This window comes from Equus przewalskii, chromosome 11, assembly GCF_037783145.1.
Source record: "Equus przewalskii isolate Varuska chromosome 11, EquPr2, whole genome shotgun sequence".
NCBI lineage: Eukaryota > Metazoa > Chordata > Mammalia > Perissodactyla > Equidae > Equus > Equus przewalskii.
The window spans coordinates 5,652,902-5,797,080 of NC_091841.1; the positions used below are offsets into that span (position 1 = coordinate 5,652,902).

General features: G+C 36.0%; 1 long non-coding RNA gene across 2 annotated transcripts; it reads right to left on the reverse strand.

Annotated features, from left to right (window-relative positions):
* Nucleotides 1-1,918: 1,918 nt before the first annotated feature.
* On the reverse strand, nucleotides 1,919-98,007 carry LOC139074314 (uncharacterized). Of its 2 annotated transcripts, XR_011523818.1 has the most exons (8): nucleotides 97,873-97,986; nucleotides 73,010-73,182; nucleotides 56,538-56,642; nucleotides 56,071-56,150; nucleotides 14,379-14,485; nucleotides 8,234-8,350; nucleotides 4,034-4,210; nucleotides 2,260-3,448 (listed from the first exon to the last, which is right to left on the reverse strand). It is a non-coding gene; the product is annotated as an uncharacterized lncRNA (long non-coding RNA). The 2 variants fall into 2 exon arrangements; XR_011523817.1 differs by lacking the exons at nucleotides 4,034-4,210; nucleotides 8,234-8,350; nucleotides 14,379-14,485 and having other exon boundaries at nucleotides 1,919-3,448; nucleotides 97,873-98,007.
* Nucleotides 98,008-144,179: the final 46,172 nt, after the last annotated feature.

Below are 144,179 nucleotides of genomic sequence, written 5' to 3' on the forward strand. Positions count from 1 at the left end.
TTGAGTCTGTGTTGGAAAGGTTGATATATATTATAGTAACAGAACTTCCTTCCAGTGTACAATGTAATAGGTCATGAAGGTCTATGCAATAGTTTCATGAAGCAGATTGATGTGGACCCATGACAGTCAGTTCAATATGGTACCATAAATCTGGTATTTCTGATCATACATTGAACCAAAGAAAATAATTCATATATATCATAAGGCTCATTCTATTTTACCCCCAACACTTTTTCTTCTCTGCTTTACTTGGCTAACTAATTAATAGTATTTTTGTTAAAAACTTGGGCTTCTCAACCTCTTTTCCTTGACTGCCATTATGAATCTCTTGCCTGTTTAGGCTTTTCCTCTATGGGAATAGAATCTTTCATCCTGTCCACATTAAGTTGATTTTTATATCTATGTTGGTTGCCCTCTGCTACTGTAAACTCCATAAGATAGAAATCATCTCATATCAAACTCTGGATTCTGAGTTTCTAAAAATGTGTCTAGCATATTTTGGACAATTAGTAAATGTTCACATCACTCAATTTATGATGTGACTTCTGACAGTTATTCAGAATTAGCACTGTCTAGAGAAACACACAGAATACTGTAAGTGACATGAACAGATAAAGACAAGCAGCACACTAGCAAAGTTGACTATAATGTCAGTATTCGGTCAGCTTGAAAATAGGATTTTCACCAGAAATACAGAAATAAAAAGGATTACTAAATTCTGGTTTTATTTTAGAGTGCTTTTCATGATGAATATGTAAAAAAGAACCAAGGAAAACCATCCTACGAAAAGTATCAGCCAATGAGGATGCTGAAGATTGTACAGGAACCAAAGTGCAGAGGTTTTGATCAGAAGCCAGACTCCTCATCAAGGCTCGCACGTCCTACAGGATTCAGGGCTGCCCCTGTCTTCAACATCACCTCGCTCATCTCTCCTCTGTGTGTTCCAGCCACATTGACCTGCTTTCTGTTCTTTGAACACACCAACCTCTTTTGTGCAAAAGGACATTTGCTCTTGCTGCTCTCTTCTTATGAAGTCTTTTTCCTAGCATTTTGTGTGGTTAGCTTCTTTTCATTTTTCAGATTTTAGCTCAAAGCTTACTCCTCAGAAATGCCTTTCTGGGTAATTTTTTAAAGTTTTCACATCCCCTCTCCCCAACCAAGGTATTTTTCATATAATACCATTTATTTCCTTCATAGTTTTTTTACAATTTGACCAATCTTGTTTTTTATTTCCTCCTTTAGTATCTGGCTCTTCTTCAAATAACCGTGAGTTTTTTATCAGTAGGAACACTGCCTGTGTTATTTGCTCTTGTATCTCCAGTATCTATGACTGGGTTTGGTACACAAAATACACTTAATAATCTTTTGAAATATATATAACAATTGAGTGGATGTATTTTAGGTTTGATGTGTACTGACATGGGACTGGCTCTATAATTCCCCTTGTAATGGTGAGTACTCTTTGAGAAATGTTGGAAAAAAGATGCCAAGGAATTACTGCATGGTGAGTCAAAGGAAAGGGACTCTGGTTAAAGCTGAGGATCAAGAGAAACAATACTAGGCTATTTGAATAGTGTTTCTCTTATGAGCTGAATTATGCCCCCCAAAATTCATATATTGAAGTTCTAACCCCCCAGTACCTCAAAATGTGACTGTATTTGGAGATAGCATCATTAAAGACGTAGTTAAGTTAAAGTGAGTTCATTAGGGTGGGCCCTAATCCAATATCACCAATATCCTTATACGAAGAGAAAATTGAGACACAGATACACCCAGAGAGAAGGCCATGTGAAGACGCAGGGAGAAGATGGCCACGTACAAGCCAAGGAGAGAGGCCTAAGAAGAAACCAACCCCGCAACACCTTGATCTTGGACGTCTAGTCTCCAGAACTGTAAGGAAATAAATTTCTATTGTCTAAGCCACCCAATATGTGGTACTTTATTATGGCAGCCATCATACACTAATATAATCACCTAGTTGGAGAATAATGGGAAGAAACAGAGAATCAAGGAGCCACCATGAACATAAAATCAAATTATAAACTATTAGAGAGGAAGGATCATAGGTAAATCCCTGTTCTTTGTATTCTGACATTAGCGATAGTGGCTAAAGGGAGAGAAGGGAGGAAGTGAACAAGAAAAGCAAAATGTATAAAAACAAGGAAGCCAGAGAATGTGAAAGAACTTACCCAGTAAGGTGATCCATTCAGAATGAAGTGCTGGGTTTCAGGTAAGACAGCAAGATGAGTGCCAACCCTTGCAAACTCTGGATTTTATTTATGTACAAAAACATAGTCTTTGTTTCATATAAAATATAAAGTGAATGATAGCAGTACAATGGCATTACTTTTTGAAACTTAATAATATTACAGACTTTTCAAAGCAGCTGTAAAGCAAGAGAGGCTGTTTTAAGACATTTATTTTTAATCAAACACTTCTTCCAAACTTCGATTGCAAATTTTCTAGAGTCTAAATCACAATAAATATAAAACATTGAACACTAGAGAATTTTAACCATCTCATCTAACAATGTAAACACAACACTCACGGAGCTTTGTGAAAGAGGGAAATGTTCTCTTTTTAAATCTGTAACCAGATGTGAGATTGCTGGTCTTTGTTTCACCCACAATGACTATGGAGAGGAAGAAATTAATTGCAATTTTGATGAATGGAATGCCTGACAAAATAATAGTTTTTAGCAGATCATTGTTTTCACTCTTTAATTTCTATCCAGCAAAGTTTTATTTCAATGGTACATCATCATAATTGCCATTTTTATAAACATCAAACTGTGCAGGTGCATTTGCAGCAAATACAATGAACTAAAGAAATGTACAGCGGGTTATGAAATTGCAGAATATCTTTGAGTATATCGTGATATGCAGAATATCTGCTTTAAGGAAAACTGAAAAATGACAGGTGTTTACAACCTGGTAGCCAGTCAAATCAAAAGAAGCCTTAGGTTTCAATATTTGACGATTTAATAATTCACTTCCACTGTCTTTCCCTAGTTTTTGGCTCCTTCTGCCATATGTGCTACACTTTATCAGGTTTAGTGTGTTTACAGCCTTCAAATCAGCACTTACTTAGATATCAGCACTGAATTTCCTACTAGTCAGTCAGTAAAATATGAATTAAAGACAGGTCAGTCTATGAATCAGACATCTTTGAGGGTACCTTGTGATGCCCTGACAACACTGGCATGATTAGTGGAACATGCTATTTCCCAAAAGCCCATTACATGAAACTTGAGATTAAACATTAGGATTCTTCAAGAATGTGCCTTAGTTTATTCACTGCAGGTACAAGTCCTGTGTACCTGAAGACATCCTCAAAGTAGAAATGTGTATTCCAGGCATCAGGACATAGTTTTCAGCTTTCTTTTATAAATTCGTATACAAATTTCAAAACCCCAGCTCAAGTCGATTATGCTAATAGTTGGTATGATCTATCCGAAAAAAGGGAAAAAGACTGTTAATACATGCAAATAGTTTCACTTTTTAATAAATGGATCAGATTACTGTGGGATTCATGCAACTCATTATCATTTACAACAATAAGCAGAGAAAAAGATTACAAATATAACATTATTTTCTGGTGACCAGAAATATTTACTGCCCAAAATATGTTTTCACTTAGTTGTTTAATTGAGAAAAGTTCACCATCATGAATTCATTCATTGGGGTAAGACTGAATTACTTCTTTCTTCTAAAAGAATGATTATATCAACATTTACCCTTAAAGTTCCTTTTCATGGCTTCATACAATCTTAGCTTTGGAAACACACTTAGTAGGATTTATTAAGTCGTAGCAATTTGATGCACGAACATCCTCTCCAACCACTCTGTCAGACTGAAATTCATTTTCTTTGAAAATACTCTATGGCTCAAAAGACAATTCCTTTGTAAGGCAGCTTTTTTGTTCTTCTAATTTTAGAAAAACATACTTTCTAATTTTGGCAAAAAAATTAGCTGTTTTGCCATCCCTAGTAGCTTCTGCAGTTACATATGAGAAATCTGATTTTTCTACATACCACTTTTTATATATTTGAAAATGTCAGGGCCGGCCCCGTGGCCGAGTGGTTCAGTTCACATGCTCCGCTGCAGCGGCCCATGATTTCGCTAGTTCGGATCCTGGGCGCGGACATAGCACCGCTCATCAGGCCATGTTGAGGCAGCATCCCATATGCCACAACTAGAAGGACCTGTAACTAAGATATACAACTCTGTACCAGGGGGGATTAGGGGAGATAGGGCAGAAAAAAAAAAAAAGATTGGCCACAGTTGTTAGCTCAGGTGCCAATCTTAAAAAAAAGAAAAGAAAGAAAATGTCTATTATGTCCCTATTTAATCTTCTCTGTTCTAAATATTCTTACTTCGAAAATTTCTTCTGTGGTATGGTTTCTTGGTGATCTATTTAATGAACTTAATTAATAATGGTAAAAAGTTAGGATCTGGCAGGCATTCTTCCAGGAGTTGGCTGTATGGTGGTCACTAAACACAGCTCCTGCCTTAATGGCTTTTAGAGCTGAGTCAGGAGAGAGAAAAAAACAAGCAAATAAACAATCATAAAAGTCTAACTGTTGATAAATGCTGTGAAGGGAGTTCTGAGAGGGCTCTGATGAGAATTACAAGAACTTAACTAGCTTACAGGTAGTCAGGCACATGGAAGTGGGGTGGAGGAGTGAAAGGAAGAAGCATGTTCTAGAGAGAGGAGACAGAAACAAGTGACAACTTGTGAGAATATATTGACAATTTATGTCACAGAAAAGGAGCAAATCTCTAATTCAAGGTCAGTTCTCAAAATCAAAGAGATCTGTATAGAATCCTAGAACAGAAAAAAGAATTAGTAGAAAGACTGATAGAATTTGAATATGGTGGGTAGTTTAATAAAGTGTTAATTTACGGATTTTGATGGGTGTACTAGGGTGATGTAAGGTATTAACATTAGCGGGAAGCTGGGTGAAGACGATATAGAGATACTCGGAATTATTTTTGCAACTTTTCTGTAATACTAAATTAGTTCAAAATAAAAAAGCAAACATTTTTTAGGGAAGAAAAGGAAAAGCACTTTGCAAAAAAATGTAGACAAAAGCCCCTTAAACATGTGAAAGGCTAATTAAATTTACTCATAGTAGAAGAAGTGGAAAATAAAACTTCATTACGATATTTTTCACCACGGCAACAGCTTGACAAAAACTTTTAAACGATAACAATAAACTTAAGTAAATCTCTGAAAAAAGTCACTGCCTGACTTTGCTTGTTACAGAGCAAAATGGTGCACCATTATTGAGGGGAATGTGATGAATTTCCATCAAAACTACAAGGATGTTTACCTTATTAGAACTACACTTATGAGAATTTATAAGAATAACTTATTGCATTTCTGAGAAATTATCGCAAAGCTACACTCCCACCAATATGAAACAATATATGCACAAGCCTATTCACTGTGGAATTATTTGGAAATGTAAAGTATTAGAAACCACATACATGTGATTTGTAAGAGCCTGGGCTGAATAAACTAAGGTGCATTTAAATAATACAGTTCAGTGAAGCTTTCTCAAAATGAAAAAGATCTCTACAAACTGACATTAGTATTTTTCAGCATGCGTTGTCAAATGAAAAAGGAAAGATATGAAAGGCTGTATATAGTGGGCTACTTTTTGCGTGAGATGGAATGGGAAATAAGAATCTGTGTGTGATGTTTATATTTGTTTTTGCAGCAAGAAAAGAAACACAGCAAAGATAAACCAGAAACTAACGAAAAAATGTTACTTACAGAGGGTGGATGACATAGGGTGAGGGGATAGAAGTGGGAGTGTGACGTTTTCAGGTGTCCTTTTACAAATTGTTTCAATTTGAAACCATGTCAATGTTTTGCAGATTCAAAATGCAAAATAAACAAAATAGGAAGAAAAATTAAACCCTTAAATTGACTAAAAATAGAAATTATAAAACGTTGTATAAAATTGAAAGTGTGAAAACACAGACCAAATAATTCTCTCACATAACTTTTAAACACTCTCCACTTCAAGGAATATATTCTAAGGGCAGAAAGATCTCAAAAACATTTTGAGAATGATTTATGGTTTTGTTGGTAAACCCATTGGTGATGTGACTCCAACATTCTTTTTTAGGGACCAGCCCCGTGACCAAGAAGTTAAGTTCATGTGCTCCACTTTGGGGGCCCAAGGTTTTGCCACTTTGTATCCCAGGAGCAGACATGGCAGCGCTCATCAAGCCACGTTGAGGCAGCATCCCACATAGCACAACCAGAGGGACCTAAAGTAGAGCATACAGCTATGTACCCGGGGGCTTTAGGGAGAAGAAGGAAAAAAAAAAGATTGGCAACAGATGTTAGCTCAAGTACCAATCTTTAAAAATATATATATATGTTTTATATATTGTAGAATAAAGTGAATAAGTATATATACTAGCGTTTTTTGGAACTCAGAATTTTCACTGATTACGAAGATAAATGCAAATGAGGAATAGAGAAGATGAGGAAGAACGCTGGATTTGGTTGAGAAGGAGACATATCAATGTAAGTTCACATTTTGTAAGACATTTTTCTATCTCTACTCACTAAAAGAACTTACTTAAAAACAATGACACTTCAGTATCAATAAGTGAATCTGGGTCCAGATTTTGGTTTCTAAATACCATTCCCTAGTAAAAGAAACCAGGCTTCTTAGAGAAATGAACGGTTCCAGGTTTAGGCAGGGAAAGTATAAAGTGAGCTTAGAACACCTTCTGGCTGCAAACAAGGGCAGAGGAGCTAGTGTGATAGGACTTCCACACATCAAATATGGGGCAATTGGAGCATTAAAATGAATAATGAATAATAATAGAGACACCTCATAACACATGGAATAAAAAATCCACAGACCCACAGAGATACTAAAAATAATAACAATGATGATAGTAATGAGAACAAGAATAGGGAGAGAGAAAAAAAGAGGGAAACCTCTCCTTTATAGAAAGAAAACTAGCTAATAAATATAGAAAACAGAACAGAAAAAGAAAATCACCATTCCATAACCCCCTATGTAACAACTGATTCAGGTAAAGCTCATTGAGGGATGCTAAAGCCATTTGATGAAAGGCTTTTGAGGAACTAAATATTCACAATACCACCCTCCAGAAAGGAAAAAAGCTTACCTCTACAACTTCTATTGGACATTATCCTAATCAAGTAATCAATTTCAACATCAGCAATGTTGTGAAACTGGATGTTACATGCCTTCAGAATTGATGCAATAAAATATACAAACATCGCCTTTGTAGCATTCTTTCCAAAAGTGTTTAATCTAAATCTAGCAATGAGGAAACTCATAGATAAGTATAGAATGTAAGATATTTTGCAAGATAACTGGCATAAACTCCATGAAAAAGTATATGCCAAAAAAAACAAAACAAAACAAAAAGGTAGAGGGGCTGTCTTAGATTTATAATAACTGATGAAGAATATAAATCAAATTCATCAACTTTGACTGGATCTTGGATTTGAAAATAATGATACATAAAATTTTGGTTAAGACTAAATATGGACTCTGCATTAGGTTGTATTATTGAACTAACACTACTTTTCAATAGGGGCAGAGGCAAATGTCCTTGTTCTTATGAGACACTTTCTTAAGGATTTTGGGATAAAGCACCATGATTCCTTCAACATTTTTCAAAAGATTGAGAAAGAAGGAGAGGATGTTACCAACTGGCCAATCTAGAAAAATGTATGTTGTTGTTAACTGTAGCATTCTTTTACGTTTCCTATAGGTATGAAAGTATTCAAAACAATAAGGAAATGATGGTAAGATAAACTGAACTGAGATTAGGACCACCCTTAAGCAGCTGGCAGAAGCAAATAAATGTGTATCTGAATGAATGAATAAACACATGAAGTACAAAATCACTTCATCTGTACCTTAGCTGCCCATAACAGGTTTGAGTACGTTCAAACTGACAACACTTTGACACTTCTTACTCACTGCAATTTTAGAGATGAATTAATGTTTTCAGATTTGTTATTCTATTCACCTATTCACCTAATTCTCTGTAGAGGAGGAGGTGTTGTATTTGTGTACACAGCGTGCTTTGCATCCCCCACACCTCCTTGGGGACACTTGCTCAATCCTGGACCCATGAAGTTAAAGTCAATTGACAATCAGTTCTAAAACCGTCTAACATGAGAGTGGACACTTGATTGAGGATAGTAAAATGATTATACTTACTCTCCCTAGAGTCCAGAGTGGTCAGCCAAGTGACAGGCGTGTAAGCTGAACAGATCGAAGTGCTTCTCTAGGACTGTGTGTGCAGACTCAGATTGAGGGAACCTTTTCTTCTTTGCCCTTGATAAATTGGAAGGATGTGTTTCAAATTTCTCGGCTCATCATACCCACCTCAATTTCTAGATCCCCAAGGCGTAAAGAACAAAGAGAAAGAAACAAAGAGTGGAAGGGAGATTCAAAAAGACAGGTAGACAGGGGCCTGCCCAGTGGTGCAGTGATTAAGTTCACACATTCCGCCTTGGTGGCCCAGGGTTCACTGGTTTGAAAGCTGGGTGTGGACCTATGCACCGCCTGTCAAGCCCTGCTGTGGCAGGTGTTCCACATATAAAAAAAATAGAGGAAGATAGGCACGGATGTTAGCTCAAGGCCGATCTTCCTCAGGAAAAAGAGGAGGATTGGCAGCAGATGATAGCTCAGGGCTGATCTTCAATAAAAAGAAAAACAAAAGAACACAGGTACACAGAGAAAATGGTCTGTCCAATGACATTGTTTGCTTTTCTTATGTCCTTGAGGTTAGTGCCACTCCCCGATTGCACACAGTTTTTGGAGAATCCCCTTCTTAGTCAAAGCTAGTTGAATTGAGTTTCAGTCACATATGACTGAAAAAATCCTGATACACAGTTGAAGGCAAGGAATATTGCTCATGTAGTTTCCATACATCACCCAACACGCTAAAAACATTTATCCAATGAACTAAAAGACTCTATTAAAATGGGAAAGTAAGAAAGAAGTAAAATGGGAAAGAATCATTAACTTGATGCTATTGAATTGAGAATTTTTCTTAATTTTCACTGAAGCTAACAACACTATCAATGAATGAAGACTCCAGATATAGACGATGCAAATCTATGTCTAGATAAGGTTATTTATAATAGCATATATTATACAGCCCGTACTTAATTTAGAGGCCTCTGGAGTTATATGGATTTATTTGTAGCTGATTTTTGCCTTTGTTCTTTGATTGCCTGAAATGTAAAAAACCAGAAAAAGAAAGAGTTTGGTCTGTGTGGCTAAATGATGGTTTAGCTGCTGTCATTTTTATCTTTGCATTTCTTACGAGGAACAGAGGTGGAGAAATGCCAAGTAAATTAGAAGTCATATATTGAGTTTATAACAGAGTAATATTAATTTCAAACTCCTTTAAAGTACCATTTACATCCGTAATAAGAAAATAGAATATAGACAGAGGTCCTTAGAGTTTAAACTGTTTCTCTTACGTGTTTATGACTAACCTGTTCTGATCTGTTCCTTACCAATGCAAACTTTTGAAGTCATAATACTTCAGGTACCCTCAAGTGAATTGGAAGCTCTTGAAAACTCTGTATTGAAGAAATCAACACTTATGTAGTGTCTATCGGGAGCCATGTGCTATGTTGGCAACTGGAAAATCAAGAATGAACAGAAGTCTCACACTATACTAGTGCTACGAACTGGTAAGTATAAGTCTTGTAAACTGGAGAAGAAGAAACAAGCAATATTTCAGATGGAAAATGAGGCGAAAACCAAAACTATTTACATTCCTCATGATTTTGCTCTTGAGTGACATTGAATCTATTTTTTTTTTTTTTTTGTCTTTTGTTTGAAGATGGAGAGAAAGTGATGTGAGCACCTGGAAGCAATTTGCAGATAAATTCAATCATTTAGGGATGTATTCCTGCATTGTTTGCCCTTTCATAAAGGACAAAGAAAGACAAAAAAATAAAAAAGAAGGATGCAGGAAAGGAGCTTCTGAGATATCTAGATGTTAAAATCAGTATATATTTTGGAAATACTAGACTATACATAAACATACCTCTCTATAATTAGTTCTAACTGCTGCAATTTAGGAAATGGGAAGGAAATATGATCTAAAACTGAATGCTAAAATAAAATTAAGAATTACTCTTAGGGGACTAGCATGAGTGGAATTGTGTCATCACAAAAGTTCTGTTGAAGTCTTAACCCTCAGTACCTCATGATGTGACCTTATTTTAAAATAGGATCATTGCAGATGTAACTGGTTAAGTTGAAGTCATACTGGAGCAGGGGAGGCTTCTAAGCCAACATGACTGGTGACCTTTCAAAAAGAGGAGAAGAGATACAGACACACAAGGGGAGAATGTCATGTGACAACAGAAGCAGAGATTGGCAGCTGCAAACCCTGGAACTCCAAGGATTGGCTGGAAACCCCCCGAGGCTAGGAAGAAGCAAAGAAAGATTCTTCGTACAGGTTTTATGAGGGAACATGGCCCTGGTAATAGCTTGACTTTTTTACTTTTATCTTCCAGAACTGTGAGACTATACATTTTTGTTGCTTTAAGCCACCGAGTTTATAGTATTTTGTAATGCTAGCCCTAGGAAATTAATATGGGAACATATGAAGATTAATTCTATGCCTTCCGTTATATGTTTAGGCCACAAAGAAAACTGAAAACTATCAGTGGGATACACTTCTGTAGTATGTCCAATACATACTCAGAAGCTATGTTTTGATGCTAACATCGAAGACAGATGTTATCTGTAACAACACTTCAAAGTGTTACCTTTGAACTTTCTCCTGGAAACTGCCAGACTAGGAAATCAAGGTCCTCACTCTCATGAAACACAAGGGCTCCAAGGCCTGGCAATTAAATAGTTTTAGCTTACACCTCTTTTATTCTGGATATGTAAGACAAACCTTCTCTAAACAGCTCATAAAATATTCTCAGGCATTTTTTTAGAGATTAATAATAATCCTAGCACTCATGCTTCCTTCCAACCCTGGATTTTCCAATTTAGGCAAAATGAAAAATCAAGTGGGAATCTTTTCACAAGGTATACATATATTAAATCACCACGATGTACGCTCTCAATGTCTTACAATTTTATTTGTTAATTATACCTCAATAAAGCTGCAAAAATTTTTAAAAGTAAAGAAAATTCAAAAAGTTTGCAAATTTATAAACCCTTAGGCAGAAGTCTGGTAAAAATCTGATTGTGGACTATGGGTTAAGGCGGGAAGTGTCAGAGGGGCCTTTTGCTTCACAATCCCCAGAATTCCCAGGTGACTCTCCTATGAGTCAAAGAATGTAGAGTCTGCAGAAGAGATTCTGGTATAAATTTGCACATCCATTCACAGTTGAAGAATATAGGTAATATTTCCCAAGTTTCCGTATTTGGTGTACTTCCTGCAGGAGGTGCAAGAAACAATATTGCATCTGGACACTAATCCTTACCACAGAGATCTTAGCCAATAATAAAATATTGTCCGATAATAGGCTAGAGGCTCACCAATAAAACGTATAAACACAAACAGGCGAACATAGGACAGAGTAGCAGAGAAATTATTAACTCCCCATGTAAGAACCGCAAGCTATCATATTCTTGATTTTTACATGAAAGTAATTAGCTGCAGATCATTTCAAATTTGGTGGTAAAGTAGGAGGTGATAACTGTCTGTACGTTGTTTTCAGGTATACTTGCTACAATGTAACTTTTAACACTTAAATAGTTCTATTAGTACAAGCATCTGCATTCATTATTAAACACGCAAATCATATTAAAGAAATAAAAATGTATTTTAAAACTCTCATGTTTTTATTGGCTTTTTGCTTGCAACGCTTAATCTCTATTTTGAATTTTTTTCAAGTTGAAAATTCAGTGAAAATAAAAGGGCTTTCTACCCTTGAATGCCACCATTCCCAAAGAGAGTTACTTTGTCATATGTCAAATGCTATTACAGATCTTGGCCTGCCTAATCTACTATATGTAGATCTTGTTTTTGAAGGTAAACCTGAATATTTTGTGAAAGAGAGATTTTTTATTTTACCTTTCAATTTTGTTATTGAAGTGTTTTTGGTGGAGACATATGCTTAGCATGAAAGAACAATTATCTTCTCAGAACCCACTAGTATTTTTTAAATATCCTAGTGTATTCCAAACAAACTTCCAGACCTTACACATAAAGAACCCTGCTAATTAAGAAATTTGGCAATAACCAGTAAAATGCACAGATGATCTCTAATTGATGTAGTTCAGAGCCATTCAATATCTCCGTTGGCCCGTCAGTTAATTGATTACTTGGATTATTATGCTTAAATCTGTGCATTGTTTTCCTATTTAGTATCTTCCTCCACATCCTTTTCTTTGGAAGACTGGAATTCTGCCTTTACATGAGTTCCCTAACGCTGCTTCTAAACTTTCTTGAAGTTAATTTCTCAAGTCCTGTGAGCTACCAAATGACGTGTTCCCCTGAAACAGTTTATTTGACCCTACTGTCCACTATCAGCCCTCCTTGACTCCATCTGAATAGATTTCTTTGGAAAACTCCTCTCTGATCACTACTCAATCACCTCTCTGTCCCAGCAGATCCGCTTAAATTCTGAGACCGGTCCAGTTATAAATTGCTGCATAACAACCCACCCCATTAACTTAGTGCCATAAAACAGCAACCATTTTATTATGCCCATAGAGTCTGTGGGTCAGAAATTTGGACAAGGCCCAGCTGGTATGGTTTGACTCTGTTTCATATTGTCTGGGACTTCTGCCGTAAAGACTCAAATTGCTTCATATGACTGAATGGCTGCGGCCTAAACTCATGTGGAGGCTTACTCCTTCATATATCAGACACCTCAGCTGGGAAGATTCCCGTGCTGAGCTTAACCAAAACTATCTCCTGGAGCTACAAGTGTCCCTTCCATCTTCTCTGGTTTCCTCACAGCATGGCTGCCCCACTGTAGTTGAACTCCTCATATGGTGGCTCAGGACTCCATGAAACAGAGCAGGAGCATCTTGGCTTTATACCTGCTAGCCTCAGAAGTCACATAGATCAGTTCTACTGTACTCTACTCATTAAAGCAGTAACAAGTCTGTACAGATAGAAAGGAAAGGATGTAAATGCCATCTTTCAATGAGAGGATTGTTAAAGAATTTTCAACCACATTTTAAAATTATCTTGAGGCTCCAACAACTCAGTGGATATAGGACAGATTAATCATTTCTAGTGTCTTCTGAAAGCTCAAAACAGGAACTTTGTGGAAGACCCAATGTAATATGTGAAGAAGAGATGTACTGCTCACTTGGAAAGACTCTAGTATGTCTTTCTACATAACCTGGTGACCCAGAGGGACACATAGTCACAAGAGGGCTTCCTAAACATACCTCTTTGCTCAATACAATAGGTGAAACTGCCTTTCAATTATGCTTCAAACAATCTTTGGCGACAACAAAAATCCCAGAGAGAATTTCTTCCCTGGTAAACAAATGTTTACCATGTCTTGCACAGACAATTGGACATGGAGGGGACTTCGATCAAGTGGGTCTTGCTAGGTTCCTCCCTGTCCACCACATCTAGTTCACATTACACTCTAGCTATCCATGGAGATGGCTCCTTCCTGGAACAGGCCTTCTATCTTCAATTCTTTTAGACAGTTGGGGGAAGGTCAAAGTTTCTCCCTGAGTCTTTTGTTCTTAAGAATAATCAAACCTGGAGCCAGCCCATTGGCCTAGTGGTTAAATTTGGTGCGCTCCACTTCAGAGGCCCAGGTTTGGTTCCCAGGCGCACACCTACACTACTCAGTGGCCGTGCTGTGGCAGTGACCCACATACAAAGTAGAAGAAGACCGGCAGCAGATATTAGCTCAGGGTGAATCTTCCTGAGGAAAAACTAATAATAATAATAATCAAGCCAAAGAGACACATTTTTGGGTGACATATTCTGTTCTCCTACAGTGCTTAACCTCCTTTCTTATTTCACTAATCCACAGAGCTATTTTGTGCAGTTCGTATGATGGTTCCTGCTATACAGATGAAAACAAAGTCAGTAAAGTTAGGCATTTTGTTCAAAGTCACACAGCTAAATTATCACAGCAGATATCTTCACCCATGTTTTTCTGACACCTTGGAACTCTAGCTCGAGGATTTGATTTTGGTAAAAACTGATCCATTCACTTGCCCTAAAATAGGTATCAGGTGACTTCATGCAGATGACAGGTCTTCCTGTAACTAGGACGGGTGAACTCAGATTAAAAGGGAAGATGGGGGTTCACATACTTGGCAAATTTTACAATTCAAGCAGAGCTTTCTAAGATTTCATTATGCTTTAAAGTTAAGGATTCTGTGCACTACAAACCTGTCTCCTTTTTTTTTTTCTGTCATAGTCCACAAGGCTCATCATGGTTTGGGGGCACATTCTCTCTGGAGTACGTTGGTTGCTATCACTGGCTGCATCTATTGAGACTGTTGAAAAAACAAGTAATTTGAGACATTGTCTATTTAGAAATAGAAGTAGAGCTTCATCTATTTCATATGTAATCATACTTTTATTTGTATAAGTTGGGAAAAAGCAAAAAAGTGTAAGTGAGGGAACAAAAAAAGGCAAAGAGCTCTTAATATGGTAAATATAAAATAATCTGTAAGAGCTATTGTGTTACTTACCTACCAAGATATTGAATACTGATTGTTGATAGGAAGTAAATGGGCTTAACAGAATGTTGAAAATTTCAAATTAGTCTCTTAGGAGAACTTCTTCTTAAATCGTGTAAAAAGTCGGAATGGTTTACCGAGGGAGTTCACAGAATTTCAAACTCTCAGTATGGTAAGAAAATAGCAAACACAGATCTTCAACCTGGCCATTTTTAAACTGCTATAACATTTTGCATTAATTTCTATTTTCTTGGAGTTTGCCAGAGAAGTTCCACTGGAAAACTCCCAATTCAGGTAACTGACGGAATGGAGAGTGCAGGATGAGCAGACATACAGCAAAATGGCTGGGGAGCTCACGGTGCCAACAGAGGCTCCGTGGGAGGGGAGAAAAACCACCTCACTCTCTGAAGATAAAAGAACAGCCTGAGAGCTAATACAGACAGAGATAGGAGGGCAATAATGTGAGAGCAGGAGAAGCATGATTGCTATGGGTGTGATCTCTCCTGCCTGGGGTATTTTTTATACTCACACTGAACTCCAGTTTTGACATTTATGCTTTGCTCATTCCGTCCCTGTGAAACCAGGACTAAGTCTACTTAATTAGAAAAGAAACCTAAGTAAGCACAGGCTTTTATTTTTTTCTAAATGGGAAAGGGGATGCCATAGATAATTGTTTTGTCATCAAGGCAAGATCAAATTGCTGACCCTCTAATTATATTGGGCAAAATAACAACGGATCTTACTGATGGCCTTCCTAATTCTGGAGCTCAGAAATCAAATTAAAATGGGAGAGATTCTGCTTGCGGACTAATTTGCCCAGAGTTCATTATATTGGAGGCCTACAAAAGAGCTTTGTGACTAATTACTTTGCATTGTCTACTTCCTCAATATTAGAGCTGATATCATCAATCTAAGTATAATCAAATCATATCAATGTCAAATCAATGATCTGACAGAACCAAGAGTGAACTTAAGGCATAGTTGAGCCTGAATGAGTTTAAATATGCTTATCCTTCAAAGTATATATAGAATCTGTAGCATTACATAGGATTTCTAGTTTCTCTGGAATTACAGAGTTATGCGTGATACACTCAAGTTTGCAGAAAAATATAATTCGTTCTTCACTAAAAGTGACATATCATCCTCAGTGGTACCTCTTGCATCCCATGCCACCACTAGACAAGAATAGTAAAAGGGAATCAAAGTTGATTCTTTTTGAGGGGGGAGAAAGTCTGGCCTTCTCAGTTTAATTTTATAATTTGAGATATACTTTTAGGAGATTAGTATGAGGTATATATCGAGTGTTGAGGAGATCAGTTTCTTCAGAATAAATATCCAGTGTTTCCCATCTCCTCCTTTGTCCTCACTACACTTCAAGGTAGTGTCTTCAGGTAAGAGGGGCTTTACTATACACACACCATCAAATGAAGAGGGTCTCAAACCTGGCTCGGGTATGTTGTGCTATTCTCTGGACTGAGGACCCCTATAGTGTGTCTGGCCCATCCCTGGGGACTCTGTTGTTGTCAGTTAAACTGACACAATATTTGTTTTTGCACTTATTGGCTTGGTCAGGGTGGGCCTCTGGCTGATTGGGCTCTATGTCAACTCATACTGCCGCTCTCCTTTAGCTCCAGGTCTGGCAGTGACATCCATAGCCCTAGTTCAGGTGGTCTACTCTTCAGCCCTTGCCTATAGGGCCCCCCATTGCCCCTCCTGTGAGCCACCTCTTCTGCCAAACTCCTAAGCAAGATCTTGAGCTAACACCCATGTCACCATCACTCCTAAAACAAAATGGATGTATTCACTTATATGAGACCGAAAAGAAGCTAAACTCGGGCTGTCTTTGCAATTATCAATGTTATGCCACTGTGTTTACATTAATGGACAACTCATGCCACTAGCATCCTTGGTGCAGCAATATTATCTCCAGAGTTTCATATTGGATAGGAGGAAAATCTCCTTGCTTTCAGTGTTCCCTCCATTTAACAAATACATGTCACACTCTCTGGGTTGAGATTCTTATCCCTTGCTTTTTCATCCTACTATTTTAGGGTGCTAGCCTCATGAGCTAGTTATAAGCAGAATAGGATTCTTATCTATATGATGTAATACATTATGATCTGTTTCTGGGACTGGTTCTTGCTATGTTAAGAGAATTTAGAAAATTTTCAACCTCTTCTCAAATCCTGAATTACAAGCTCCTCTGTCTTGTTGCAAAATGATTTTTGTGAATTCCAGTAGCTGAATAGAAACTCTTTATTACTCTTTGCATTTTACCAATAACAATTCTGTGCATTCTCCACCCGCTCCTGGTAGAAGAGGGAGTGTTAAGATTACCAAGGAGAGGGACATGAAGACAGAATGAAAAATAGAAAGACACATTAATAACTTCAAAAATCTTAATGCTTTGTGCTGTCTACTTTCCATTTTTCCCCTTCTCTCCCCAAGCAGATGTATTTTCTTCACTTTGCTGCCCTGCTTGGTCTCTCAGGAGTCTGACCACTACACACAGCATCATTTATACCCCCTTGCTCTCCAGTGTCCAACTTCTGTAAAAAAATGAATGGACCAAAAGAAGAGTAGAGAGGAAAGGACTAGAGACGTCCATTTTTTCTCCCCTCACCCTCCTTATATCACTATGGCTGGCAAAGTCTTCATTCCTTACAGTCGTGGATCCATTAGGCTTGCTCTCTTCCTTGACTCTAGTTACAGCTCTCCTTCACTCTTTGGTACCTCAGATCTAGAAAGGGAAAGAGTTTCCCACTGTGGTGAGGTCCTTGGTGCCTCACCATCATCTGCTGTTCCTTTAACTCTGCCTACCCCACTCTAAATAGTCCTTCCACTAGTCTCACTTCAGTTAAACCTTTGAATGTCCCATCTATTTCTGATTGGAATCCTTATGGGTATATATCTTTAAATTATCAGTTGAAATAGTTCCTTTATTATTTTAACAACTATGTATTGAGGATCTACTGTACGCCAGGCATCAATCTCAACGCTAAGAATAAAATCACCAGGACTTAAAAACAAAAGAGAAGTTCTTAATCTCATGGAGTATATAGTTAATGGAGGAGACAGACAATAAACAATAAGTTTATAATGCTTAGGTGGTGATAATTGCTATAAGGAAGAATGAAGAAGGGATGGGGGGATGGGGGATCAGAATTTTCCATCCCAAAATGTGTCTCTTTGGCTTGGTTATTTTTAAAAACAAAAGGCTCAGGAAGAAACTTTGACCTTCCCTCTAACTGCCCAGAAGAATTTAAGATTAAAGCCTTGTCCCAAAAAGGAGCTATCACCATAGATAACTCTAGATGTGGTAGACAGGATGGCACCTGGCAACGCCATGGCCTAGCAAACGTTTGTTTACCAAACATTTGCTTTTCCATCTCCATGTAAATTGCCTTCTTTCCCTTAGAAGTTCCAAACTACTACCCATAACATCCTCTTTTGTCTTTAGCTGAAGATGGTATTTAAGGTGGTGGCTTCAGTCATTTTGATGAGTTTGATCAGTTTTCTTGGGTTCTTCCTATGTACACATGTTGTTAAACTTGTTTGATTTTCTTCTGTTATTTCTTCTCATGTCAACTTAATTCTTAGACCAGCCAGAAGAACCTAGAGTGTAGAGAAATATTCTTTCTCCCCTACAGGGATAAGAAGGTAATGGTGAGGGGAGTGTGATTTTCAAAGAGTGGTCAAAGAAACCCTCACTGATCGAGTGAGGCATGAAGAGAATAAGGGAGTATTATGGAGTGAACTGTGCCCTCCCAAAATTCATGGGTTGAATTCCTAACCTCAGTGTGACTGCATTTGGAGACAGGGCCTGTAAGGAGGTAAAAAGGGTTAAATGAGGCCATAAGTATGGGGTCCTAATCCAACAGGACTGATGTCCTTATAAGAAGAAGAGGGCCAGCCCAGTGGCACAGTGGTTAAGTTCACACATTCTGCTTCTCTGTGGCCCAGGGTTCGCCATTTCAGATCCTGGGTGTGGACGTGGCACCGCTTGGCAAAAGCCATGCTGTGGTGGGCATCCCACATATAAAGTAGAGGAAGATGGGCATGGATGTCAGCTCAGGGCCAGTCTTCCTCAGCAAAAAGAGGAGCATTGGCAGTAGTTAGCTCAGGGCTAATCTTCCTCCAAAAAAAAAAAAAAAAAAAAGAGGAGACATCAGGAGTGTGTACACACTGAGAAGGCAGTCGTCTACAAGCCAAGGAGAGAGTCTGCAAGAGAAACCAATAGTCCTGATACCTTCAACTTGGACTTCTAGCCTCAAGAACTGTGAGAAAATAAATATCTGCTGTTTAAGCCACCCAGTCTGTGGTGTTTTGTTATGGCAGCCCTAGAAGACTAATACAAGGAGCAAGCCAAGGGATATTTAAAGTAAGACCATATCAGCCAAAAGGAATGGCCTTTTACAAAAAGTGTAACAGTCCTGAGGCAGGAGAATGCTTGGTAGATTCAAAGAACAGTAAAGAGGTAGTGTTCCTACGGTAGAGTAGACAAGGGAGAGAGTATCAGGAGAAGTAATTGAGAGCCAGGTCATTAATGGCCACATGAGCTTTGACCCTGTGAACCAGGAAGCTCTGGTAGCTGAGTTGGGAATGCACAATAAAGGAGGAAGAGTGGGAGCAGGGAGATGAATGAGGAAGCAACTGCAATAATTCAATGAGATATAAAGGTGGCTTGGATAAAGATGTTAAAGATGGAAATGGCAAGAAGTGGTCAAATTTTAGATTATCTTGAAAGTAAATCTATTACAGGGTTGTTTGGTTTTATTTTTTAATGGATTAAATGTGATAGAAAGAGAGTTGTCAAGGATGAACACCTAAGTCTTTAGCCAAAGAAACCAACACATGACATGCGCATTCACTAAGATGAAGAGTTTGGGCATGGGCATGGTTAACTTGAATTGCATATAGACATTCAAATGCGGATTCAAAGTAGGCAGTTGGAAATGTGAATCTCAATTTCAGGGGAGTGTGTGTGGGCAGAGGTGAAGTAGAAGTATTTATGTAAAGCACTATTCTGATATACACTGAGTGCAGCAAAAATAAATCAGACATTGCATCTGCCTCCAATAAGCATCTGATTTTAGTAGAGAGTACACATATTGTAAAGCACTCATGATTCTATGAAAATTTACCATAAGGGAGAAGAGTGTATTATGACCACAGGAATTTCCTTGGAATTGTGTGCATGCTATGTCTCTTATAAATTCAGTGCCTGAATTATTTGTATAAATACAGTTGATAAAAATGTGCAACATTTGTACTTTAATACCTATTCATTTGTTTTTATATTATGTACCTTGTTCACTCATCCGTTATTGGTTACAAAAGAACATTTAAAATATAAAATCAGCTAAACTGTTCCATAGTGAAATTTTCTCTCATACTTTTATGACTTTTATAATGTCCATATACAGTAATTACACAAGACATATGGCAATAAGCAATTAAACTAACCTAAGATGATATATTACTCCATATGGAAAATTGTCCATAAGGTGTGGGAGTGTGTGATGAAGTGGGAAAGCTGGTGGTAGGAATGCAATAAGCAGGTAGGAAGCACTTTCAAACTCCTAAATTATGGTTAAATGAAACCTGCATTTACCTTTGAGTTACACAGGAGAACTCTAACTAGGTTTTCAATTAATTTCACCTAAGAGGGCTCAGGTATCTGAGATCTAGTTTGACTTCCAGTGGTGAGCTTCATGTAAGCATCAGCTCGTTTACACTGGCTTGCATCCTATCCACATTCACCCCCGTTCACCAGACAGGTGCGAATTCGTGGTCCTTAACAACAGTTCCTCCACACCAGTTAGGTTAACCAAGAAAATCAAATCTTTTCTAGTCTAAATATTTCTAATTATTGTGAAAATTGCACAATTCAAATTCCAAAAATTATGATACTAGGTGTATTCGGCAGTAGGTGTATTCGTGTATCAGAGCAGAGCCTGATACAAGGCATTGGTGAGGGTAGATTATTTGGAAAGCTCTACTAGAAATCAGGAATGAAGGCTCAGAAAAGCAAACCAGGGAAGGAGTAGAAGTTCATATGAGGATGTGTTATGGATGGCACTGGTGTAGACAACAGGGTCCTGATCCTGCCAGTATCTCAGAGAAGTCAGGATTGTTCTAAAATTCTTTTGCGTAAGAACAAAGAGCTGAGACATCATTCCAAGGAAATGTGATATAGGTCATCAAAAGTCACTGCTACACTAGCTGTCAAAATTCAACCATTTGTTTCATGTTTCTGCGGCAAAAATAAAACTATTCTCTGAGAGCACAGGAATATAATGCATTCACAATAAACTAGAAAAATCATCATCTCTAATGAGGGTCTTCTAGCCTAACTCAAATTCAGAGTTTGACCACTCTCAAAGTTAATTCAGAAGCTCATCTAGGTTCCTAGAGCTTTCTGTATTTCCCCCTACGCCACCCTAAACGTATCGTTGGTGACTGTGCTCATGACCTAGCTGCAGCATCTCAGGCATTCTATGCAGACATTTGGAGAAAACAGGGACATTAGCAAAGTGTGATGGCTGTTGGATAGGCAATCAACCTTGTCTGCCACACAATAGGTCTCATCATATTTATCTGCTTAATGATCTATTTAATGACACAAATTTGACAAGATGAAACTATTAACAAAAATATATTTTCATTTACAACAGATAAAATTTGATCCAAAAGTAAGAAATATTTGCTTTTTGACTTGAAGAACGTGTTCACATTTCAAGCCACTATCTTTTCCCTATGCCATTTTCATGGATATTTTGATAGCTCTAAACCTGAATACAGATAATCCTATATGTCAGATCCCAAATGAAATTTAAAAGCCTCAACACTAAGTCTCTCTCAGCATTATGAATGGATGCTTCCCTATTCATTATCCCTTTCAAGTCCCATATTAGCTTCCCCCGGACTTGTATATTTCTAATAAAGCTAAAGCAAAAAACTAGACAGTCATCTTCAGAAAGGATGAGAAAGCTAATTTATGATTCATTTGCCTTTTTAATCTGCACTCTCCATTGGAAGCCTCTGATACTGACAATTTAAAGAGATAAATAGGACAACTTTGGTCATTACACAGAGATATACTCAAGAGCATCAGAATATTCTTGTCTCCTCTTTTAATTTACATAATTTCCAAATGTGCTAAGAGTGGAAAGCATTGTTCATTGAAGGCAGTTTTTACTATAGGACAATCAGCAACACAAAACAAATTTTGGCTTAACCAAAGTCGAGAAAGTGACTGCTGTAAGTTTTTTTCATGTCTGCCTTCTCAGAAACTTTTCTTTTAAATGCAGCTGTTTCCATCAATTTTCTACCACAGGAAAACTTAAAAGTGGCCTGAGCAGACCATTGTCTGAGGATCAGATTTTTATATCAAAGAATCAGGGAAGGGTGCTTATCACAAAAGGGGAACTATTTGGAGCTGGGGAAACAGCCAGCAGGCAAGTGGTCATTACAGAAATGAAGACCTAACTTGATTATTTCCCAAAGAGCTTTTCTAACAACAAGTGTTGGTGCTCCATCCCTTCATTATTGGTTTATTATGTTTGCTTTGTTGTATATTAAACTTATAAGTGTGAATAAACAAATAAATAGGTAAATAAATAAATTTAAAAAGCAATCCAAGGGACAAATAGCTTGAGAAAGACAATATTTTTTACTGTGTAGAATCAAAAAAAAGAGATGTTTTCACTTAAAAGGGGGCTAAGGTAGGGAGAAAAAAGAGAAAAAGAAAGAAGGAGGGAGATAGTGGAGAAAGGGAGAGAGGAGAGAGGATGAGATGGAAGGTATAAGAGAAAGAAATAACAGAAAGAAAAAGTGTAAAAGAAGGAAGGAAGAGAATGAAGGAAAGTGTACAGTTAGGCAGGAAGAAGGGAAGGAGGCCAAACCTCTGGCAACAATCAGATTCTCAGGGTATCCACGATGCAGGAGAGAGGCAATCAGCAACAAAGTTTCTGTGGGTTTCTTCTCTTTACTAACATTAATTCATGATAGGGGCTGGCCCGGTGGCCAAGTGGTTAAATTTCCACGAGCTCTGCTTTGGTGGCCTGGGTTTGCAGGTTTGGATCCTACCAGGGACATACTCCACTCGTCGACCATGCTGTGGAGGCATCCCACATATAAAAAGTAGAGAAAGATTGGCACAGATATTAGCTCAGGGATAATCTCCCTCAAGCCAAAAAAAAAAATTAATCCATAATATCTGCATGTTATCATATGCCACCTAAATAGGTCATCAAGAAAAAACAATATCCTAATTGAGGTAACATCTTATTTCTCTGGGAAGCGTTTTCTCTAAAATAGCATAGAAAATAGGATTTGCCCCAAATAGGGATAGCATGCCAGGTTGCATAGCTCCTCTCTTATCTTATTAAAAATCAGAGGGATAATCTTGAATTCCTTCTCTTTAAAGAGTCTCTATTGAGGGCTGTGTGGATAGGCTTTAAAGAGACATTTTCTATGGGTATTATCAGAGCTTCTAAAAAACAGCTGAATGATACTATACCTTTAAATAAAAATGTTTAGTAACAACATTGAATAGTTCAGTAGAGTGAGCATAAGCTTTCAAGTCTAACTTATCTGGGTTTTTATTTTGGCTTGCTTCAGGGGTAACTTGAAGAAATCACAAGGTTTTGCACATCTGATTACTCCATCAATGAAATAAAGTTAATAGCACTAACTTCAGAGATGTGAAAAGTTGATGATATGATGTAAGCCTAGTACAGGCTTCAGGCTCCAGCCTCCAGTCTCTAGGAACAGTTTCATTCCCTCAATGTGCACGTTGCATATTGTTTTATATTTATCTATTTGAGTCACAAGATATTTACCGAAAAGTTTCTCAGTGCGAATCATCACACTAGGTCGTGGGAAGTGACTTTTCAGATTTCACCTGGATAAATAAAATATTTTTCATCTTATGTTTTGGTGTGGGAGTAGGACTTAATAAATAATGCTTTATAACCTTAGACGTTTCTCTGCTCATAGATTTATTATCACCTCCATTTCCAGGGCAAATTGTCATGACCTGAATTGTGAGAGAGCTGTAGTTTAATTCTCATTGCTGTGCATCTACGAAACACCTGTCTTCTCCCATACAGCATAGACTTGCTCAGTTCAGGGGCTCTCTGTCACAGTTCTTTAAACTCCCACAGTAACAAGAATATTATGTTGCATCTAGAGAAATTGTTGATAAATTGCTAAAGAGTACTCACTAGTTCTATCTGAAATTAGAAAACCAGAGAATTTATTATCATTCACTCTGCTGGACCGTTTTATCTGAATTTGGGAATAACCATAAGCTAACTCAAAAAAAAAAGTTTATTGATGGCCAAGTTGCAAATTATTACTCAAGTGCATTGCCGTCTGCCTCCCTGTAATATACCAAATCAAAAAGAAAGCGTGTACTCCAACTTCTTAAAGTCAGATTGCAATTGACAGATGCTCCTTCAGAGCATGAAAGAGAGACACATACAGAAAAGAAAGTTTCTGGAAATACTAAAAGGCAGATAGGTACTTACTCAGTTGTTAGAGCCAGGATTCAAAACCTTAAGAGGCCCCTTGGCCATACTCACTCTCCATTATGCATTAGGACTCTACATAAAATGTTGGAGTTGTGGGGTGGGGGGTGGCAAGGCAGGAAGGCACACCCAGAATCTAGTTCAATCTCAGCATCACAAATGGAGACAACCAGACCATATGTGCTTCATAAAGTGATGTAGGGAGGTACACATGACTGTGTGTGAATTATCCTTGCCTAAAAATCGGAACCTGAATCTAACCAAGCCTCTGGATCTAACTACAAATCTACCAGAAATTGAAGGGGTGGAGGAAGAGTTCAAAAACACAATCAAGGAGCAATCAGTCAAACACTAAATATGGAAGATTCTATGAAACAAATTTATTTCTCCAACAGACAAAAACTTAAAAGCTAGGGGTAGGAGCACTGTTAAAGACAGAATAAAAGAGACTTTAAAACATAATAATTTAATGTAATGTTTGGACCATATTTGCAAAGTGATTTGAAATAAGCAAATTAAAATAAACTCTATGAGTCAACTGGGACAATTTAAATATGGGCTTGATATTAGATGGTGTTAAGTAATTAATGCTATTTTTTTTAAAGATTAATAAAGTTGGGTTGGGTAACAAAAGAGACGTCTACATGAATATATATGTCTTTATGAAAGAATGAAATGTATGAAAATATGAAATAACACACTGTCTGGGATTGCTTGAAAATACCGCCAGCATTTACAAAAAGATTGGGGGTGATGCATGAAACAGACTGGCAAAATTTCATATTCATTGAAGCTGAAAGAAGTAGACAGTGTTTCATTATAGTATTATTTCTAGTTTTGATAACTTTGTTTGTAAAAAGCTTTTTATTAAATGGCCATAGGGAAATCTCATGCACAAACTGTGAATAATACAAATTTAGGATAACCTATGGTGAAAATTGTCAGTCTGTCAATATTTTACATGAGCTGGATGTCTCAAGCTAACATTAAGTTAAATCATATAATTTATATATCAGCTCCCCTTTAGAAGTAAGAACAATATTTATAGAAACTGCAAAATTAAATAAATATAAAGTCATATTCATGATTGCGTTCTGAAAATCATGTGTATTTAACCATGGTTTGACTTGTAAAATATAACCTAATTATAAATAATCTCAAATTATGTAGTTGGAAAAAACTATAGATATTGATAAAAATGTGGATACAGCTAAAAACTGACACAACTTCTACGTTTATAACATATATGCAAGTCTATCTAAAAGCTCTTTCTTAGAGTCATGATGTATAGTGACAATTGTGAAAAATTCTTCAACAAAGATAATAATTTAATGCTGTGCATCCACCAAAATTTTAAAATTTATTTGACAATGGAGCACATTTTTCATAACATGCCTGATTCGTACATGTAAATAGACACATGTGGATGATGGGTATTCTTCAGAATTTCTACTCAACACAATTAATATGATTTCAGGTAATATAGTAGCATTCAGAAGTCTACATTATGTCAATTAAGTCTCATGAGGTAGATTAGCTTGAATGGCTTTACTCATGAAAACAATTAAAATAGAAGTCACTGCCTTTTCAAAAATTAATATTCTATCATATTGAATACATGTTTAATTTCTAATATATATACATAGAAATAAAAAAATTAAGGATATAAAAATATGAAAACAAAATACATACTGCATCATTTTAGAGTCTTATGTTTTATCATATTTGTAATAATATGTACAAATTGTTTTGAAAATTACATTCTATTCCCATTTGATAGGTGAAGAATTTAAAGGAATCTGCAGAAGATCCAGCAAAATACATAAGTAAGTGAGGAATCATAAAGATACACCAGCTGAATGGCAAAATAGGTAAAATAGTGAAAGAGAATCTATTTGAATCATTAATGGAGTTGGGAGTCTAGCAAGCAACAACTGAGGACAGGAGTTCCCCCTTATCCACGGTTTTGCCTTCTCAGTTTCAGTTACCTGAAGTCAACCAGGAAAACACTGCTACGTCACAATGTGTGTGTCATATACGTCTCTTCGTCTCATCACATAGGCTTTGTATCATCTCCCATCATCACAAGAACAGGGGTGAGTATAGTACAACAAGCTATTTTGAGAGAGACCATGTAGCATAACTTTTATTACAGTTTATTGTTATAATTATTGTCTTATTATTAGTTTGTTGTTAATCTCTTACTGTACTTAATTTATAAGTTAACCTTTATCAGAGGTATGTCTGTATACGAAAAAACATAGTATATGTAGGGTTCAGAACTATCCGCAGTTTCAGACATCCACTGGGAGACTCGAATGCATTCCCCATGGATAAGGGGGGACTACTATAGATAAAAGAAAAGAGAGATAATTAGAAAGCCTATATAAATGTGTATAAAAGTGTTCTCATGGGCCCCAATAATGGGATTATCATAGGAAAAAATTACAACAAAAATTTAATTAGTGATATTGTTTATCTGCTTTAGAAAAAAATGTATTCCACAGATCCCAATGATATTCCAATCATAATGAAGTTTAGTAGTGGAAGTCTAGATTGATATTCATTCATTCACCAAATTTATCAGGAAACTGGCCTCTGAAATATGCTGACTTTCTTATGTTAGGCAAAACATTTATCCCCTCTAAAACTCAATATCTAAGTTTAAGACTAGCATCTATTACACAGAGCTGTAGTTAAGATTAAATGGAATAACATAATTCTATGTGTGCCTAAACCTACTCATAATGAAAAATGTCACTGGTTATTATGATCATAAATATTATTATTTACCATCTATGTGTTTTGTGTTGAAGACACAGAGATGGCTGAAGCAGCCTTTGACACCAAGTGGACATGCAGTTGAGCTAGGGCTATATTAATGTCAAATATTTTTAGATTAATTTATTGAAAACTTTCAAGCTGTTACACATCCACACATTTTTCGACAAAATTGGAAATAGCCTATTTTCCCTTCTGTGGTCCCAAAGTAGAATCCTTTTGGAAAATGGGGAGAGTAAATTAATCTTTTCTTGAGTTGGGTGTGTCTGTTATGAATATGAGAGTAATGGATGCTCCTGGGCCATGACTAGAATAGTTTAGACCTTAATATTCTATTATTTGAGTCATCTACCCCAGAGAAGTCACTAGGCTACAATAGGTGTAAAAGTTCATGGAGCAAAAAAGATGAAGAAGAGACTTGTTGTTCATGCATGCTTCTTAGAAATGAAGTGGTCATTACAACTGCAGCATTTTACAGTTGTAATTTCTCAGGGCTCATCCATGTTAAAACCAACACTTTCTCTTGGGCTTATTTCCTACTCATCTAATTGGAGGTCCCTTGTCAGTATCTGTTTCCGAAGCATCTCTGATGCAGTGGAAATGATGTTGAGGACAGGATGACTGGGCTATATTAGCATCTATATGAAATTCATTTTACTTTTATTAAAGTAAGCCACTCGGGAAAATCTTTCTTTTTCTTACATTAGCATTTCACTAAGAACACATCACAATTAAACAGCATATACACACTTGCAGAAAGAATAGTTAGCTTAAAATATTTCAAGTTGTTTGTGTGTGTGTATGTGTGTGCTTGGATCTATATTAAATTACAGAAACTCAGACAAAAATCATTCAATTTTTAAGATGAGACATTCAATATAGTTTGGCCCTAAGTTGGACAACTGCTCAGTTTTTTCTTTTCATGATAATATTTTTTATTATTCAGTCTTACTTGATACATAGTGCCCACTTTCAAAGGAAGAGATTTTTGACAACTTTATCAGGCATATCTATGTTCTGTCAACTGATTTTAAAACCAAGAGTTGCAAAGTGTCATCTTTGGTCCCCACTTCACAATATACTAACCTCATTCAATATAAATGTCACAATATTCAACTAAATTTTGTTATCACTTAGATATTGGAAACAAGACTTCAAATTAGCATAGATACTGAGGACCATTCACAGCACTAAAAATAAAACTTTATTTTGCCATCTTTATGTGTAGAATGAAAAGTCTCTTGAGAGCCTATCTTAATCCCTTGTTCCCAAGAGAAAGCTTTACAGTTGTCTCATCTGATCATCAGAAACAAGAAAATGACAGCGCTGTATGTTGACTGTTCTCTCACTGTACTGGTTTCCTATGCTGCATACAAATTCGCAAAGACTTAGTAGTCTAGAACAACATCCGTTTGTTATCTCGAAGTTTCTGTAGGTCAGAAATCCAGGTAGGCTCAACAGGTTCCTCTGTTCAGAGTCTCACCAGGGTGAATTCAAAGGCTCAGATGGGCTAGTCCTTTCTAGAGCATCTGGAGAAGAGTTCGCTTCCATGCTCATTTATGTTATTGGCAGAATACAGTTCCAGGCTTCAGCGGGACTAAGGTCCCCATTTCCTTACTTGCTGTCAGTTGAGGGCAGAGGGGTGAGGGTAAGGCTCTGCTCCTTAAGGCCAAGTGCATTTCTTCTAATATTGCTCTTTTTATCTTCAAAGCCAGCAATGCGCATCAAGTTCTTTTCACACTTCAAATCTCCCTGACTTTCTCCTTCTGCCTCTGCATGTTGGGGCCTGTGTGATGCAATTAGACCTACTTGGATAATCTCCCTTTTGTCATAGTGAGGGGTCTTTAAGGGGTGGGAGATGGAAAAAAACATTAGTCAGGTCTTACGTGACCAAGTTCTCTGCACACCTTCTATGCTAGACTTGCCAAAACACACATTTTATCAGAAGATACAATGGTTAAGAATGTAGGCTTTGGAGTCAACTAGGCCTAGGTTCAAGTTCAAGCTTAGTTATTTAATAATTGTGTGATTTTTGAGCCTCAGTTTTCTTCATCTCTAAAATAAACTCAATTATATTGCCTATTTTATGGTGTTGTTGAATTGATTACATGAGAAAAAGCATGGCAGTTAATATAGTAATTAACCTGGAGGAAGCGCTCAGTAAATGATTCTCACACAATATAGAGTCTCGTCAATATAAATAATAGTTGCTTAGCAACTCCCCCAGTACACTCCCTTTCATCCTTGTAGTTCTAGCGTTTCTCTCCTTAAATTCCTTCTGTCCTTAAACATACGCAAAAAGATGTGTAAAGTATTTCTTTGGAGTATACACCTCCAGAACATTTCAACACTTTTTAAGAAGTCCAATGCAGTCCTACATATCTGTGCACAACCTGTGTCATTTGTAATAAGCAGCATGCATGTCTTGACAATCTAACTCAAAACTCCACATTCTAAATTTTCCTGAATCAAAATTAGAGTGTCTTGATTATGTGAAATCTTTAGTGTGGGGCATGTGATCCTTCATGTACTAGTTGTCTATAAACTCTCAGTGAGTAGCAATTGTAATCTAGTTCAATAGGGAATTGAATTTGGGAAATTTTCTTTACAAAATGGTTTTTCCTTCCCAAAAGAATAAAAGGGAAAACATCAGCCCCTTTCACTCACCTCCTATTGAATTCACTTATGCCTCTGGAACAGAGTAAAAGAAGAAAATGCCATCAACATTAACAACTATAAGTCTTGAGTTTAGAATACTAAGTCCTGACCTCATGGGATGGTTTATTCAGCACCACGGATCTCTCTTCTTATCCGTATATATATATTCTCTTTTCTTCCTGATCACCGATCACTATTCACTTTTACTCCAGAGAGTCACAATTACATTTCTTATTGCAGCCCTTATTGTACTGAATATTTCAAGCTACCAATTTAATCCAAATGTTTATTAAACTCTTTCTGGGGAAAGGAAATTAAATTATTTTAGTAAAACTAGACGTTTATTAGTACACCAGTAAGCACGTAATGTTTATTACAGCTCAGAGATTTCAGCAAATGCCTTTTAACTGAACTTGTTTTGTAGCTGTCCCCTAGCAATTTCGTTAAATTCAGTGGTAATTAACAATTAGGCACCTAGACGAACTGGGATGAGCATTAGAGAGTGATAGGTGCATTAACTGTGTGGATACACTGAAAATTAGGTAGGAAATATGTGAATGGACTCATGAAAAGGATCTATACTTCCACTGATTTCATCTATACCCCTGGATTTAAATACCATCCATGTGCCAAGAACTCCCAAATTCTTATCCTTTGCCAAGACTTCTCTGAGCTTCAAGTTATTTGAAATCTCCTCTTTACTGTCTTAAAAGCATCTTAAGTTCTATGTGAAAGTATTTCCTTTATAACATACTCACCTCTAGTCTTTCTCATCTCAAAGAAACAGCAAATACACACCTACCTAATTGCTTGATTGAAAAATCCTATGAAACTGGCACATTTTTAAGCAACAGCAAAACAGCAAGTTATTTTCTTGAAATTCTTTCAGCATTCTTGTACATAAATGGCTAATATCTAAGCCAAATATCCTGTATAGCATATTACTTTTAATTTTTCTTGCATATCATACTGTTGAAACAATCCTCAGATTTGATTGTTTTGTGAAAAAATTGTAATGATTTCAAAAATTATTTGAAAGAATCATTTTGCTAACCTTTAAAGTATAGTTCTTTCTAGGAAGACACAGGAGCTATAATAATATATATATATATTTTTGGTTGGGGTTGACATGAAGAAAATTTCTGAAAAGATGTAATTTCATTCTGTATACTAACAACAAATACAAAATAAAATGTAAAAACATATACCATTTATAGTAGTACAAAAATATTATATACCTGGGAATGAATTTAACAAATGATGTGGAAAATTTCTATGCAGAAACCCATAAAGATGTTGGTTTTATGAAATGTGAGATTTATCAAATTTATTAGTTGGAAGACAACATTTTGAATTTGACACTTCCCCTAAATTTAGATTTAGTTCAATTTTAATCAAAATCCAATAGAAATTTGAGGGAACATGACAAGATGAAACTAAAATTTATTCTGGAATATAAATGGCCAAGAAGAGCCAAAATATTCTTAAAGGAAGAGGATAAGATGAGAAGATTTCTTTTACTGAATGTCAAGACTAATTACAAAGCTATAATAAATAGGCAATATGGCATTGGCATAAGAATGAAGAGCTAGAAAAATGGTACCAAGTAAATAGCTCAGATACAAACTCATATATATGTGGACTCTTGAATGCATTATAGCAGAGTGACAGGGAAATAAAGTGTTCTCAATAAAGGATGATGGAAAGTTACCCACATGGGAAAGAATGCAACTTAATCCTACTTCAGATTTTTGGAAAAATTTAATTGTGGTAGGCTTTCTAAAGATGTGTAAAATAATGTTAAAGTAAAAAGATAATACGGATTTTATGAGATTATTTAGTAAAATATATTTTTGACTTCAAGATAGGCAAAGGCTTTTTTTTTTATTAAGACAGAAAGAATGTTTTAACTTCATAAGAAAAGAAAATAAACTGGACTACATTTAAATTAAGAACTTGAATTCATCAAGAGACCGCTGCTAAGAAAATGAAAAAGTAAGCCACAAAGTGGGAGAAATTATGAAATTATTTCCAACAAATATAGCTCACAGGCTATGTATGTATATATAATATGTATACATTTACACACAAATAATGTATATATATAAAATACATATATGTAAATTTTACATATATACGCATGTGTGCATATATATATTTACACATATATATTCTACATATCTCTAATATGTGCTTGTATGTATCCCACATATCAACTTAAATTAAAAAAATACCCAGGAGAAAAATGGCTAAGGTTTAAACAAGTATTTCATAAAAATGTACATTGGTATTTATAGCTATGAAAACAATAATGTTTACAATAATATAAACTGGATAATAAATGGAATGTTCAGATATAGACATAACACATTAGTGTAAATAGTGAACTATAGCTGGATGCAACAATTCAGATTAACTCTAAGAAACACATTTAGTGAAAAAAGAAAGTCAAGACAATTTTAAAAATTCAAAAGCAGGCAAAATTAAGCAATGTGTTTTTAGCCACATACATGCACTGGGAAATTGGCTCTTCAAAAATAATTAAAAAGTCATGATTTTTAGTTTACACCAAGTATTGTGGTGTAAATATCCCCACCGTGGCTGATTTTCTAGCTAGTGACAGGCAGATCTGAATGTGAAACTGAGAAAAGACACATACTTACTTGCTGTCTCCAGCATACCACTGCATTCGTAAGTGATAATTCAATTAAACATTTTTACAAAGGAAAGATAAATGCAAATATTTAAAATGTTACACTTTTCAAAAAGTTAAAAACGTGATTTTCATACACATATAGAATGAACTCAATAAAGATTTTATTCAACTTATTAATGACGGAGGGAACTGGTCAGATCGCAATCCTGGCTCAAACAAGAATTAGAGGTAGAATGACTATAAGTACATGAAAGTAATTTTAAATACTTTACTCAGTTAGAAACAAAAATAATTAATGACCTACAGGACAATATATAATCTTTGGGGTTATTTTTCTACTAGACAGAAAGTATTTGCAATTCTATTGGATAAGATCTATAAGTTATGTAATTTATGAGTGTGTGAGCCTTTGTTTAATACCAATATCAACTACAGGTACACTTTTCTAGATCATTAAATAATTTGTTGTGAAAGTTCCAGTATAAATTTGAAAGAATATACTGTCCATGCTTTTGCTTTATTTCCAAGCTGTAAATAATTTTTCTTAATGAGTCCACCAGTTTGATAATGTATAATCTCCAAACATTATTCTTGGTCACAAAAATGATAGTCCCAATAGGCTTTGGCTTAATTATTTATAGAGGGCTACGAGAAGTGTTAATTAACCATAGAAACCTCCTTGAGTATCCAGTATTAGGCACATTCTAAAGCAAGAGAATTAACTTCTGTCAAAATTTCACGAAAGAATCTCAGATTGGATAGTGTAAAGCCTCTGTCTTTATATCCTCTTTCACCTTGGGGCTAACCAACCAAAGAAAGTCTCTCCTCTGGGGTTCTCCTATAGAGCTTTTGACTTCGGTGTATCTTTCTTTTGTCTTCAATTAAAATTATCAAACTAGTCTGATTCATCCGAGGATTCTCGTTAGTAAAAGGAACTTGCTGTCTTATATAAAAAGGCCTCTGAGCTAGCAGTTTCTGAGTCCCTCACTCCCTCTCTGAAAAGACAAACACACACCAGTCTTCAAACTTTGTTTCAAGTTCCTTTAAAACACCTAAAATTTTCTGAAGATCTCAAAGTGTTTTTGGAGGGTATATCACTCAACGCTTACTGTATTAGGCATTTTTAAATGATCATTTTTAATATTTATTAGTTCATTTTAAAGTAGCAATAATAAATTTATAACATGAATGACTATAACATGATTTATTTAAAAAATGTCTTTTCCAAAATGAAAAAAACAGTTGTGGTAAGAACAGGATCATTTTACATTTTTGCACATCTCTGTAATATCTGCCATGATAAAATATCTGCTTCTGTATTCAATTTGTTGATCATTAAGGTTTATGCAGAACATCTGTCCTTACCAGATATGGAGTGAGAAAAAGAGAAAATATTTGAATAGCCTTTTCAGATCATTGTAGATATTTTTCTTTGATACTACACGAAAAACATGATATGCTATTTCTATTTAAAATGTGGAATTTGAAACCGTATCTGTAAATTTTCTATACTCTCTTTCTTTAAAACCCCTTGATGTATTTGTTTTGGGAATGGATTTCTTACCCCTCTTTGCTTTTATAAGAGCTTTCATTGGTCATTTGAAAAATATTGGTTCATTAGATTATATAAATCTTCCAAATGTAAAGACAATTCATGATACAATATTAAAAAATTGTGTTAGTTAATATCACCAGTGATCTCATCAGAAACATCTTTCACTATTAGGAAAGACACAAGTTTTCCAAAATTATAATTTTTGTTTGAAAGCTCAAATTTTATCAATGGCAACAAACACTGCCAGTTTTTTCTTGATTTAATAGGTGCATTTACTCGTTTTTAAGAAAACGTTAAAAACCCAAGTCTGAGTTACTATGTCTCTGTCTATTTGTCACTCTGTCAAGTAAAATGGATAAGAACGAGGTTAGAGAGAGAGCAGCAAGAGTAGCTAGTAAGAGACTAATAATACTACTGAGAGCACACTGAGTTAATTTCTCAATATGCACATATTTATACACAAACCTACTACCTTAAAAAAATCCTAGAAATCACAAGAACACTTTCCATTAGCTGTCAGAACAATATTGTCGTCACACATTAAGTAGCCTCTAGACAGATCCACTATGCACTCATAAAAGAATGAAAGTAAAAAAGCATGTAATGTCTTAATACTATTATGAAAATAATTTTGACCTCCCAGACATCCATGAAAGGAGCCTCTAGATGACATTAAACCGTACTTTCAAGAGGTGCTTCTCCAGTAATTGCCAGACAACACACACACACACACACACACACACACACATCTCCTCAGGAAATAAAATTATCTCAGACTCAAAGATGTCTAAATCCATATTAATAAAGAATGACCATTTTCCTAAAGCAATAATCTGTTGAGATATTACATGCCTGAAATGAAGAAATTCTTTTATATTATTATACAAAACAATTTTAACATTCTTTAGAGCTATATCTGGTTTTCCCAAACTATACCCAGAGAGATAGGCGCCCATAATAAAGTATCCCATTATTGTGATTTCTTCCCCCAAACATCATTTATTTCTCAACATTCAGCTTATCCATGAAACCTGCTAAGAAGAAGTTAAAGAGTTTCCAGTTTTTCACTAACTCAAGATGGAAATGATTAAACCATACTAGCAATGCTGAGCCCAGGTACATGCCCACACTTGCTACCACCTGCACCCCCACAGCACCTCTCACTGATCTGTCAGGTGAAGAGGAACCCAAGGCATATTCATGTTCTCCCAGTGAGGAGAAACCTACAGATGCCATAGAATATTTTCGGCACATAAGACTTAACTTTATTTTAAAGGAAGCATTACAAACTCAAGGAAAATATTATTTTAAAATATAGTTCTTAGAAAAACAGTTGGAAAAAATTAAGGTTGAATCTTTACCTTATATAGAGACCGACTAAATTGCATGTCACCCAATAAATTTAAAAGTTATATGTAAAATATAGTAACCTTAAAACACCAAAAACAATATAAACAAAATATAAAAAGATGACACTCTAAGGGAAAATGATCAATGATGAATAGAGTGACATATTTCAGTACACGTTTTATAAACATTTGAAAGCCCAGAATAGCTACAAATAACATTAAAAGATTCAAAAATAAACTTGTAAATTTTGTAATAAATATGATGAAAGTTAATTTCTTTAATATACAAACAAAATTATTAACTTATACAGCAATAAAAATAGAAATAGATGCAAAAGAATGGGTACAATTTTTCCAAAGAAATGTTTTACTTTGATACTGATAAAATTACTTAATTTAAAATAACTGAAGTCTATTTTCTGACACAAAATTTTTTAGAACTAAAACTCATTGTGAAAGAATGGTGATGAGAAATTACCACTGCTGATGAAAGATAAAATTGTGCAACAGGTCTGGAAATGATTTTGAGAATCTATACAGAGAGGACAAAAATATTTTCTATTCTCTGTGCCAGAACTAAACTCCTCGAAACTCCATTCTGAGGAAAATTCATAGATGTAGCAATTTAGGTAACAGAAGCTGCATTATAGAATTGTTTACACGGGATGAGAAAATAACAAACCTATGAAATAATAGGAGAGATTATTCAGTAATTTATGTTGCCTGTACATTATAGAATGTTATTCATCAAATATACTATACTCTTGAAAATATTTAATACAAACTAATGCTCAAGCAAGTATTGAATTTTAAAAAAAGATTAATATGTTTGCAGGATGACAGGTTAATGCCAATTTTATAAACGTATATGATATCTATTTCTATTTATGTTATTCTCTATCCATCTATCTGTTTGTTATCCATCTGCCTAGTGAAAACATTTTCAGTGTAATAAAATGTTAATCTCTTGAAATTGGAATTATTAATGATTTAATCTCCTTTTTTATACTCTTCTACTCTCCAGCATTTCTCAGGGAGCGCTTGTCCGTTTTAAACTCAGAATCAAATGTTAAATTATTATAACAGAAATAAATGGCCTTATATCTCTTAAGTGTTTTTCCCCTTTGCTTTTCTTACCTTATTGTAGTTGTCTTCTTGTGTCTTTGTACAACGTAGCCAAGAATTAAAGCACAGATTACCACATCATGTATGAAGGGAAATTATTTTGTTATTCGGTCAATAAACTTTCTAGATTATATTGAGCTCTTCCTCATTATATTCCACAAATAACTGTATACTTAAACTTCTAAAATCTCAAGAGTCTTTCCTCTTCCCAAGTTTCTGCAACTGATAAAGCAGTTTCTCAAAGGACATTGTTTTTCTGCAGATTCCTGTTGCCAACTTCCTCTTAAAATCTAACAGTTGGAACTAAATTACGTTTAGCCACATGGATCTGAATTTTCTCAAAAGTAAGTGGAAGAATTAACCAAAGGTGAACAAATTAAGTTTAAATAGCTCTTAATCACTGAATAGGACCTGTCAAAATTATGGCAGACATCGAAACTTTTTAACATTTTCCAGCTAGAAACTTGTTTTAAGTGGCATCTGATTACCATTCCTTTCCTTCCTCCAAGTCAAAAGCAAAGTCTATTTTACCGTAACATAACCAGTAGTCTGACATAAACTCCATATTTTCTCATGAGTCAATAGTTGTGTGCATTGCCTTCATGAGCTTCAGCTTCTAGGCTCATCAACATCAGCATCAGAAAGGAATACAGGATTCCAGATCAGTATTGCGATGTCCCCTTGTTTATGTGAAAATCATTTACTGAAGCCTAGCTAATCAAAACAGAAAGAAATTGGAGGTACACCAGGATTGAGTATTTCTGCCAATGTTTCCTTTCTGTAAATAGCACTAAAAAGAGAAACAGACAAAAATATCTCCAGAATCTGACTAGATCTTCAAATCAAGGGTCACCTGGAGACTGTTCTCTCACATAGATGATTTCCAGAATTTGTATACTTATTAAGGAAGTTTCCAAACAACTAGATTTCTTGTGGCAAGTGAACTCAGAAGGGCCATTGTGGGCTTTGCAGTTATACTGGTCTGGACTTATATCAGTGAGTTGTCGTGTTCTATATATATAACCTTAAGCTTGTGTCCACAATGTTCTCTCTGTCAAGAATAACCTTCCTCCTCGTTTCTGCTTAGTGATTACATTTTCCAGAACATATTTCACAAGCACCTCAATGTACTGATATAAACATCCTTCCCTCTGAGCTAAGCATTGTATCTCTTCCCAATTCAGTTACAGACTCGATTTCTAGAACTTTCTTCACTATTTAATGGGTATCTTTGGCACCAGGTCCCAATCAGCTTATATGTATCCAAATTCCCAGTTTACACCATATAATTAAAACCTTTCATTCATTCACAAACATTTATTGAGTGCCTTCTACAGGTTAGAGTTTCCACACTATCTTACACGTTATCATGTGGACAAAGAAGACAAAGCATCTACTTTCATAGAATCTGGATTCTAGTGGAAGAAAACAAAGTAATTAAATTCAAAAGATCTATCTAGTAATAACACTCTGCATTTAAGAGGATGACATAGTGGAGAGTATATAGCTAAGTCTGGTTGATCAGGAAAGGCCTCTCTGAAGAGAAGACATTTAAGCTAATATTTGAACGCTAAGAAAGCGTTAGCCGGGGAAGATCCCTGGTAAGAGCATCCAGGCAGAAGAAACAACAGATGCAAAAGCACAAGAAATAAATGAGTGGAGGCAAAGTGGAGCAAAGGAGCTCTTGACTTTTCCGCCACAGTTACTTTGAATTTGACCTCTGGAAGACAGAGCTGTGGCAGATTAGAAGTGGAGAGTGGGGGAAGAGGGGTGAGAAATGCCGGCAGCTTGCCTCTCTCTGGGAAATACCACAGCCCTTGACTGGGAGCTGGAGGGAGCCCGGTCTTCTTGGCCACACCTGCTGGAGTGGAGCTTCTGTCATACTTAGCCAGGATGGGGAAAGAGAGGGAGCAAGTTGTAGCACAAGTGCCACAGACACTCACTATTATTACTGAGATTTAGTAGAATTTCTTGAACAAACAATTCTTCCTTCGCTGTAATAACATAGGAAAATTTATAGGGGCCTTAACTGGTTGTTTTGTTTTATAATTTTTTTGAGTGAGGGCTGTTTCACAGGGGTGTGGATCTGCAGAGCTCTTCACGCCACCATTCCAGAAGTGATTCTTGCCCCTTGGCTTTTAACATCCTTCAAATAAAGTTCTCAGAACGAGGCAAGTGTATGAAGTCTCATATTTATTAAGATGGGTAATGGTGGGCCTAATAAAGGGAATGAGAAGGGGGTTAAAGAGGAGAAGGGTGGAACAAAATAAAGAATAGTTATAAATTGTTTTAACAGATGGGGATCTTAAAATCACTCTCTTTAGAAAGTGTACTTTCTATCAAAAAATGCACCTATGCATACTCACCCAAAATTTACATGCCTTACACATAATTCCCAAAACACTTAAGAAACTAAATAAACAAATGGTAAACTCATCCTCATGGGATGAAACTAGATAAAATTGCTTCAGTTGAATTTGGAAATGTTAAGAAAGTTGCTATACAAATGAAAGAAGATATTTTAATATTTAGTTTTGGCATTATAAAAAAGGGTTGGCATTTTATTTTCATATACAAAAATAAAAATAGAGTTATCATCAAATTTAAATTCCAAAGTAATTAACTGCTGCCTTTTTAAAATGTCTTCATTTGAGATGGTAGGCACATGACAGAATAAAACAGCACCGGGTGAGTGGAGATGGGTAATAAGATAAAGGAAAAAATGAGAGGATATCAGAAATGATGTGAGAAGATAAAATTAATCATGGCTTAACCAATCTCAGAAAGACCATTTTAAAATGCAGGCTTTTGCTTGACAGTGGCCCTTTTTCCCTCTGAAGTGTGGCCTTTAGAAATCCACTGAAGTTTAAGGCGTCATTTGAAGGTGAGAAGCACGTTTTAGTCCTTATTATTTATTTTACCTTCCTCCCTCACCACCTGCACACATGTAATAGCAGGGGGAGGATGATATTCTGCAAGGTTTCCAGGAGCTGTGCATCCTGTGTGAGTAGATATAGAAAGATTGTTGAAAGACAATAGCTAAATTCACGTAGCTTAATGTAACGTGAGAATCAGAACAGGAAAATGTTGATTTAATTTTACATTCCTTTTTCGTGGCCACATTTAAAACGAAAATATATTTATAGAGAACACACGATTGAAAACACGCATTATTTAAAACTAGTAAGCACACTAGCCTTGTATTTCCCATCAAAAATGGCACGACAATGTGGCGAGACATACACACAGATTACAACTCACTGGGCTCGTTAAATATGCATAAAATGTGAACTGCCCTATGTTGCTGCATTTCCTTACTTGAAAGGATCTCATTTGGTGGTAAACTGGGAAGTTGGAATACAATGATTAAAAGTTTATATAATCAAAACAGAAAAGGATGAAGTCTATGGGGACAAGGAATATTTCTTAGTCATCTCATTCTAAGCACCAAACAAAGAATCAGGAAAAAATGTGGCACTAAATAATTCAGTCATTACTTTAATTATTTATTCACTTAACAAATATTACATTTCTCCTATGGCAGAGCCTCTAAATGTGGGGGAGGGGAGGGCTAGAAAGATAAGGAAATCATATTCTAGTGATGAGCATACTGTTTGTTGAATGAATGAATGAATACACCAATCTGGGTAAATTCAAGTATAGAAAGGGAAGACAATCAGATTTGAATAGGATTTGGAAGGAATCTTTTCATTGTATGCAAATGCTCAGTACTTTAGATTTATAGAACATTTATATTATCAAAACTTTAGATTTACAGATCATTATCTTATCTCACAGCAACATTCCAAGAAGATATTAACAAAATCAGTTCATAAATGAGTAAGGCTCAAAATAATGAATGTCTTGCTGAAGTTCCCATAACTATAAGGGGTCCAGTGGGACCTTGAACCAGGTTCTGGTGGCCTCTTTTGTTCTCCTTTGTGGAAGGTAGTTCATCTTCTCTACTGCTTACGTGAGACTGGTCAGGGCTGTATCCCCACCAAGTCCCTCCAATGAAAGCCAGTCCAGTGAAGAGAATATTGTGCTCAGATCTGAAAGCTCTCAGGCTCTATCTGGCATTGCCACTGACTAGCAGCATGCCTGTGGCCACACCTGCTAACGTTCCATTTGTTCATTCCTGAGGAAACTTCTGCAAACTTCTATCCCACTACCCTCAATGGTCAGTCTTCCAGCATAGAGAGAAGGAAAAGAAGATTTTACTTTATTTTCCTCTTGAGTTGTCTATTCATCAGCGTTCCTTTGTGTGTTCTTCTTATCAGCCACTGTTCTCAAAGTCCTAAGGAGGAGTTCCCTTCAGATCAGGGCCTCATCTGGAACTCCTGGTTACTGTTTCCGCAATAGGACTCAGAACTCTTCTGACTGGAGCCACTGGGAATGTTACTATAAGACTAGACACACTTTATTTATTGTCCCATATCTTTATTTTCCATGACACTTTATAGAAAACATACAGGTGTTTCAGACTTAATTAAAAGCTTGAGAAAATGAAATGTAATTACCGTGTAGGAGGAGAAAACTTGAGACGTATGCCGCATAATAATTTTCTTAGAGAATAAGGGTAGGTATTCAAGAGGTTAAGCTTTAAGGAGGTGGGAGGGAGACAAGGTCACTTCATAAAGAAAGCCTGTTTTTATCCTAATTTCTTTCATTCACATTTTTTCTCTCTTTGATAAAAAATGATCTAACCTCTGCCATTTTACTAACCCTCTCTACCCACAAATATCCACCTCATCCACCTCAGTAGTCCTCCCTTCTTTTAATGAGATGAGATTAATACACCATGGATGTGTCAGGATAGTTTCAGAAGGATAATCAGGGCTTTCCATTTCAGAGAAAAGTATATTACATTCTGAGAAGACAGGAAATATCTATTCTATCCTGATTGGTTGACGAGAAATGATATAAATTGTCTCTGCATCTAGTAATCTTGGATTTTAGAACTTTTTGACTTTACCCTTTATGTGGTATTATTTATGATCCTAATATCCCACAGTCATCATCAACTTGTACTTTCCATGGAAATTTGCTTTCCTACTTGATCTTGGAGTTCGCTGGACCAATTTGACATCTTTCAAACAACAAGACTCAAGTCCCTTCTCCTTCTGGTCTTCCCTTGGACATTTCCAAGAAAGATACTTTGCCAAAGTACTTTTTTCTCTGCTGGCCTAACACTCTATCAAGTGGTCTCCACCTTTGTTCACAGTTGTTCTGGTCATCAACATTGGAATTGCAACAAGGTGATGCCATTCCTGATCATCGTCTAAACTCTTCTCTCTATTTTTCCTAAAGGTCATTGCCTGCACTTCTGCTCATTGTCTGTTGCAAGTTCTCAAGCCGCCCAGCTGGTGATATTGAATCTACTAACAACACACTTAAGATATGTGCTCTTCCTGCATCAAGTATCTGTAGCTGGCGCCCTCCCAACTCCAGCTCTCCAGTTCACTTTTTTTCTAGGTAATATGGCAAATTCAAATTCTCCCTTACTTTCAGTTGTGCCCACAACACAGTGGTGCCAGTCCTAATATCAATATATTTTGAGTTTTCGCACACACAGTTCCCTGGTGGCAGGAAGCGCCTACCATAGATATTTTGATCCCTGTTAATAAAAGAGATTTTCTTTTCACCTTTGATCATCCCAATCCCTCTTTTGAGTTTTTTGGGGACTGAGTCAGGATCATACCAGGACAGCTTTACTTTGTATCAAGGATCACTGGTCTCTTGTCATACTGTTGTGAAAATGTAACCAAAATGTGTGAATAAGTCAAAAAGATGGGTGGGATGGACTGAAGGCCACCCAAGGAAAATATTTAGCTTGACTCATTTCCAGTTGATCAAAAGTCTCAGACTTAGTGAAGTTGTAGATTAACTGTAATTTCCTTTTTTTTTTTGAGGAAGGTTAGCCCTGAGCTAACTACCGCCAGTCCTCCTCTTTTTGCTGAGGAAGACTGGCCCTGAGCTAACATCTGTGCCCATCTTCCTCTACTTTATATGTGGGACGCCTACCACAGCATGGCGTGCCAAGTGGTGCCATGTCCACACCCAGGACCTGAACCGGCGAACCCTGGGCCGCTGAGAAGTGGAACGTGTGCACTTAACCGCTGCACCACTGGGCCGGCCCCTGTAATTATTTTTTTTATCTAGAAGAAATGACAATTATTTTTGTTCAATAAAACAGATAACCATGAGGTTGTGTTTTATTGCTCTGAGATAACCAATTTTGTATATAATCCAGTAACCTTATCTTAACATTACTCTCTTAAATTTACTGCAAATACCCCAGCTTTGCAAGTGTTGTGTGGACAAGTTTTAACATCTTCCTGGTTCCCTCACTAATTAATGAGTTAAATACAATCTATGACACCAGTTAATTTTTAACGTGCCTAAAAGTCATGATTTTGTCTTTTAAAAATTTTTAAACATTCTGCTTGCCATCAATGAATCTCCACTTCAGGATATTCTGGTACATCTTTGTGTGACTTCTCTTGACTCTGCCATTTTGATTTCTAGTAGTAAAGATGCAATGGATGATTCTATATTTAAGTGGCCTTAGAAATGTCCATTTGTCCCATCTTTTAAGTCATTCAACTCATGCTATTATTATACCTCCCAGGCCCCTGTCCCACCAATACTGAGTTTTGTCAAATAAAAGAGGAAAAAGTACAACCAAAAATAACTGCTAATTTCAAACTTTATTAAAGTACAAAAGATAATTTTGAATTCTGTGAAGTGAATATGGCTTTTTACACTAGAGGTCCAATCACACATTTGGAATACAAAGCTAGTTTTGTCCAGCTCAGAGTATTTTAAGAGAAAAGTTTATTTATCTTTATCATGGACAAAAGTTCCCCAAATTAATGAAGATTACTGTTTATGGAATTGTAAATTTGGTGCCAAGAGGCACGAGAAGCAGCCATTTGACTAGATTTATACTGGAGGTACAGCATATTTAAAATTTCATTTTAGGATCTTAGATTACACAGTCATTGGATGTTATATATATCAGCATTCAGTTCAAGTGTTTACATCCCTCCAGGATGCCCAGTTGATGGTACCTGAGCACATTGGGGGGGGGGCTGTATGAACTCCCATCTTTTAATAGTTATTTCTCTTTTTTGTTCTGTTTAAAGTAAACACAGTAGATTTATATTTATAATAGTGATATAAAGTTTCCTATTTAAATAAATTTAACTAAATTCATATAAAGAAAACTACTGAGTAAATAATAATTCAGGGGGTGTGTGGTTAGAATAAATGCCAAAACTCAAATGAGTTCGCAGAAGTAATCTTGGGCCTTTGTGAAAATCAAAGTTTAATGCTTAAGAATCTAAAATAGGGATGACTCATCGTATTATTTTAAGATGTTTTTTCAGTAAAGCCTTTGGAGGAGTTAGTAAGCAATACAGTCAACGGAGAATATGCTCTGGCTCAGGTTTGGCAAACCCCAGTTTAAATACCATCTCTGTTAAGGAGACCTTGGTCCCAGGGTCCTCATTTATAAAACAGGAATCTTTCTTCATGAGACTGCTGTATGAAGCAAATGACACAGCACATAGGAAGCAAAAGGTACTTAGGTTCTCTGCCTTCATTCCCCTTGATTCCTCCCTGAATCATGATATGAGCTGTTTCTCTTTTCTTAATGCGTACGAACTGGAAGGAGGTCATAATTACTTGCATTTCATTGTTTTTTTTGTGATGTGACATCAAAATAAGGAAACACCAGATATTAAATTCTTACATTATTGTGAAACAGAGAAGTAAAAATTTATGTCAATGGCAAAAAAAAAAAAATTTGTAGATTGTCCCCTGAAATGCCAACTGGATACCTGATGGAACCAAGCAAGCAGGGATGGCCGGGCACTACACCATGCAGGGTGTTTGAGCCCAGGCATATGTTTTCTTGGTTCCATAAGTGAACCCCAAATGACAATAGAATTAAGACATTTGTGACTAAGTTATTTTCTTTACTTTTTACTGTGTTTATTTTTAGTTTGTGCACAGACAACAAGTTATTCTACTTTGGAATTAACACAAATCAGATATTTGATTTTATGGTCTACAAATTTCATAATCTCTGTCGAATAAGGTTATAGAGATCTATGCTTTGTTGGTTGAGAGAGGAAAGAATATATGGCTTGTTAGTCTGTATATTCGCTAGTTTTTTAAAAATTATTTTCAACCTGTTGGCCTATTTGTGACTTTATATCAATTAAGAATTGCATACCCACTGAGGAGAACAGCTCTTTGATGCCTGAACAGACGATTTTTTTTAATCTTTTATTTATTTTTATTTTTTTACTTTTTGAGGAAGATCAGCCCTGAGCTAACATCTGCTGCCAAACCTCCTCTTTTTGCTGAGGAAGACTGCCCCTGAGCTAACATCCCTGCCCATCTTCCTGTACTTTATATGTGGGACACCTACCACAGCATGGCGTGCCAAGCAGTGCCATGCGCACACCTGGGATCCGAATTGCCGAACCCCAGGTCGCCAAGAAGCATAACGTGAGAACTTAACTGCTGCGCCACTGGGCTGGCCCCTGATTTTTTTTTTTTTATTTTGTGTCTATTTTTGACTTGGGATTTAGGTTGTACAATTGAAGATATAATTTGTCTACATGCCTATGTGTCTGTAATTAAGAAAAGCTTTTAACTTTTGTTGTGAGTGTGAAATATTTTCCTGATTCCAGAAAGTACAAATTGGATAACATTTCTCAAATTAAATAGATTTTCTTCCATCTGTTTTACAGATTTGGATAAGCATATATACAAATTAAAATATTTCCAAATTTCACAGAAAGTAAATAAAATGAGTCCATAATACTTTAAAAGTATCAAGACAAATATTTATTGTAGACACTGCTATCTTAGAAATATTGAAAGAATTCAAGATTACATAATCAAGATGAATTTTGCAAATTATACCACTTTAATAATTTTGTACTTAATAAATGATAACTATGTGTTTGCTATTTGACTTTTGCTATGGAGTAAAATATAAAAATTTAACAAGATTTGAGAAATATACATTTTTATAAAATTTATTTTATTTTGTTTAAAATTTAGATTTATTTTCTCACAAAGAGAAAAATTAATCTAAAATTTCTAAACTGATACTGGTTTACTAACAGTAGACATATGCAACATTTAAGATCATAAAAATCTAAATGTGGATTTAATTAATTAATTCTGACAAGACTTTTATGAAAAGTGTAAATACGTTTTCTAGTACTTCATATTGAACAAAATTTCTTAGCTCTTTAGATAACCAAAATCTTTCAACTAATACTAAAATGAGTTAATAGATAATCTTTGGATTCTTAATTTCTAAGGGAGAGTGAATAGTGAACTCCTAGTTGCATAACATAATTTTAATTTTATATAGTTTGCTTCTTATTTGCAGGTGGTGTGAATTGGCCGTATCTTTGGGTCATGTTAATGAACCTGTTTATTCTTGCCACTTGAATAGGTGGAAAAGAGACATGTGCAGATATACCTGCGTTATGTGTACTATGAGCTGCAACATTCTGCTCAAATTGTGCTTATATATAACAGACAAGACTCAGTATATCTCCTAGTTTTCTCTGTTCAATAGAGGACAGTTATTTTGGTTGAGTTATTACTGTAATTGTACCAGGAGTAATAACGATTCAGAAAGACACTGTGTATGTAAAATTGAGGGGTTTGCTTTTCAAGGAAAAGGAACAAATGATTTTGTCTTAAAGTATAAGTTTGTCCCAAAATAAGAAAAAAACATAGAAAAGAAGAAAATTTTATGGTGTATGGCAAATTGTGGAAGGCATGACGTATGCGTCCGTTTATAATATCTGATATTAAAAGGATACTATGAAGAGTTTTAAATTTTGGCAAAGTTAAATCAGTTTGGATGGAGTTATTCTCAAGATATTTTAAGGAGGTGGGGGGAGATTTATGAAAACTTTGCTGACAAATATTTATCTCAATGTAAAATGAAAATTTGGCTTTTTCCGTGTCACATTGATATGTCAGAAATTCCTGAAGAATAATAAAATATTGTGCTTTATCTTCTGGGTAAACTTCCCACATAGCAGAGATTCCATACCTTATCAGAATAATCTTCTCTGCTTAGGTTTGGTTTTATATGTAATTGTTAATTAAAATAAAAAAGGAAAAATATTCCTCGCTTATGAAAAACTAAAATTTCTTAGAAAACTGTTATAATATTTTGTGTTTACTTAAAACATTTTCTTGCTCTGATTAAATAGACAGCCAAATATGGTTTCTCAGCATCCATGATCCTATCTTGAGGTATCAAATCTGCTCTAATATTTTGGTTTGCCTCAAATATCAGACGCCATATTTATAAAAAATAAAAGTATATATTCAGGAGGGCCCCTATAGATCTTCTAGAGAAACACAAAGATTTGTTACATAAAAAAAGAGATAATAGGAACAATTAGTCTTCTTTGCTATGTTTCATATTCATAATTAGTTCAACACTATTGTAAACTCTACGTGGGAAAATCATCAAAATAGAGGAAATACTCAACTTTTCCTATGTAAAGACTACACAGGTGAAATATTGTTATAATAACTATTTCAGAAATTGTACAGTTTATGTTTCTAGAGATTTTTTAATTCCTTCACTGTCCATTTTTTCTTACTCCTAGGAGGAACACTGATCAAACTCCCGAAATACCATGCCTTGAACCCCAAGAGAGAATTTATTCTCTCCCTTTCTGATATTCTTTCTCACTCATTTAACAACAATCAAACAGGTTTCTGCTTCCCACTGATGCTTGCCAGAAGACATGCTACAAACTAAAGCTTAGAATTAGTGTCATCAACAATAAAAAAAGGCAGTCAAAATGCCCAGTGAAAGGACTGTACTAGATTCTCTAAATTATCTGTGCTTCAGTGAATAGATGATTAGAAGAGTCTTCCAAGCAGGTGACGATTAGAAAACATTCATACAATATGGGTGGGCTGAGTCAGGATTTCCAAGACTCTTCTCTCTCAGGAAGCAGACCTACTTCCTGACAGCAGACTGTTTATGCAAGATTCATAGTTACAAAAATTACATACGACTGAATGAAATGGTGAGGGAAATTTAATTGTGGTTATTTGATTGAAATACTATTGGTATTATTTTATTGTTCTAATTTTATGTATATATGAGTGCTATAGACCAAACGTTTGTGTCCCCACCCCCCTCAAATTAGTATGTTAAATCCTAACACCAAATGTGATGGTGTTAAAAGTTGGAGCCTTTGAAAGGAGATTAGGTCATGAGGGTTGAGGGTTCATGAGCTGGATTACCGCCCTTATAAAAGAGACCTCAGAGAGCTCTCTTGTCCCATCTACCATGTGAGGACACAGCAAGAATACAGCTATCTATGAACCAGGAAGCAAGTCTTCACTAGACACCAAATCTGTCAACACCTTGATCTCGGACTTCCCAGTCTCCAGAACTGTGAGAAATAAATTTCTGTTGTTTATAAGCCTCCTAGTCTATGGTATTTTGTTAAGCTGTGCAAATGGACTAAGACAACGAGGAAGCTCATTTAACTCTAAACATAGAGCTTTTCCAAACTGAAATTTACCGTTTTAAATTAAATCTGCTTTCAATAACCCCTTAGAATTGAGAGAGAACTATTTTGCTGAAACTCCTTACATTTTCGTGGCAACATGGGTATTTATATAGATTCAATAAAAGTCTATTCTCCTTTTTACCAAGATATGTCATTGGACAAAGTGACTTATAATTTGACAAATTGATTATGCAACCAACACCATACCTCATAAATGTAATATTTGAGAATAAATTTCATTTAATAGGTGCTGAAACACTTTCTACTAAGAAACAAGGATACTCTACCCAAGATAAAATAACAGACACGTAATTTACCCTCTGGACTAAAACAAACAAAAAAACTGCACAAAATATATGAAACATGGTTATTGTAGGGGAGGAAGACATTTCCTCTACCCAATATGGGTTCTTCTGGCTGGAGAACAAATTAAATTCACATGAGACAGAATAACAGGAGAAAATTAAACAAAGCTTTATAACGTGTATACAAGGGAGAGGCTCAGGCAAGCTGAGCAACTTGCCAAAATGGCTGAAGCCCCCACCTTAAATATCATCTTCAGCTAAAGACAAAGGAGGATGTTGGGGGTGGAGGGGGAATCAATCATGGGACATTACCACACAAGTACAGTAAACAAATGCAGATTTAAGTCCTTGCCTTTGGCATTGATTAAGAGTTTCTAGAGATAAGTTCACCCCCCCCCTTCCTGGTACAGAGAGGGAGACATCTTTACAGATGGAGATTTCCTTTACAATGTAAATGTCTCTTAGCAAAGGGTAGGTAAATTCTACTTTTCAGTTGCTTTCCTGTCTGCAGTTTATTAAAAGTAACCAGCCTCATGCCAAAGAGACATATCTTGGGGTGGCCAATTCCAGGCCCCCACATCATCAAGACACTAGACCTCAGGTAATTTTGATGTAAATTAGTATCCAGTAGAGAATTATCTATAGCTGCCTGTTCTTCATCCTTGACTTCATCATTTAGTTTCTAATTGATTCTGAAACTAGCCTGTCTCAGTCTAGGTCTGATTCCCAGCAATTCAACTCAACATCTATGCAGCTTACACTTTTGGTATTCATCCTCAGTAAAGGAGCAGTGGTGTAAATTTGACTATGACCCAGTGAAGTATATTCAAACAATTTTAAGTCCACCCTGTGGTGGACACATTCATAATAATAATCAACAGTAAAAAAATTTTAAACAAAATAAGTATGCAGTTTTAAATAAATAAAAATACTTGTATAGAAATTACGTTCCAGGCAGTGTTCAAAGATAGATAGAGAGGGAAAAAGAAAAGTAGATATCAATAATTATTTTATACTACATAGAATATAATTTATACCCACAGCAACCCTAGGTTTTACTAATATAACCATTTAAAAGTGAAAGAACCTAGGCACAGAAATCATAAAACCAGTACACGGCAGAACCAGGATCTGCACTCAATTCCAGTTCTTCCTATTGTATTCATTATTTACATTGATAATTAAGGATGTAATCTAGATAGCCAGTAGCATCTTTTGTGTGCATGTGAATTATTTTTTAAGCTAGACAGTAAGCTTTCTAAAAAACAATACTTTTTAACACATTTTATAAGATTTTGCTGTGGTCATTGAGCAAGGTAGCTTGCACATACAAGGTACACAATGAGCAATTGACTGACTGTAGCCAGCAACTTATTCAAAGAGCCAAGAAAAACCTGGCATATCTAAGAAGTGTGATATTTTGACATAAATTCGTATCTTTTCTGATGTTTCTGATTAGAAGGGCAGAGTGTGAATGAGTCATAAGGTAATGGCCATTTTTCATTCATAGCAATTGCTGTTTTGAAGTTAGATTGTAGATGGTGATTATACGAAAGTATATATATATATATATATCAGAATTGCATTCTCTTGAACAAGCAAATACCTATTGCAGAATATCTTTTTCTTTCCTCATCAAAAATATCTTGTATTTTTAATACCAGCTTTTGTACTTTAATTCAGTAGTGTTTAGTGGATAAAGACCAAAAGATTATTTTTTTCAATCTATAATAGGTAAAGTTATATTAGAAGTTAAAATTATTGATGACATCTAAAATTATTATCCAATGATCTGAAAATTGTAATAATAAATTTAAAAAGGAGAAGTAAATATTCTCCAGATAAAGTAATTATGAATAAGGGTAAGGTCCTGCACGCTTACACTATAAAGATATAGAAACAAAAGTCTGTGGCAATATATTTTTTCTGACTATCCCACCTCCACATACCCATACAATTTACACTAAAGTGTCAAAAAAAAAAAAAATACTAACCAGGACTCAGATCTAAGCTAGGACACGTCATTAAATGAATTTTAACAGAAAGGTGACAAAGTCTTTCATGAGTAATCACTTTTCAGGCTGTCACAATTATTGACAGAATAAAGGAGGGTAATTTAGATCTGTGATGTGTATTTTTTTTTAATTGTTCTGTTTTTACTTGGAGAACACTGGAAGCATTGAAATACTCTACTCCTTTGTTCTTTGAATTGTTGTCGTAAAATTAACATTAAAGAAACCTGGGCTTTGTAGAAGTGAGGTTCAGATCACACCTCATCAAATTTCTAGTTCAATTTCCCCACCAAAATAGCATGAAGAATTAGGAATAGCTTAGTCCTTTTAGAAGAAAGTTCTAGAGACAATGTTGCTCATTCAGAAATTGGCACTTCTTAAACAGAATATATGTTTTTATTTTAAAAAATAATAAAGTGTTTACAATGAAGAGGAAATTAAACTGATCATACAGTTCCTCAAAAATTCGATAGAAAATACTATTTACCTCATTGTTTCTTATGACAATGTATCGATATACCAGAAAAAGATTGCTTAAATAATACTCTCGAAATCTAAGATTGGTAAATTATGTGACCTAAAAAGGGAGGGCATGGGGGCCTGCTGGTTAGGTTCGTGTACTCCGCTTCCATGGCATGGGATTCGCTGGTTGGGATCCTGAGTGTGGACCTAGCACAGCTCATCAAGCCACGCTTTGGCAGGCATCCCACATATAAAACAGAAGGAGATGGGCAGATCTTAGCTCAGGGCCACACTTCCTCAATAAAAAGAGGAGGAATGACAGCAGATCTTAGATCAGGGCTAATCTTCCTCAAAAAAATAAAATAAAGTAAAATAAAAAAGGAGGGAAATTATCCTTGTTTTGGTAAACTGGTAAAGGGCTAATTGCTTTATCTAGTTTAATCCTCATAACTCTCCTAGGAAGTAACTTTTAGAAAAATGAGAGCATTGAGTTAAACTAAGTATTAGGCTGATATCACATAACCAAACAAGAAATCAAGCCAGGATGTGTCTGACAGATCCATACTTGTTGTACTCAACCTTACTACCTCCGTGGTATATTTGTAAGGATAGAAAAGACTAATCTCTATTGCAATAATAAAATAAATCACAAAATCTCAGTGTATGAATACAACAAAGTTTATTTCCTACTCTTAAAGAAAAAATTATTTAATGAGATTTATTTAAGAATGATAGGTAGACTTTATTTAAGGGGAAGGAGACATTGCGATGGATTTAGAGGCCACTGCAACAGAGAGAGATTAGACTTAAATGGACTCCAACAAGGATCTTGGGGATTTACAACAAAGGAGCAGGATGGGGTCAGTGGATGGAAAAATTAGTGAGGAAATATCAAGAACAAGAGGGATACTTCTTAGACCAACTTAACAGAATTCTTGCTGAAGGCAGACCAGGGCGATAAGATGTTAATGGTGGACAGATACTAAGGGTGGGGCATTGTCACTAAACTGACTTAGCAAGATTCTTGCTCAAGGGCAGAGAGCGGGAAGCTCAGTATCCAGCCAATTCCAGCAGTGGGCTCAAAGGAACTTATTAAAGTTAGATCAAGAAGAGAGTCTCTGTCATTGTAACCACTGGGCCCTGCAAGACCAGTTAAACTGACCCCATCTCTTATCAACAGAGTGATTAAGAGTTGCCTTTCGAATATCTGCAAAGGGCATGCTCAAAAGAAGAAATTTTGATCTGAAATGATCTTGGAACCAAAGGTCCTCCTTTCCACAAAACCCAAAGACCTAACACAACCAGAACTTGAAAGTCAGACTCTTATCAGAAGCAAGGAGGTCCCTCATTCAGGAAGAGAACTTGTTAAAATTCCTTCTGAAATTAAGAACTAAGGAGTTAAAAAATCTTTCTTAGAGCAAATCTTCGAGACAAGCTTTGCTAACTGCAGCTGTGCACATTCAACATAATCAACTGTTGTTCAGAATGAACCGGGTCTTTCTGCCCCTCTTCAGCATATGAGCGAGTTGTCTTTCCCAGAAATTCAAGGTCCAGACATCAAGATTCTTTCTTTGGGCCAAACGCAAGCTGGTGGAAAGACACCAACCAGCAAGGCCACGTGCTCCCCCTCCCCTACCTAAAACCCCACATAAAAACCCCTATCTTTTTCCCTTCGAGAAGGTGGATCTGAGTTCTAACTCCCATCTCTTCATCTGGCTGCATTTCAATAACAATAAACCCTCTTTCCTTACCACAAGACTGGCATTTCAGTTATTGGCCCTACTGTGTGGCAGGTAAACAAATCTGTGTTTGTGTTTGGTAACACTTCCCCACCTCATCAAAAATGTTTAGAACCCCATCATAAAAGTTTAGAACCTCATTGTAAATGTTTAGAACCCTGTCATAAATGTTTAAAACCTTACCATAAATCCTTGAAGCCCACCAGTCAAAACCTGTCCCACGAGCATTTCCACATGTCAACCTGTTCTCCATAACCTCTTAAATTTTGCCCCAAATCCTGAATCAGGGAGACGGATCTGAGGGCACACACTCCCTGTTCCCCCTGCAGGTGGGTCTTGCAGAATAAAGTTGATCTCTTTTCCCAAAGGCTGATGTCACAATTAATTGGCTTGTTTATGCGCTTGGGCAAGTGAACCCCAATTTTGAATGGTAACATCATCACTTACACTGTATGTCCACCAATGCTTATATAGCAATTCTGGGATTTGAGGTGATGAAAGTCTGCTATCTCGTGGCCACACCCTATAGGACATTTAGTACCTTTGGTTGCCAGGTCAGAGAAGAAAAGATAACAGACAGGCATGTGATTTCACCAAACGGGAAGGGGATTAGGAAACATAAAAAAAGAAAGCAAAATATTTGGTGATATTACTATTTGCCATAAATTTATATGATATTTTATATCTGGAGAGGACTTTTGTGAGGATTTAGTGAAATTATTTTAAGTTTTCCTGATGGAGCCCTTTCATTTTTCTACTTATTAAAATAAGAGAAAGCCTAGAAATGAGAGCACTCCAAAATCTCACTCCTGTCCCAATGTGAAGCAAAAAGATGTATCTTTGTGTGTCTAAATTTGTGTGTACAAGTGTATGTATTTGTGTGTGTATGCAAATGAAATCTTCCTCCTAGGTTGGGAATGAATTGAGCGCGTTCCCAAGGAAGTTCTATCTGCTAAAGGGTATGTAGAAATCTTGGCCTAAGAGTTAAGGTACCACCTCAAACTAGCTAATTACAGTTGACATTTTTCCCTGATTTGTGGACAAGTATAGCAGAGCATGTAAATAATAAAGATAAATTGTTCTACTCAAAAATTATGTCAGTTCCTTCCATCCTACCCTAAATACTTAAAAGTAGAGCCCCCAGCAGAGTTTGAAATGGTCTTGCACTCCACAGTTAAGCTATCAATCCGATCAATTAGTTCAAATTTGGCTCTTGAATATCTACATGTAATCCCTGTTTTCTGCTTTTAAATTCATCCTATATCGTCTCCTTTTCACATATATTCAGTTGGCTGAACAAGAAATACAAATCATTTATTTTAACAACCATCCTTTGGATATTCCAACTAGGTTTTCAAAGTCTTCCAAAAATCCTTACCCAAGTATTTATTTATTTATTCATTTCAAAATATTTCTTTGGAATGAGGGTTATATGCCTGGCACCATCTCAGATGCTAATAATATAGAAGTGAACAAGACAGGCAATATCCCCACACACAAAGAGCTTACACTCTGGTGGTAGAGATGATATAGATAGATATAGATGTAGGTAATAAGCGTATAAACAAGTAAATGAACAAAACAATTCATCAAAGAATCTCTTAATTTTCACTATATTGTTCCTTGAGTATTTTCCCTGGACTGCTCTATTAGCATCCTCATGTCAGTGTTACAGGAAATTCAAATACACAGTCACATTTTTAAAGCCTCCATCTCACTCTAGGGCATCCCGTGTTCTCTTTATTTAAGATATTTAAAATATTTTAAACCTCAAATTTCATGAAAACCATAGTTTTCTAGGGCCTAGATTCATCACTCATTTATGTATGTTTTTAGAGGATTTTATTTTCTTAGAGCCTCCGTATTATTTTATTAATTTGTTTCATTTTATCATGTCTAGCAAGATGCATTCAGAATGACTAATTTTTCTATATGCCCCTAGGAAACGCTGCAAATAGAGCTGTTATTGCAATTCAACGTGGCTGCCCTCTACTGGGAACCCTGAGATGTAGTAAAGGGTGACAATCCCAGTTACCGTTGGACTTGGATGGTTTGCTGTTCGCCTAATCATCCAAGGTCCTACAGAGAATATCTGTTCAGTGTGGAGTGCTCTTGGTGCATAGTTAGATCATTTTCTGTTCCCTTTCTGCTAAGCCCTATTTCACACACACACACACAAATGGTGTGGATGGGTGAGGAGGTCCTGTTATATAGAGAAGAAAAAGAGAATAAAACCAAAAGCATACAAACAAAAAACAAGGCCCTGGTTTGATTCCGAAACTATTTGATTTTGATAGCCCACATTCTAAGCAGTAACGGTTCATAGGGAACAGGATACCTTTAAATATAAAAACATCAGAAATCACCACACATTTCTATCTCTAGTGTAAAACTGCAAATACCTAAATGCAAAAAAGAAAATACTTTTAACCCAAAATATAAAAATAAAGGGGACATTGCAGTACTCTTCTGATACACTGAAAAGCATTAATTTTGCCTCAGTCTTCTAAATTTGTTCATGCACTTCTTCTCACCATTTTCGTTTTACCCCATTCATAACATGGCCATTCATTCAGTGAGCATTACTTGATTGCTGATGATAACACTGACTATTTTATTTGCCCATATCTACCTCCTCCTACTTGGAGGGTATTCCATTTATCTTGGTCAAAGGGTTTAATTATAAATTGCTTATGGATAAATAATGTAATTTTTAATTATATAAGGTAATACATTTCTTGGTGTTTTTTTCCTTAACATTTTTGAGCTTTCTGTCAATTGCGGCCAAAAGAATTCTGACCAATAAAAGTGCCTATTATGTGGCAGACATCATGTCAATTTTCCTGCATCCCTTTTTAAGATGAGTTTCAGTTACTTATATGCGGGTTTGGAAAACAGAATCATCCCCTATTCTAAAACAAACTACAATATTGTGCTGGTTGAAATACATTTTAACACACGTTAAATTTGTCCACTCTTTGTATTTGACTGTCATAATCGAAATTACTTCATAATGACATCAGCTATTTGATAAAGTGGTTTGGGAATACAGTTGGCAAAGTTTTTGCAAGCATAAGTATATTATCTTTGCATTTTGCTTCCCAAACTTTAGTCTCTCTTCATCATTCATCCCCGTACTACTCACCCCACTTTGTATCCTGGGCTGGCCAACGGGAATCTCTTAGGGTTCTGTGATTTGTTCATACAGTGTTTAAATTTATGGTCAATTAATTTCAGCAATTTTGTTTCAAGCATAAATGAAATGATTCTCTCTTTTTTATTTTTCTGAGGAAGATTTGCCCTGAGCTAACGTCTGTTGCCAATCTTCCTCTTTTTTTGCTTGAGGAAGATTAGCCCTGAGCTAATATCTGTGCCAATCTTCTTCTTCTTTATATGTGGGTTGCTGCCACATCATGCCTGAAAAGTGGTGTAGTTCAGTGCTCAGGATCCAAACCCGTGAACCTGAGCCACTAAAGCTGAGCATGCCAAACTTAACCACTAGGCCATGGGGCCCGCCCCAAATGACTCTCTTTAACAAAACCCAAGCATTACAAAATTACCGCAATTATTTCTATCCTGTGAATGAATTTTAGGGTTACAGGTTGGGATTGAAATGAGAAATAAGTAAGACCCTACCTGGTCTTTTATTTCTTGAATCTGCTCTGTTGAAACTGCTTTCAGATCTCACACTGGCTGGAGATAAACCTCATGTAAATCTGTGGGAATAACAGGAGATAAAATGAGGACGCACGCTTGGCAGTCATATTCTTCACTCAGTCCACCTCCACAAACCTGTAATGAGCATAGGCATGTACTTGCACTGTGGTGTTTCCATTTATTTCACAGGAATAATTTATATATGCCGTTTCTGTTGTGCTTATTCCCATAATGACTACTTCCAATTTTTGATTGAACTGATGTCTCAGGTATTGAAAGGACCTTAACATTTGTTCTCTTATTCAAATCTTTAAAACTCCAGGCCCTCCCTCCCTTCCTACCAACTGTTTCCTAAATGAGCTTTAGTATTTCCCAACACAGTTACGAGGCAGCAGGATGCTGTTTCAAAGGGGTGGAGGGGAGGGAGCAGAGCAGCTCATACTTACCCTAAGTATATTAACTGGAAAGCTCTTCCACTCAAGTGATGTACTGAGGCACTTCACCACCGCTCCTCTGACCCTGACACTTGAAGTGGGAGCTCCGCTCAGTTCCTATTAAGAGAGACACATAAAGCTGCCATCGTCACAAACTCAGCCAGTAATGGATAAAGTGGTAATTAAATTAAGATGGCTGTTGAAGAGAGAGTTTGCTTCATAACAAAATCCAACAAGACTGAAATTCACTTTCCCACTTTCCATCTATACCAATTAATGCAGCAGCTCGGGATCTGGTTATTTATATTCCGCCTTCCAAGTCACCTTGCTATAAGAGTTGTCTCCAATTGCTAAAAAGTTTGCTAGAAAGAAAAAAATCATACATATATATTTCTTTCACAAGCCTATAGCAGGAGTTTAAGAGGTCTTAGAAAAATAACTTCTCAGCAAAGAAGTAATGCTTGAAGTGAGTGAGCTGTGAAAGGAATGCCAACAGGAGAGAATAGCCAAACACTAAATTACAGATCAATTATCTTCAGTTTGCTCTATAAATGAATTAGTCTCATACTATTAGATCCAGGGATGATCACAGAGAAACTGACAACTGGGTATCTTTAACAGGTTCATTGTGAGTTTCATCTTTGCTCAAACCATGCATAAGACCAAGGCACAAGGCTGCATGTTAAAATCACTTAAGGAGCCTTAACAATTGCTGTTACTTGGATCCCACCCTTGGAGATTCAGATTCAGCTGGGCTTGTGGGCAGCCTTTCAATCATGACTTTAAAAACTATACAGGTGGGGCCAGTCTGGTGGCGTAGTGGTTAAGTTTGCATGCTCCATTTGGGCAGCCTGGGGTTCACTAGTTCAGATCCCGGGCACACACCTATGCACCTCTTATCAAGCCAGGCTATGGCAGGTGTCCCACATACAAAATAGGAGGAGATGGGCACAGATGGTAGCTCAGGAATGATCTTCCATATAAAAAAAAAAAAAACTACACAGGTAATTTTTATGGGAAGCAGAAGCTAAGCATCGCTTCACTACACAGTTAAATTTCTTCATAGTTTCCTCTTTGTTGAGTTATTTTGTCTTTTTTTCCAACAGACTTAATATATGTAGCCTTAAGGCTGTAGTAGCTTAAAGATTAGGGCCTTGAAATAGGCAAACAGATGCTGCATCAAAGCTCACGCTCTTTGGAGTAGAGCCTGGAAGAGTCATCCTTACTTCCTCTATCTTCAACTGAGATTCGGAACTTGCACACTCTGCACAGTAGAGACTGCCTAACTGATGTGGCAGATGCAACATTTCCAGCCAATCTTCAGGATCAGGCCTCTGATTTACTGTGTGTCTCCACAAACTGAAATCAGAAAATTTTAGATGAAAAAAGGGAAATTTCTTTATCCAGTGCCTGATTTTCAGCTATGGAGTCCACCTTCTACAAACATGAGGTGAGTCACGAGTAATTTGTGCCATGAAAAATAGATGAAGATGAGTTCTTATTAAACATGAGAGAATAAACACATATTTCCACCCCAGTTTCCTCTTATATTCTCATGGAAATGAGTGTAAAGTGATTTTTTTAAAAAGAAATACCATATAAGGACAATTAAAGTGGAAAAGAAAAAATATGGAAATGCAAAACAGATGGATAGTGGTAACAAATTTAGAAGACCAGAGAAAGCTGAAACTTAAGATAGCCAGAGAGGAAGACAGAGAACCACCTGCTTTGCATTGCATTATCCTAGAAATGTGCAGGAATTTGCTGGACTACAGCCCCTGTAAGTAGGATTAGAGGGAGCTAAAAATAGGAGGATAGTTTGAAAATCTGTTTAAGAAGCTGTTGGACACTTTGATCTTCAACCAACTAACTCAGACTGGCAATGACTCTTTTCCTGCACTAAAAAAAGATTGAAGATATATCATCTGGAAAGAGTCAACAATAAATACTTTGAACTGTAGGAACACAAGGCACTGAAGAGGGCAATTTCATCAAAAAGAAGGCAGAGTTGGGGGATTAAGTGCATGCCTAGATAAGAAACTAGGTATGTCCTATTTTGGAGTATATTCTCTTGAGTTGGAATCCCAGCTTTGCATCTAACAAGATCTACAACCTTAGGTAAGTTCGTTTTCTTCTTTGTGCCTCAATTTCTTCATCTGAAAATGAGTATCATCATGGTTATTCAACTGATGTAAAGATTAAATGGGTGAATATATGAAAAGCACATATGACAGTGCTTGGCAAAAATAAGCACTATATATATGTTAACAACTCTTATTATCACCTGCTCAGGGCCCAAGACAAAGATAGAGAAACTTATAATTTACAGCCAGAAGATAAAAGATTCTTCCCAGAAATAAAAAATGTCTATGTGTGTATACATATATAGAGACATTCACATAAACATATACATTCACAAGCATATACATACAGTTCCTGACAGTTTGGGTTCCCAAATGAAATTTCCGATCACATCATCTAGAGTGAAACCCACCAGGGAACTTAGCTCATCAACTCATGGAGCTGCCCAGGAACTTTTTAGACTTTCCCTTCTTAATTATAGGCAGTAGCCAAATATCAACAGATATTTGAGGAAATTTTCTATCCGGACATACAGAAAAATAAATAAATTTCTAAAAGGACTTTGGAATAAGTGGCAACAAGACAGCGAGAGTAAAAGTACAAAAAAGAAGCTATAGTTAATTTCTGCAGAGAGGAAAAAGAACACATTGCACATTTGAAAGAACAGCATGCTATGAAAAGGAGTATTTAGAGAACAAAATGAGCCCTTGAAATTTAAAAATATAGAAGAAACTAAAACTCAATACAAAGGTCGGGAAGTAAAGTTGTGGAAATCTCTCAACAGATATAATAAAAGAAAAATAGGCTTAAAATAGAAGATAAAATAAAATTAGATGATCAGTACAAAAGGACCAATATCTGAATAATAGGGGTGCCTAAAAGAAAAGCAGAAAAAAAAAGAAAAAATGATGTGTGGAAACTACCAAAGAATTAATTCAAGAAAGTTATCTAGATTGAATGAATTGCATTGGTTTTCATAAGCAAAATGCTTACCACACTTCCTGCACAATGAATGAAAATAATCTACTCTAAGGGGTATCCTCATGATTTTCAGAGCAATGAAGGGACTGAAAAGACACTAAAAATTCCCAGCGAGAAAAATTAATCTAATCGTATAACCAGTTATCATAATACTATTTTGAAAAATACATCCTTTCCCCACTGATCTGAGTGCCAAATCTGCTTTAAAACTAGTTTCCATATGTGCATAAGTCTATTTCTGAGCTCTCTATCTGAAACATTATAATAAGACTTGTTATATCATAAAAAGTCCCCTGATTTATTTTTCTTGTAGAGAATTTTTGCTATTCTCAGCTTTCCACTCTTCCATGAGAAGTTTGAATTAACTTGCCACGTTCCATGAATAACTCTGTTACTAACTATATTAGAATCTGTTTAATAAATAGATTAACTTCAGGATAATTGACATATTTAAATATTACAAGTTCCCATCCATGAACATAATACAGTTATCCCTCCGTATCTATAGGGGATTGGTTTTAGGACCCCTGTCAATACCAAAATCCATGGATGCTCAAGTCCCTTATATAAAATAGTGTAGTAATTGCATATATCCTATGCACATCCTCCTGTACACTTTAAATCATCTCTAGATTACTTATAATACCTAACCCAATGTAAATGCTATGTAAATAGCTGTTATACTGTGTTGTTACTTGTAATACTTACATAAGATTACTTATAATACCTAACCCAATGTAAATGCTATGTAAATAGCTGTTATACTGTGTTGTTTAGGTTTAGGAATTTTTTTTTCAAAATGTTCAACCCAGGTTGTTTGAATCTATGCATGCAAAACCCACAGATATGTAGGGCTGACTGTATATCTACTTATTTAGTTTTAAATGTCTTTTAATAAAAGGTTATCATTTGTACATAAAAGTCTTAATGCCTTTGTTACATTTATTCCTAATATGTTATGTTTTTGTTACTAATGTAGATTTTAAAAATTTCTCTTTTGACACAAAAATCTTATGAAAAATTTGCAAGAACTGTTCAAGGAACTATTTTTTTCCTGAATCTATTGATATTAGGCTGCCAACATGATGCCCCCAATACCCAAATACATTATGATGTATTTTCTACAAAAAAGGGCATTCTCCTATGTAACCACAATATCACCAAACCATCAAATTCAGGAAAATCACATTGCTGTATTGCCACTAAAAGTTCAGGTAGTTTAAATGAAAATGTAGTAGCTCTACTATAGGTCATCATAATAGTGGCATTGAAGTGGCTATGCATTTTTCTAAATGGATTGAAATAATGTGGTCTTTTAAGATATAATGTAGTAGCATATGTTCCTTTTCTCTGTGAGATTTATAAAGAGGGTCAGGATAATTCTTTCTGAGGCCAGTGATGGCTACATGGCCTGTCTTGGAGGAGAGTGGTCACATTTCACCAAGGTTATTTCTCACCTGCCACTTGACTTCACCTAGATTTCTATCTATATTCTTCTTTCATGTGCCTTCAAGTGCCTTTGTGTAAATTATCCTCACATTATGTAGAATGTATAAAAACAGAACCACAATGTGGGAACTATCTGTTAAATATCACCATGAATTCCAGAGCACATATGACTATGACTTTGGCCAAGAATAATTATGCTTTGACCCTGATTTGTGCTGGCTTATGCAATAACCCTGTCTCAGCAGTAACAGCAAAACAAATGGATACTAATGAAAGTAGACGTAGTAGATTGGATAATTGTTCTCACTCACTTCTGGCATCCACATGCTTTAAATGTGACTTTGCAATTCTTTCTCCAGAGTAAGTGGAATATATTTCCATGCTTTGTTGATGTTGGAGTTGTCCATGGAGTTTGCTTTAACAATGGGATGTCGGTAGCTCTGATCCAGCAGAGGTTTGGAGGTATAACGGATCATTTACATTGGTCTGTTGTGCTCCTATGACTCACTATGAGAAGAGCATGCCCCAGATAGCTGCCAGTCTAAGTGTGGGGAGGACCTGAAACCAAATCACAGTCTGACACCATGGCCAACTACTCCTAACTTAGATCACTAGAACCACAACATGTCTGCAGACCTGTGGAAAAGAAGAATCGCTGTAACTTAAATTACTTAAATTTAGTCTTTTCTAATGACCAGTTCACTTATACTATCAGAGGAATAAACTCACGTGCCATAGGTTATCAGAAGGAAAATTTTACCCATAATCCAGATCCTCCTGGGACTTGCAGTTAACAGGCAAGAAGCAAGTTCATTTGTCACAAAATTTAAATATCAATATACGTGGTGTTCATTCAGTGTGTGAATAGTTATTTGATATACAAAATCTTTATTTTGCTCATAACTTTTTCTTTAGTTAATATTCTATAGCATGCAAATTTACAAGTCTAATAGACATTCTCCAGATTACTCACCTGTATGCACACTTTCAATAAACAATACATGCCATCATTTTAATTATATTTTTGACTCTATTTATTTTAATTATATTGATGTAATTATATTCCTGTTGAATTTAATAATAAAAATATATGAGCTTCTCTTATGAATGTCTGTGCTTTTTATTTTACTTTTTTAGTAATTCATTCTTAGCATATTTTGCAAAATGTCGCAATGAACTAGGAAATCTTTTAAAAATGATTTTTCCATGGAGGTATTTGAGAAGCACTGCCTTGTAGAACTAAACATCTATGTAAATATAGCCAAAAGAAGTTTCATGATACAAATAGTGTAGCAAAAGGAAAGGGACATATGAAATAAACAAAGGTGCTGATGTCAGATCCTGATGGTACAGCACTTATTGAAGGAGCAACGTACGTTACTGCGGATAGCACTTTGTGCTAAAGAAGCAAGCCCATTGTTAACTGGGACAAATGACAGGCACCTATAAAGAGGCCTTATGAGACTTAAGAGGATGATATTATCATCCCACACAGAATCTACAAGAGGAAGGGGAAACAAAGATTGCATCTTAGTTGATAATGTCACAGCTCTTAGCTATAAACAATAGAATGCACGTCAGCTCCCTTAAGCAGCAAAGACATTTGTAGAGGGTATTAGGGTTCACAGAAGGCCTGTGAGATCAAACGAGATATTTAAGTTACTATTATTAAAGTTTCTAAACAAAACTTGCTACGAGAACAACATTGATACTTTTGCTCCTCATCTATGTTGTCAGAGAACTGATAATAGGAGACCAGCCATGCTTGTCCCTGAAGAAGTGAATGCACCAGACTACAATAATGTATAAACTCACAGGAAATAGCTGAACTGATTCTTTCCTCTTACCCTGCTAAAGGAGAAGGCTTCCAGAAGAAAAGACTTAAAATAGCATTAAATAGGAAACGAAGAAATGCTAGAAGTTAGGGATTTTTTTCATTCTAGGAATCTACTATATTAGCTCTCTATTGTTGCAATAATGCTGTGTGCAGGTACTCCAAAATATCTGTGGCCAACAAGATGTTTGTGGTTCTAAGACACTAGTCTGTGAACTGGCTGGCTGTAGCTCTGCTGGGCTCAGCCGGGCTCATCCGGACTTAGCTCTAGGGTCTAGGTCATATTTAGGTCCACTCCAAATGTCTCCACATTCTCCTTGGACCAGCAGCTACTGGGCCATATTTTTCTTGTGACAGATCAGAAGAGCCAATGTAAGCTAGTCAAATTCTATAAGCAAATTTCAAGCTCCCACTTACACCATATCCACTGACATCTCTGGTTAAAGCAGGTAATTGGGGCCAGGCCAACATGAATGGATTAGGGAAATATGCTCCACTCACTCAAGAGGAAAGTACTATGAAGTCACAAATAAAGGAAGTGGATACAGAGAGTGAGTGAAAAATGACAATGTTTATCAATATCATGATACTTCAATGTATTGGGAAACATTTACTTCCCTATAAGAACTGACACACAGGGTATGTAATCATCTTCAAATTAGGGCAAAAGTACAGTAGTTCTTGGGTAAAACAAAGATCTGATGGCAGGACTTCACTTCATATCTTCTATCTTGTGGAATTCATGGTGGTACTATATGGAAGTTCCTACATTAAGGTTTTACTCTTGTATGTATCATGTGATGTGGGAATATTGTGTACAAAGCCACTGGAAGGCCTAGGAAGGCAGGATGTAGATAGAATTTAAGAGGCAGTCACTGATGCATCTGAATAGTGGGAAAGAAGTTCATGGAAATCTTCCCACTCTCCTCCAAGACAATCCACATACCCTTACAGTACTACTCACAGACAATAGCATATATCTTACAGTTTTTAATGTCTGTTTTAATAACATTCATAGTAGAGAAGCCAGGTCAAAAAATATATATTGAGAGGAATAGAAGTAGGTCTTTTAAAGCAATCTCAGGGTATTCATTTTATTTCATCCAAAATAAGTTGAATGCTATATTTTCTAAAATTTAACTTCAGTCACTTGTAAGTAGCCAATTCCAACAATTTATGCTATAGAGCTATAGCTAAATTTAAATTACATTTTCATGAAATAAATGAATACCAAATCTATGAATTTTCTACGTTTGAATCTTCTTTTGGTGGAACATAAAGTTCAAATTATTCTATCAAATGTAGAAAATGCTCAGTGACTGCTTTTCTAGAGATATGATATAAACATCACTTACTTCATTGATTATTGTCTTTAAATTGTGGAGCATGCTATAATGATTTGTAGACACTCTGTTCTTTTAAACTTTAACTTTTGTTTTTTCCTGATGTCATCTGCCATTGGAAAAAAAAATGACAACTTTCCTGTTTCTTTTGATGATTATGAAGTTTTATTTACTTATTTATTTTAAATGGCTAAAATTTATTTTCTCTATTGTGGTAACATTGGTTTATAACATTATATATATTTGGCGTGTATAGCATTATATTTCAATTCCTGTGACAAAACTTTCCTATAGGGAAGTTCTAAGATCATTAAAAACAAAAACAAAAAAGTCAGAAAAATAGGCATGTCTGCTATTGATTCCTATTAAAAGTTGAGTCCAAACCATTTTCTGCTCTTGCAGAAACACTAAGAGTTTGTTGCATAGTTCACACATGATTGGCAGAAAATTTCCCCTCAATAACCATCATACTTAAGGATGTAATTCTTAATAATCAATATTCATATTATCACATATTAAAGAGAATAAACTCTAATTTAACACTATAGTCTTTACATAATTCACAAATTTTACTATATTACCAAGCACAGTCGTTATATTAATTAACTAATATTTTTTTTCATCATAAAACTTTCTCCGTGAAGAAAGCAGTTAGTTGATTTACATTCTGGAGGAAGATCCTTAATATGGGTATTTACTCAGAATATTTTCCTATCACTGAAACTGCAACATCAGAACACATCTCTATACAAAACTTATTTGTTGGCGACAGGTATTTGCTCACTCCAGATTCACCACCAACATTTATAAGAAAACATTCTAAGAAGACTTTGTTGCTATTCCTACACCACATCAGGCATCCTGATGCAGAAGTCGCAAGCAAAAGTACTTTAAAAAGATTGACATTTCTCTTGTTTTGCCCTATTGGACATTTAAAAAAGTCAAAACATTAATAAAGTAGTTGGAGTTAATGTCAAACAAACTCTTTGTCCATCTACATGCAGTTGCAAAATTCCTGGAGAGCATTTTCATAAAATAATTTGCAGAAATGTTCCTGTGTCATAGTAGTATAAGAAATTGATGATGGTAGATTGAATGAAACTACTAAGTGATGGGCAAAGAAGCTGATGTTACCAATATCCTTTGCAGGTTTACTTGTGTTTTATTTATTTTTAACACTGGCTAACACAATGTGTTTTTTTGAACCTGAGCTGCAATTACCTTTAAGTAATTTCAGTTAACGTCTACAATCCAAGGTCTCCGGCAATAGAGAAAGTGGAGAGCTCATATAACCTATATTAATGGTTCCAAACTCAAGAAGAACTCCGTATGCTTTCTGAAAAAGAATGTCAATACACCTTAATTAGCAAGTCTTCAGAAACTGGGAATTTTAAGTTGCAGAATTAAAAGCTCAGTGAGAAGTATTTACAGCACCATGTACATCTGTGTGAGCAAGCAGTCAAGGACCAGCTCTCACTTCCTGAATGGCTACAGAATAAATATGATAAATACGTGCTTTAAGATGCCGGGAAAAATAAGTCCACTTACCTCATCCTGCTTTTTTCTACAACAGGACTTGTGGAAAAGTCAACAATTAAAGCAAGAAAGATTCCAGAACTCAAAGCTCACTATACAAATTGTTGACAAAATATCATGTTGTACAAATGGGTTGTGAAGGATTGGAATTGGCCACCTCAAAATGTGTCTCTTTGGCTTGATTACTTTTAAGGACAAAAGAGTCGGGAAGAAACTTTGACCTTCCCCCTAACTGCCTAAAAGAATTTAAGATAAAAGCCTGTCCTCAGGATGGCCTTCCCCATAGATAACTCTGGGTATTGGCAGACTGGAAGGATCCTCGCTAAGCCCATTTTAATCAAAGTTCTGTCTCTCGGGTCACATTGTCTATAGATGGCCCGGGGAACACGTGTTTATCAAACATTTGCTTTTCCATCTCCATGTAAACTGCCTTCCTCCCTTTTGAAGTCCCAAGCCATTATACCCAACATCCTTCTTTATCTTTAACTTAGATGGTATTTAAGATGGTGGCTTCAGTCATTTTGGCGAGTTATTCAGTTTTCCTGCATTTCTTCCATGCATACATATTATGAAACTTGGTTTGATTTTCTCCTGTTATTCTGTCTCATGTCAATTTGATTCTTAGACCAGCCAGAAGGACCTAGAGGGTAGAGGAATAGGTCTTCTTCCCCTACAGAGTCAATTCCTTATGGAATTGAATAGAAAGGAACAGAAAGATCCCAAAGCAACATTAGGTTTTCCCAATAAGAGGCTAAAGACAGGATGCCTCCAAAAAGACTTATGAAATATATATAATGAAGTAAAACTCCATAACCCAAATGTCTTTGCCATATATACATATACATACAGTAAATCTCTTACATTCATATGTTTAACATTTGAGGTTTTGCATTTTAGTAAGGGACACCAACAACCATGACATATAGTTATTTGTAATGAAAATATACTTTTGACATCTCAGAGTAGTTAAGATTAAATAAGACAATACTTTTCAAGTGTCATTTTGAATCTCATATGCTGTTCTGCTGCCCCATGCAGGCAGAATCAGGTAGCTGGGTGGTGAGTCAGGAAACCTCTTAGTATTTGCATCTCAATAAGAACTGCTCAGACTCTCTGCTCAATGTCAAGGGTCTATTGTCCTTGCACTCACAAATATGAATATTGTGAACAGACTATCTTTTCACCAGAACAACAAATATCTATACACAACTGAAGAATTGAAAACTGTCAGTATTCTCAATTAACAAACCATCACCTTGAAAAGGTCATTCTTGCAGCATTTCTCACTAGGTTTTGAGTGCCTGAGATTAAATCTTTGAAACCTGGCCACAACAAATGACTCTGATTGCAAAGCCTGTCACATCACCTGGGGTAGAAAAAAAAGCATTATTTTTTGTGTGCATGCTTCCTCATTCTCTGTTGTAGGTAACGCCTTGTCTACTTTCCAAATCTTTCAATTAGAAATTGAAGTGTACAGCATCTAAATATACCCCCAGAGTATTTATTTGCATAATATTTATTTGTCTTTTAATTTTTACAGAACTGACAGTTAGTGGATTGGAGTAAAATAACTATTCCAAATAATGCTAACCCAACAATTTCCTATCCCCATGGAGAGCACTTCTGCCAATTAATAAGAAAATTTCATCATAGGAGAAAATGATGATGCTTCCAGTGCCAAATGTAGGCCAAGTGTAGGCAAGAACCATCCCTAGGGCATGAAGAATCTGGCTAATTGCCTCGTGCATTTTGCTTTTTTGGCTTTCGTGATTGAACTGCCTTAGGGAAAGGACATGATGGGAAGAAGGGAGGAAAGAGGTCTTCTGAGAATTCCCCTACTAACTGCAGTGCCCCCAGTGGGTGTAGAGTGTGGGCAGGATCAGAAATTCTAAATCATGTTCCTCCTGAAGTTGTCCTTGAGAGAGATACACATGCAGAAGAAAATACCACTAACCAGAGTTTTGACTCAAAATTCAGAGTAATTTCATGGTGAACTTGCCAATAGTGAATGCATATTGTTCAATCGCTGGTTAACAAGATGGATATTTCTGCAGATATCTTCATGGATACTCTCCTCTCTCCTGTCACGTATTTACTCATCTTCTCTTGACATATTCCCTACATATTCTGTCAAAAATATCAGCACTAAACCCCCCTCCAGCATACATACATCCTATCCTCTTTTATCACCTTAAAGTTTCTCCTTAGCACTTGCCACTACCTTACCTGCTATCAGTCTTACTTATGTACTTTATTTCCTGTCTCCTGTCAATAGAAAGTAACCAGTTACTCCCTTTTCATGGATAGTCATGAGTGGTACAGAATTTGTCCAACAAGGATGGTTTTCCTGATTCCCGAGATGGTAAATATGTGTTTGAAGAAGAAGAGGGGTGAGGGAATGATTGATAGGGTTATTGATAGAAGGAAGGTATATAGGAGAGATACAAAGAAGAAGAGAATAGATGAATTTGAAAGCAAATTTAAAAAAAATCAATTTAAGTGTTCATCCATTCCAAACAATGAAATACTTCAAGCTTTCATATCTAACATCTTTGCCTATTTTTTTCCAAAATTCTCTGCCTCATTTCCCAGAGTGTTTTTTTTCTGTATGTGATGAGCACATCAAGATTTCTGCACATAAAATCACATACACACAATCAAAGATGCTGTTAGAATCATGTATTGAGTTGACATTATTTTTTGCCACCAAATCCATTAATTAAAAGTGCATGCTTTTTCCCCAGAATAGAGATATTCAGTCTATAATATCCCTCCGAAACTTCTTGTGAAAAATACCACATATTTTATTTCTAAAACTAGAAGTCTACAAAAACAAATGCCTGACTTATTTGGCATTCTAATTGAGTCAATGTTCCTTTTTAAGGGAGATACTGAAAATGCCAACTTAATTTTAAATTAAAAGCTGATTTTTACCAAAAGGTACCTCTATTCACAGAATCACACAATTTAATGAGTTTTCTAAGAACAAAGCAAAGAGTGACACTTTTTGTTTCACACATATACCAATTGAATCATGAGTTAAAAGTTCATTACAACAGAAATGTAATTAAAATGGGGTTTAAAATACAGTTTTCATTTTTCTCCCTAAAATAATCATTAGGAGGTTTCCATGGAAATACTTTTGTACTTTAATATCACATGTAAATAGCTATTTATTCACATATTTGTCTAGAATCAGTGCAAAGTCACCGTGATGGTTCAGGAATATTTGGAAGGAGGATAAATATACTGAAAGGCAATTGTTTTATCTTTTGATTTGGACAAGACCCAAGCATATTCCTGTATGATTACCAATTATTTCAAAGATAATCTTTCAAGAGTTAAATTCTCATTTGGAGACTATGCAATGCAAGATGTCCATTTGTTTAAGCCATTAAAATATAACAAATCACACACCTAAGTGACAGAAAACGCAAAAGTGCCAAGTTTTAATGAGTAACAAGGAATGTTATCTATGTATCTTACATGCAATAACCAGCGAGTCATTGAGTGGCCCAGCATCCACCTAACATGTCTGACTCCAGGAGCTTAGTCTAATGGCCATAGAAGACAATCAGACATAACAGCAGGCAAAAAGATAATATTCTCAGTTTTATTGTCAAAGCATCAGGTCTAACAAAGAAGTGTCTATTTCTTTACCTTTTGGTGACTACATTACACAATAAAGATTTTATCAGAAGAAGCACCAAAGACTTAAACACAATCACCATTTGAAGCGTACAGTTATGTTGGGTAAGCCACTTAAAATAAAGTCTATTTAAAGTAGTGTGGATTTAATGGAACCTACGTTGTCAAAGCATTCTAAATATCTACCTCAATTTGAACGCCCTTTGTCTGTCATGCTGGAAGTTGCCTAGATATTAAAAAATAACTCATTTCAGATTTGCAGCTTTGTGGACTAGTCTGATGCAGGATTTTTCAAATGAGCAAAAATATTCTTTCAAAACTAGAAATAAAGGTATTTTAATGTAAGAGAACTGTGAAGGCTAAATTCAACATCCAAATCCACCACGGTCCCTCACAACAGTGAGAACTCTTAACAGCTCTAACAGAAGCCGTTCTTTAGTCTTGACTATTTAGATCATTGTTTAGAAAAGGGATTTATTTCTCTGTTTTTGATATTTGTGAAGTTCATGTATTTGTTTCATTTCACAACACTTTCTTTGGCTTCTTGCAATTTTTGAGGGCAAGAAAAATGTTGGTTATTAGATGTTTATAATTCTCTACCATGGTAAAACTCACATGCATGCGCGCGCACACACATACACGCAGATTTGAGTTTATAAATTCTGCTGAATAAGTCATGGATGGAGCTTCATATGGAGAAATTAAATTGAAATACCAAAGTAAGTAAAATAATATTTTAAAAAACACGGGAAGGAAGAAATCCATTATTTATCTGGTAATATAAGGTCACTTTGTCTTGGGCATTTCAAACTGTCCTCTCCACCCCTCGACCTTCTTTGTCACACATACACCCCCACACACATACACTCTAACCAAAGTAAAGTGATTTGGTTGGTCATTCAGCAGAATGTTCGAAAATGTACGTAATAATAAAAATAAATTATTTTATATGCCTGAAGTTAATTTAAACCAGAATATACAAAAATCTCCCAAACATACAGTGAGAATATTTGTTGTACTGATTGACATGTTTGTACAACACTTTTTGAAAAGTGTAAGAAAACAAAAATATTTAAGATAGTTTATTAACTTCATTATAATAATACATAAAATTACATATTAAAAAAGTAGTATAGCAATTTAGAAACATTGCTATTTTTACACTGATATTTCAAAAAACTTTTATTAAAACTCTTCTTGTCCTTCTTCAGTGTTAGTGTATGGATCCTTACTGGGTCCACTTTTTGAATCATCTAGGTGTTTTAGAACAATTTTCACTTTCATCAAAGTTGTGTAAAATTATGCATGATGCATGTTTCCATTACTGAAACTTTCATACCAAGCCACAGGGCCCCATTCATATCACCTTAGAATATGCTTATCTTTTACTTATCATATAAAGTTATACTCATGAGGTCTATAATGTAACTGCTTACTCTATTGCTATTTGTAAGGAGATTTTTAAGTCTTTCTTTTACTTCTTTTTTGCAGGGAAAGATTTGCCCTGAGCTAACATCTATTGCCAATCTTCCTCTTTTTTTTTTTTTTTTTTGCCTCCCCAAAGCCCCAGTACATAGTTGTATATCCTAATTGTAGGTTGTTCTAGTTCTTGTATGTGTGCCGCTGCCACAGCCTGGTAACTGACAGATGGGTGGTGTGGTTCCACGCCCTGGACCAGAACCTGGGCCGCTGAAGCAGGGAGTGCCAAACTTTAACCACTAGGCCATCAGGGCTGGCTCTATAAGGAGATTTTTAAAAGGTTTATTTACAGTTAATATCTATCCTTGTAATTGTGAAATCAATTCTCAGGAATAATTAGGAAATCTGACAAATTTATTTCCCTCCGTTTTTTTCCTGGTTACTTTTTATCAAGTGGCTTCTATAAGCATCCTAAACAAGCATTGATTGAGGTCGTTTCCCATTAATACCTGTTCCCCTTTGTTATTCAAAATAAAGCAACTCAGAGATCATTGGATAATATCAGAAACTCATAGAAGTCCCTGCGAAGGTGACTTCTTGTCTTCTGCAAGGGGAGAGGGGAAGACTTGGGGGCAGGAAATGCTGTAATTTGGCATTTATGCTACTATTTTGAACTCATAGAATTTTCTTGACACCAGATACTCTCTCTCCACCTCAAGGTTCACAAGTCTGGTGCAATAAAAAGAAAGTTGGCCCATAGAGAGGGCATTCTAGGAAAAAGCCATTCAAAAAGGAGCCAGATTTCTGGGACCATAATGCATTGTCTCCTTCCTCTCCTCTGACCTCCCACATACCATGGGAAGCACACACTGTTTGTTCTTTTTCAGGAAGCTTTGGGGAGTCAGCAAGCAAGTGTAACTCCATCTCACTACCTAGCTGAATGTAGTCCACAGAATCAAAAATTATGGGGAAAATTCCTTAGGGGCATGGCAGTTTCATAAAAGGTTAGGAGCTGACAACCATGTATCTTAAGATAATTAGTGACACCCTGGCCTGCAGCAAAATCTAGGTTGGTAATCAATACTTGAAAAGTAAGGATATTTAGATGCTGAGTCAAGTAGACTTTCTTAGCTTGGAAAAAGATACCAGATAGACAAAAAAGGCAGATGTACTGCTACAAACTCCCTTTTACCTTGTTACTTCTTTCTGTCTAATCATCATTGTTCACTCATTCTACAGAAATTTATTATCTATCAAGTACTGTGGTAAATTCAACAGAAATAGAGACAGAGTAGTCCCTGATGGAAGCAGCTGGCAGCTACCATGGACTTTTTCATAATAATAGTAGTTACAAAATTAATAGTATTTATTGAATACTTACTATGTGTTTTACATGCTGCTAATCACTTTACAAGGAGCAAATTTATCCAATTCGCTTAACAAGTTCATCAGTAAGTATTGTTATCATTTTGTACAAAGAATGAGACTAAATCTTGGAGAGGTTTAAACATTTTGGCCAAAACTATACAACCAGCAAGCAGTGGGAATAAGATTTACATCCATGTGTACCTGGTTCTAGAACCTACACTCTTAGTATTAAATTCTGGTAGGTGATTTGTTTTTAAAGGAACTATTCTGGGTCAGGTTAATGCTTCTGGGTTCTTTTAACAATTTAGAAAACCTCAAACAGAGGCAGAATTTCAGCTCTTATCTGTTCTGATATGCCTCTGCCATCGTTAAGAAGCAGTGGCTGAGTTTCTTTTTCATTGTTTTTAGGAATCAGTAAAACAATCCGAATTTTGCACATAGCTAAAAGAAAATCTCGCTCAACTTATCCTTGGCTTTCTAATACCCAAACCAATGAAGATCAGCTTGGAACATCAGCAATAAGAAGATAAAACTAAGCTCAACTAGTTTGAGTCAACGGTATGAATGCTTACTGATTTTAAGTGCTTGTCTTGATATTAAATGGCAGTGTTAATTAATGATCAAAATAACAAGCATGGATTTTTGCAGTATTTCCTATCTACTGCTAAAACCTGCCTCCATATTTCTCACCTTTATGTCTTTGGACGTGATGGAAACAAATGAAACTAGGCATGAAGATACGTGAGGGGTGAATATTGGTATGTATAACTGACAATCCAATGGGATACGATAAAGAAAATGAACAAGGCAAAAGAAAAACTTACCCAGTATTTCTCATTTGAAAAGGCTCCAGAAAATACAACTCTCAGAGGAAAGTAATTGCAGACAAATATCTGTGTTTACCAAAATGTGAAATGCCTGGGAAGGGCAGAAATCACTGTTTCTGTTCCTCTCATTTTGTATCCTTATTGATCAGAGTGCTGTAATTTTCATGGCGCTGAGGGGAAAAGACAAGCAAGTAAGAGTGTAATTATTCAGAATGGAGGTTTGGGAGCAATTTTTGTAATCAATAACCTAACCCTAGAACGTAAGAGAGTAATATTTAAAACTGTGTTCACAGGAGATTCAGTTGTATTGATCTGATTCTGTTGGAGCACTTTTCCTGAAATAGCATTCTCACTGAATCCTATCTGAATAATTATATTTAAAAATTTCCTTTGCATTGGTTAGGAGGAAAATGCCCCTTAAAAGTTGAGTACCTTCCTTCACTTTTTAAAAAAAATCAGCTTCATGTACTATGTAGGAAGATATTAGGATTTTTTAAAATCTTGCCTTCAGTGCTCAGGAAAGAGGAGATGATCAAAAGTAGGTGGCTCTTGACAATTTTTAAGTAGGCATACCTCTTAAATTAAAAATCCAGTCTTCCCACATTTGCCTTTTGACTTCTAGATGTTGTCAATACAGAAGGGACAAATAGAAAAAATAATGATTTTCCTTCTCTTTAGGGCACCCTATTTATGATGTCTCAGGCATAGGGAAAAGAAATAAGTTGTTCTTTTCTACTTGGCCTTTTTGAGTGGGATTATTAATTTTCTCTTATAAAAGTATTAATATATTTTAATTAATTTAATTAATACATTAAAAGATGTATGCAGACTACTAAAACAGCATGGTACTGGTACAAACACAGGTGCACAGATCAATGTAACAGAATTGAAAGCCCAGAAGTAAAACCATGCATCTATAGACAGCTAATCTTTGACAAAGGAGCTCAGGGTGTAGAATGGAGAAAAGAAACTCTCTTTAACAAATGGTGCTGGGAAAACTGGACAGCCACATGTAAAAGAATGAAAATTGACCATTCTTTTTCACTACTCACAAAAATAAACTCAAAGTGGATCAAAGACCTAAAGATTAGACCTGAAACCATAAGGCTTCTAGAAGAAAATATAGGCGATACACTCTTTGACATCAGTATCAAAAGGATCTCTTTGGACACCATGTCTTCTCAGACAAGGGAAACAATAGAAAGAATAAACAAATGGGACTTCATCAGACTAAACAGCTTCTTCAAGGCAAGGGAAAACAGGATTGAAACAAAAAAACAATCCACTAATTGGGAAAAAATATTTACAAGTTATATATCTGACAAAGGGTTCATCTCCATAATATACAAAGAACTCACACAGCTCAACAACAAAAAATCAAATGACCCCATCAAAAAATGGGCAGGGGACATGAACAGACATTTCTCCAAAGAAGATATATGGATGGCCAATAGACACATGAGAAGATGTTCATCATCGCTGATCATCAGGGAAATGCAAATCAAAACTACAATAAGATATCACCTTACACCTGTTAGAATGGCAAAAGCAACCAAAACAAAAAGTGACAAATATTGGAGAGGTTGTGGAGAAAAAGGAACCCTCACATACTGTTGGTGAGAATGCAAACTGGTGCAGCCACTATGGAAAACAGTATGGAGATTTCTCAAAAAAAGTAAAAATAGAAATACCATATGACCCAGTGATCCCACTACTGGATATCTATCCAAAGAACTTGAAATCAGCAATTCCAAAAGTCCCATGCACCCCTATGTTCATTGCAGCATTATTTACAATAGCCAAGACATGGAAACAACCTAAGTACCCATCAACTGATGATTGCATAAAGAAGATATGGTGTATATATATACAATGGAATACTACTCAGCCATAATAAAGGATAAAATAGTCCCATTCACAACAACAGGGATGGACCTTGAGGGTATTATGTTAAGTGAAATAAGCCAGACAGAGAAAGACAAACTCTGTATGACTCCACTCATAGGTGGAAGTGAAACATGTAGACAAAGAGAACTGGTTGGTGGTTACCAGGGGAAAGGGGGGAGAGAGGGTAGTCACAAAGGGTGAAGTGGTGTACCTACAACATGACTGACAATCACGTACAACTGAAATTTCACAAGGTTGTAAACTATCATAATCTTAATAAAAAGTAAAAAAAAAAAAAAAAGATGTATGCAGAGAAAAATGTGATAATGAAAAAAATAAATAAAAGACTTTTCTTTTAATCATACGGTTGCTAAACTCCCAAATGACAATAGTTACTACGAATAGCATATTCTCTTTATATAGAGATTCTCCCCACCAAGTGCATGGATTTTATTTTGTTTAGTTTTCTTTCTTTATATACATTTTACGTAATTTTATTTTCTCTTCTACAAATATTCAGAATTGTAGAGGGATCATTCTGATCTCCAATCACTTTGTTTTAACTAGAGGAATCAGATGATGTTTTTCTTCCTCAGACACCCAGAAAGTCCCAAGCAGGTGAAAACAAATAAGGATGGAAGAGCAGAAATTAAGATGGGTGAGCACTTATGAAAAGGCCATTTGTGGCTCCCCTCATTTCCTTTTTCCACAACCTTTTATGATTTCTCTCCCATGTGAAGAATGTGTGAGCATTTCTTTTACCATAAAAAAATCTCTGGGTCTTCAAGAATTTCTGTGCTGTTTCTTCTTCAGTATAAATTCCTTAAAATGAGTTGTGGAACTGATAGTAAAATATGACAGCCATTCTCTCAGGGGACAGTAAAATATTATTCCAGGGAAAGAAAAATGAATTTTGATTTTGAAATTTAGTGAAAGGATACCAGGGCTTAAGAGTCCAAAGATATGAGTTTAAAGTGTGAGCTCCAACACTTATGAACGATGTGATCTTGAGAAATTGATATAATATCTTTTATCTGAAAAATTGAAAATTAAAGTAATTAATTCAAAGGATGTCCTGAGGATTAAATGAAATAACACCAAAAGGCACTGCAGACTATCCTGTAAATGTACATCATTGCCATTCTCATCCCTCTGCTAAGATTAGTGACAACAGGTCAATCCAGATATTTTCTACTCTTACATTTGTAAGCCTATGTGCGTGCGCATCAACTAACTTAACAAGATTACCTATTCCATTGTTAAATAATATCTAGGAATATTTCAGAGAAAACATCTTCCATTGGAAATAATAATATTGTGTGCTTTCACACAAATTTTAATGTTTGGAAGTCTATAATTCCTAATATTTTCTTGCAGTATGTGTCAATGACCAAATTACCACAGAAACAGAATTCTTAAAAAAAATGTTGGAAGTATAGTGATTTGCTTTAATGCAGGTAATTTAACTTCAGGCTTTAGGTTTTGTAAGTAGGGAGAATTATAGCTGCAACCTCTGGATCTCCAAACACGCATTTTCTTTGGCCCAGTTAACAATGCAACTAAACTCTGACCCATAGATTTCCAGCTTCACCGACCCAGTTTCTCTTGCACTAAGATAGAGTGATAGAAAACAGGTCAGTAGTTTCGCCTGGGAACATATGGTCTCTGGGGAATGGACTGAGACCCCCCCAACTGAGGACAATGGACAGCCATCTGTTAGGAGTAGGTAATGAATAAGGAAGTCCATCCTCGAGGCCAGGAGCATTGATTAGATTTTTTGCTAGATGAAGCTCTATCCATTCCTGATGATCTTCTGATCTTAATTTATTTTCTCCATCATGACCTAAGTCAAGGTCTCAGGAAATGAAAAACTAACTCGGTGCTGTGATAGACGTTGCTCTAATATTGAGGCTTGTTTAATAACGAAAAACAATAGAAACAACTATTTTCACCTGAACATTAATACTGTGCTCCGAACATGTATTTAGAGGTACATCACCTATAATATTTAAGGTATCCTTATTTTTTCCTAAATGAAACTAGTCCTTCTATTTTCATTGCCTTGAAGGTGTTGAACAAATGTAGAATAATTACCTATAGCTCAGGAATTTTTCCATATCTATCACTCAGAAGGTTTTTCTTCTTTACATTGTACATTACAAGTGTTCCTTTAAGTATTTAACTATGGATCATCAATTTACTTAAATTTTAAAATGGCAAAGGGCCACATAAATTATAAAAATGAAAGTATACTGAAAATGGACAAGGACCAAATGTATGTTTTATGAAAATATATGATAATGAGAGGAATAATAAATTCTAATGTAAATATAAGTTTCTCTCAAGTAATGGCTACCACATCTATTTTGGGGGTTTAAAAATTAAAATGCTGTAATAGATCACTTTTATTAAAAAACACTACGCAAGTGTTTCACATTCAATCTTGACATTTTCTTATCTCAAGCTGCTAGAAGAGCTTGGAAAATATTAAATTATCAGTAAACATTGCTGAGTCAAAACAACCTTGTGAGGTAAGTATTATTAGTGGCTCTAATTCACAGATGAGGAAAATTAGAATAAGCAGAGACTTCTGGCTTTAACTTCTGCATGTAAGGAACTTGGAAGTCACGACTTCATCCTAACAACAAGTAAAAACTGAACAGACTGAAAAATCAACAACTTTTTTTGGACCTGTAAGAGAGGTGAGAATGCAGGAAAACCACTGACCCCAAGATTGGAGAGACAGACAGGCAAATATGGAGAGACACAGCTTACCTAAGTAGAGATTCAGGAAAGGAGATCATCCTGGGAACCGTGCCAGGGTAGGAAAACCTGAACTATAATTGATGAATTCCTGGAGGCTTAGTGTGGACAACTCCAAGAGTTAAAAACTCCAAGGGAACCCAGTCATAAGGGGTCCTCCACAATATTATGAGTTTTACTTCTAGGAACTCCACCAGGTACTCACAGTAAATATCAAACAAAAATTCCCTCATGCTTCTGGCAGGGAAAGGTGAAAAGGAACCATTCTGAAATACACCAGAGCATTCTAGTGTTCTTAATGAGGCCTTTTCTGGGGAGAAACTAGTTAACCACAGCCTAGGGGTATTTTCAAGGCCTAACTGACTTGGAGGAAGGGAAATTTCCAACTATGTTCAGCTGTAGCTTTTCACATGAGAGACAAGAAATACCCAATGCCAGCCCACTCTAGCCGTCCTGTCCCACATAAGATGAAAGAAAAAACTGAGAAACACTGTGAAGTTCACAGTCCAGAGGCATAGCCTTACTAAAAGACTGAGACTTCATCATAGGACCATAGAATGCTTCACATTCCCTCCGCCCGTATTACTAGAAGCCGATTTATAACAGTTCCATTTACCTGGTACAACATATCAAGCTATCAAGAAAAAATTACAAGGCCTACTAAAAGGCAAAAAATGCAATTTGAAGAGAGAGAGAGCAAACATCTGACCAGACAAGGCAAGGTTGTAGGAATTATTAAACCAGGAATTTAAAACAAATGACTATGATGCAAAAGGCTCTAGAGGATAAAGTAGACAGCATGTAAGAACAGATGGGCAATGCAGAGAGATGAAAATCCTAAAAGAGAACCAAAAAGACATTCTAGAAATAAGAAACACTATAACAGAAATGAAGAAATCCTTTGATGGGCTTATTTGTAGAGGACATGGCTGAGGAAAGAATCTCTGGGCTTGAGAATATCTCAATAGAAACCTCCAAAACTGAAAATTAAAGAGAATAAAGAATGAAAAACAAAACAGAACAAAATATCCAAAGACTCTGGGACAAACATAAACGATGTAACATAAGCATGATGAGAATAACAGAAGGAAAAGAGAGAAAGGAATAGAAGAAATATTGGAAATAATGACAGAGAATTTTCTAAATTACTTTCAGACACTGAACCACATATCCAGGAAGCTGAGGGAACACTAAACAGGATAAATACCAAAAAAACTACCCCTGGGTATATCAGTTTCAAACTACAGAAAATCAAAAATGAATAAAAAATAGACATTCACATTACTTGGGAAGTGGTATAGTCTTATTTGGAAATGGAGTTGGATCAGTTGTAAAAGTATATTGCAAACTCTAGGGCAACTACTAAAAATAGTTTTTAAAAAGTGTACTTGATATGTAAGAAAGGAGAAAAAATGAAATTATATAAAATGCTCAGTTAAAACCACAAAAGTCAGAAAAAGGGTGGAAGACAGAAAAATGGGACAAAGAAAAAGGGCAACAAATAGAAAACAGTAAAAAATGTGGTAGATATTCATCCAACTGTATAAATAATTTGATAATCACTTTGAATATCAATAGTCTAAATGCACCAATTAAAAGACTGAGATTTCCACAGTAGATCAAAAAACAAGACCTACCTATATGTTGTTTACAAAATACACACTATAGGGGCTGGCCTGGTGGCATAGTGATTAAGTTCATGCACTCTTCTTTGGTGGCCCAGGGTTCACAAGTTCGTATACCAGGCACAGACCTACACACTGCTCATCAGGCCGAGCTATGGCAGCATCCCATATACAAAAAATAGAGGAAGATGGGCACAGATGTTAGCTCAGGGCCAATCTTCCTCACTAAAAAAAAAAAAAAGACCCCCCTTTAAATATAAAGACATATATGGATTAGAAGTAAATGGATGGAGAAAAATATACCATGCAAACACAAATCAAAAGAGAGCAGAGTAGCTATATTAAGTTCAGGTGGAGCAGACTTTAAAGCAAGGAAATCTATAAGAGATAACGAGGGCATTACATAATGATAAATAGATCAATTCTCCAAGAAAACATAACAGTCTTTAATGTGTATGCAGCTAACAAAAAAGCATCAAATTTCATCCAGCAAAAATTCATAGAATTGCAAAGAGAAATGGATGAAAAATGGATGAATCCACCAGCATATTGGAGACTTCAGCACCCCTCTATCAGAAATGGACAGGTCCAGCAGGCAACAAATCAGTAGAGACATAGTCAAACTCACAAATACCATCAATCAACTGGATATAATGGACATCTTGAGACTACTTCATCCAACAACAGCAGAATACACATTCTTCTCCATTTCACATGGAACACTCACCAAGATAGACCACATTCTGAGCTGTAAAACACAGCTGAAGAAATTTACAAGAATATAAATCATACAATGTCTGCTCTCAGACTGCAAGGTAATTAAATTAGAAATCAACACTAGAAAAGTAAATGGAAATCCCCAAATACATGGAGATTAACAGACTTCTAAACAACATATGCGTCAAAGAAGAAATCTCTGGAGAAATTTAAAAAATATTTTGACCTAAATTAAAATGAAAATACAGCTCATCAAAATTAATGGGATGTGGGGCTGGCTGAATGGCATAGTGGTTAAATTCCCATGTCCTGCTTTGGTAGCCCAGGGTTTGCTGGTTCAGATCTCGGGTGTGGACCTATGCACCGTTTATCAAGCCATGCTGTGGCAGGCATCCCACATATAAAGTATAGGACGATGGGCATGGATGTTAGCTCAGGGCCAATCTTCCTCAGCTTTGAGGATTGGTGGCAGATGTTAACTGAAGGCTAATCTTCCTCAAAAAGAAAAAAGTTATGGGATGTGGCAAAAGCAGTGCTTAGAGAAAAGGCTGTAGCATTTAATGAATATATTAGAAAAGAAGACCTGAAATCAATAATGTAAGTTTTCATCTTAGGAAACTAGAAAAAGAAGAGCAAATGAAATCCAAAATAAGCAAAAGAAAAGAAATAGAGAGCAGAAATGAAACTGAAAACAGGATATCAAGAGAGAAAATCAATGAAACTGAAAGCTGGTTCTTTGAAAAAGTCAGTATAACCAATAAGCCTCTAGAGAGGCTAAGTACAAAAAAAAAGAAAAAGGACACAAATTACCAATGTCTGAAGTGAATCAGGGGACAGATACAGTGGAAATTAAAAGAATAATGAAGGTTCTGAAAAGGTACAAACTTCCAGTTATAAAATAAATGTCATGGGGATGTAATGTACAGCAAGGTGACTATACTTAATAATACTGTATTGTATATTTAAAAGTTGCTGAGAGAGTAGATCTTAAAAGCTTTCATCAAAAGAAAAGAATTCTAACTGTGTGGTGATGGATGTTAACCAGACTTATTGTGATAATCATTTTTCAATCTATATGTATATTGAATAATTATATTTTTCACCTGAAGTTAATATAATATTATACATCAATTGTATCTAAATTAAAAAAAGAGTAATTAAGGAATGCTATCAACAACTCTATGCCCACCAATTTGGCAAGCTAGATGAAATGGACCAATTCCTTGAAAGACACAATTTGTCAAAACTCACACAAGATGAAATAGACAATCTGAATAGGGCTTTGTCTATTAAATAAATTGAATCAACAATTGATAACTTTCCCAAACAGAAAGCATCAGATCCAGATTTGTTCACTGGTGAGTTCTATCAAATGGTTAAGAGAGAAATTATACCCATTCTCTGCACTCTCCTTCACAAGATAGAAGAAGGAATACTTCCTAACTCCTTCTGGAAGGCCAGTATTACTCCAATTCCAAAAACAATAACAAAAAAGATATCACAAGAGGATAAAACTACAGCTCAATATCTCTTATGAATGTGGATAAAAAGATCCTCCACAAAATATCAGCAAATCGAATCTAACAATATATAAAAAGAATTTTAGACCACGACAAAGTGGGATTTATCCCAGACACATGTGCCTGAGGCAGTATTTGAAAATCACTTAATGTAATCAATTACATTAACCAGGCTAGAAAAGAAAAGCCACATAATCATATCAATAGTTGCAGAAAATGCATTTGGTAAAATGCAACACCCAGTCATGATAAAAACTTTCAGTAAACTAGCATTAAAGCAAAATATCCTCAACTTAATACAGAATAGCTACAAAAAAATCATACAGCTAAAATCATACTTAATGGGGAGACACTCACAGCTTTGCCACTAAGATCAGGAACCAGGGAAGGATGAACACTTTCACCTTTCCTTTTCAATATTGTACATTAAGCAATTTGCACCAAGTCACACGACTGACTTTACTGAAGGTTTAGATGTGAATGCAGGTCTGATTCCAAAGTTCTCTTACTCAACTCCTATCCAATGCCCCTTCATAGTAACTCACTGGATATTTGCAATATACTATTCTATCCTATTTATGATGTACTGTACAACTTCCACGTCATACTTTTCCTAAGAAGCCATTGATAATCTGCCAATATATAGTCACATGACATGACTTTAGTTTTACAAATTACTTTTATGCCATCTTATTTTATTTGTGTGTTATAAAATACATAATAATGATACTAATTCTGATCCTTACATTACTGAGTAAGAACATTTTTCTTTGAAAATATAGATTACAGAGAAATAATGAAAGAAAATTAATGAAACAAAATAAAACTGATTAGACTAGTTTTAAGTGTAATTAAAACAAGCTTGTTCAAATAGTGAATAGAAAAGTCAATTTGTAAAATCTTTATTGTAATAAATGATGTGTAGATGAGTAACAAATAAGATATTTATTTCCATAAGTTATCATGCCTAAGTTGCTTTAATAAATTAGCATTGAGCATTTTTTATTTCTTACAATTAATGCTAATAACACTTATTTTGAAAAATAGAAATATCTGCCGAGAAAGTCATTTAGAATTTAAAGCATACAACAGTTTAATAATTCATGGTTTCAAATTTTATATAAAATCGACTTTAGTATTCTTTCCATGGTAAGTTTTCCTAGAGGAATCAAGGGATGAAAAACTAGCCAAGGAAAGCCATAAGAATATTTTGGAAATGGGACAACTGAATTTATTAGGATTAGTCAAACGTTCTCTTCTATTGGTTTATTTTGACCTCTTTAAGTGAAACCTATTTTTCAAAATGTGTTCAACAAGGCTACTTTTTCACAGGTAAGAATGCCAGAGTGAAAAGAGTGTTAAGGATGTTTAAAAAGAGGCGATTATTCATTCATCAAACAAACACTTGAGTGCTCTCTTAGGCCAAGAATTCCTCTAGGTTTTAGACATGCATCCTTGAAAAACAACAAAAAATCCTGGGCCTTGGAGATCGTATTCTAGTGGCAAAAGGCATGAGAGGGAGGCAGTCAGAAGAAGAAACACGCAATAGCCCATAAATTGATAAGTACACTGTGGAGAGGAATAAAAGACACAGTTATTGTGGACTGAATGTCATGTCACCAAAATTCATATGTTGAAGCTCTAACCCCCAGTGTGTCTGTATTTGGAGATGGGCCTCTAAGGAAGTAACTAAAGTTAATTGAGGTCATCAGCGTGGTGCCTTGATCTGAAAGGATTAGTGTCCTTATCAGAAGAGATACCAAGATAGCTCACCTCTCTCTCAGTGCACATGAAACAAGGAAGGGCCATGTGAGGACCTAGTGAGAAGGTGGCCATCTGCAAGCTGGGAAGAGAGCCGTCACTGGAAACTGAATCAGCCAAAGCATTGATCTTGGCCTTCTGGGTTGCAGAACTGTGACAAAATGAGTTTCTCTTGTTTAAGCCACCCAGTCTGTGGTATTGGGTGAGAAGACTAATTCAGCAGGGTAGAGAATTGTACCTTTAGGAGGGGAGTTCCATTTTAACAGGGCACTAGGGGTAGGTCTCATTGAGCCAGTGAAATTTTAGGCACAATCCGAAGGAGGTACATAAGTGAATTCTGAGGCTATCCGGAAGAGGAGCATTCCTGGGAGAGGAAACGGCAAGTGCAAAAGCCTGAGAACAAGTATATCTGGAAAAACTGAGGAATACAGAGAAAACCATGTGGCTGCAGTGGAAGAGGAAGAGGAGAGTAGGAAGAAATAACAGCCAAGAGGAAACCATAAGTCAGATCATGTAAAGTTTTGCAGGACATAGAGAAGACTGGGTTTCATTGCAAGTAAGAAGGAAACCATAGAAGAATATAATTTTTTAATTAAAACGCACATTTATAGCTATTCTGAGAATGATTTGCCGGGAGGAGAGCACAAGAGTGGTAGTGTAGATGTCATTTTAGAGGATATTAAAATAACCCCAGTTTAAGATGATGCAATCTTGGAATAGAGCTGTAGCAGATAATGTGGTGAGAAGTAGCAGTATTTTAGATATATTTTGAAAATAAAATTAAAAGCATATGCTAATAGATTTTATGTAAAGTGTGAAAGGAAAAGAAGAGTATAGGAGGACCCCAAGGATGACAATCAAAACAGAGCATAGAGTCAGAAATTGGTTAGGATGAGAGAATAGTACCATGTCAGTAATGTAAACAAAACAAAAGCAAACACAACAGAAAACGGAGGTACCAAGAACTGTTGGAAGGTGTCATAAAAGTCAAAGAAATGTCGCAGTTTGGACCCTAGAAAGTGTAAGCTGGAAGAATAAGAAGTGATGGTCTGTAGCTAAGACTTTGAAGGATGAGCGTTGTGCGTTATGTTACGGTTGGGGGGCCGAGCAAGGAGTGGGTGGTTGAGGTAGTGTGGAAGAAAGGTTATGAGGAGAGAAGCTGAGATATTAAGAATGTAATGTACTAGATAGATAATGAATGTAAATATGTGAAATACATTAAATGCATTAAATTCACCGAAGAAAATGCCAGAAGAGTCATACAGAGTTCTGTTAGCCAAAAGCTAAATTCTTCAACTAATGAGTGGGAAGGACTGGAACATCTGGAGATACTATTTCCAAATGAAGTGGCACAGGATGACATGAAATTCAAAGGAGTTGGGTTTTTTATTTTTTGTTTTAAGAAGGAAGGAAAAGAAATGATTGTAAAGGTCAATAATAAGCAGGGGGATACTTGCCACAATTCACCTTTTGTAAGCTGGAGAGAGGGAAGAAAAACCCCTTCTACTTGAGAGTGCTTCAAGGAAGATGGTGTGTTTGGTAGACAGCCACATTTCAATTAAAAAATAGAGAGAAAGAGGCACCGGCTTCTTGGCCGAGTGGTTAAGTTCATGCACTCGGTGTTGGCAGCCCAGGGTTCGTTGGTTCAGATCTTGGGTGCAAACCTAGCATTGCTCTTCAAGCCATGCTGTAGCAGCATCCCACATAGAATAACTAGAATGCCTAAGAACTAGCATACACAACTATGTTCTGGGGCTTTGGGGAGGAAAAAAAAAAAAAGAGGAAGATTGGCAACAGATGTTAGCTCAGGGTCAATCTTCCTAAAAAAAAATTAATTAATTAATTTAAAAAAATAGAGATAAAGAAAACAGAGAAAATCTTAAAAGAGTTCTAATAAGCATAGTTAAGGTGTTTGGAACAATCATTGTGGCAGAAGGTATAGAGGTATGGGGCATGGATCAAATTTGAATATGGCCTATGAAGGGCAGTATAGGGCTGAAATTTTGCATGACATTAAATAGCCTAGAAGGATTCAATTTCACCAAGTGTCTGAGATACAGCAATATGACGTGACAGTCTCATAGGAGAAGGTGGACAATTATTTTAAGTAAGAGTGTGAATATTTAGCCCAATAGTATAGAGAACTCTTAGTAATTCGTGTTTATGCGAAGTGTCAGGGAAGAAATGGAAATATGTTTTCAGCTTGGACCTGTCAAAGAATAACTCAAAACTATTTAGTCATTAAAGAATAACTTGGATATATCAGAGATATTATTTGGCTGTTGCACAAACTTTATACACGTATGTGGGCGAACGCCTTTGGACTATTTTCATGAAACGAGGAAAAAGCAGATGGATAAGAGAGGGTAAAGAAAGAAGGGGAAAAATACTTCAGACCATCTGGGAGTGGTGAAACCGGGTTGGTTTTCATTTGGGGATAACAGGGTTAGCTGGCATCTATCAAAGATGTCCTTTCTCCATCAATCTGAAGAATGTCCTTGAGCAGGCTGTCTAGGGGTATTGATGGTATCTCTGGAGCACACATGACAGGCTGCCTCTGGGCAGTACTTGCTAGTATCCTTCCATGAGGACCTGCACCACGGTAAGGCCAAGTCTGCACCAAGTTCTTACGAAAATGACTCAAATTACTTTCCTTGCCAAAAGAAGTTTGAGAGATTTCTATGTCACAACATTACAGCAGAGACCTGAAAGAGGTGCTAAGCAGACACATCATTGAAAAGAGCATGGATTACAAAACTTTTACCACCAATTGAAAGTAGCTGGTGTTTGCAGGCCAAGGGGACGCTTCTCCTTATCCATAGAGATTCTAAAGTGTGTCCTAAAAGTTTGCTTAGTACTCATATTTGTATATTATGCCTAATGGTGCAATATAACGTGTAGATTTTTCATTCTTTATTGTAGATCATCACTCCTAATTAATATTCTTGTTGCGTTCAGTTTTGTGTTCTTTCTAAATAGATATACAGGTTGTGAAGACATAAACTGAGAAATGAAGCTCAGATCATGATTCTTAAATTCACAAAAAAAGGTCAGCAGTATCTTTTAAAGAATGTTCTACTAATGAGCCTCATTTCTATTTAGTTATGTCAAATGTTTCAAACATATATTCTAGCAGTTTGGACTTTATGATTCCTGTAACTCAAACTCGCTTAATAAAAAGGATTTATTATTCCTTACAATTGCAGAGGCCAGAAACAGCTCATGTATCACAATTTGATTCATTGGCCCAGCATTCGGTGTTTCAATTTCAGCCCCTCGGCTCTGTCATCCATGGTATCAGCATTATTCTAAGGAAAACATTCCCCTGGGTTACAAGATGACTGTTGGTAAATCTCTGGCTACCTGCTCCTTTTCTAAGTCTATAGGAAGAAAGAGAGTTTGAAGAGTGAGGAAGATTCCTTCTAAGAGATTCCCATCAAACATCTTGCATGCCATTTGCTTCCACTGGGGAGCCTGTTTAGGTTTGAATCAATAATCCACGGGATGATACTTCACTTATTAGCTGAGACCTCAGCCATACACTCCGCAGTAAACCAATGGTGAAGTCACTTTTCTCACATGATAGAGACTGCTCAGGGGAGAAGTGGGCATCTGAAGAGCAGCAGAGCAATAAGCAAGAGAAGAAGAAATTGACCCTGGGAAGGAAAATATAATGCTTACTTTACAACCAAGCGGGACTTGTAGCAGAAAACGTCAAATATCATTCTAGTCTGCAAACATTTTTCTTATGGGAGCCATTGATTGTACTTATTACGCTTCTATAAGACAATCTACAGGATTATCATAATGAATCAACTGAATGTTGGTACATTGTAGTAAAATCCTCCTAGACTGGCTGATTCATCCCAAAATGATGTGTATGCTCAGACTGAACTTTCCAGATGTCATTACACTACAGCCTGAAAGAGTAAAAATAAAACTCAATGACTCCCTTCCTCTTGGGTTGTTATTTATATTACTCCATCCAAATTTAGAGTGAGAAGTTCCTCCACTTTAAGATAACGGAGAAGATTGGTCTTGAATAATTCTTATCACTGAGGACCTCAAGATCTGAATGCAAGTTCATCCTCTTAACTGGGTGATTTAGGCTGCCATGAGTCCTTTCACACTACGCGTCTCCACAGTTTCCTGCTTCAGATAATTTACAGGTCTCGAGAATCCATCTCTTTCCTAACATAGTCAGCTATGTTAGGTTCACTCTACACCACCACAATAATAAAGAATTCAGTCCAATTTTTATTCTGAAACTCCCAGCGGGAGCTCTAGGGTCATTCTAAAAAGAAATGCAAATGCAAAGTGATAGATTTTTAAAAGGTATTTTTGCTATGAAGAAAGAAAAAAGAGATAGGGAGAGACAAAAAGAAAGAAAACCCATAGTAGTGGCTCTGTGCTACTGCCCTTATCTAGCTTGTTAGGAGTTGTCAGAGTCAGCCTGTCTTAGCTCCTGGGCACAGTGAGTTTTTCCTCCTGTCAAACCCACAGAGTCAGTGGCGGTGCCATTAAAGAAACCTGCCACCAGATCAAAGTCCCCAGCAAAGACCTTTTTGCAGGACTCACTTTGGTGCAAATGTTTGGCTCTGCACAGACCATAAGCTCACTTTCAGTCTTAAACTGAAGGAAGACAATCCTTTTTGTTCTGTCATTTTATTTTCATTTCAGTAGATACTTATTAAGTGCCAACCATTGTTCAGTCATAAGGCTTATCAGCTTTATAAACATTTTATACTAGAGATGGAGCCAATAGAGAGTAGAGAAAAAAATTGTACTTTCCTTGAATACTTCTCAACTTGCAACCTAAATCTGAATTCCTGTTAAATGACTATAATGAAGCTAAAAAAAAATTGACTCTAACTTGAATACAGGAAAATTAAAACTTTCTTAGTGCATTGGTAGTTCCTATTATTTATGAGAAGCACAGAGTGAATTATTACGACGTGTAAAATATTCATCGTGGGAAGGCTGCTAATCATGGCAATTTTTTCCTCGTTTTGGTGGTGGGGGTGGATGTGGAGGCTTTTCTGAAGCAAGGCATATTTTTGGCATCCATACTTTGAAGAGAGCTCATTTGAATCGTAGGCCTCATGGCACATGGCAGGTAGGCAAGTTATCAGAAGCAGAGAAGACAAAATAGGCTTCAGGAATTTCTTACCATCTTGGCACACTTTTAGAACCTTCTGCTTAAGACACCAGCTCTTTCTAGTACAAAACCAGATTGCTGAGATACAGCTCTTCCATGCAATATCGAGAGAGATGAATAACAACATGGATTCAACAGACAAGCAAAAACCAGTGAATCTGTCAGATTAGTAACCAGCTCTTTGAAAGTAGTGAGGTAACTTTTTAATTATCACTTAAGACTTGTGTCCTTAATATGAGAAAACATGATCTTTAATGTCTTAACTATGTATGATTCTATGATGTTTTCAAAGAAAAATGCATCTATGAAATGGCCCATAACTTTATAAAATGGTGGATATTAATAAATTACATTAAGTATAAGATCTCATTGGTTGTAAAATGTATCAATATTTTATTAATCACTAAGAAAGAATAAATGTTGCCACATAAACCATGATACATGTTTTATCACTTAGGATTTTTTTTTTTTTTTGATGGGGAAGTTTGGCCCTGAGCTACTATCTGTTACCAGTCTTCCTCTTTTTGCTGAGGAACGTTGTTCCTGAACTACATCTGTGCCAGTCTTTCTCTATTTTGTATGTGGGATGCCACCACTGCATGGCTTAGTGAGCAGTGTGTAGGTCCATGCCTGGGATCCAAACCCATGAAGGCCAGGCTGCTGAAGCAGAGTGGGCAAACTTAACCACTATGCCACTGGGCAAGCCCCTAGACATTTTTTTATTTTAATTATTTAAAAATCTTCTGTCATATATCTCTCTTGTACAAACATGAGAAGAAAAATATAATCAGAATAAATTGATTGTGGTTTTCCTAAAACATCATCTCATTCAGAGTCCTCTTCTCTAAGTCACTTTCACCTCAGAGCTATTGGTAGCCATATTTTTATACATGGTATCCTCTTTCGTTCTAAGAAGAGTTTTGATAATACAGCATTTCTTAAAGAGTACTCCACTATCATCTCTTAGATTTCCTCTCAAGCCACTGGTACCCATTCTATAGCTTTTAGTATAAGCATTTTCAATGCAAAGTTTTGAGAAAATAACCAGGATTCATACTCCTTCTTCAAATGTTCCATCAATGGTTTGTTGACTGAGAAGTCAAGAAGTTACAGTTGTACCATCATGCCATATGAAAAAGCAATTTTACACAGTGCTTGCCTTGACAACAATGGCGTGAAAGCCATCTGGCAGAAAGTGACTGTAAGATATCTTCAATGGTAAGATACATCCTGAATTTTAAAAACACCAAAAATGTGTGTGTATAGGGGTCATTTTAGAACAATGAAATATGCTATATAACAATAAATATTGGTCCTATGTGCTGAGATAGTTCCTTTGGTCTTCCTTTCATTCAATAAATAGGTATTTAATGAACTGCTTCTGTGTGCCAAGCATCGTGATAAACAAAGGGGACGTGATCATGAGTAAAAGCTGATCTTTTCTCAGCCCTCTGGAGAAAAATAGAAAACACAAAGGAGACAGAAGAGAAAAGGGTGCATCCCAAGGCTGGGAAAGAGGCTAGAGAGAAACTTGAGAGAGGAAAGAAAGGTGCTGTAGGGGTCGAGGATAGAGGGAAAGGGAGAGGCCAGAGCACGCCCCTTTAGGCTTCCTGAAGGATTTGGACCTTTACCTGAAGAAACAAAGGTCAGTACTGAAATGTTTAGAGAGTAAAAGGGGAAGATTCACATTTGGAAACTGCAACTGAGTACAGCACCTACATGGATTAGCAGGGGGAACAGAGGAAAATGTAGAAGCAGGGAGACCAGAGAGGAGCATATTACAGCTTCATCAAGATGACGCTTTGGTCTGGAACAGCTGCAGCGGAGATAGTGAGAAATGCATGTATATGAAAGACAATTAGAAGATAAAATCTATAATAAACAGGTTTACGTAGGAAAAAGAATAGCTAGAAATTTAATAAGACATGGCCAGAAACAAATTTCTCTTTCAGTTCTATGGTATATATTACTTACAAAGTTCCATCTGTATGTTAAAATAATGAAGATATATCTGTAAGTTTCCATGTCCAAATGGGAGACTCATAAGTTTCAGTTCACTTTTATTCTTCCCACCCACTGTATGAAAATCTAACTGTCTCAATCTACAGTGGCAATTTCAAGTGGGTTCACTTTACTAGCTTATATTATAAGCCCTGGAATACTTGTCATAAGAGGATTGATGAAAATCTCTCTCTTCTCAAAATAGTGGTAGATGCCATAATGGGCCATACCCTCTGACATGAAGAAAAGACTGGACAATTCAAGTATTCAGTTACTTTTCTTAATTCAACTACTGTCACTCTCAGTGCCTCTATAGAAACAATGACCTAAAATGTTGAGAGAATCCACGTGTGTTTTTAAAATGATGGACCAAAAAATCTGTACTGGGTAGACTGGGAAATAAAGAAATTTGAAAGCTAAAGGATTAAACAGAAGAAAGGAGAAAGGCCTGGAGAGGGAAATGAAGGTAGAGAATGGTTGTATTGGGCAATCAAGTTTGCCATCTGGGAAACTGAAGCTTGTGGTCAGAGTTTGGGATGTTTGAAGCCATGTCTTTGGAGGACTAAAATTTACAACAGATAACTAATTAAAAGTTAAGAATTTGAAGCTGGCTGGCTGAAGTGAAGAAAGTGAGAAGATCTTTGGTGGTTAGGACATCAGAAAAAAAATGAGAGGCCAAAATGTTGGAAAGATTATCATCCATATAGACTTGACGTCAATCAAAAGTATATGTGCTTTAGTCAAATAGAATGAGCAGGTGCTGAGCTTCTTGATAAACTGTGGAGACTCAGATCTAGAAAACAGAAGATGAGAATAACTAGGTGGGTAAGTGGAGAGTTTAATGTTGCGGCATGGTATGCATGTCAAAGAACTAGATTTGTTTGATCTGTTTTTAATACATCCAGATAGAGGATTAATAGCCCAGAAACAGTAATGAAGAGCAATCTCAATCTTCTGGGAAGTAGGTGAGCTCTGGAAAAAAAATGATTGAGGAAAATAAGTATAAGAGTCTTGATGGATGCAATCTCATCTGGTTGTGATGCCATCTAACTTTACAACTTCACTTCCCGGTCTTTGCCAACACAGGCGTCCAATGCTTTAATCACACCAACGGTGTCATGCTTACACATGCTTTCATTCATATAGTGAGCTGTGTTTGTAATGCCTACTTTACAGTGTTTATAAGCCTTAATCTGAGGAATTACATATTAGTTAGGATCCAGCTCAAATATACTTTGCTCTTCTTAGATTTCTGACCTTTTCCTTCCCCCCCTTGTCATCACCATACACCAGCCAATCTGATAGCTCTCATCTATGCACTTCCGTGCCTTTCTGTTCATAGCTTCATCAGCACTTCTCCCATTCGGTAGCACATATTTTGAATGTGATTTACTCTCCTACCAGACAGTGAGCACCTTGAGGGCAAGTTTTATGCCCTGTTGATCTTTGTATTATTTCCAGCATCTAGCACAGAGTATGGCACAGGGTAAACAGTAATAAATGATTGCCGAAATAAAGTTTTAAAATGTTTGGGTCCCTAAGCAGCCACTTTCCTCTACCATGTCAAGAACATTCAGTTCCTTGTCCTTTGGCAATGGCATATTTCATATGCCCAAGAGATTTAAAAGCATACAGCATAGAGCAGAAATAAAAAGACTCATTACGGTACTGCATTCGAGCTACAAGTCATATTTTGTAACCGTACTGTGCCACCAATATAATTAGAAGATATTGAACTTTCATTAGTTAGAGAAGCCAGCTACCCTCTAATTGTCATTATTTAAATATTTTTGCTGACTGTAATAGCCTCATGAGATAGACATCTCATTTCTGTGACAGACCCGAGGGTCACCAGTGGTGTAATTTCCTTTCTTTATACTTGAATGCAGCCCAGAATAGTATTCAATATTTAACCCGTTCCTAACTTTAATTAGGAGCTTTAGTCAAGTACAAATTAATCTAGTTTTCCATTTTAAAACCAGAATTTCTCAATGTTGGAAAGAGCAGTGATTCATCAGTACCCATATGATGTTTGAATCTCTCCACAGGAATCCCATCATCTGTGTTTGTCCTGTGGACACACACCTTGAGGGAGGGAGAAATCTCTGCATCCTAAGACAGCTCATTTCATATTTTTTAAAACTCTATTTTAACATTCCTTTATAGGATGAAACAAATACTTTACCCAACAATTCTACCTCTATCATGTGTATTATACAATATAGTCCATGTTCCAATCCTTTCTATAATATTGGAAAATGATTATTATGTTGCCCACAAGACTTTTTATATCTGGGCTTTTATGCTCAGCTTTCTAACCTATTTCCATACTACATTATTTGTGTTCACTTTACTATCTTGACTACTATCTGTCTCCTCAATATGTTTATAACTAAATTTGGGGTTGAATTTCAAGTCAAGCATTAAATATTAACTCCTCTCGTGGAAAATTAAAGGATATTAGTCCAGATATTACACTTAAAAATATTCATCCCAATTTATGATACATCTATATTTTCAACTCCGTTTGTATTTTTTGTAAATTTAGCATTGGATTTTAAGATAAAGATGGGATTTTATTGATTATTGTACAATCATTTGAATGCAAAATATTCGTATTTTCAAGGACCATAATATTGAAGCATATGTCTCCTAATCTAACCCAAAGAGGATGAGTTAGAAGGTCCTATGGCATCTTTATCTATAAAGATTACAGTCATTCATCCCTTCCAACTTATCTCAAATTTGGCTAAAAGAATTCCCCACCCACTTCCTGCCCCCGACTTTATATCAATTTGTAGCCAAATGCAAATGAGATCATATAGTGAAGACTCAAGTTCTCTTCTTTTAACCAGAAATAGTAATTGCAGGAAAAAGAAAACATTTGCATTCTAATCTTTTTTGTCAGTGAACTACTCCAACTGGACAAACAAGGCAGAACCAACATAGTCTGCTTCTCAGAAAATTCAAGAAAGAACTAACTTTGCCAAAAAAAGTTATAATTTGGCATCTAAATGCCATTTAGATTTCTGTACATGTACCCTACTTCAGTGAATTCTAAGCATATCTGAAAAAAGATGAATGGCCAATATCCAAATCTTAGTTTCTTTTTTAAATTATATGTTAATTCGGTAAGCAGATAAGTAAATTGAAACTAAATCTTTTTGGATCTTTAGGAAAGAATTCTAATTTTACTCCAAATTGTCTTCTCTTAATAGATTTTAAAAAGAAACACAGCCCAGAGAAAACGTCATTACTTCAGTCCCCATTTATATGAATTATAAATACCTTATATTTTTATCGATTTTACTACTAATAAAATAATAATTATATTTTATGTCCTTGGTAATGGATTTTTCAGTTGAATGAGGTCTCACAGATTTTCATGTAGCCATGCTTTTTCTTTCTCATTCTATGTGTTCTATACATTCCGTAGATCATCTCTGGACTTTTGCTGGGAGTGTTGGCATAAAATTTCTATTCTTCAAGGCCAACTGGTTAAACAGTGGATATATGGACTTAGATATGGTCATTCCAGAGGCTGGAGAGACAGACAGAGGCCAGATTATTCAGGGAACAATAAGCCTTGCTACATATTTTGGAATTTCTCCTAAGAGGAATCTGTTTTAAGAGTGTGTATATGTGTATGTGTGTGTGTGTGCATGTGTATAGCTTTTCTGAGGGTGCAAGGGGCAAGGAGAGAAGTAGAGTGATTTAGATTGACATAATCAGATTTTGAATACCACTTTGGCTACGTGATTAAGAATTAATTAAAAGAACAACAAAGCCCCAAGCCAAGCTGTTTCTTCAAGACACACTAGAGATGCTCATAGTTCAGACCAGAGTGATGAGTAGGGAGGAAAGGAGAAGCAAACAAGTCCTAACAATATTTAGGAGGCAGAATCAATAGCCTAAGCAGTTGTTAGGCTGTGGTGAGGAAGGTATTAAGAAAAGCTTTAAAATATCTGGTCTGAGCAATTGGGGGTAATGGTGGCAAGAAACTTTATTTAGTATGAAAAACATTGCAGTAGGGGGCAGGAGAGGAGTTCAGTTTTGGACAAGTTGAGCCCTACAGCTGAACTCACAGAACAAATCCACGTTCATCTCTCACCATGACTTTTTGTTCTTAGTCAACATATCTCCAGACTGTATTCCATCCTTTAAAGGAGTGGATAATGCCAAGTTTTCTCCAATCTAAATTATCCTTTCCCTGAAATTATTCTCAATATTTATGAGGTTTTACTGATATGTGATGTAACTAATTCAGAAACGAATGCAGTTTCAGTATGAATAAATTTTCTAAAGGAAAAACATGACCTATAATCAGATCTCAGGAAAGAAAGGAATCTTGTAAGATTGACTTCTCTCCTGCTCCATTAATTGTTAATTATCACTAATGAGAAGGAAGTAGGATTTGGTTTATATCTGAGCAGCCCATAAATCAAAACCATCTAGAATGCCGGTCACACGAGCATCACCAGCCCTCTCCATTATGTGGCCTCCACTTTCTTATTATTTCAGCTCCTCTATGAGAGGTTTCTAAATGCTTAAGTACTCATGACACGGTCTACTGAATTCTAGGCTCCAAACCTCGAAGGATTGCAATTGGCTGCAGTAAAATTTGAATTATTTTTTTCTGTGAATGGATCACAGAGGGGATTTTTGAGTCTCTGAAAAACTCTACTGAAGAATCATGTATAATGACCTCACATGGGCCTTAAAATCTCCACAGAAGCCCAGGAATCACTAAATACCACATCAATGGGGATTTCAGCCTTTAATTTCTCATTGTTCAGACTCTTTCCAGAGGACGTTATATATCCATTTATTTTTGTTTATCTTGCATTTGTTTTTAAAAAGAAGGCAATGTCAAGGAGGCAATAAGGTGACAAAGTTGTTCTGACAAATAATTCATAAATAAATGGTGCATTAATTTGAGTTGCTCCAAATGCTTTCACTCCTCAGCAGATGCAGGGTTTTTTTTAGGAAAAAAAAGTAATTGTGTAGCTGCCGTAAAAATACCAGCAAACAAAGAGGGCAACATTTGTAACTGTTTCTCGCTGTTTCTGAGAAAATAAGTAGGACTTAAAATTACATTAAACTGTGCAACTCCCAAGCTGTCTTTTTGCTGTGGTAGCTGGAAGGCCCACTCTGAACTGTAAATGGAGAGATAGCCTATAAAATGGGCAGATAAATGCCCATTTTGGGTTGGCAAAGAAAATATCATATACCGCTCCTTTCCATGCAGTCAGATCTTTCAAGAGACTTATTTTTAGTGTCTATTTTCTTATATGAAAGGAATCTAAGAGTGTTAGAGCAACTCTGCATATACACTGAATGTTCTCTCTGAATGCTGACATTTTCTGTTCTAGAATATGAATACAATGGCTAGTGTGTTTTCTGAATTGGATGGCTGAAATTCCCCTAATTAGAGAGAGGGAGAGAATGAGATTGGAGACCAAACATTTGCATCAGAAATATTCTGACATTTTTTTGTCTTGTAACAGTTGAAAAGGGAGAAAATGTTTTAATAAACTAGGCTTTTTTTAATTATCAAGGAGCAAGGTGTTAGTTTTTAAAATTTGTCCCAATCTTAAAACACATTATTAGTCTTCAAGTTAAAAGCAGCCTATAAACTCACCTTATAAACTAAAATACTTCAAGTATTTTTTAAAAGTCATTTACGAGTATTCAGGCTAATTTCAGGTCTGAAATCGCGTTCAGCAGAGTTTAAGACTTCATTCTGATTTTTTTTTATTTGTTTTAAATTAAAATAGGAAAAGAGGATAAAGAAGGAAAATAGTATTTACTGCATTCCTCACTAAACTAAGTTTTTCTATATGTTGTATAATCTTCCTAACAATCGTGGGTTACAGTATTGTTATTTCAACTTAAAGAATGAGGAAACTAAGTCTCAGAAAAGTTAATTATCTGTCTTTACGGTCATTCAGCCCCTAAGGGGTAATGTAACAGAGTTAGATTGGAATATAGATTTGTCTGGCTTAAAGTTCTACCCATGTGCTTTTTTGATGCTTAACCTAAGCTGGAGTCAAAAGAACTCTCACCCATAAAAATCCATGAGAGCACAAATTAAGGAAACAAAGCAATTCTGAAAGTGTTGCTGTTAACCAAACAGTTATACCTAAGAAAAGAAGAATCATTCTTCCCTTGCCTTCGAAGGACGCTTTATATTTATAGTGCGCTATCAGACAACATGCCATGAAGATCAACTTCTCACTGTGTTTGACCAATAACACCCATTGTTATAATCTCATTTCACTAGCTATTAAAAAAGTCACGGTTTTTCATCCACTCCTAAATTTGGAATAACAGGGAGAAAAAAAAAGAATTCAAGGCATAGACCTTTCCCCAGAGAAGCTCAGTACCTAGCTAGAACAAAAAAGACGGCCAGATATGCAGAAAATCATCAGAGAGGTAGCCAGCACGTTAAGCAGAACGTCACAGTGTGTAAGACAATTTGGAATAAGTATAAAAGACTACTGGCTATCTCCAGTGGAGAACTGTGTATTTTTTACCACATACCTTTCCTGGTTATCTGATTCTCATCCTTCACTGCCTCTGAGCTATTTAGAAGTTGGAGACAGCCCTTTAAGTCAGAGGCAATTCATGGCAGTACAAAATGATTCTTATTTATAAACAAGAAAATAAATTTTTTCTGGTAAAGGTTCAATTGATTTTCCTCCCCCACTATGTTAGAAACCAGTTTGCACCCATTTGCACATTCATTTTAATATTTCTGATTTACAAACATGTCTGTTCTTGGGAATCTCTTTTGAACTAGTTGTAACATCTTATCAGTTCCCTCATTAATAACGAGCTAAATCCAATCTTTATCACAAGTTCTTTTTATCTCTGTATGAGAGTCATGATTTTACCTTTTGCTGAAAATTATTCTTTCACAAATGTGATATAAACATTCTTTAGTTGGTGTCAAGAGAATGCAAAGAAACAAATGATTTTCTCCAGATGTGTGGAAGAGAGGTGATAATATATATCCTCCTGTAGGCAGAATGTCTAAAAACATATTATTGAGATGAAAGACAGTCTTCTTTGTAAACAAAGGCATCAGTAATATACCCATATGATTCAGTCAGGCTACACTTATTCTAATGATCTCCATACCTGTATATTAGAGAGAAGTGAATTGATACATCTCTATAATGAGTTAGATTTGAGAGAAAATGCACACACACACACACAAAAGTACTATAAAAACAGGAACTGGATCACCTTGACTGTTAAGATATTATCCTTTCCATATTTTCAAGTAAACTAGAATAAGAACCCTAAATCATTCTGATAACCTGGTAGTATTAATAAGGTTTAGTTTCCCAGGGAGATTTTTTATTAATGCTTACAAATTTTTCTTTGATTTAAGGAGTAACACAAATATTTTCTCATCGTTACCTTCTTCCTCTGTTCTTTAGATGTTGCAAAGTTGATTCTTTTCTCACGAGCCTTTGAAGAGAACAGCCCTGTCTCTCTCAAACATCAGACACAAAAGTCTTGGCAACACCGGAGGGCTTTGACAGACAAAAGAAATTTTTCTTCTTGGTGCTTATCTACTTATTAACTGTTTCCAATACCTCTAGCAGTGTTTCCATCCCTTTCTTCCAGCACAAACAATATCTTTTGGTGGTAGAGAAAATTACAACAAGTTGGTTTCTTTTTCTTCTATGGGAACTGTGTGTCCATCAAATCCTGAGTTATTACTTAAGAGTCCAAAGACATTCAGACTTGAAGTTCCTGCCTTACCCCTATGCAGGAACTCAAGTAAGCCATTGGTGCCATCAAAAATCATTAAATATTTTGGCAGATACTTCTGGAAGGTCTAACTTAAGGCAACCTAGACGGAAAAGGAGCACATGGTAAAGAAAAGAAGGAAAAAAATAAATGCAGTTTATTTGAATGAGACACCTTGAGGTTTTGTCGAAAATGAGTGTTGCCATGAAGAAAACAGTGATGGCACCCGCTTCGCATCATCATGTCTTCAGTACTTTAACAGAAATCCTACAGAAGTAACAGTGGGAATAAATAAGTGGATTTTTGAAGATAAATAAGTGGCTTTTGGTGACTATCAGAGGGGAATCGGGGAGGGAGAAGGGAGAAAGGGGTAATAGGGAACATGTGTATGGAGAGAGATGGTAATTAGTCTGTAGGTGATGAACATGATGTAGTCTACACAGAAATCAGAATATTATGATGTATATCTGAAATTTACATGTTATAAACCAATGCTACTTTGATAAAAATAAATAAATAAAAATAAGAAGCTTTTTTAAGAGAACCATCATCCGTAACTTCTCTTTTGCATTTTGATACTAGCTTTAAGATAAAACTTTTGCTTAAAAGAAAATACAAATAAATAAATACCCACAAACCAATTAAAACCCACATCCTATGGCGATAAATGCTTGTCACATATTTAGCAAAATATCTGGTGCCAAATAAGCAATGGGAACAGGTAGCTGTAACTTCCTCTCCTTTCGAAACCAGTTGGTGATACATTGAGAAAACAGAAATACTACTTCTTAAATGCCAGTAGAAAACATATTTGAGGCATTGTAGACATTTTCATTATAGTAATTTAGACTCACACGCAACCCATGCAAACATCATTAATTTGGGTTCTCCTGTTGCCCTCTTCTAGCTGAAAAGATTGCTACAATGGTGTGAGGCAAAGCAATTCACATTGGTTTGCATTCAAAAGTCATGGATTACCCAAAGGGTCTTCAAAACACATCTTAAGGCAAAAAATACGTACACTTGACGTTAATATTAGTCTTCCAGTGAAAGCAAATAAATTTGGCCGTGGGCATTGATTTTATACATTTCCAAAAATCATCAAGAAACAAGTTCCTTGTTCTACACGGCAAAAATGAAATACACACACAAAAAAATTAAGACTAAAAACATGACTTACATAAATGAGTGAGATATTATTCAACCTAATAGACATAAAACAGAATAATATACTTTTCAGGGACAAGCAAATAGACTTCTTAAGATAAATTCAATTATAAAGGTCAAATAAAGATATTCTCTTGACAAGTTAAAATAGAGGATCAGAGAAGTCTGGAACGAAAATCTTTTGGTGGGAAACAAATCTGACTTTGCCACTAGGTTTAATTTGCCTTTGCTGTTCTTAGAAAGAGTAAGGCCTTTGGCATCAGACCTGGATTTGACACCCCATCTGCTAATTGTAACTGTGTGACCCTATTCACAATCTCAGATTTCTGGTTGTTTTCTTTTCAGTCTTTAAAACAGGGATAATTATGCCAAAATAACATTGAGGGATCACAAAATAGAGAAAGTAAACACCTGCCATATTGTCAGCTCCTGGCACTTTCCCTTTCTCCTATTCTCCTCCCCTGAGAATCACAGACTGCTCCAAAATACTTCTCTAAACATGTACAGAAATTCCTTGCTTGGTACTACCAAGGCAATAGCTGAGGCCAGAAGCTAATGAAATCCCAAATACAAAGGCATGTGTTAAAATCTAGAGGAAAATAATGCCAGAATCATATAAAATATGGGAAAACCCAAGTTTCTAATAAAATGCCTTTTGTTTTGAAAAACACAAAGAGAAGTGATAAAAAGTTAGTTAGGGTCCAAATTTCCTCATTCGCAGGTAATAATTATCATTTCCCAAAAGTACCATATAACTTTATCCTCATTGACCTCCTGTACTCCTGGGATCCTGCCCGACCAAGAAGGCTCCAGTCACTACTGATACTCCTGCCCTCCAACTATACTACTTGTCTTCTTAGACTCCAGAGGATACTCCAAATATATATATTATCCCTTCCTCCAAAATGCCAACAAATTAAGGTTTTTCATCATCCAGTTCTTGATTTCCAAGTACAATACCCTGAACTTCAGGGGGGTCTTCAAGTTAGTTTCAAATTTTCAAAAAAATTTCACAATTGATAAAGAGAATAAAAAGAGATTGTTCATAACAAAAGTGATCTGAACAGTTTGAAGATGATAATGATTTTTAAATATGATACAAACACACACACATATTCCCTTGAAGATTTTCCCCCAAGAAAAGATTATCCACTAGTTTCTTTAGTTTTAAATATCAAATTTTATACAAATTTTTAAATCTGGTAGTTACTTCCACTTGCTATCATACATTTTTACTAAAAACAGGACATTTGGACAATTATTTTTAAGGGGAGTTTTACTGCTTATTTAATTAAATTTCCTTAAATATTTCAAATGGCTTAAGTGGATTTTATAAATTTAATATGTTCAACTTCCCTTTTACGTATTTCACTTTTCTATCAAAACTTTTGAAAATTTAAGTAAATTTTATGAATCTCAAAAAGTATATTAACAAATATCGTGTCGTTATCTTAAAATATTCTAATTCTGTATTTAAAAACAGTATGATTTCTGCTTAAAAGCTCAATTTTGAATCAATTATATGATATTTAAATGAAATATCAATTATATGATGCTCAACTGTCTTTGTTTTAGTCCTGAAGACCAAGAACTTGGTAAAAGTATCCTTTTGATCTTTTTCTAGTCTTGTAGGAATACAACACTCAACACTGTCACAATGACATCTGATGGAATTCTAGATAGCTTTCACGACTTCACTTAACTATGAACTCACACTTTCCACGCTCATTCTATTAGCTGTAGTAACGATAATAAATGCTAACAGTGATAACCATGTGCCAGGATACATTGCTCTAAGACCTTTGTCACTCTTTTAATCATTTCTGCAAATCTAGCATTTTGAGATTAATATTATCCCTCACTTATAGATGAAGGCACTGAGTCAAAGTGTTAGTAATTTATACAGCATTATACAGCTAAGGAGAGGTGGAGCAGGATGGAAAGTGAACATATCAGGCTTCAGAGTGTGCTCTTCACAGAATATTTGGTTCTGGGAACCAAGGCTTAGAATCGTAAATGGTGTTTCTCTCTGTCACGCAAAACATTCCCCGCACAGAATTGTTATTTCCCATTTCTGTCACTTAGGGCCTGATGAGTTAGTAGTCTTGGTTTTGTTATGTGCTTTTTCTGTGTTGGAAATTTTGCTACACCCTTTAGATAGATTTTAAAAACTCTTTACTACAATATTGAAGACTGCCAACTTCTCTTCTCACCGAGACAGGGAAGTAGTCTTCCTTATTCCTTAGAGAGGGAGAAACTTGACCCTGCCATCATCTCGTTATGCCTATAAAGTGAAAAATAAGCAGCATGTAGGTTGTCATTGCACAAGAGTAACTTTCAAAGTTACGGCAAAGTTAGAAATTTGATGAAAAGATACTTGAAATTTGAAATGTTGAATTGCCATAACTAGAAAAAGACCCAAATTAATGGTCAATATTTTAAAAGATCAAAATTATTAAACTTGGGTTTGTGCTCCCTGGAAAATGAAAAAGCCTTGTTCTTCTCAAAGGGTCAGTACAAAAGCAACGGAAATAAAGTGTCATTTGGAATTAAAATGAGAGCTTTGGATGTTGTTTGAGGATAAAAATGCAGTCCCCATCTCTTCAAAATAACTTAATTACAGAGATCATATGGGGGATTAACTGAGTTTTGAGGACATTCTTTCAGAGAACAAAATGACAAGAATGAAATATTGCAGATGCGCAGATAGTAAAAAATGTCCATGGAAACAAATTATCCATTGATAATCCAATTACCTGTTGCCTGCAGATCTCCAATCGGTTAATTATCTCCATTTATTTTGAATCAGCTTTCAGCCACTGAGATTCATTACTGTCCATTCAAATCTCTGCCATCATGCAACACTTTTCACTTTCTTTTAAAAATAAAGAATGGGGCCTATCGTTTCTTCGCAAGGTTGATTTGTACTGTTTTCCATTCCTGTTAAACTCTTTCGGATTAGCATTATTTCTCTCTAATCTGAAAACATGGTCAATCCCAGCCTCAAATGGAACATCTGTTACTGAATATAGTAAGCCAGTATTGACATTATTTATGGAATTTCATAACTGTGTATAGGATTTTATAGAACACATAAAAATGTAATCATTTCCCATCATGTTAGTACCCACTTTCCTCCTAATTCATATCACCCTGCTACTTCCCTACATCGGTGTGGTATGATTAAATATTCATGACATGACACGAAGATAGCGTAGAGAAAATGGAAAGGACTGAGTTGATTTCTTTTTTTTTATTGACTCTCATGATCTTTGCCACGATTGTATAGACTATCTTTTTCACTATCCTCCTAGGGTAGCGAAAAAAGACACCACAGGAATCTGGAAAACATCTCTGCAGTAAACCTAATAGATCGATAGGGCCAGAAAAAATACTCAGTGGCATGGTACTAAATGGAAATGATGTCGAAAGGAATATACTGTTCTGTGTAAATAAAGACAAAAGAACTACATAATCTGTAGTTCTTTTTTGCCTCATCAAATATGTTTTTTGGTGTGTTGCCATTTTCCAATACTAATGTCCATGTTTTTTAGTACTAATCTTCAAAAAGGAGACTTGGTGAATCGAACAAGTAATATGTTCAAAGCTGGCTCAGTTAATCATGGTTCTGCCAGGAGGTATAGAAGCTGGGTTCACCTCGTATAAGTATGACAACTAAGCTCAGCCCTTCAGTAGACGGCACATAGTGCTCCCATAGAAAAGTGTATAAAAAGTAAGTGGACCAAATCTCTCTTTTGCATTACACCTCTGCTACTGCCTGGCTGTGGTGTCTTTGTGCACACTGCTTTCTTTGTCAGGGATGCTACTGCCATTAAGCACATTCGGCCTTCTTCATTTGCTCTTCAAGGGTGAAATCAAATATCCCCTCCCCTGTAAGGCAGTCCCTGCCTCTCCAGGTTCTGCGCTCACATGGCAGCTTCTTCCGTAAACAACCAGCATGGCAGCAGTAATGGCATCTGTTTTTTATGAGAATTTAATTAAAAGACAGACATGTCCAGAATGGGTCAGTAAGCAAACCCAACTATCTACTGTTTCCAAATGACAAACTTTAAATATAAAATACACAGAGAGTGAAAGTAAATGGGTCGAAAAGATATAACACGACAACAGGAAGCCTGAGAAGGCTGAGCTGGGTGAACCTAGATAAGTTGACCTCACTGCATGTCTGTTACAGTGGGATAATAATAGTAATACCTACCTCATAGGGGTTTTGTGAGGCTTAAATGAGGAAACATGTAGAACACATGACCAGACACATAGTTCTAAAAACGTGGTTAGATATTTTTATCATTGGCTCATAACACAGGGTTATTAATATTACCAGAAATATGCATGCAAAGGGCTGTGGAAACATAAAAGATGGTGTGATTCATTTTGCTTAGCAGTTTATTGAAAGGAAAGGTAAATGTACATAAAATTGGGAGAAAATTGGGGGATGTAATTAGTAAACGTAAGTGGAGAGAAAATTTCAGGATATGAGTAAAACATGATGGAAAGTATATGTTATATTTGAGGAGCAATAAGTGGTTTGTTCAGCTAGAGGATAAAAACACAGTGAAAGAAAGAATGGAGATTAGGTCGGAAATGTAGCGTGGTGTCCTTGACTGCGCAGGGCTTCGTTGTGTTGTAATATAAAGTACACGAGATCTGACTGAGATTGGGAGTCCTGCCCCCTTACACCTTAGCTGTGTGATCCTTGGCAAATGAGTTTACCTTTCTGTGCCTCAGTTTCTTTAGGTGTCGTGAAGATTAAATTAGATAACATGTGAAAATCATAGGGTATTTGTGGAATAAAATATATGAAGCCATCACTTAGAAAGTTGCTACATGCAAAAATTGAGAAAGTGATCTAATCTCTCAGAGTCTCAGGCTCTTTATTTGTAAAAATTAAAAAAAAGGGAAAGTAGGTGTGGAAAAATATTAATGCACATGAAAGTGTTATTTGTAAACTATATATGCTGTATATACTAACAAAATTAAGGAATCATTTCTTGAATATCTACTAAGTGTTATCTATCGTACTAAATAAATATACATATATTTATTTTTTTCTAGCTTTAAATTTATCCTTTCGACAACAAGGTGTCATAGATGTTATGAATTTTATTTTCATCAACAAAGAAATTAAGGCCAAAAAATTAATAAATTTTCACAGGTTCATACAGCAAATTTAAACATATTTGTCATTTCAAATTCCATGCTCTGTTCTATTTTACTGTCTTAAAATGATTACTATTATGATGATTATTTATATTCTATTTATATATTTGTCTTCTGATTCTGTTAGTATGTTTAATCTGAGTTTTAAAAATTGGAAGAAAAGAATCAACTAGGCAATGTTATTACATAAGTTCTTAATCTACAAATGGTTCCTTATCTGTAATTCAATTGTGTCTCTGTTTAAACAAAACTACTGAGGATAAATAACATTTTTGGATGCTAAATTCAGTAAAAATTAGAATTACTTATTTCCTGGGGCCCATGCTTTTAGAACGTATTAAGAGAAATTCTCAAAGTAATAATGCAACTCACATGAAAATAATTTAGCATCTGATTATAAATAAAATGTCCATCTCTGGAGTGTCTATCAGACTATGCCACCTGAGCTTTTCATAGTTCCTTGTTGAGAACTGAGACTTGCAATATTTTATGCAAAATCTCCCAATCTAGAAAGGCTTGAAGTGTATAGCAGCGACATAATACCAACTTTGGTCCAACAAAAAACGACAGGTCCACTATTATCTTAGAGGTGACATCAGCTCTAAAAATCATGCTGGAAATAATTCTCTACTTTTCCTTCACAATTGCATAGCCAGACTTTCTTTTTTTCCTCCAATGTAGTTTTTAAAAATCTTAGGAAATACCTGCACACTCTAGGAAAAGACTATTTTTACTAGTAGGAGGCCCAATTAAAGTTAGTTACTGGAAGTTTGACCTGCCGTGGTACATAAAGATGGGTGAAGGTGTGTGCAAATGTGAATTCTTGACAAGAATTGTTTCCCCTAGGATGCGTGATCAGAAATGCCTCCAGGGGGCGACCTCAAAAAGTGTTTCAGGTGCCCTAAAGCTCCTTCGGTACCAACAGGAAACAAAAGTGGAAAAAAAATACTATTCTCTTTTCTATTATGGTTTACCAAGAGCATAAACAAGGAAACCAAACACCTCCATGGTTTATCATCAGGTTGTTTAAGAATATCTCTTTGTGGTACATTGAAAATCACAAGCTGTTTAGAATCAGTCTTTTATTACTTACTTGATATTTGAAGATAAAAAAATATGTTTCTATGTATTAGCAACAAACACACCAAAAATGGAACTAAGAAAAATTAATCCATTTATAATAGGACCAAAAAGAGTGAAATGCTTTACAATAAAAATAACAGAAATACAAGACATGCTCTGAAATCCACAAAACACCACTGAAAGAAATTAAATATCTAAATAAGTAGAGAGACATTCCAAGTTAATGGATTTGAATATTGAATACTGTTAGAATGGCATTTCTCTCCAAATTGATATATAGATTCAATGGATTTCCTATAAATATCCCAGAGGGTTGTTTTTTGCAGAAATTAACAAAGTGATCTTAAAATTTATTTAGAAATGAAAAGGACTGAGAATAGCCCACACAATTTTGATGAAGAAGAACAAATTGGATGACTTATACTTAACAATATCAGAACTTAATATAAAGGTACAGTAATCAAGACAATGTAGTACTTGCCTGAGGATAGTCATATAGAGCAAGGGAACAGAATTAACAGGGCAAAATAAACTCTTCTACTTAAGATCCATTGATTTTTAACAATGGGGACAAGTCAATTTAATGGGAAAAATCATACTTTTCAAATAATAGTGCTGGGACTTTGGATATCCTTATACAAAATGATGAATTTAGACAATTACCTCACACTACTGACAAAAATAAACACAAAATGAACTACATATATAAATGTAAGGATTACAACCATAAGCCTTGTGGAAGAAAATAGAAAAGGAAATCTTTATAACCTTGAGCTAGGCAAGGAGTTCTTACATATAACATCCAAAGCACTATCTATACAATTTTATAATATGAATTATTGGACTTCATCAATATTAAAAACTTTGGTGCTGGGGGCCAGACCCATGGCCGAGTGGTTACATTTGCACGCTCTGCTTTTGGTGGCCCAGGGTTTCGCCTGTTCCTATCCTGGGTGCGGACATGGCACTGTTCATCAGGCCGTTCTGAGGCAGCATCCCACATAGCACAACCAGAAGGACCTACAACTATGTACTGGGGCGCTTTGGGGAGAAGAAGAAGGCAAAAAAAAAAAAAAAAAAAGATTGGCAACAGATGTCAGCTCAGCTGCCAATCTTTAGGGAAAAAAAGGACAAAACAGTGATTTGAAAGTATTCATTAAGAAAATGAAAAAAATAAGCCACAGGCTGGGATAAAATATTTACATATCATCTATCTGATAAATAACCTGTACCCTGAATATATAAAAATTTCTTACAACTGAGTAATGAAAAGGCAATCCAATTAAAAAATGGGCAACAATTTGAACAGACATTTCAGCAAAGAAAATATATAACTGGCAAATAAGCACATGATACAATGCTCAGCATCACTAACCATTGAGCAATTAAAATTAAAATCACAGTGAAATAACACTTCACACTCACTAGAATGGTTATTAGAAAAAGAAAGACAATAACAAATGTTGGGGAGGATGCGGACAAACTGGAACCCTCCTACACTGCACGTGGGAATGTAAAATGATGCAGCCACTTTGGAAAACAGTTTGGCAATTTCTTAAAAAGTTAAAAATAATACTATAAGTCAAAGAATTCCAATTCTAGGAATCTGCCCGAGAGAAATTTGTTCGTGCAAATTCCTGTATGTGAATGCTCACAGCAATGTTATTCATCATAGCGTCAAATTATAAAAAAAAATGTTCATTAACTGGTGAATGGATAGACAAAATGTAGTGAACCCATGCAGTCATGCAGTGGAACACTATTCAGCAATAAAAAGTGGTAATACATGCTATCCAACAGATAAACCTCAAAACATGCTAAGTGAAAGAAACCAGACATGAAAGACTACATATTCCATAATTCTATTTATGAAATGTTCAGGAAACAAAAATCTATAGACAGTAAGTAGATTAGAGGTTACCTGAGGCTGATGTGGGAGCAGAGATTGGTTGCAAATGGACCCAAGGGATCTTTTTGGAATGATGGAAATGTTCTAAACGTGGCTTCTGGTGATGGTTGCATAACTCTACATATTTACTAATGATCATCAGATGGACACTTAGAAAAGAAAGACAATTATAACGTAGAAAAGAACTTGAAGTTATCTCAAGCGATCTCTTGCTTCCAAGTCATATTGCAAATTGATAGAAAAGAACATTTGCCACAGACCTTCTGTACCATGTGCGTTATGAATGTAAGTTATTGAATTCTCAAAATCTGTATCTCTGTTTGTTAGATTATGAATCTGGACCCCTGAGAGACTAAGTATCATGCCCAATGTAATACAGTTAGTAAATGGTGAAGATAATATACTGACCTGGATCTTTGTAGCTTGAAATTCTGTGTGTGTGTGTGTGTGTGTGTGCATTTCTATCTATGTTTCCCAGTACATGACTTATGCATCAGCAATAGTGTCATACATCTGAAATGCTTCTCAATTTTAATGATTGCAGTTTATCTTCTCTTTGATCTGGTTGTGATTTCTAAAACTTTCGGCCAGTTAAAGAGAGGGTTTTCTTTCCTTAAATCAAACTGTTACCAATTTGGGTCCCACTCTGGTGGGACGCTGACCCACACTTGGAAGAGCTCCGAGGAGGGGCCCATGGGTGGGCCTCACACCCACAATCTGTCTCTTCCTCAGAGAGTTCTTTCCTGTTCATTGTTGCAGATTTGAAACAAAACCAAAGCTGACCATTCAACAGCACAATCTTTATTTAATGGCCAAAGAACGGAGAAGCAGGAACAAAGTTCGCAAATCAACTCCTCAGCTCCTGGAGTGATTAAACAGTTGTTATAAGGGGTCTAGGTATTGAAGGGGAGTAATATTTTTGGTTGTTCAGAGAAATGGGCAGGCTTTTCTGGGGAGCAAGGGTGCCACCTATTTCCTTTCCTAATTTGGTTATATCCCGCCATTGCCATGGCCGTTGTAAATTGTTACGGCATTGGTGGGTGTGTTCTATAACAAGATAATCCATTACAGTGAGTGTATAATGAGCTGTGGGGTCTATGTCAAGTCAAGTCATACTGCCATGTAGCCTTCAATCAGTTTTAACTGGCTTTGACCTATGTCTCAGCCACCTTTTCCTTCTTCTCTTTGTGGTTTCCTGTAAACTGAAGAAAACAAGGCTTGGTCTGAGCAGGGTTGTAGTTAATATCCTATAAGGTCTGGGGGTAACAAAACTATGTATTTGGTACTTGTTAAAACTCCATTTCACAGAGTCCCAATAGACAGAGGCCAGGGAGGGGTAACATGGAATAATGGGCTACAGGTTCAGATTTGAAATCAGATAAGATTATAATCTCAGATTCCCCAGTTTCCAGCACTGTGGATTTAGAGGCTTGTTAACTAAGTTCTCTGAATTTCAGTTTCTTTCTGGTAAAAAATGAGAACAATAATACATCTCACTTTGGAGTTTGTAAGAATTAGAGTTACGTGAAGGTGGTAAACACAGTGCCTACAAGCACCCACTATTATAGAATCTATTTTCTGTTCTCGCTGGCTGACAAGGGAGCTCGTGAAAAGCTATAGTCCTCATATAACTTCAAATAAGAAATCACTTTAATTGTAACTTTGTTAATTGGCTTTTCTTTAAATATAAGCAAACTTCTCCTTTTTTGGCTGCTCTGACATTTTAAAGTTTAATTATATCCTGGGTTCAGTAAATCGACTGTCTTGATCACTCACTTGCATCCCAGATTGTTCTCTTCCAACTGTATAAAAATTATTCCTAATTGGATGATCCGTAGTCACAGCAAAGGAACACGTTTATTGTCTTCACCTCTCCCTTGACAATTCAAGCATCTGGCACATTTTCAAGAGACTATAAGGGGAATATCAATTGACATGAAATTCTAAATTTTAACTAATAGTTATTGCCTCTGCTTGCCCATCCATGAACTCGCCCTCATAAATCTTAGTGCATAGTAACCGTGGGTTGAAAAGCTTATCAGATTGTTCAAAACCCACCACTCTACTCCATCTTCCAGAGTAGTTTCTTTGGGTAAGTTCTTCATTTCTCTTAAAGTTACTGCCATTTTCTTTCTCCTCGCTTTCTAATGTTGACGTCTGTTATTACATGTACTTTTACCCCCTCAGTCACAGAGAGTGACCAAGATTCCTATTTTCAAGGAATCTGCTAATTTTCTCTTGAATATGTTTCAGATTAGTTTGCTCCTTATCTCCATAGCCCTACTTTCCAAACCTCTTTCCCTGATAGGTTATTAAGTTCTGTCCTGTTCTCAGACCCATCAGAGTGTCTTGTTCTACTAGTTGGTCACTCTTCTCACTCATCTGCTCTTTTCTCTTCTTCCTGCTTGCCTCATAGAGCCTGCCTGTTCTGCACTTTCAAACCACATCACACTTGCTATAAAACAGATCGTTTTTATCTGGAGACTCCCAGGCTATATTGATTATCTACTAGATAGAGTCTGAGCTTCAGCTTGCCATTCAGTTAGCGGCTCTCTCTCTCTAAAATTAAATATTCCTCTTTAGCACTATTGTCCCTTCACTCCAGGCAAACCAATATTTACACTAGAGTACTCTTTTCTCCATGTTATTCTCACATATCCTTTTTTGTATTAGCTTTTTATTGATGCAATAACAAATTACCACAAACTGAGCAACTTGAAACAACCCATTGCTTATGCCATGTTTGCTGTGGGTCAGGAGCCTGGGTGCAGCTGGATCCTCTGTTTAGATCTCACAGGCTGAATCAAAGTGTCAGCAGAGTTGTAATCCTCATCTGAGGGTCTGGATCCTCTTCTAACTCATGGTTATTGGAAGATTTAATTTCCTTGCAGATATATGACCATTCTTTTTGCTAGCTGTTGGTGAGGGTTGGCTCTGAGGTTCTAGAAGCTGCTCCTCAGAAGTTTATAACATAGCTATTTGCTTTCTTCCTTAAGGCCAGTGGAAGGACATCTCTCTCTTACTTCTCCTGCCCTCAGCAGAAGAAAATTCTGCTTGTAAAGGAGTCACTTGATTGGTTCAGGCCCAATAAGATCTCCAATACTTTAAGGTTATTTGAGGGACTTCCGGTACACCTGCAAAATCCCTTCATAGTAATAACTTGATTAGTATTAGGTTGGACAAATAGAGGATGAGACTCTTAAAGGGCCATCTTTAGAATTCTGCCTTCACACTCCTCATCACCCATCTAATTTCTGCACAACCCTCAAGGCTCATCTCAGGCTCCATTAGCTCTGTTGCTTTCTCCAAATTCCTTATTTCTATTATGAACTTCTAGACTGTATATAGTTTTTATTTTATTTTATATATGTATACACACACACACATATATGTGTGTGAGATATATACATATATCTCACACACATATATATATATATCAGTATACACAAATGTCCTTTTATCTCTTTGTAAGTGTGTGATCCACCCAATACTCTCAATTTTGATTTTAATGTACTTGAAGGTACAGAAGATTTTTTTTCAATCTCTTTTGTATAAAACAAATCCCTTGGCTATTATACACCAAACACCCGGACAAGAAGAACTCACAGTGTCTACAACAGTGTTAACTTACAATATTCTATGCTAACCTTTCTTGAGATGGCAGAGGATCTCCAAATTACTACTTAATCTGAAGTTCATTGTAATTCTTCCTCATTCACACACAGCAGAACTTAGAGCCACCATTATAGGATACTAATGAAGCTCAGTTGTGAACTACACTGGTTTGGAGATTATCAGGAAGCACTTGCTAGTGGTCTTTCTCCAAATATTGCCACAGTATTTCAGTCCAAATCATGAAGATTTTTACTTAGTAAGTACCCATTTAGAAGATGCCCATGTAAGAAATTATCTTCTGAAGAGTTTGAGCGATCTCATGCTCCTTTTTACTTATCCTTGAACTAAGACTTGAAGTCTAACGCACTTAAAAATTGTTTCTCACTTTGGAAGGGGGAGGAGAGGTTAGAATGAGAAAATGTTTTTAACACAGGATTTTTTTCTATATTTTAGAATGTCAAAATCCATAGGCTGCATATTATGCTCATATCGATAGAATATTGCAACAGGAACAAATTTCCTTTCTGAGTGAAGACAAACATATTTTTCTAACACTCTCATCAGATCGCATGATAGCAAAAACTAGCATTTAATACTAGATGGGGAAACATTTTTATATATAGGTATCGTTAAGCATACACACATATAAGGTTCCTCCAAATTTTAAATGCTCAGATTTCTCTTTTTGAAAAAGATTAAATTATTTCACTGCAGCTCTGGTTATGATAGAATAATTTCTGGTATTACTGTGATTAAACTGGGTGCATTAAAGTAAGTAGTGATGAATTAAAAGCACAGTAGAATTCATGGTGGGTGTGAACTGATGACTAATCTTAATTAGAGGTAAAATGTTCCCATTATTTTTGCGCTATAAATGAACTTTCATATTATGAATTACAGAGATAAAGACAATGTGTGGCGCAGTGACACATTAGTCAAAGACTCAGCATAAGTGAACAAGGTACAGTTATTACTTTTGGAAAAAAAAAAGAAAGAGTAAAAGACCAAAATGTCAGCATCTGATTACCTCAACTTACCTGAATATGAATGATCCATTCATTTATTAGTTGGTAATGTCTTTTTTTTTCTTTTTGCTTTTCAAAAAAAAATTTTGTTTTTAACTTTTATTTTTTTTGGATGTACATCATATTTCGAATTCTGTATACATTACATCATGTTCACCACCCGAACACTAATTATAGTGCATTCGCTCACTTGTGACCCTAATCACCCCTTTTGCCCACCCTCCCCCCCTTCCCCAATGGTAACCACCAGTCCAATCTCCCATGCTATGTGTCTTTTTTTTCCGGTCGTTTTTACCTTCTACTTATGAGTGAGATCACATGGTATTTGGCTTTCTCCCTCTGACTTATTTCGGTCAGAATGGCTATAATTAACAAGATAGGAAACAACAAATGTTGAAGAGGATGTGGAGAGAAGGGAACCCTTGTTCACTGCTGGTGGCAGTGCAAACTGGTGCAGCCACTATGGAAAGCAGTTTGGAGTATCCTCAGAAAATTAAGGATAGATCTACCATATGATCCAGCTGTTCCACTGCTGGGTATTTATCCACAGAACTTGAAAACACAAAGGCATAAAGATACTTGCACCCTTATGTTCATTGCGGCTTTATACACAATAGCCAAGACATAGAAGCAACGTAGGTGTCCATCAAGGGACGAATGGATAAAGAAGATGTGGTATTTATACACGATGGACTACTACTCAGCCATAAGAAATGACGAAATCCGGCCATTTGTGACCACATGGATGGACCTTGAGGGTATTATGCTGGGTAATGTCTTATTATATGGTTCATGACCTAGATTTATATTAGAGTTTTGCTATAGCTAAAATTCAGTTATAAATTAATATTTTGTTTCATATTTAATTTAAGCTAAAATATTAGAAAATTACCCCTTCTAGTCCAGTCATAGTACAAAGATAAGTCAGGAAAATATATATTGATTAGCTCCTCCTCTGGTGAATGTTGCATATTAACCAATTATTAGAAAATAAATTCACTATTTCTTGAGGTGAAACACCAGTTTGTTCAATTAAGTAGAGGTAGAGAGTAGGAGGATCGCTAATAATAATATGTTGTACTATAAGTGATAACTTCATTGTTGAGCTGTATTTTATTTTAATTTTTTGGCATGAAGTACCAGCCTGACAACTGAATCAACCGAGCATCTGAAGACACCAGTCAGAGGAAAGGATATTACAGAGCATTCTATCCTTTGAACTGAGCATCTTGTGGGAAAAGCATACTCGCTAAACTCTTAATATTGACATAAGTTTGGAATATATTATACAGAACAATTTAAAAATGTGAAAAGTTTTGCTTCAAAAGTACTACATTTATTAACTCACATAGTACCTCCAACAGCTCCAACAAAGTTTGACAGAGAGGAAACCAAAGCTCAAAGCACAAAAGCTTTTAATGTTGATGAAGTCCAATAATGCATATTATAAAACTGTATAGATCATGCTTTGGGTGTTATATATAAGAACACTTTGCCTAACTCAAGGTCCTGAAAATTCCATCTTATATTTTCTTCTGCAAGGCTTGTAGTAGTAACTCTTAAATTTATACATAATTCATTTTGTGTTTATTTTTGTCAATAGTGTGGAGGAATGGTCTAAATTCATCCTTTTGTATAGGATATCCAAATTCCCAGCACCATTTGTTGAAAAGCGTGTATTTTTTTCCACTAAATTGACTTGTCCCTGTTGTCAAAAATCAATTGGCCTTAAATATAAGCATTTATTTTGCCATCTTATTCTGTTCTTTTGCTCTATGTGACTATCCTCAAGCAAGCGCCATGTCTAGATTACCAATCTCGTATATTAAGTTCTGATATTGTTAAATCAAAGTCATCCAGTTTGCTCTTCTTCATTAAAATGGTTTTGGCTATGGTTGTCCCTTCCCCTTTCTGTATACATTTTAAGATCAGTTTGTGAATTTCTGCAAAAATAAAAATCTTCTGGGATATTTATTGGAAATACATTGAATCTATATATCAATTTGGAGATTACCACCTTAATAATATTTAATATTCAAACCCATGAACCTGGAATGTCTCCCCATTTTTTTAGATACTTAATTTCTTTTAGCAGTATTGTGTAGATTTCAGTGTGTCTTATACTTTTGTTATTGTTATTTTTAAGTATTTCATTCTTTTTGATACTATTGTGAATTGGGTAATTTTCCCTTAGTTTCATTTTTGGTGTGTTTGTTGCTAATATAGAGAAACATGGGTTTGGTTTTTTTTTCGGTTTTTTATTTTGGTGAGGAAGATTATCCCTGAGCTAACGTCTGTTGCCAATCTTCCTCTTTTTGCTTGAGGAAGATTGTCCCTGAGCTAACCTCTGTGCCAGTCTTCCTCCACTTTGTATGTAGGATGCCACCACAGCATGGCTTGATGAGTGGTGTGTAGGTCTTCACCTGGGATCTAAACCTTCGAACCCCAGGCTGCCGAAGCAGAGAGTGCAAACTTAACGACCACATCACCGGGCTGGCCCCAATATGTAGTTTTTTTATCTAATGACTTTGCTGAACTTATTTATTAGACCTAGGAGTGTATGTGTATGTGTTTATGTGTGTATCCCTTAAGATTTTCTACATACAGAATCATGTTGTCAGAGATTAAAGACAGTTTTGTTTCTTCCTTCCCAGTGTGGATGATTTTTCATTCTTTCTCTTATTGCATTGGCAGTACAATATTGAACAGTAATGGCAAAGAGCAGACCTCTCTGCCTTGTCCTGATTTTAGATGGAAATAGTTCAGTCCTTCACAATGTATTTACCATTTTGCTATTTATTTTCTACATGTTTCTTGATTCTTTCTCTTTTCTTTTAGTATATGCTTGTTAAGTAATTTCCTGCATTTATTTTGTTTAGTTTTTGTGTTTTTCTAAGGATTAAAATGTGCTTCTTAATATGCCATAAGCCGTCAGGAGACACAGGAGGTCATGGGGAGAAATAGTGAGTTTTAAGTATATTAACATCACAAAAATATGTTCATTCCTTCATCAAGCTGCTGCTGTGAAATCTCATCCATTCATCTCATTTTGATAGTGGAATAAACTAGTTTTCTTATGAGTGCACCTCTGTGAGGGCATGAAATTAAAATCACAAGATGAGCAATTTCATGGTAGTTTGGTGTTTGAATGTAAATACAGTGATGTCCTCTCTCTTGTTCTCACCGGAAAACTCTCTGTCCCTCTCAAAAATACGTTACCAAAAAGTGAAATTACCTTCAAATATATTCAGTTTGGCATGGGCTCAGAGCTAGAAGAGATCCCCTTAGGAACTCTGAAGAGTTTAGGTCCAACAACGCCCCTGGCATAGGCATTGGCCAGCATTTTGATGTCCTGTGAAGAATAAATGGCCAAAGCATCTTTTAAGATCTTTCTAAATACCAGGTGTTGAGATGGTAGCTACAAATATATTATTACACCTTTGGGGTAGATAAAATTGTTTTTTTCCCCATTGATAAGAGTATTTATCATGATTCCAGCACAGAACTAAGAACTTTTTGTTACCTCATTTAAGACTCAAATTACCCTAGTTAGCGACAGTCCCTCAATTAACAAGGACCTACTCTGGGCTCACTCCTACAGTGCCAGTCTTATGGGGAAAGGAGTCCACAGATCCCAAAGAACATGCCTGCCAGAGCCCTGAGATCTCCTCCAATCCTAGACGTTAAAAAAACAAGACAACAAGCCCCAAATGGAGTCGCTTCTGCTAAGTCCCATGTCACCAAAGCAAGACTAGGTTAATTAGTTTCAGCTCTCCTAGAAGTGGAATTTTAAACCAGTCAGTCATGAATCACCTGATCAGCACTAGTTAGGTCATCTGCCTGCTAGACCCTAGCCATCCCCTAAAGGAAACTAACTTTGCTATAACCAACTTGTTTTATTGTCATTGTAACTTCCCTGTTCACGCTCCCTTCTGCCTATAAACTCTTTCACGTTGTATAGATCTTGGAGGTCCTTTCTATTTGCTAGATTGGATGCTGCCCAATTCGAATCAATTTTTGCTCAAATAAACTATTAAAATTTTAAATATGCCTCAGTTTATCTTTGAACATGGATAACGCTCTTGGTACCCAATATCATGGAATTCTTTGCCCTCCGTCCAAGCCTAACTGGAAGGGCATGCAAGGGCATCTTTCTGAGGTCCCTTTCCTACAAATAGATTATAACATGGGTGGATGCACCTGTAGGCCCAGGAAACATCAAAGGATAGTTGTTTAGGGGTTGTAGATGGAACTTGAATAAGCTCAGGTTTTCACACGTGTGTGTCTGAGGTCTCCTGTGGTGAGTAAGTGAGATAGGAGTGGGAAGAGAAGAAAGCATGAACTGTAGGCTGGAAACTGCAGACCAGGCACTAATTCTCCATATTCAGAACTTTGAGGAATTCAAGAATTTTACATTTTAAATTGGACTTTCAGGTCATTATGAAAATGTCAAGGTAAGAGTAAAGGACAGACAATTTAATGCTATGTTAACTTGTCTTACATCTTTTAAACATTTAGACATATGGAATGATGGCTTGGCCTTCTCCCTGCAATTGTCTGGGGTGGCAGAGAATATTAATATCACCTCTATACAGGTGAGAAAACCTGAGATGCAGAGAAGTTAAATAATTTGGCTAAGGTCACAAAGCCAGAAAGAGAAACTGGATCTGTCTGGTTCCAAAAGCCACGTGAAAAACACTACACTGTGCTTTCTCTTATGTTGTAATATCGTACTGCTAATATTTGGAGAAACTGAAGTTCGAGTTCATTGACTTCAAAGCCTGCCATCTTTCAGTGACACCATACTACCATGATGGAGCCAACGGAATATAAAATACAAACTTAAGGAGGGCAAAAACGCTATCTTTCTTGTTTACTCTGTATTCTCAGCACCTATAGGAAGGTACTTACTAGCACGTGGTAGGCACTCAGTAAACATTCATTGAAGAAGGAATGAATTGAGTAATTTTGGCATTTACAGCCACACTGATGTGACCTCATATATAATATGTGACTGTAATCCACCACTGATCTAATACCTCAAGAATAGAGAAAAAATACAATGATGGGAAAAAAACTCTAATGAACTATCTATTCCATTTGTGAGCAAAGGACTTGCTTCTCTACATTCATTCCACTGCTTTCCACAAGGTGATTTATTTTTACAAAGAAAAAAAGAAAAATATAAAATAGCGTTGCCTGTTTCAATATAGACTTTCATCTGGGAAAGGAAGAGTGCTATGTTTTCCTCAGGTCTGTAAAAGTAACCTATAAAAACAGAACAAAAGCAGAAAACAAAATCTATCCATCCACAGACCACCCTGCAGTTCAATAGCACCTTCTCATGACATACAGCCCTGGGTGATTCAGGAAAAGGCAAAATTAGGGACTCAATTAATTATGAATTATTCAGGTAAATGGGTCCTAAACTGAGATTTAAGAGTTGAGAAGGAGCCAGTGCTGCAAATTGCCAAGGGGATGTGATCTGCTGTGGGAGGTGCGCTGAGGAGGCAGGCTCTCACTTCCGAGTACCAGCACCTGGAGACAGGAGCCATGAACCATGTCAGGAAAATAAATTTGAATCCTGAAAAAGATCAGCATGTCTACAGATAAAAACCTTGGTGCTCACAGGGGGCGAGCCTTTGGAAGGGTCAAACTGAGGGCTGGCTCTATGGTTGGTGCACCCAAAATGGCTCATGATAAATGACGCCCTAGCTTGGCTCCTTCCAGCTCTGGTGGGGCTGATTTAATACAGAAAGTTACATTGGTTGTGAAATGAGACTTCACCAGCAGCACAGCATTAATAATCCTTTGTTTTTATGCAGCAGGATTGTATTATCTTTACTATGGGCTTAAAAACCTCCTCTAGGATTTCTGTTGCTTAAGTGTCTCTTGCTAACAGGAGCTTGGTTAAATTGCTTATAAGAACAGAGGAGAGAGGTTATAAATTGCAGACTTCCCAATTCCCAGAGCTACTCAAGAATCTTTTACAGCTGAGGGACATTAATATCTCATACAACTCTACTGCAGTCTTGAAAAATAATAATAAAAAAACCTCCTTCTTTCCTCTCCACCACAGGTGCTGTGCTATTATTTTATCTCAAATAAAACATTTTCACTCCTTGTTTTCTTTATGATCTTGGTGCCTTTACCTCTCTGGGCAGGATAATCTTTTATCACTATCAGCTTTAGTCCTAACCTTTGATGACTTCTGGGCTTTTCTGGGACAGTAAATACTCCTGAATGCCTGAAGAATCTTCATATTCCTGCTCCTCTTCTGATAAACAGCCTCAACTCTCTGCAGACACCCAAGTATGCTAATGGGACAACCAAGAAAACAGGGAAGACAGTGAGGAGCATTTCCCAACTGTTCAATTGGTTTTGAGGGATGTTATTGAAAGTCTAATGAAAGGCCATTGTGTGGGAAAGCATGCAAAGGCAGAGCAGCCAGAGGCATTCTTAAGATCAAATCTCCCCTGCTATTGTCCAGGGATGGAGGTCTCCCTGTGTCTAAACTGAACAATTACACAGGACTTGAACATGGAACATAAACCTTGGAGAATCAGATGCTCCATATTGATGGTAGTCACCAAAGTATCTGCTCACTTCTCAGTTTCTCAGAGGAGCTAACAGTTAATGAAAATACAGAAGCTGGCAAGTTACTGTGGCAAAAAATAAAGAAATTTGAAGAACCCAGGAAACATATGTCCAAAATTCATCAGCAGTCTTATTTATTTGTTCCTAACATCCTTTCCAGGGTCTTTCATATTGACATAATCTCTTACTCATTGAACATTCATTCAACAAATATTTATTAAATGCCAACTGCATGTCTGTCAATGTTCTAGGCTTTGGGAATCAGAGAAGAGAGCATCCGGTCACTGACCTCAGACAACCAACAGTCTAAAGGGAAGAAGAAAGATGTCAACAGACAACGCTGGGACAATATGTCCAGTGCTGAACAGAGGTACGGGAAGACAAATGGGCAAGCCCTAAGAAAGAAGTTCATGACTTTTCCCAGAGTACCTACTTGCATTTGAGTTAAGTCTTGAGTGATGAATAGGACAGAGAAGGTAAGGGCATTTTAGACAGAAAGAATAACTTGTGCAAAGGCAAAGTGTAGTGTATTCGGAAAAGAAGCTCAGGATTCATGGATTATAGGGTTCAAAGCAAGGAACAACAGACTGGAAAAGCAAATCGGGACCAGATTTTTTAAAGAAACACATTTCAAAACAAGAAATTTAGTTTTTATCCTACTGATAATGAGGAACCATCAGAATTCTAAAACCATGAGCACATTTGTATTATAGAAAACACATTAAACACGATAGCTTTGGCTATGCTGCTTCTGTGCTCTGCGCATCATATACTTTTGCCATCAGGATCATGAAGCCTCCAAAATCACCAGAGAAGACTAAGAGAAGGCTGTAGGATACGGCAGAATGTGTTTTAAGGACTAAGTCTAATAATATAATTTTTGACCACATTCCATTGGCCAGAACTAGTTGTTTTGGCCTCAGTCCACCTAACTGTGTGCCCAGAAAGAGGACATAGTGGAAGAACACGTTGGATTGTCTCTGCCACAAGACATGGAGGTTGGGCTAGTGATGAGTAAAACAAGAGGGAAAAGTCATTAAGAGCAGTGCAGTAATTCTTCAAAGAGATATTAAACCTCACATTAAGGCGGTAGAAATGGAGAGATGGATGGATTTGAGTGATATTTAAGATAGAAAAATAATAATACTTAGTAATTAATTAGAAGTCAATGATAAAGAATAAGGAAATATTCAGGATAATTCTAAGATTTCTAGCTTTGGAAAAACAAGTGAATGGTGTTGATATTAACGATGATGCAGAGCAAGAAAGGATCAGTTTGAGCAGTTTTTATGGAGAAACTCAGGAAATATGATGAGTTGGATACCGGATATGCTCAAATGAATGTCCATGCTGTGAATCTGTAGAATATATCCACTTGAGAGATGGAAAACCAGTCCGATAACTAAACAGAAAGGTCAAGATTATTTAATTTAATATTAATAATAATATCAGAATCTTCAGAAATTATCTGTTATAATTTTTTTTTTATCAGTGGTTGCAAAAACTGAGACCTGAGAGCTAAGAAAAACAATAGCAGCAGAGCTGGGTATCAACTTAGTTCTACAAACTGCCCTGTATAATAGCCTTTCTACTACCTGCGCAATTATTTATTCAACATTAGTAATTAATTATTAATCAAAAGATATTATAATTAGGTAGAAAGCAACTGAGTGTCTCAGAAGAAATATTTTATAATTAGGCAACTTAATCCTTTGACAATCATTTTTCTTTTTTTTGGCCAAAACAGCTAACAAATAGAAGGGTGTGGCAGAGACCAGCTAGATATTCATCAAACAGCTACCTTTTCTTCCTGGACACACAGTTAGACTACCTTTCTAAACCTCCCTTTGCCGTGACGTATACACAGGGGTACTAGTTGACAAGGGCAGCTACAACAAAGTAACCACAAACTGGATGAGTTAGAAACAGAAATTTATTACCGCACAGTTCTGGAGTCTGTAAGTCCGAAACCAAGGTATTAGCAGACTTATATCCTTCTGAGCTCTGTGAAGGACAGTGTTCCCAGCCTATCTCTTTGGCTTGTAGATGGACATCTCTCTATGTCTCTTCACGTCATCTTCCCTTTATGCATGTCTCTGTGTCCATGTTTCCTTTGTTTTATGAGGACATCAGTTATATTGGATTAGAGCCTACCCTAATGACCTCACTTTAGCTTAATGACCTCTATAAAGGTCACAATCTGAGGTACTGGGGATTAAGACTTCAATATACTTGGGGGAGAGGGGTATAATTCAACCCATAACCCATAACATAACAACACAATTTAGGTGACTGAATTCTGGCCAGTGGAATATAGGGAGAAGTCATATTAACCACTTTCACCACTGGCCCATTAAAGAACTTCCAGGTGTGAAGCTCCAAGCTCTTTCCTCTTCCTGCCATCTTGAGAAAAATGAGCACAGTAAACACGGAAGCCACAAGCTGAAGTAAGCAAAACCACAAGATGGAAGATATTGGAATTCTTGAACCACCCCTAGAAGGAGACTAGTCAGTCTGTCAGGATCATACATCTTTGACATTACACAAGCAAGAAATAAAAATATTCTGTCTTTGAGCCATTGCACATATTGAATTTATTCAGCAAATAGTTTTATAAAACTAATAACATGGTCTTAGGCTGACAATATACCACAAACACACACATGTACACACAGAAATGCTTAAAAACTGAATTACCTATTTTCAAAATGATGCTCAGAATACACATTTTCCTCTGTTCGGGAAGCAATGGGCTTTTTGCTTTGATTTTTAAGACATATCAGCCCTAAATTCGCAGTAAATTCTTTAATAAAGTAGCCAAGAGAGTTCTCAAAATATTTGATAAAAGTGTCTACAAATCCTATCTTGGGGATCCCTAGGTGGCCATTCAAATGCTTGAAGTGTCCTAAGCCTCAAACTGTGTCTTCAGTTATCCCTCAGCGTTCATGATAAATTGGTAAAACTTGTGTTACAGAGAAATGTTGATGAAATATTTCCGGTATTGTTTTCTGGACTTAACATTTTTGAAGGTTTAAAAACTGGACCAAAATTCTTAATGACTTGTAACGTGGAAGATTTCAAGCTACTCTTCTACTAATTGAGGTTTAAACTAGAATTGTGGTAGGATAGTCCACAAAGTTTCTAAATATCTGAGTCTACTGAAGGTAGGTGAGCCTAGAAAATACAGGCTGGAGAAATATTTCACCAGATTTGTTAATACTGTGAGTCATGTAAGTTTTAAAATTTGAATTTTAATGCAAAAATTGGGGAATTAAAAAAGACAGTCACCATTGATGAGCTTCAGTGTATTAGCTCTAGGCTATTCCAATTCCATTCAAAGAGTTGGCTTCTAAATTCTAATTATCTTCTGATGTCTATACTAAATTTAATAGCCAAAGGATTTGAATCGTGCACACGCAGTGAGATGCGACAACAGTATGCGTTTGTTCATGAGTCATATTCATCAGCTGTCACTTGTATGAGTGGAGATAGGGAACAGATCTTGTAAATCAAGCTGTGGGATGTTAATTCCAGAGATAAAGCTATAACTTGTACTTTAGGATAAAGGCACAAGAAGATAAGAGCATAATTGCTTGTAGAACTTTACAAATAATCTAAAGCTCAAATGATTAGAGCAACTTAGTTACTGCAATGTTCTATGCCAAAATGCATCTGCCCTTATATTGGCCAATTTCATTTTTGCCAAACAGTTCACTGGGTTTGATCGCTGAATTATTTCATTTTACTGGAATCTTTAGGACACTGCCAACATCACAAAAATGACTAAAGAAATCAAACTAGATGTTAACTCCTTATAGGATATATGCTTTGCAAATATTTTCTCCAATTCCGTAGTTTGTCTTTTCATTTTGATATTTGTTTCCTTTACTATGCAGAAATTTCTTAGTTTGATGTAATCCCACTTGTTTATTTTTGCTTTTGTTGCCTGTTCTTTTGGTGTCTATCCAAGAAATCATTCAAAGACCAATGTCAATCAACTTTTCCCCTATGCTTTCTTCTAGGAGTTGTTCAGTTTCAGGTGAGATGTTTAATCTATTTTGAATCAATCTTTGCGCATGGTGTAAGATAAAAGCCATTTTTATTCTCTTCATGTGTATATTGAGTTTTCTCAACACAATTTACTGAAGAAACTATCCTTTTCCCATTGTGTATTTGCCACACCTTTGTCAAAGATTAGTTGACCATATATGTTTGGGTTTATTTCCGGGCTCTCTATTCTGTTCCATAGCTGTATGTGTCTGTTTTTATGCCAGTACCATACTGTTTTGATTATTATAGCTTACTAAGGAATTCACACAAATCATAGCAATAATAATAAAAATAAACCAATTAAAAAATGGGCTAAGGACCTGAACAGACATTTTTCCAAAGAAGACATACAATAGCCAACAGGCATATATAAAGAGATGCTCAGCATTGCTAATCATCAGAGAAATGCAAATCAAAACCACAATGAGATATCACTTCACACCTGCTAGGATGGCTATTATCAAAATTTCAAAAGATAATAAGTGTTGACAAGGATATTGAGAAAAGGGAACCCTTGAATGCTGTTGAAGGGAACGTAAATTGGTACAGACATTATGGAAAACATTATGAAAGTTTCTTCAAAAAATTTAAAACAGAACTACCTTATGAACAAGCAATTCCACTTCTGGGTATATAGCAAAAGGAAATTAAATTATTATCTTCAAAAGATCTCTAAATTCCCATGTTAATTGCAACATTATTCACAACAGCCAAGAGATGGAAACAACATAAGCGTCCACTGACAAATGAAATTTATTTCATTTATTTAGCTTTTTAAGTATTTTTAAATGTTATTTAGCTTTGACAAAGGAGAAAATCTTGCCATTTGCCACATGGATGAACCTGGAGGACATTAGTCCAAGTGAAATAAGTCAGACACAGAAAGACAAATACGCAAGATCTTACTTTATGTGGAACCTAAAAACAGTTGAACTCATAGTAACAGAGAGTAAAATGATGATTACCAGGGATTGGGGGTTGTAGGGAAAGGAGATATGCTGGGCAAATAGTATAAGCTTTCAATTACAAGATGAATAAGTTCCGTAGGCCTAATGTACAGCATGGAGACTATAGTTAATAATAACGTATTGTATACTTGTAATTTGCTGAGAGTAGATCTGGTGTTTTCACTACACACAAAGACACACAAAAATGGATGACTATGAGGCGATGAATATATTAATCAGATTGATTGTGGTAATTACTTCACAATGTACACGTATATCAAAATACCACTTTGTACAACCTAAATATATACTAATTTTATTTGTCAATTATTCCTCAATAAAGCTGGGGAAAAAAGATAAACTGGGACCTTTTGGCGACTGTCAATTTTTTTCCCTTGACTTTCTTCTGATCTTTAAGAACAGCTTTGTTTAGTGAAATTCTGCATCCTCTCTTGAGTTTATCTGTTCATTTGATCAATGCATATTGACCATCTACTATGTACTTATCCTAGCGAATGGTTTAGGATACGATTGTGAGTCCATCAGGCAAAGTCCCTAACCTCATGTAATTTAGACTGTAAAGGAGACTGATATTAAACAGCAATAATAATGCAGCTTAATATGAGAGCACAGCTTTAAACTCATGACTGGTTTCAGATCTTTAGAGTTTGGGATGGATTCCAGAGTAATATCTAAAGTGATTTAGATTCCTTATCAGTCAATACGGTAGTAGTATAATTATACATTGCTTGAAAATATCAGTAATAAATGTGTTGCTAAGCATAAGGCATCGCTGCATCACTTTGTCAGCCATAATTTAGAATAATAGGCATCAGAGGGTGTCAGGAAATCTAAATTCAAGCCACAAATTTGCAAGTTACATACTCTCGGGAAAAAAACTAGATCTCATCTCTCTCACTTCATTATCTTTTAAATGGGGACTGTGCTGGCAGACTCATAAAACCATGGCAGGAATGTAATTCTCTTGATGGTAATTAAAGAAAATCTTCCTCACCAAATAAGACATTAGAAAAGCCCTCAGAAATTTTGGCACATGTCATAAATATGTTAACGACTGTTTATATTAATTCTTCTATTTCCTTAGAATAATTATGGTATTTCATAGTGCTAATAACTAACTCAGCTCTAAAAGCTTCTTCTGTTGTCCATCTATGTGGGGTAGAAAAAATAAAGAGATGAGCAAATCAAGGACAAGGGAGAGCTCCATGCTTTGATGATTCAATAACAGTATTTGATTTTCCATTCCTAGTCACCTTGGTGGTAAGGAGAATTGCTTAAGTTTACGTAGAGTTCAATAATACAGTCATAAAGTATACTAGAAATTTCACACAGCATGATTTCCTCTGCATCATTTTTGGCTCTGAGGGGACATCAGACATGGGAACTTAAGGAAGAGAATAGGGTTAAATCAATTTGTCCTCATATAGGTGCTTTAAAAAAAATGGGAGAGGGCCAGTCCCCACGGCCTAGTGGTTAAGTTTGGAGCAATCCGCTTAGGCTGCCCAGGTCCAGCTTCCAGGAGTGGACCTACACAACTCGTCTGTCCGTGGTCATGCTGTGGCAGCAGCTCGCACACAAAAAGAGGAAGACTGGCGGTGGATGTTAGTTCAGTGTGAATCTTCCTCAGCAAAAACAAACAAACAAAAAATATATATATAAATGGGAGATTTGTTCAAGATAGTATTAGGGAAATTTATATCATAACCAAAAAAACCCCTTAGATCACAATATATAAAACATGGTCTCTCTACACTGTTAATTCTAAATCATGCTAAAAGGATATTTGAAATGAAGAAAACTGATATCCAGTTGTTTTGTGACACATAGGTAAATAACAGGTGTGTGTTAATCATTTATCATGTCCTGCCTCCATGAAAGGCACTATAAAAAGTGCATTTTGGGAGGCCATTTCAGGGGCCATGTGGTGGCTGAGTGATTAATTTTGAATGTTCCACTTCCGCAGCCCAGGGTTTCGCTGGTTTGGATACTGGGCGCGACATGGCGCGGCTCATCAGGCCATGCTGAGGTGGCATCCCACATAGCACAACCAGAAGGACATGCAACTAGAATATACAACTATGTACGGGGGGGGGGGAGGTTTGGGGAGAAAAAGAAAAAAATGAAGATTGGCAACAGATGTTAGCTCAGGTGACAATCTTTAAGAAAAACAAAAGAAGCATTTCACAAAATTGAATGTTTCCCAAACTTAAATTGCCTGAGAAATTAACTCAAATCAGTTAATCTGAATATACATAGTCATGGCCCCTAAGTATTATGATGGTTGAATTTCAATTATGTTAAAAAAAAATTGAACTACCTAGTCATTTGAGAGAGCAGATTTTCCCTTGTTTCTTTAAATCAATTTGTGAATGTACGCATGATCAATTACAGTCATTTTTAAATATATAGGTCCCTCAATTAATTAAAATTGATACTATAGTCTTAAACTCATTTTTATTTCAAGACGAAGTAAATTTGGTACAAATGTTACCTAATAATTATCTTACTTCCAAACAAAAATAGCTGGAAAATATACTACAGGCATTTCAGCATTGCCTAAAGGTGTGCGCTGAGATATTAACGCCTCTTCATAAATATCTTTGTGCTGAAATATTATAAAGGGTTGTGGTTAAGCTACTGTAGGCATAAAACAAATCATTGACCATTTATTTATCCATTCAGTCTTTTTTCTCAAATGAGTGATGGCCCACATTTGGGCATCTTTCACAACTCTTACATTAAGCTCTTCCATGAGGAGAAGGCAATAAATTTGTACAAAACCCATGCAAGGTATTATTGTCCTCATAAAAACACTCCTTTATGGGCCCCAAGCTATAAGAACCCTTCTCTACCCCGACTCTGAAGTTGCCTGGTGTTTTAAGTCATAACTGTGTACAGCAATTTAGTGCAAAAATTAATTAATCTACAGTAAATAACTACAAGTCAGTGAGCAACATGTCAAAGTTAGAGAAAAATTGCTTTGCAATAGACATAATTAGTCCTTTCCAATGCTGCATATGTTATAAGAGGAAAAAATGAATTTAGTATAAATTAGTTTATTCATTTAACACGTAAATATTGAGAAACTACTCATTCTTAGGTGCAGAGACCACAATGGTGAAAAAGATAGACTCATACATAGCTTTGCCTTCATGTAGTGTGTGTGCGTGCATTTGTGTGTGCAGGACAGCTAGGTCTTATTCAAATATCACATATACACTCACATACATGCAAAGATTTATCTAATCTTGTTTGAGCCTTCCATCATGCACTTGCATTTCTGCATTCTCTCCTCTAAATATTTCATGAGTGTCTTCCTTTGGAAATTTATTTGGACACTGTTGGTGAAAGGAAGGTAGCCCAAAATGAAACAGACAAGGTTCCTGACCTCAGGAAATTTGTAAGCACTTCAAAATATTGGCTTAGCTGCACTGGTAACTTTGAGGAAATGTGCACCTAGAAGCATTGTTGGGAATAAACCAATAAATAATAGAGAATGAATTAAGTTAATATAAGGCAGCAGCACCAGCCCACCAGAGCAAAGAGGAGAAAAGAGCAGTTCCACTCTCCACACTTTGTCCCAAAGACACAATCGATTTCCTTAGACTGGGACGGGCCAATAATTTTAGGAAAATATAGCTAATTTGTCTTCTTCTCCTACAAGTCACCTCTCCTAAAAATAAGAAGTTTCAGTATGAAACAGATGTGAAGAAGTGAAATACTTGAGAAAATGAGCCCAGGTTCAAGCTATTAACATGGCAACCACAGAAATAATGACCTTGAATAAGATGTTCAAAGTAAATTTGGAGGAAGGCCTTTGATTACAACCTGGTCCGAAGCTAAGAAGACAAGAGAGGCTGAGGAAAAGTTTTCATAGTGAGGTAATTTTGAGGTTGCTTTTGAAGGTTACCAACTGAAGCTGTTAAAAAAAAAACGAATGTGAATCTGTTACAGAAAAAGGAAAGGAATAATAATACTCATTTGTATCTTGAAATGTGTTTGCTTTAAAACAGTGGTTTTAAAAATATTTTAGCAATGAAACACTTTATTGAAACAATATCCAAGTCCAGTGTACAAACTGGTAAGAAATGAACTGCTTTGGCGGAAGCTGAGATGGGAGGCCCAACATGTTGGCCTCCCCTTCCCTCTATCTTTTTCAGTTCCAGTGGCTCCCGAGTCACATCGATGCCATCCCTGTGTCTCCAAGAAATACAGGTCTTAGAGTCAGACGCACCTGCATTTGAATGCCAGTTCTTCTCTATCGCTTTCGGTATCTGAATCAAATCATTTCAAAATTTTAAGCCTCAGTTTTGTCATCTGTAAAAGAGAATCTATGTCGTAAGCTTAGTGGGGAAATGAAATGAAATAATAGATGTAAAATGCTAGACGTATAGTAAGTGCTCAATAAATGTTATTGCTATAATCCTTCTTACGATGTAGTGTGCACTGCAGTTCAGACTTTGATGTACTGTCAGAATTTGTGGCAAGATATCAAATTGCAAGTGTATTTTTCTTTTAGGAAATGATAAATGAAATACATTTATTTGTATCTAAATCTACAGACTCAAGTCCAAAATTAATAGATTTAAATTGATTGAGAGGTACAGTTTTGTTTAGATTACTTTTTTTGGAAAGATGATTGAAGAAAACTTAAAAAACTAATCAATTAAATGAAGTGTACTAGCTTGAAAGATTTCTGTAAGTGCCTTCTTTTTCCCTTGTTCTTTTAATTTTTATTTTGTAACGATAAAGGAAATTTTACATATACTCAGTATTTTCCTTCTCCGAAAAAGGCATTCCCTAACTTACTCCTTCAGTAGGGCGAATAGACAAGAAATCCATTAGGATCTCATATAAACTATGGGACTAATTTTGTATGCTCTTCCCCATTCTAGGAATATGTCTGGGATTTTAATCTTAGTGTCTATAATTTTTTTCCCCAAATTTTTATTTTGGTAAAATACAACATAAAATTTACCATCTTAAACATTTTTAAGTGTATACTTCAGTGGTGTTAAATAAATTCATAGTATTCTTCAACCATCACCACCATCCATCTCCATAACTCTTTTCATTTTGTAAAACTAAACCTCTATGCCCATTAAACAATAACCCCTCCTTCCTCCCTTCCTCAAGGCCCTGACAGCCACCATTCTACTGTCTCTATAAGTTTGACTACACTAATTACCTCATATAAGCGGAATCATAATGTATTTGTCTTTTTGGGACTAGCTTATTTCACTTAGCATAATGTCCTCAAGATTCATCCTTGTTGCAGCATATTGAAGAATCTTCTTCCCTTTTAGGGTTGAATAATATTCTATAGTATCTTATACCACATTTGCTTATCTGTTCTTCTACCAATGGACCCCTGGATTGCTTCCATGTTTTAGTTATTGTGAGTAATATTGCTATGAACATGAGTGTACATATATCTCTTTGAGACTGCTTTCTGTTATTTTGGCTGTATACACAGAGGTGGAAATGCTGGATCATATGGTAATTCTATTTTTAATTTTTTGAGGAATTCCCATAATGCTTTCCACAGGGGCTATATACCATTTTACCTTCCCAATCACGGTGTACAAGATTATGGTTTCTACACATCCTTGTCAACACTTATTTTCTGTTTTTTTGGTAGTAGCCATCCTGGTGGGTGTGAGATGGTATCTCATTGTAGTTTTGATTTACACTTGCCTGAAGATTAGTGATGTTGAGAATCTTCTCATGTGCTTATTAGCCATTTATACCTCTTTTTTGGAAAAATGTCTATTCAAGTTCTTTGCCTATTTTTGAACTGGATTGTTTGTTTTATTTTTGTTGAGTTTTAGAAATTCTCTGTATATTCTGGATAGTAATCTCTTATCAGATATATGATTTGCAAATAATTTCTCCTATTTTGTGGGTTGCCTTTTTACTCTATTGATATTTTCTTTTAATGCACAAAATTTTTTAATTTTCAGAAAGTCTGATTTGTCTACTTTTCCTTTTGTTGCCTGTGACTTTGGTGTCATACCCAAGAAATTATTGATAAAGCCAATGTCATAAAGCTTTTGCCCTATGTTTTCTTCTAAGAGTGCTATAATTTTAGGTTTTACATTTAGGCCTTTGATCCATTTTGAGTTAATTTTTGTATATGGTGTAGTTAAAGGTCTAGTTTCATGTTGATATCCAGTTTTCTCAGTACCATTTGTTGAACAGACTTCTCTTTTCCCATTGAATGGTTGAGGCACTCGTCAGAAATCATTTGACTGTATATGTGGGGGTTTATTTCTGAGCTCTCTGTTCTATTCCATTGGTCTACATCTCCAATGCCTTTACCAATGTCTTTATGCCAATACCACAATGTTTTAATTACAGTAGCTTTGTACTAAGTTTTAAAATAGGAAGTGGGAGTCCTCCAGCTTTGTTCTTCTTTTTTAAGATTACTCTGGCTGTGTGGAGTTCCTTAAGATTCCATATGAATTTTAGGAAATAGTTTTCTGTTTCTGCAAAAATCCACTGAGGATTTTGACAGAGATTGCATTGAATCTGTAGATGATTTTGGGTAGTATTGGCATTTTAATAATATTAAGTTTTCCAGTCCATGAACATGGGACATGTTTCCATTCAAGTATATATTTAAATTCTTTGAGCAACGTTTTGAAGTTTTCATCGTACAAGTCTTTTACTTTATCAAGTTAATCTCTAAGTATTTTATTGTTTTCAATGCTATTATAAATGGAATGGTTTTCATAATTTCCTTTTCAGGTTGTTCATTGTTCATGTATAGAAATGCAACTGATTTTTGCGTGGCAACTTTCTATCCTACTACTTTGATGAATTCATTTATTAGTTCCAACAGCTATTTGGTGGAATCTTCAGTATTTTCTACATATAAGATCATATTTGCAAACACAGATATTTTTACTTCTTTCTTTCCAATTTGGATGCCTTTTATTTACTTTTCTTGCCTAATTACTTGGGTAAAACTTCTAGTACTATGTTGAATATAAGTGGCAAAAGGAGGCATACTTGTATTGTAACTGATCTTGGAGGTAAAGCTTTCAGTCTTTCACCATTAAGTATGACGTTCACTGTGGGTTTTTCATGTATGACTTTTACTATGTTTGGGTAGTTTTCTTCTATTCCTAGTTTGTTGAATATTTTTATCATGAAAGGGTGTTGAATTTTGTCAAAAGCTTTTTATACATCAACTGATACACTCATGTGGGTTGTTTCCTTCACTCTGTTAATGGGGTACATTACATTAATTTTCATTTGTTGAAGCATACTTACATTCCAAGAATAAATTCTACTTGCTCATGGTGTATAATTCTTTTAATATGCTGCTGAATTCAGTTTCATAACATTTTGTTAAGGATTTTTGCATCAATGTTCATACGAGATATTGGTCTGTAGTTTTCTTGCAGTGTCTTTGTATTTGGCATCAGGGTGATCACTGGCCTCTTAGAATGAGTTAGAAAGTGCTCCCTCTTCTTCAAATTTTTGGAAAGGTTTGAATATGATTAGTATTATTTCTTTCTTAAGTGTTTGGTAGAATTTGCCAGTGGTGTCTTCAGATTTAGGGCTTTTTTGTCAGAAGATTTTTTATTACTGATTCAATCTCCCTACTAGTTATAGGTTTATTTAAATTTTCCAGTTCTTCATGATTTAGTCTTGGTAGGTTTTGTGTTTTTAGGAATTTGTTCATTTCATCTAAGTTGTCCAATTTATTGCAGTAAAATTGTTCATAATACTCTCTTATAATTCTTTTTATTTCTGTGGAATCAATGGCAATGTCTCCACTTTCACTTCTGATTTTAGTAATTTTAATCTCTTCTCTGTTTCATAGCATATCTAGCTAAAAGTTTGTCAGTTTTGTTGATCTTTTCAAAGAATCAACTTTTACTTTCACTGATTTTTTCTTTTTATTGTTTTTCTAATCTCTCTTTTATTTGCCTCTGCTCTAATCTTTATTATTTCCTTGCTTCTGCTAGTTTTGTGTTTGGTTTATACTTTTTTCTAGTTCTTTAACATGAAAGCTGGGTTGTTGATTTGAGATAGTTCTTGATTTTTAATTTAAGCCTGTATAGCTATAATTTTCCCCCTTAGTATCTGTTTCTCTGTGTCTCATAAGTTGTAGTATGTTCTGTTTTTCTGGGTTTTTTTTTTGTTTTGTTTTGTTTTTTGAGGAAGGTTAGCCCTGAGCTAACATTGGCTACTAATCCTCTTCTTTTTGCTGAGGAAGATTGGCTGTGAGCTAACGTCTGTGGTCATCTTCCTCTATTTTATATGTGGGACGCCTGCCACAGCATGGCTTGATTAGCAGTGCATAGTGCCCAGGAGCTGAACTGGCAAACCCCATGTCGCTGAAGCAGAGCACATGAAGTTAACTGCTACACCACTGGGCTTGCCCCAGTATGTTCTGTTTTTGGTTTTATTTATCTCTAAGTACGTTCTAATTTCTCTTTTTATTTATGGTTTGATCTATTGGTTATTTAAGAGTATGTTGTTTAATATCTACAAATTTATGAATTTTCCAGTGTTCCTTACATTATTGATTTTTAATTTCATCTCATTGTGGTTGGAGAAGATAGTTTATATGATAGCCATCTTTTAAAATCTATTCAGACTTAATTTGTAGCCTAATATATGATTTTTTCTGGAAAATGTCCCATGTGCAGTTGAGAAGAATGTGTACACTGTTGTTAAGTGTTCTGTATATGTCTGTTACATCTAGTTCATTTATTGTGTTGTTTCAGTCTTCTATTTCTTTACTTTTCTTCTGTTTGGTTATCCAATCCATTATGGAGACTGGGGTATTGAAGTTTTCAGTTGTTATTGCACAACTCTCTATTTCTCTCTTCAATTCTGTCAGTCTTTCCTTTATATATTTTGATCATCTGTCATTAGGTGCATAAATGTTTCTAGTTGTTATATCTTCATGCTGTATTGAAACTTTTAATAATATAGAATACCTTTCTTTGTCTCTTATAATATTTTTGATTTAATGTCCATTGTGTCTGATATTAGTATAGCCACCATTTCTCTCTTTTGGTTATTATATGCATGGAGTATCTTTGTGTGTCCTTTCCATATCAATGTATTTATGTCTTTTGATCTAAAGTAATTCTCTTGTAGACAGCATATAGTTGGATCACGTGTTTTTATCTGCCAATCTCTGTCTTTTGCTTGGAGAATTTAGTTCATTTATGCTTAACGTAATTACTGATAAGGAGGGATTAACACAAATGAAGACAGTAATGCAGACAATGAAGTACTGCATTATTGTCTTCCTTTTGTGTTTGGTTGATTCTTTGTAGAGAAATGGTTAAATTCCTTCCTCATTTAGTTTTATGTATATCATATAGATCTTTATGGTTACCACAGAGGTTATATTTAACATCCTAAAGTTACAACACTCTAATTTGAATTTATACCTGCTTAATTTCGATAACACACAAAAAACTCTGCTCCTTAATAGCTTCATTCCCACTCCTTTTGGATGCTAGTGTCATAAAATTACATCTTTATACCTTGTGTGCCCAAAAACATGAACTAATAATTCTCTTAAATTATGTAGAAAACAACATGTAGAGCTGCAAATCAAAGTTACAATAAAAATAAGTTTTAGACTGATGATTTTTTAAATGTCTTATTAGTATCTCAGTGTGGATCTCCTTGTGTTCATCTTTTTTGGAGTTTGTTGAGCTTTTTGGATATTCTATATTCATCTCTTTTGGGGGAAATTTTCAGCCATTATTTCTTTAAATATTCTCTCTGCCCCTTTCTCTCTCTCTTCTCCTTCTGGGACTCCCACAATGCATGTATTGATCTCTTGGATGGTGTGCCACAGGTCTCTTAGGCTGTGTTCATGTTTCTTCAATCTTTCTTCTTTCTGTTCCTCAGACTTGATAATTTCCATTGACCTGTCTTCAAGTTCACTGATTCTTTCTTCTGCCTTCTCAAATCTGCTTTGAACCCCCCTAATGTATTTTTCCTTTAAGTTATTGTACTTTTCAGTCCCAGATTTTCTTTTTGGTTTCTTTTAAGGTTTCTCGATGTCTTTATTGATATTTCCATTTTGTTCATATATTATTTTCTTGACTTTCTTTGCATCTTCCTTTAGTTGTTTGGGCATCTTTAATACAACTGTTTAAAAATGTTTGTCTAGTAGATCAGCCATCAGGTCTTTTTACAGGGACAGTTTCTTTTGGCTTATTTTTTCCCCTTTGAATGGGCCATGCTTTCCTGTTTCTTTGAATTCCTTGTGAATTTTTTTTTTTGTTGAAAACTGGAAATTTGAACCTAATAATGTATTAGCTCTGGAAATCAGATTCTCTTCCTTTCCCAGGGTTTGCTGTTTCTTTGTTATGGATTTGATTTATTGTTTTTGTGGGGTTTTAAAAAATTTTTATTTTGTGAGTTGTTTCTGTGTCAAGGATAAGCCTGAGGTGTAAACTTAAGGACACCTCAGGTCTTTTATGAGCCCATGCCTTTTCTGGGCATGCATGGTTACCTTCTAATTTTCCCCATATACGCAATTGCTTTTGAATGTCCTGGTCTTTAATGTCTGGCTTGCAAAAGAGGAAAAAGAGAAAAATGAGGGAGGGGAAAGGGTGTAGCCCTCTAAATCTCCTGGCAATCCCTTCAGCCAGAAGAGAAGGGGCTAGTAACAAATAGGGGAGGTACAACAATAGTGGTCACCTGCCTTTGCCTGCACCTCAGAGATCAAAAGCAGAAAGCAGCCATCAGAGAACAGATCCTTTGTGCTCACCCTGGTTCCTGAAAGCTGTGTGCAGGCTTCTTCAGGAACACATGCACAGCTGCCTACCAAGTGGCGGGGGATGGGGGATGGGTAGCTGCTGCGGTGCTAAGAGCTGAAATTGACCAAAATTAACCACAATGTATCATCGAAGTCTTTCCCTGAAAGTCAAAAACCTTCAGCAGACTGCAGAGTTCCAAAATGGATTCTGCCAGTGCAATTGTTGTCTAGGAGGGGAGATAGATTCCAGGCTGCTTCCTACCCCATCATCTCCCAGTGTGCATAACCTGTAGCCCAAGGAGCCATTGAAAACATTTTGTTTGGCCACACGCTGTTGAGTAATTTTAACTTTAAATATTTCTCAAGAGGAAATTTACCCCTCCCTCAATCCTATTCTTATACATCTTTTATTCTTCATCTCTTAACTCTATGAGAGTGACCAATGAAAGTGCTTGAGTTTGAGACTCTGATAGAAAATTGACGTTCATTACTAAAATCAGGTCTCATGTTCCTGAGTGATTTTGTTGATCCACTGACACATTCTTACTGCCCAATTCTTCCTTTCTAATATCCTGCATTAGTTATCAATAGTGCCTGCCATCAAAACACTACATGGCATACATGTTAAAACCTACTAGTCTATTGAGAGGCTATCTTATTTAAAGGTGATGCTTAACTTTGGCTAAGCATGAAGTAGTATCTAATATTATCTGTCATATCATCAAAAATTATCTTTTGAGTTTTCTGAGGTGATTTCTACTAATTTTCAATCCTGCCCATTTACATTGAAGTCTTTTGTTCTGTTCTTTAAGTTATGTGATTATATACATCAGTACCCATTATTTTGACACTGAAAATTTGATCTTGAATGAGTTGTTAGAGCAATAACCTTATATTACTGTCCACAATACGTCTATGAGATAGATAAAGCAAGTTTTATGATTACCATTTCACAGATGAAAATATTTCTTTAAGACTAAACACATTTAACAATTTTGTCATCATGGCCTCAGCTTTTTTGTTTTTTGAATCCTTATAGCTTTGTGGTAGGCACATGGTTATGCATTCGAGAAAGACTTGTCGAAATAAATTAAATCCTAGTAGAAAAAGTACTTTATCTGAATGAGCAATATGTCTCTGAATCCAAATTAATTTATTTTTACCATTGATGAATTATAAATCCTGTACAATGGGGAAACAGGATAAGAAAAATTTGACAAAGATTGCTGCTTGAGTAATAAAAATGTATATTTTTTGAGAATATATTTGCTGCCTGAGCCGTAATAATGTATATGTGTTAAGAATATATTATGTGTCTTACAAGGTACTATAAAGCTTCCTCACATACAACACAATCACTATGAGATAGGTGCTACTCTTACCCACATTTTACAGATGAGAAAATTAAAAGACCAAGATGTCAAATAATTTGTTCTGGGCCCTGAGCCTGTAGATGGCAGAGCAAGGGCCCTGACTCAGGGTAGCTGGTCTCCTTGTACTAGATTTCCGCCGTCCCCAAAGCTCTTACATCATGTTTATCTCAATGTTGATATGATAAGCTCGTGCCCGAACTTGCAGTTCCAATGACTATAAAGAACACAATACAGGATTTTATCACCATTTTCTGTTTTCTCACTTGTGCAATCTGCCATTTTCCTAGGTAATGCTTTTCTGAAATTGATAGGCATTGTGGCTAACTGTAGCAGTCTCTGTATTAGCGAGATAAAGGATGATTTAGATAAGTAGCTAACAATTTGCGTTTATCTTCAGGAAAATTATAGCAATGATCTTCATGTAGTACCTGTCACCCCATTGCTCAGACACCCCTTGCTCAGGGATAGTCTTTGCTGAAAAAAGAAAATTGTAGATTATGAGTCACGGAAAAAGCAAACACAAAACAGCGAGAATCTCTCCCTCTTGTTGCCATTACTTCATTCCTCATCTAAATGATTTGCTCTCTTCTTGCTACAGCTAAGTGACTCAACAAAAGCTGATGGGGATTTACATGACCAATAAAATTGTTTCCAGTGCTATACACAGGTGACAAAAATGTTCTCCAGCTGAAATGATCAAAGAGGGAATAATGTTTTTATGTTGCCAAAGGATGAAGCTATTTTCTTCAGCTAAACTTATTGTTAGTGCCAATTCCGACTCCTAGAGACCCTGTGTGCTTGCGCCATCCTCTCACCTTCCAGCACTACATCAGACAATGCTCTGCTGCTATTCATGGAGTTTTCATGGCCAATTCTTTTGGAAGTGGGTGGCCAGCACCTTCTTCCTAGTTGTTCTTAGTCTGGAAGCTCCAATGAAACCTGTCTACCACTGGTGACCCTGCTGATACGTGAAACTCTGGTGGCATAGCTTTCAGCATCATAGCAACAAACAGCTGCCACAGTATGACAACTGACAGCTGGGTGGTGTGGCTCCCTGACTGGGAAAGGAACCTGGGCTGGAGTAGTGAGCATGCCGAATCTTAACCATTAGATCACCACAGTTGACTTCAGCTAAACTACACATTCATGTATGTCAACTGAGGAAAGGAAGGAAATCTTTATCAAATTACTATGTAATTAAGTTCTAGACTTTGGTTTTGATTGACACAATATGAAAAGTAGGATAAGTTCTGAAATACAATAAAAATTTGAGGACAGAATTTGAAGACATTTAATACTGAAGAAGATAATGGGAAATTAACAATATCAGGCAGGTTATATTCATATAAAGAAAGGAGAAATTTCTCTGCTGGACAATAAGGAAAATCCCAAGGGCTTGAGATCCCACTGGCAGCACTTGAAGTTTACCGACAGAGCATATTATATAAATACATGGCTATCCCTGTATCCGTGAAGAGAATTATAAGAAATGTCGTTGATCTTTTTATCTTAATTTAAATACATTAAAAATGTTGCAGTAATAATGGAACGTAGACTTTTGGAACTGCTCATCGATGTTAAAAAAATCTTTATGTTGTAGAAAAGGTACTTAAAACTCCAAGGGAGGACTGAAGCTACTTCACAAAGTTATACCGTGAATTGCCTACAGAACTGATAGTGATCCAATTTAAATTTTTATTTTTGTGGAAAGATATCTCAAGAGAGGCATTCTGATGGAACGTGAACTTGAGCTCTGAACCTCTAAGTAATAACTTTCAGAGTCATTCTTATCACCTATTGTCACAGATTCATCACCTATTGGACAATCCTCAACACATACTTAGAGGAGACGCAAATTTTGCAAATTACTCATGGTCAGGGAAAAGATACATGTGCTTACATGTGCTTTTGGGACATGTATTGGACACACTGTTACATGTAAAACAAACTACTTTTCACTAGAGTCCAGCCTAGTAAATCTCAAAGTATGGTTCCTGAAACAGTAACATCAACATCACCTGAGAGCTAGTTAGAAATATCGAGTATTGGTTCTAATCTAGACTTTGCGAGTCAGATAGTCTAGGGATGGGACCCAGCATTTTGTGTCATATAAAGCCTTCCAGTTGGTTCTGATGCACAGCAATGTTTGAAAACCACTGGTCAAGGGGAAAAATAATACTGTATCAAAGATAAAAGATATGGATTGCAATCTTACTTGTACCATTCAATAGTTGTGCTACCTTGAGTAATTAACTTAACTCCCCTAAGATTCACTTTCTTCATTTCTAAAATACATCACCTATTTCTAGGGTCCATGGGGAGTTAGGATGAGATGAAGTACACAGAAATACTTAGAAAAACTGTCCAGCTCTAAACCAGTGGTTCTCAACCCTGGGTGATTTTAGCCTCCAGAGCCCATTTTGTAATGTCTGGATATGTTTTTGATGGTCACGACTTGTGGAGGAGGTTGCTACTGACATCTGGTGGGTAGAAGCCAAGGATGATACTAAACATCCTACCATGAACAGGACAGCCCCCACAATCAAAATTCGTCTCCTCCAAATGTCAATAGTGCTAAACACTGCACTAAACCAAGATGATATATTAAAATGATAATTTTATTATCCAATTTTCCATCACTTCTGCCTCTTTCTCTTTATTTTCCTCCAATTTGTAAATAGTGACATGGATAGCAACAATACCAACATATTTTTAAAAACATATTATGCAAATAAAAGATGTAAGTAAAAGGTTTTCTTTTCTTAAATCTTTGAAAATGGTTGGTAGAAGATAAAAAAAATGTTTCTTTCATCACATGGTTAAAATATACATTTTCCTCATGTGGAAAAGAGATTAAAGTAATAATTTTGTCCTTCCACCTTGCTTATAATAAATCTCTGGCCCTAGCAAACACAGTGATCACTGAAATAGGAGGTAATCCCATTGCCACTTTTCCTATATCTCTATATCATTAGCCACCTTGACAAAAATTCAAGTATTATTCAAATCACCATGTATTAGAGGCATGCAAGACAGATTAAAGTAGTAAAGGAGAGAAATATTTTATCAAGTTCTTTGAGGTTATATGAAAAGAGTAACTTATTTTTCCATCCCCTTCCTTTTCAACCCACACTTGGATGACAAACCCCATATGGTGCCTACAGTGGAAATGGATCATCTAAGGAAGGATGTCTCACCACCGTCCTGCTAACAATTCTCATTTAAGACTGAAAAAGCAACAAAAGTCTATTGTACATAATAAGACAAAGTGGGTGACAAATGATATTTAGAAGATATAGAAAGTGAATTATAGGCTTAAATTACTTTCTATATTTGTTATAGGGATTTCATTTGAAATTATAGTACATCCTATTTATGCCAATGGATAAGAGTTTGTTCTCAAGAGCTACCTGCTACATTAGATTTCATTCCTCCCAGTGGGAGTGGCTTAGAGAATAGCAAGCAATATTCAAGTTTTAGATGCTTAAGCCATTAGAAAAGTGTGGAAAATCTGCCTATTTTCAAAGGCATTAAGTGTTAAAAGATAACAGATGCATGTCTCCGCAAAAATATAAGTAGATGTACTCTCCATCTTCCATTCGTCTTTCATAGTAAAAAAGGTGCTTTCTCTCAACATGTGACTTTCTACATTCCACATATTCTGGGAAATCCAAACATATCATAATGTTAGAACAAAATAATGAGATCGTTGTTTAAAACATTCATTATTAGCATCTATAGTGAAGACTCCTATATTTGAAAATAGATGTGTAGTAACTCTTTTTAAACTGAAAGAGACTGAGGAGATCAACCAATCTAGTGGGAGACATTGCCTCCCTAAAGAGTGTGCAGAAAACTGGGGGGACAAGGACTTAGTTATTCGAATGACATTTAATATGGGGAAGTGAGGGACACTCACCTATGACGTGAGAGACTGTCCTACACAAAAAGGCATGATCCTGCCTTTGGTTATCTTAGGTTAACTGGGTGAGCCCAATCTAATCACACAGTGAAGAGCCATTCCTAGATGTTGTCACAGGAAGACGTGATTATGGAAAATGGTCAGAAAAATGTAATGTTTCTGGCTTAAAAGATGAAAGAGGGTTGGCCACAAGCAAAGGAATGGGAGCAGCCTCTAGAAGCTATAAAAAGGAGGAAAGAGATTCTCCCCTAGGGCTTCCAGGAAGGCATGCAGTCCTACTGACACCTTAATTTTAGCCCAGTGAGACCAGTGTCAGACTTCTAAATCATAGAATGATAGTATCACAAATTTGTATTGTTTCAAGCCTCCAAATCTGTGGAAATTTATTATAGCAGCAATAGAAAAATCAGTATAAATGCCCCAAACACCCTATTGCCTTATTTTATAAGAGAGAAAGCTAAGAACCATATAAGTTAAATATATTTGATATCAAATCAAAGCTGTTGTCTCTGGCTTTCTATTAAGGTGTTTTTTCGCTGTCATATTATAACTCAAACACCTTGATGTGTGCCTGTAGGGTATTTTTAATGTAACTTTCATATAAATTTCTTGAAGACTTTTTGAGTCATTTCTAGACCCTAATGTTCTGTGTACACAAAAGGCACAACCTTGCATTGTACAAACATCACAGTTTACAAAGCAGTGTTACCTACTTTTTCATTTTATTTGCACCACAGTCTTGTGAGGCAGGAAGATCAATGAGAAGTCTTAGAGTCAGAAAACTTATACAACTTTCCAAAAGAACATAGAGTTCAAAGACCAAAATTCCTTTTTTCCATAATACGTTTTAAAAGTATCAACCAGATCTTTTCGAGATTGGCATGTTAGACACCATTTATTCCAGGTCAGGGATTCGTTTCAGTGATAAGGCACTGAACACTAATAATAGCTACCATATTTAGAGTGTTTACTGTGAGGCAAGTGTGAAGAACTGTGAGGAGTCTGAGATTTTGCCCTGCTTGAAGGCTAATGAGCTGCCCTGCCACGCTCACAAGGATGCTGGCAGAAGACTTAAGGTCAGAAACAAAGGACTTTATCACTCACAGAAATAGCATTAGTCAGAGTATGATCATTTTGCTGTGTCCATTCTCCAAGTCCCAGTTACCACAAGGTGACACAAAGAAGGCCGGGCGACACAAGCACACTTAGTAGATTGCACTACAGCAAAGGAATTCTGAATTTAAGGGAACCTGAATCTTTATAATGGGCAGCAAGCATGCCTTCCTTTTGCTCCAGGGAAGGACACTATCTCTATCTTCCAAGGTGGTTACCACACAGAGATCCTTAAAAACATAGTTGAGAACAAAGGGCAGCTATTACCTTGCTTGCAAATGTGAAGAATTATGAAAGACTCCTGAAGAATTGTGTTCTAACCGTAAGCAATAAGGCTTTACCTATGTAGCAGAGGGGCACAATTTGGTTCTAAACTTGACGGAAGTTCAGATTGGTCATGCTTGACAAATTGACAGGGAAGGACTGCCTTATCCAGTTCACCTGAGGGAGTGAGGAAACTCTAACTAAAAAAAGTCCATCTTTACTGACAAAAGGATATATGATTCTAAGCACAGTCAGGTGTCACTCAGAACCACCTACCTACCTACCAGGGACTTCTGAGCTGGCAACAAAACCTCTGGATTTACACATTAGTTTTCAAAGGTTGTTACACTTTTACTTCCCTCTAACAGAGTGGTCCATGAAAACACAGCAGGGCCTTCTTTCTGCAACGTCACAGTAGTCATGGCTTAGCTTTGACATTTAAAGAACTCTAATGTCAATAGCAGTACCCAGAAAAATAAGTAGGCAGGTCCAACAATGTGGCAGAAAGGAGTGGCAATACTCAACCAAAATGAATGTCTTAAAAGATGCAGATGTCCCCACCAGTCTTGTCAGTATTATCTCTCTGTGGAACCAGGGTCTCAAACACAGGAAGTACTCACTATGATAAGAGAGGCCAGCTGAGGCACCAAGGCCTAGCAAACACAATGGAAATGAGCTGAAGGGGCTCTTACGTCAAAGTGAAGCTAAGTGAGAGAAAAAGAAAGAAATGGTTGGTGACAAAAGACAGAAAAGACAGATTGAATTCGATAATACTTAAAATGGTAATAGAGAATAGTATTTAGCAAATACTTATGTTCTTAGTATTATACTCAGTATTGTATCTAATCCTTACAACAAAATGTTAATGTAGGTTACAATAATCTTATTTTACACATAAGAGATTCAGGGTACGTGGTTGTTATTGACTAATTTCTCTGATTTCATATTGAATCCCCTGAAAGAAAATTCTGGCTTGTCTTCATCAGCTCAATACCAATGCCTTGGAAATTATTCCCCCTACTTTCTACTGAAACTCTTTGGTAAAGATCACCAACCAACTTTGTCTTCCATTTCAAGGCCCTTTGCTCAATGTTCGGTCTTTGGCTTTTCTCTAGTAGTTGATGGCAGCGAAGAGCCCTTGCTTCTTTAAACTCTCCCTTACATCTCTTGCTTCCTGAGGATTCCCACATGAGTGTTTATTCCTGTTCTTTATGGCTTTGCATTCCTCTAGTTGCCCATTAATTGTAGGAACCCCTAGGCTCTGAGACTATCTTCCTGTGCTTCTCTTCAGATGCCTCCATTTGCCTATGTTTATTTCAAATAGAATTTTTAAGGCAATGCCTTTTATGTTTTTTTAGACCCCACACTTTCCCCTAGAGTCCCAGATATGCTTTCTCAATTTACATCTGGATATATCAACATGGATAACAGGATGATTCTTCAATGTCAGCTTATCAAATAATTAGGGTATGACTTTTCTTATTCCCCCGACTTTTAAGCTAACATCTCCTTCCTCCTCCTGTTTTTCTTATTTTGACGAATGATGCCATTAAAGTGATCTTTGACCCTCCTCTCTTAAAATTCCATTAGTCATTGGTCATTCTAACTGATCTTCAAAAGTGTATTTCATGACTACTGGTATTAAGGGTAAAGGGTCTTCCAAGTGAAAATAAACAGAAAGGAAAAAGAGCATAGGAAAAAAAGAGAGAGACATGGGGTGAGAATAGTAAGTAATCTGGTTAAGTTGGAACTGGTGCTCACTGTGCAGACCCACCGAAATGTGAAGCCCAAGCTGAGGAGCATTTTACAATGGCTTTGATTGGCCTGCTAAGGCATTTAGACTCTATTCTGTATTCAAAGGGGACTCCTCACACTTGGATGCCACCCCTCACATTTGAGTGAGAATTTGCTTGTAATTCACTTCACAATATTTACCACATTTTATCTATTATATTTGTTAGTGTTCAGGTTGTATCTCCTCAATTTTTTAATATTCTGAAAGCAAAATATTGCATTTTTTCTATGTTTATTTATGTATCACCTATAGCTCTATCATGGGCTTCCAACTTATTGTGATCATGAAATATTTGCTCACTTGGATGGACCTGCACAATCACAGTAGAAACAATAAAGAGAATGGAAATGTTGGCTTGGAAGTTGGTAGCCAAGCGATAATTTATTGACTATGAATTCGGTTTGGTTGCACGCACAAAAGAAAAATGAGATCACCCATTGTGTAATTGTTTGGTGATATCCATCTACTTCACGATCCAGTTAAGACAAAGTGATACTCAAACATCGCTTCTCTTCAATCATGCCCAATATTTGGATCTAGGCCAATGAGGAAAATGGCCTCAATTCTCCAAAATCTGCTTACAGATTCTTATATATTTTACTGGGATAAATTAATACACTCAAAATCATAAGTAATATAAAAACTCCAACCATGATTGCAAATAGCTCTTCTATCAAGTTTATAAAGAGTTAGGGAAAACATCTTTAAGCCTTGATCCAAATTCAATAATCATGGCAATATTTTGAAGAAGTTGCACTGAAGAGACAAGTGGGCAGCTTTGTCCTGGGCAACATACAAAGGTGCTCTTAATAATGCTTTTTGATGGTCATGACCAAACTGAACTCATGATTTACTTCCCTCCTCCTGGGACTGCCTGGTATTTTCCGTCACACTAAATGGGAATGTTTCCATTAGTGAAGAGTGTGGTATTTCAACATAGGCTGTGATCCAAACGAGGCTCTGCGATCCAAACCAGAAGCACACAGTGCAGGGAGAGAAAGATACATGGCCCTCCTGGGAAAGCATTAGCATCATGACCTCATAAGAGTTAATGGACAAGAAGAATGACTTCAATGGGCTGTGTAGAAAAACCTGCTGTTTCTTCTCAACACTTGCAAACCCCAACGAAACTTTAATGATTAATAGTGATTGGATCCAATAA